Below are 121,896 nucleotides of genomic sequence, written 5' to 3' on the forward strand. Positions count from 1 at the left end.
GATAGAGAAACTGAGACCCAGAGAAGTTACATGACTTCCAAAATCACATTGACAATACAAGAGATATTCTTTTCCTTCTTCCCTCTTAATGTCCAGCTTATAATTAAAGGGATATTGTCTTAACTCATTTGGTAGATTCATTTTTGCCTTTTATTTTAATTAAAATGTCTATTGTCTTAGCACTGTTCTGTATGTCGTAAAATCACATGTAATATATTATCACACACATATATGATATATCATTAAAGTTTAAAATATTTAATTTTATACATGATTTATATATATGTGAAAAATATATATACATAATTATATATACGTAAAATCTCGGTATCTAAATGGAAATTTTAAATTATGGTAATCTTGGGAGCATTGTAAGGGCCACCTCACTGAAATGAGATTTCATCCCAGACAGCTCAGTCAGCCCATAGGCATTTTCTAACACGTTAGCAGTTGGTGTCTACAACCTGACATTTGGTGTTAATGGGTGGTTGACAACCTTACAAGAACTGAGGGTGGTTACAATTGGGGTTTGGCTCCTTGCTCTCTGTGGCAAAAGATCTTTAGCAAGAGCTCTTTCCTTCTTACCCAACCCCCCACCCTTAATTCTAGACATCCTTCAGTTGCCTCAGCTCCACCCTACAACCCAAACAGAGGAAGGATACCAGCAGGGCAGCTGAGTATGGACAACTAAAATCTGTGGATTTTTCCATGGTCACAGCCGTCTTTCAATATGTCAGTCTACAAATATGAATGGCCCTTTGGGGAACTTTGACAAAAAAAGGGAGGCTGGGAGAAAAAAAGACCAACCAGAAGATAGGCCATATGTCAAGTCCATTCTATCAACAGATATTTCCATAAACATTTATTAAGTACTTGGCTCTGGCTATCCAGTCAGGAGACAAAATTAGACAGAATACATAGTCTGCTCTCACAGAACTTACAATCTGATATGGGACGTTACAAATGGATCCCTGTTGGAAAGTCAGGAGTGGAGACCAAGATTCTGCCCATCATAGGCACTCTATTAATGGCTGTTGAATTTTGGAGTTTGTTTCTCTACACCTGAAAGGGAATGAGTGATGTATGTGAGGAAGAAGGTAAAATATAAGAGGGTTTAAAAGAGCAACTTAGAGTTTACTTGTATGTATATATAAAATTCTGATAGAGAGAGTGATCAATGAAAGCACCTCCTATATGGCAGCTATTCTGCTAAATGTTATGGCTATCAAGACTTACAAACAAACAAGCAAACAAACAACAAACAAACAAACAAACAAACAAAAAAAAAAAACAGATTCAAGACCTACATACTGAGGAAAATAACATGTGAATATAAAGTTTCCACAAAGTAATATGTGTAATATGCTATGGAAGGGAGAGAGACTACTAGCAGGAGAGCTCTCCTTTAGATGGGGGCAGAGACTGCCCTTTGAAAGACAATAGAAATTCTAAGGAGGAGAGGTGGAGAGCATAATACAAGCAGAAGGGAAAGGCTATACAAAGGCATGGAGCCTTGCTGACAAGTACAAAGGAGAGAGGGAAGTAGAACTATAACAACAAAATTAATAAAAACTAGCATTTAATATATGTGAATAGTAACAATGTGTTACATATTTATATATAATGTTATAACATAAAATGTAACAATTTATCAATAATGCTAGAGTAATAATTGGTAGCATTTATTCTTTTAACAATAATGTTGCATTATGTATCTACATATAATAATTTATGAAGTGTAAGATATATAATACATAATTACGCCACATAATAACCTAGTTGTTATATAGTAGAATCATATATAATATAGTTAAATAGCATAATCATATGTTATAATGTGTAATAATGTAAAATCATTTATTATTAATGATACAGTAATAAGAAGACTAGCACTTATTATTAAATGCCCACCATGTACTAGATATTATGTAAAACAGTTTATAAATATTATCTCATTTGATCTTCACAACAACCCCTCAAAATAGGTGCTAATATTATCTCTGTTTTGCAGTTGAAGAAACTAAGGCAAATAGAGTTTAAATGGCTTTCCCTAGGTTACAGAGGTAGTAAGTATCTGAGGTCACATTTGAACTCATGTCTTTTTGAACCTAGAACTTCCTAACTTTTCTAGACAACATGACATCTACTCAGATTCAGGCAAAATAATGAGAAATTTGAGAAAATACAGACTACTTTCACTTTATTGGGGTGAGGGGGAGGGAGAGGAGAGGGAGACATTAGAGAAAGCTTCAAGGAGGTGGTAATTGAGTTGGACTTGAAGAAACAGAAATTATTAGAATTATATGTTATGATTATCAGTCTACAATAATACATAATAATATAATTATAATTCTATAATAATATAATAACATATTATTAATAGATAGCTAGTAATAACCATATAACCCAATAATTGTCTAATAATAGATATATATATATGTATGTATATATATATATATATATATATATATATATAACACACACACACACACACACACACACACACACACATATATATATATATATACACATACATACATATATCACTTTCAAGAATCACAGCAATTCCATGAGATATGTCTTGATGGCATTAATAATCCCTTTTAACAGCTGAGGAAACAGATGCTCACCAAAATATTATAACTTTTTTGGAAGCCAAAGAATTAGCAATGGACAGAATCAAAAGTCATCATTCCAAACATGGAGGCAGCCAGAGAGGATGGAGCACAACTACAGGAAATAGAGCAGTAATCCTGGATCACGGAGCTGGCATAGTGAGCAGAGCACTCCATTTTGTGTAAGGAAGACTTGAGTTCAAATACTACCTCATGTGTTGCTGGGAAAGTCATGTAACTTCCTTCAGCCTTAGTTTCTTCATCTCTAAATCAAGAGAATTACAGTACTTGTATGAGGATGTATTCTGATGGAAGTGGATCTCTTCAATAAAGAGATCTAATTCAGTTTCAATTGATCAAGGATGGACAGAAGCAGCTACACCCAAAGAAAGAACACTGGGAAATGAATATAAACTGCTTGCATTTTTGTTTTTCTTCCAGGGTTATTTCTACCTTCTGAATCCAATTCTCCCTGTGCACCAAGAAAACTGTTCAGTTCTGCAAACATATATTGTATCTAGGATATATTGTAACCTATTTAACATGTATAGGACTGCTTGCCATCTGGGGGAGGGGGGTGGAAGGAGGGAGGGGAAAAATCAGAACAGAAGTGAGTGCAAGAGATAATGCTGTAAAAAATTCTCTGGCATGAGTTCTGTCAATAAAAAGTTATTTAAAAATAAAAAAAAGAGAGAGATAGAGAGAATTACAGTACTGTATAAAGTTGTTCTAAGACTCAAAGGATAATGAATATAAAGCATTTTCTAAATCTTAAAATGCTCTATAAATGCTTATTATAATTATTACTATTAAAAATGCTAGAAGGGACAGCTTCTAGCTGGCACAGTGGATAGAACACCAGCCCTGAAGTCAGGAGGCCCCGAGTTCAAATTTGGTCTCAGACACTTAACACTTCCTAGCTGTGTAACCCTGAGCAAGTCACTTAACCTCAATTGCATCAGGAAAACAAAACAAAACACTGGAAAGATAAGAAAAGGACAGTTTGGAAAGAGCTTTAAGTGTCAAAGAGAGGAAATGACTAGGTCTAGATAAAGAAAAAAAATCATGTATGTAGAGACAGTAATTGGCCCCATAAAACTCATGGGGTCACAAATGGGGATATTATTGAGAGAAAAGAGAAGATGGTCTAAGAGAGAGCTTTGCTAAACACCCAACAACTATATATGTGGTGTATTGTATATAATATACATACATATGCATATATACATATATACATGTTATATTATATATATATATATATATATATATATATATATATATATATATATATATATATATGCCTTTTGCTGGATTGTATGCAGTTAAACAAAGGCACAGCCTTGGGAATGAAGAAAATTGGGATTATTGTCTTTGGCTACTAAATTTAAGCAAGCAGCCAAGCTGAGAGTTCAAATACGAAGTCAGCAACAAGAGTACCTGCTCACAAGAGCCTTCATTCCAATGGACATGGAGGAAACCAGTACAGATACAGTTAACTACACAACTTATCTAGTGGAGAAAATGTAAAGTAATTTTGTAGAGCAATAGCGATTGGGGGGACGGATCAGAAAAGATCGCAAGCAAGAGGAACCTGGGCTGATTCTCAAAAGAACGTGATTTCAAAAACTGGAGACAATGACTGAGGGAGAGCATCCTAGGCATGAAGAAAGGGGGCATTTGGGGCAAAAGGATTTAGGGAGGAGAAAGTCAAATAGGAAGAAAAAACAAATAACCATTTTATCTGGTAATGTAAAATATATGAAGGAAAATATATGAAATTAGTCTGGAAGTGGTGACTAGAATTAGATTAAGAAGGTATTTAAATGTTGAACGAAGGAATTTGTATTTTATTCTAATGGTAAAAGATGGCCCTAAAATCTCTTGAGAGAGAGACTGAAATGGTCATATCTGTACTTTAAAAATAGCATTTTGATAAATGTGTGATCCTCATTATATACCTCAACAACGATACTGTTTGAGGATGTATTCTAATGAAAGTGGTTCTTTTTGATAAAGAGAGCTAATTCAGTTTCAATTGATCAAAGATGGACAGAAGCAGCTACACCCAAAGAAAGAACACTGGGAGATGAATATAAACTGCTTGTATTTTTGTTTTTCTTCCCAGGCTATTTATACCTTCTGAATTCAATTCTCTCTGTGCAACAAGAAAACGGTTCGGTTCTGCACACATATATTGTATCTAGGATATACCGTAACCTATTCAACATGTAAAGGACTGCTTGCCATCTAGGGGAGGAAGTGGAGGGAAGGAGGGGAAAAATCGGAACAGAAGTGAATGCAAGGGATAATGCTGTAAAAAAATTACCCTGGCATGGGTTCTATCAATAAAAAGTTATTTAAAAAAAGATAATTGTGTGATCCTTCCATGTGATATAATAATTAGAGCATTCATTATGGAGTCAGGAAGACCTAAATTCAAATGCAACTTCAGATCCTTATTAGCTTTGTGACCCTGAGCTAGTAACTTAACCCTTGGCTACTTGACTCAATTTACTCATCTGTAAAAACGGAGATAATAAAAGTCTGGAAGGCCCGAGTTCAACTCTTACCTCAGACAGCTATTCATAATCTTGGACAAATCATTCAATCTCTATTTCAGTTTCCTTGACTTTAAAACTGGGATAATAATAGCACCTGCCTCGCAGGGTTATTATGAAAAATCAAATGAGATAATATTTATAAAATACTTTGCAATCCTTAAAGAACTATATAAATTCTAGTTTTTATTATTCTTATTTAGTTGAAGAATGATGGAAAGATATTCTTCTATCTCATACCTCTCTTGGAGACTGCAGGAAAGAATGTCCAACTTTGTCTACCTCAGATCTTGCCTACTCACTGCTGGCTCCTAACGCTGGAGTCAGGAACACCTGGCTCCCCCTTTCACAGAGATGGGCCAGATCTCAGTTCATATTATTCATGCCACTCATGAACTGTGTCTATATGTTAAGACAACCCATAGGAAACAGCACTGCAGATATTGTTCCATTCTAGCAATCTTTAGAAGTTTAAGCTTCCTGTGTATATTTCCTATTCTAAAGTCTTTCCCTCTCTTCTCCCTGGAGAATCCTCTTTCCACACGTCTCCCCTGAAGAAATCCCCTCCACAAACACATAGCACTGCATTTAACATCTGTTACTCCAGAGCCACGTTTTCATCTCCATAAGCAGCACTGTGTAAGATGTCCCAGACTCGGTGGGGTTACATGATACCGTTCAAGCTATGGGAATGTGCAACTAGCTGGGAAATCAGGGAAGATTTCATGCAAATGGAGGCTCTTGAGGTAAGTCTTGAAAGAGGCAGGGATTCTATGATGCAAAATGAAGAGGAGAGATATTCTGGGCCCATGAAACAAGCATTGCAAATGCGAAAAGAAAGGAGATTGGCCGTTCTATGTGAGAAACAGAAAGAAGAACTGCAGAATTGGATGAGAGATGGTGGAAGGTGCATTCACATATATAATTATATGATATTTTACTTAGATTGCATATTATATATACAGTTCACTAATATTATATATAAATATATATTATATATATCATTATATATTACTTCCCTCACATTATAGTATTAACCAATATTATGCAATAGGAAAATGGACCATTATCATCATCATCCCGGTTTTACACTGACAAAATAAAAATTCAGAAAAGTTCAATAATTATCTCAAGGTTGTGCCCAAACTAAGTAGTACTTGAACTGACATCTGGGCTGATTCCAGCCATGGCTCACTTTATTATTTAGTCATATTCTTCTTTTTTTAATTTCTTAAAATTTATTTTTAATTTATGAAATAAAAGTGCAAACCTATTATGTACAACTTACTATTCCTATATTTAAAAATATTTTATTTATATTTAATATATTTTTATACATATATATGTATATATATATATATACAATTCTGTAAATTTCTTTGTTTTCTTTTTTTCCCTTTCCTCTCTCACATTAAAGACAGCTACCATTAGCTGTGAATATATATGCATATATGTACACATACATATACATATATGTAAAATCATCCTATACATACATTTATTTATCACTTCTTTCTCTGAATGTGGATAGAGTCTTCCTTCACATGTCTTTTGTGGTTAATTTGAATATTTATCTCTCAAAGTTGTTCTTAACACAATACTGCTGGAAATGTACACAGCATTCTCTTGGTTCTGCTCATTTTGCTGTTCATTATTTCATGAATGCCCATCTATTACGGTATGACTGAACAAGTGTGATATATGATAGTCATGGAATATTCCTGTTTTGGAAGAAATAAGGAGCTCAGTGATCTTAGAAAAACATAGATAGATTTTCACTCAGCTGTCTTCTCAACAGTGGCGTCTTTCTTTCACCCCTGTGTTCCAGTTCCATTTATGGAAACATAATCAAATTAATTCTGCTGCTGTCACTGTAAAGATTGTGTAATTCCATTTACCCGTGTCTCCAATCACTGTCACTGCAATTTTCCAACCTAGAATTTCCCTTTCTAGTCACCATTTCTCTTCATGTGACACCTCTTAGAATATATTAGAATAAACTGAAGTACTCTGGGGAATAACAGTATTTCTCAGACCAATGATGTTATTTCTTGTGCATCATTCCCTACAATTTCCTCCTTAGTTAGGGAAACAATTCCTACAAGGAGGGGGCAACCATTCCATTTCTTCCAAATACAAACCATCTTCCATCTTCAGAACCACTTTAAAGGAAACATCTTTTACCTACAGAACCATCCTAGTGGAAACTTCCTGTAGAAAAGACAGTCAAGTAAGTCAAACAACCATTGTCATTTCAAGCATTATCTCAACTTTGACCCTAATGGAGATAGTGCAATCTGTATTCAAAAACTTTTGGGATAGACCTGTCTCTTTATCATTAGTCCGGCTTCTAGAACAAGTTTTGTGGCCATCTATGAGGAGAAGAATCACTAAAGAACAGATGTGGCGTGGCATCTGCCTCTGTGGGTGCTATAGTACCTGCTTCTCTAATAGTCACAGTTTCTTAATTACCTAAGAAAGAAAGCTCTAATCATCAAAGGTTTTGGAACTATCAAATGGTTCTAGATGAGAAATAGCTATGGCTTCATCAGTAGACACAATATGAGAGAAGCATTAACACCTTAACTGCTGTACTCTAAGGACCAGGGGACTTTTCCATCTGATTGACACCTGGATCTTTTTTGTCTCTCCCATTAGTATGACAGCAGGGACTGTCTTGTTATGCTATATATGTACACAGCACAGTATATCCTATCTGGCTTGAACATAGTTAACTGCATAATAAATGCTTCTTCATTCATTCATTCATTCATTCATTCATTCATTCACTGAATCTTCCTGGTACAATGTTCTTTTTAGCAGACTCTGCTGAGGTCACACTTCTTCGGAAAAGAAATCAGCAAAACTGGCTATATCCAATCGATTGTGTTTGGCTGTTAGGCTGAGACAAAGAAAACATGGTCACACACATGAACTCACTTCCTGGGAATTCCAAATGTTGCTCATTTGAGGCTGGCTAATGAATTTGCACATCTGTGTTAGATAAACTGGCCGGGTAGCCAGTTTCAGGTATGTGTCACGGTCCGAGGGAGACATCTGCTTGCTCTTTCTGGAGAACTGAAAAAAAAAAAAAAAAAAAAAAACTTCCTTTGGCCCAATCTGCCTCTTACATAATAAGCGAGTGTTGAAAGCCTGGAATTGAGGGAGCTCTAGTGGGTGCATTTGCAGGATAAACAGGCTTTATGGGAATGGGGGCCTTTGGCTAAGTGTCTGTTAGCAGAACTGACTTTTGACAGAAAATACAGGACAGTCTCAGAGCCAGCAATCCTTTTCTTCAGATACTTGGTTTGAGGCGATAGACTTGGTTTGACCAGCAAGTCCAAGGGTGACTTTCTGAAGCAGAAGAGGTAAATGGTGAGAAGGGCATTGACTGTGGAGCCAGACTTAAGATTTGAATATAGACCTCAGAAATGATCAGGAGATCACTACAAGCATAGATTGGGAAATTTGAGATAAATGGAGAGAAGTTTGCAATGCCATCAAAGAAGGGACTGGACTAATTCTGTAATCGAGAATAGAATCATGAGCAATAGGTAGAAAGGGCAAAAGGAGCAACTTGGACTCCACACCAGCAAAGCAATTCCTAACAAGTCAAGGATCCTCAAAGTCCAATAGGTTTCTCACTGAGGTTAAGCAGGGGCTGGATGGGATGTTTACAGAGAAGATATCTTTAATGAATGGGTTAGGACTAGTCAGTCATTGAGGTCCCTTCCCCAACCCCAAATATTTTGTGGCTCTGTAATTCAAAGGAGAAAAGGTTTTTCAATAATGGCAGAAGAAGGAGCCGTGTCTAGAAGTGACAATGAGGATCAAGCAAAATACCTACTCTTTCTCCTTGCCGGGTGTATTTGGGAGTATGAAGAAAGAGCCTGGGTACTAGTGAGGGCAGCTGGGATCCAATTGTGTCTGGGGAGTGGGGGTGAGGGAGAACCAGGTTTCTTTGAGCTCAAGAAGCTAGAGGGGATGTGAGGGGAATAGATCCAAGACAAAGATAAGTTGCTTTATAAGAGAGGAGAGGTTCCAGAAGGTGTAAATTTCTGTAGGAAACCTTCCCTGGCTTTTCCAATGAAAAGAAACCTGGCTCTCCATTCTCCAACTCAAGGTTTCCTTTCCTTTCTCAACATTCTCACAGTACTTTCTCTGACTCTGTCCTTTCCTTCTCTGCACATCCTCCTTTATTTCATTTTCATTTGAGTAAGTTCTAGGAACTGAGCAATTGTTTCCTTGTCCTTGAAAACACACACACACACACACACACACACACACACACACACACACACACACAACACAAAACCATTCCTGTATTTGATGCTCAAAGTTACATCATCCTTGTTCAGAATCCCTCACTTGGACATTGTTCACTGCTTACTCTAATGACTTTACTATCCAATGCAGTTTGAAGTTTCACAATATCTTTTCTGTACCATATCTATGTCCTTTATTACTGCAGACATAAAATAGCAATTTGGTGAAGGTACAGCATACTGAAAAGGTCATGGTACTTCTAGGCCCTATTACTATATCATCTAAGAAATATGAAGGACTAAAATCCAAAAGCAAGAAATGGTCAGAAATTTTAACCCATTCCCTCTTTCCCTTTTGGATGGAGACTTTATGCAAAGAAAGGAGCAATAATCCCCATTAGCCATCAATCCGATGTTTACTTTTCCAATTCTGCTTTATATGTCCTTTTTTATGGAAAGCATGGTGTCAATGTGTTTTTCAAAAAGGCAGAAAATTGCCCCAAAACTAAAAAAGGAAAATATAAAAATAAAACCTTGGCTCTTGGGAAGGCTGAAGCTGGAGGATCATTGAATTGTAGAGCTCTGACCAGCAGCAGGACTGAAACTGATGGTATTTCTATACCAAGTCTGTCACTAAATGTTGTTTGTCCTTCACTCTCCATGAGGACCATGAGGTCAGGGAGGTGATGCCATGATATGTAAGTGAATTGGATTATGGGAGGGAGGACTGGGTAAGATCATCTGCCTGAATTTCCCCTCCAGAACATCTAGATCCAGTGGCAGATACAGATCAGAAGAACTGAAGATAACCCTGGATGCAATGGGAGACCTTGGATTGTTTAAGCTGAGCTCTTGAACAGGGTTCAGTTTGCCTGAAGTAATACCCAATCAGTGATTTAAGCTAGGCAAGAAATGAAAGAGAATGGTCTTCTTTTCCTAAACAAAAAATTCAATCTTGGAACTGAAGAATAGTGAGACCCTCGGAGCCAGGATCCATCAAACTACTATGGTGAGAGCATGGTAAACTGACCCAAATCAAAGTTTCTAGGCCACTTAGCTATGGGGTTGATGATCACAGTACTTTCAATTTGGGCAATATAGGGAGATTCATATTCTCTCTTGTCTCTGTCTCTGTCTCTGTCTCTGTCTCTGTCTCTGTCTCTCTCTCTCTCTCTGTCTCTCTCTCTCTCTCTGTCTCTCTCTGTCTGTCTGTCTCTCTCTCTTTCTCTCTCTCTCTCTCTCTCTCACACACACACACACACACACACACACACGAACATGGGCTTCTAAGTCAAACTCAATATTTTAGGTTAATTTGGTTTGTGCCTTCAGAATTTGGGCTACTAAAGTCTCTCTTTTGTTCCTTAGGAAATTCTAAGAGTTTAGTCTCTTGACCTTGAAATCTTTATAAAACAAAGATCTGGGTTCTTTTTGCAAACTAATGTTTATTTTCTTTGATTCCTCTTTCTCGTCTAGGGATTTGAGTCTCTTCATAAGCAACCTTGTTTTAGCTTGATATCTGAAGTTTAGAATATAAGCCAGGTAATGCTTATTTGTCAGTAACTAGCAAACATCTCTAGGCTTTAGGTTCCCTCCGTTTTATTTTAACCCTTAAGTTTTCTATTATCCTATGTACAAAAAAGGGGAAATACATAGAGACAAATCCAGCCCAAGGGACAAAATCAATTATTCTTCTGCCTATCCCTTCCTGTTCTTTTCCAACACAGTGTAGTAAATCAACAAGCATTCAATAAGCACTTACTATGTGCCGAGTAATTGTGTGAAACACTGGAGGTAGAAAAATTGGCAAAGGAGATTAAAAAAAAAATCTTGGGAATATAGGCAGTTGAACACTAGACAATTTTACATTTAAGACTATAACTGAGTGGAGGATGGACTGATGTGGAGACACTTGTGGCAAGCAGACCAACCTACAGGTTAGTGTGATGGGAGGTGATGAAGGCTTATATCAAAGTGGCTCAGGAGCAGATTGAAAGGAACTCCTATGGGAAAAAGAAGGTAGAATGGCCAGGACTTGACAAAAAAATTGGTTGTTGGGGGAAATAGAGAGTAGGGAGTCAAGGGAGACCCTAAAGCTGTGAGCTTGGGTAATGGGAAAGATGACAGTACTCTTGGTAATAAAAGGAAAATGAGGAAGAGAATAGGAATGGGGGAGGGGATGATGAATTCAGTTTAGGATATGTTGAATTTAACAAGTATGAGACATAATTTTGAAATGTCTAATAGGTAGTTGGAGACAGAAACTGGAAGTTAGGTGAGAAATTATGGTTGAATAAGGATTTGGAAATCATTAGCATAAAAATGATCATTAAATTCATGGAAGTTGATAAGATCAACTAGAAAAAAATAACGAAGTGGGTGAAGAGAAGAGAGCTCAGGATAGAATATTGGGGGTCATCCATGGTTGAGGAGAATAACCTAGATGAAAATCCAGCAAAGAAGACTGACAGGGAATAGTCAGATAGTGAGAAGCAGAAGAAGGAGACAGTAATTGTACAAGAAAGACATTTTGTCTCCAAAGTGTGCATGCATATTCTCTGCCTGTTCCCCATGTCTGGAAATCTCTCCCTCCCCATCTCTCCTCCCTAACTTTCTTGGCTTCTCAGATAAAATTCCACTATCACTAAAAAGCCTTTCCCAATTCATTTTAATGGTAATGCCTTTCCTCTGTTGATTATCTTTAATATAACATAAACACACACATACACACATACCCCTATATAATATACCTGTAAAGGGGTGTGTGTGTGTGTGTGTGTGTGTGTGTGTGTGTGTGTGTGTATGTGTGTAGTTTGTATTGTTGCTACATAGTTGCTGCCTCCCTCATCGGACCATAACCTTTAAAGCAGGGACTACTTTTTGTCTTTCTTTGTATCCCCAGTGCTTAGCGCAGTGCCTGGCACATAGTAGGTGCTTTAAAAAAATGGTTATTGATGTATCATTGGCTGACTGACTGAGTGACTGATTGTTCAGCAGCAAGCACAGAGCCTGGACCAGAGTAAGTACAATAAGTTCATATTATACTTAAATGTATCTGACCTGGATAATTGATTGATTAAACTTAACTGGATGTCAAAAAACAACAAAAATGTAGATATGGAAGTGTTATCAGGTGATTGCGGTTGTGATTTCAGCCACTATAGCCCAGCATGTAGTAAATGGGAGGCTCTTAACAAACTCTTGTGGATTGATTGCTGGATTGGTGTGACCCACCTTCCTAATTCAGGAACATATCTATTTGATCCTGAGATCTGTTACCAGTGATTCAAGGCAAGTCTCCTCACAAATGTGAGTCTCACCATTTGGTTTCCAGGTGTCAAATGAAGAGAGCTTGGCTATAGTCTACCTTAGAGCTTCTCCGCCTTTAATGCATGCTAGAAATATGAGTGGTTATAATTAAAAGTGGGGCCCAAGGATCACCGTTTTCAGGAAGAACAGAGCATATTTTCCTATTTATGAAGTCTTCTGAAAGGTTAATTATACTCGTGGCTATGGCTCGAACACAATTCTTGGGAAATGCTTTTCTAACAACAGGTTGGCAGAATACGGAAGCCATCTGCTTCGTACAAATGGTAAGGTAGACGCTCAAACTTGTGAGGTTAACGATTACAGATTGCTCCATTGCCGAGTGGAAAGAAAAACCCATGTTTTGTTGATGTAAAGTTTGTGACACTCCTTGACCCTGGCCCTAGAAGAAACTCAGATAACACAAAGGACGGCATTGGAGGGCATCGAAATTCTGAACAGCCGTCATCTTTGTTTGCATAGATTCAGGTTGTCCAATGAAGCACAGAACACAAGGGAATATGGTGTTTATACAGAATGTCTCCTGAGTAAATTAGTCCTCTCTGTCTGCCTCTGGCCTTGACCCATTAATGGGAGCGAGATCATAGAGGCAAGATTTGTTCTTTGCAGAAATATGTCGTTTACTCTACAAAGAAACATAAAACGTTGCTCCGTTGACCCCCCATCCCAGCCAGCTGCTTGGGGGCAGTGAGAGATGCTTTGTCATGGAGAATTTCCCTTTGCTCCCTCCTCCCATGGTACACAGCCATGGTTCCCTCCTTTCCCATTCTCGGGGAATAACTAACATGTTAGAGATTTAACACATATGCTGGAGGCTGCAAAAATATCACAAAAATGATAATTTCAATAGGGATAGGGGACTGGAGAAATCATTTTGCAGTATGGAAATGGAGAACAATGAAGTAAAAGTTCAGAATTAGGGATGGGAGAATTGGATAGGTGTGATCAGAGACACAAATCATTTTGATAATAGCACTAAGAAATCTTTTTGAGACCATATGATCATAACTGTGCAATAATCCTTTAAGACTTTAGAGTCCTGTGTAGTCCAGAGCTTCTTATTCTTATAGAAAAGAAGCACTTGCATAAGGAGCTTCTTCTGGAAGAGTGGTGGGCTCTACATGGTAATCAATACTCTAGAGTATTTCCTTGCTGAGTTCCTAGATGGTCCTAAGCACCATTAGTTTGGATGGGATTTTATTTTATTTTATTTATTTATTTTATTTTTTTAAATAGCTTTTTATTGACAGAACCCATGCCAGGGTAATTTTTTACAACATTATCCCTTGCACTCACTTCTGTTCTGATTTTTCCCCTCCTTCCCTTCACCCCCTCCCCCAGATGGAAAGCCGTCCTATACATGTTAAATAGGATTTTAGAAGGCAGGCAAAGAAAAATCTAAAAATGGAAGGGACAGTCTTTGAGGTAGTAGATTCTCACTCACTTAAGGTCTTCAGGTAGATGATGGGATATTAGACATGGAATACAGAAGGCCTGGATTCAAATCCTATCTCAGATAACTTACCCGCCTTTCTAGTTCTCAATTTTCTTATCTGAAGAAAGGTGATAAGACATTATTAACATTTATATATCCCTTTAAAGACAACAAAGCAATTTACAGATATTATCCCATGTAATCCTCATAATAATTTGTATGGCAAACTTTCTGCTGGCTCTGCCATATTCCAGTGAGTTATCAAAATGGTAAAGACAAAAGAAAAAAGCACAGGGACACGATACATGTTGTGAAAATATGGTGGTGTCCTTTTGGCTGCATATATGTGAATATACAAGAAGGGTGATATTGTAGATATCAAGGATATGGGCACAGTTCAACAAGGAACGCCCCACAAATGTTACCATGGCAAGACTGGACAGGTCTATCAGGTTACTTAACATGCCGTGGGCATTGTTGTAAACAAACAAGTTAAAGGCAAGATTCTAGTCAAGAGAATTAATATGCATATTGAGCATATTAAGCACTGTAAGAGCAGAAATAGCTTCCTGAAGTGGATAAAGAAAAATGATTAGAAAACGAAGGAAGCCAAAGAAAAGGGCACTTGGGTTCAACTGAAACGCCAGCCTGCTCCACCCAGAGAAGCACCCTTTATGAGAATCAGTGGCAAGCAGCCTGAGCTGTTGGAACCAAGCTCCTACAAATTCATGGCATAAATAACTATTTTAAGAAAACAATAAAAAATTATTAGATGGTGAAAAAAATTGTAAAATAGGTTGGTGCCCTTATAACCATTCCAATCCCTCCTCCTCCTCACTGCCAGAAGGAGAATTAGAACTCATTTCTGACTGCAAGACCAGTTCTCTCTGCTTTGCATCACCATCCTACAAACAATAATCTGATAGTAGGGATTGCTAGGTGATGTGGGGACTGGATGGATGGATGGAATCAAATATAAGATATATGAAGCACTTTAATTTTTTTTTTCTTCTCGGGTTATTTTTACCTTCTTTCTAAATCCATTTTTTCTTGTGCAGCAAGATAACTGTGTCAATATGTATACCTATATTGGAGTTAACATATATATGTTTAACATGTATGGGACTACCTGCCATCTAGGGGAGGGGGTGGAGGGAAGGAAGGGAAAAGTTGGAACACAAGTTTTTGCAAAGGTCAATATTGAAAAATTACCCAAGCATATGTTTTGTATATAAAAAGCTATAATAATAATAATAATAATAAAAAAGATATATGAAGCACTTTGCAAACTTTACAAGTGGTACATGAGTATGAGATCCTACTTTGCACTAGAGGATGCTTTCTCATGTGGAAGCTCATGGTCATACGTCTAAGATGCAAAAAGGACCATAGACATCAAGTCCAATGCCATAGAGACAAAACTGAGCTCAAAAGAGATTTAAGAACTTGTCCATGCCAGAATTTGAATCCATGTCAACAGGAAGTGATGCTGAGTGGTCACAGAGATTCCTTCCCCTCAGAGAAATTCAGTAGTTCTATGATGTTGAGTTCCTGTCAGGCCTCAGTGACTGAAGCAGAATATAGAATCCTGTGAAGGAAGACTAGGGTTTGAGAAGACTGAAGGTCTTAATACTTACCTTTACAAGCAAAGTCATTTTCTGGGTCTTGGTTTTCCTCATCCATAATCAATCAACCAATTGAGCAGCAAGCATTTAGGGAGCTCTTACTTTATGTCAGGTAATGTGCTAAGCACTTGGGAATAAAAAGAAAAGCAGAATGCTTGAGAAGCTTACATTTTAATAAGAGATAACATGCACATAACAATATAGACAGTTCATACGTGCATTTGAAGGAATCAACCTTAGAAAGGAGGTCAGACCAGGGAAATAGACTTGACAGTCTCTAATACCTGAACAACCTCCTCCTCTGATCTTGTGGTTTGTTTTGCTTACCTTCCAAAGTTGTTGGAAGGAAAGCATAATGTAAAGGCTAATTAAGAATGACTATTTACTTACTTGGAATAGATGCAATTTTTCATATAGATTATGTTTATGATTATTGCATATTAAAAATTTTAAAAACATTGAATTCAACAGAACAAAGTTCATACTTGAACAAGTTTCTCAAATCTAGACTAAGATCACTGACCTTCCTTGGCAGATGTAACAATAGAGACAACTTTGATGATCTTTTAAGAGTCTATACCAATTGAAACCTACTTTATTGGCTGGCCCACATACAAGATCCTCTCCCTCTTGGCTGTCCTCCATGCCAGAAGCATTCTCTCTCATCTCCATTTATTGGATTTTGTGTCTTCCTTTAAAGTCCCAACTTCTCCAGAAAGCTTTTCCTTTTCACTTCCAGTGTTTCACCCTCTTTAATTATTTCTTATTTATCTTCTTTGCAGCCTGTTTATCCATATTGGCTTGTTGTGTCCCCATTAGATTATAAACTCTTTGAGAGCAGGGACTATTTTTTGAAAGTTGTGTCAAGACAGTTTGAAGCTGGTTTTGGAGAGAAAGGTGGTAGCAGAGGCACCATTCCCTAATCTTCCCCTGAGCCTTCAAGTAACCATGAACACATGATATTTAAAATACCTGTGCCTCTGAGGTAAGCCTAACACTACATTTGGGCTGCCTCATTTCTGTTTATTCTTTCCTTATGTTAAGAGAATTGATGTCTATCTTGAATAAGATGTCTAGTTTTGAAGGCAAGTTTGTGAGTTCAAGAAGTCCCAATAATTTGAGATGAATGATAGCAAGAGAGAAATTATTAGCATCCATTCATGGATCCTTGGAAGGGATGGCCACTAACATACCCACCCAATCGTATCAACTTCAAGAATGAAGGATGAACAACAACACAACAGTAACAGCAGCAGACAACAGGTAGCCAGGAGTTGTTTGGACAGTGCAAGATGGAGATAAAATATCAAGTGCCTAATTAGCAATCCCACATACCTCTTAATGTACTGATAAGGTTTAAATATTCATCTCCCAGTGGACTGTGCCATTGGTCTTGGATTAGGACACTGCATCCAGGGGAAATCACTTTATTAATGGGACCAATGAGTCTTTTATGTTTGGCATTTCTTGTATGTAGGAATCAATGATTTTTCCTATGTTTGATTTGCATTATAAACTCAGTACATTTTATTCCTTCATTTTGGGAGGAAACCTTAGAGGTCAGAATCTCAGCTCTGAGTAAACCTCTTCTCCATGCTTTGGGATGGGGATTTAGGAGGCTGAAGAAGAGCCTAACTCACCTGTACCATTCCCTCCACCCTCACCATCCCACTTCTCACCCTATTGCAGGTCAGCCTCTCCAGGATTGAAGTGGTACAAGCTGAAAGCTGAGAACGGAACAAGGAATGGGCTCAGTACCTTTCAGTACCCTCAGCACCTTGTGGGCTCATCAATGGCTCCTCAATGTTAGATTCTCAAGAAGGAAATTGGGAGTGACTCAAAAGCCAATAGATAGATACACATTATCCCTTGCAGGATGCTTCTAGTGAAGACTTGCACAAAGATATCATCACTATTGTGGACGATCAAAATAGGAGTTAACCTCTGGTCCTACACAGTGAGGGAAAAAATAATGTGGAGAAAATCCAGGACTGCATGCGAGTGAGTATATTTTTAAGGTTTTTTTTTTTTATTTTTGAAATATATGCATAGATAGTTTTCAATATTTACACTTGCAAAATTGTGTTCTAATTTTCTCCCTCTTTTCCCTGCACCCCACTCTCCTAGACAGCAAGTAATCCAATATAGGTAAATATGTATAATTCTTCTATACATATCTCCACAATTATCATGCTGCATAAAACTCAGATCAAAAAGGAAAAAAAAATGAGAGAGAAAACAAAAAGCAAACCACAAAAAAAGTGAAAGTACTATGTTGTGAACCATACTTTTCCCACAGTCCTCTCTGTGGGCGCAGAGGGCTCTCCATTACAAGAGCACAGAACTGAATCACCTGGGAGTGAGTATATTCTTTCATTTTTCATCAGTTATCAAGAATGTATTTTTTTCTTTCTCCTTCCTACCTCCTTGAGCAAAGTCTCAGCCCATAAGGAACAGAGTCTTATAGAGAAGATAAGGCAGAGAATAAAGAAGGGAGTTAAGTAGGAAGAGGCACAATTATAAGAATGGAATCACAGAGCGATCGATTTGCCTTCCTTTTACAGAAGCATTGCTTTGATTACTAGTTTGAGAGTAGGGTTGTGGAGAGTAGCAGAACAGAATGTGTCAGGATAAATAGGAGGCAGCATGGCTCCCAGGAGCGCTGTCCTGAGTGGTGAGCCTCAGGAGTGGTCTCAGGAGGGCCTTTCAGGCGGGTGGAGCTCAGTTAAGAAAGAGCAGAAAGTGGTTACCATCCTAAATGTAGAGAGCATGTATACTTTTTTTTAATGTTTTTCATGAATTCTCTCATTATTGCAGTAAATTCAAGAAACATTAGATATTTGTTTTCAGATCATTTCACTGGGTGCTTGGTGACACACATATATAGTGACTCTCTGTAGTGTCCAGATTTTTGTTTTCTTCTTTCCCCTGACTCTACCAACTAGAAAAGGATGGAATCAAAAACCTTACTGAGTTCTCTGAGACTCCACCTCCTAGAAAGGTGGAATTTTCTCTTCTAATCACTCTCCCTCTCCCTCTCCCTCTCTGTCTGTCTCCCTCTTTGTCTCCATCTTGCCAACTCTGTCTCTATCTCTGTCTCTATCTTTCTATTTTTGTCTTTCCTCTTCTCCGTCTATTTGTGTCTGCCTCTGTATCTCTTTTCTCTCTTTCTCTCTTCCACCCTCTATCTGTTTGTCTCTATCTCTGTCTCTGTGTGTCTCTCTCTTCCCTCCCTCTTTCTCTTTTCTCTATCTTCTTCCCTCCCTCTACCCATCTGTCCCTTCCTTCCTGTTCTTCTTTCTTTCTTTTCTTTCTTTATTCTTCTCCCTCTCTCCTTCCTTCCTTTCTTCCATTCCTCCCTTTTTTCTTTCTATCTTCTTTCTTCCTTCTTTCTTTTCTTCATTCATATTTCCTTCTTTCTTTCTTTCCCCTTCTTTCTCCTTGCTCTTTATTTCTATTTGTTTCTCCCTCTATATGTATCTGTTTCTCTTTGTCTCCCTCTCCCCCTTTAACACAGACAGAATTTACAATCACATGCAACTAAACAATGGGAAATGAACTCTTTATCTAAACAAATCAAACTTAACAACAAAAAGCCTCCATTACACAGAGGTTGCCTTGCTTTGCAAGATCCTAGTAAAGCAAATGGACTCTAGAGGAAAAAACAAAAACAAAAACATCTGTCTTAGCAGATGGAGGTAAGTGGTGGAGGAGGGGGGGGATTACAAGTCTACAATTCTACTAACTAGTTTCTTGCTAAGTGCATTGGGAGACAGGGAAACATGAAGAAACATATGTAGATTTAGGAAGCCCTGAATTCAAGTGCTGAGCCTGACACACACTCATTGTGCGACCCTAGGTTAGCCTCTCACAATCCTTGGGCATCTCTCCAAGACTGTAAATTAAAGAAAAGTAGTTGATCTCTGCTAGTGAAGTGATTATCCTCATGATTTCTCCACTTTATTACAATCCCAGGGACAGGCAACTTACACAAAGATATCCTCATATAAATATAATTTACCTGCCTCTATGATGTATATAGAGATATGTCTGTATCTAGCATATATATATGCAAACATATATATAAATATATGTTTAGATAAAGAGTTCATTTCCCATTGTTTAGTTGCATGTGATTGTAAATTCTGTCTGTGTTAAAGGGGGAGAGGGAGACAGAGAGAAACAGATACATATAGAGGGAGAAACAAATAGAAATAAAGAGCAAGGAGAAAGAAGGGGAAAGAAAGAAAGAAGGAAATATGAATGAAGAAAGGAAAGAAGGAAGAAAGAAGATAGAAAGAAAAAAGGGAGGAATGGAAGAAAGGAAGGAAGGAGAGAGGTATATATATATATATATACCTACATTCATATCTAAATGGATTTGTTCCTATGTATGTGTATTATAGAAGTGAAAGCAAAGGGACAGATAAAGTGCAAGAAGGAATAGGTAGGTAATCACCAAATGTTAATGGTCACAGAAGAATTTTTCAAGTTGACGTCATCTGACTTAAAAGCATGGGATGTAAGTCAGTGATATGAGGAGGAAGGGCAGAATTCAAGGGATGAAAAGGAATTCTAGGCACAGTGAACAAAGCAAGCACAAATGGAAAAAGTACAGGAGATTTACAAAGAATATAAACTTGTCCAGTTTAGTTGAGGCTAAAAGTCCGTGGATCACAGAAGTCTGGATTTACAGACAGCTAGAGGGATTGATACAGTTACACATCACCATGTTAAGAGCATTGGACCTGATGTTAGGAAGATCTGAGTTCAAATGTTGCCTTTGACACTCACTAACTTTATGATCCTGGTCAAATTATGTAACAGCTACCTGTCTCAGTTTCCTCATCTGAAAACATTAGGACCTTGCTCCTAGGATTGTTGTGAAAAGGATCGAATGAGATAACTTTTATAAAGGGCTCTGCAACCTTTAAAGCACTATAAAAATACAAGCTAGTTTTATTATTGTAGAACATTAGATTCATCACCACTACTACTACCATCATCATCTCAGGGTAGACAACTTGCTAGAATCATAAGTGACAGAGCAGGAACTAATCTTCATTTTTTGAGTGAGTTTCCCTATATCAGTAATTCTATACATTAACAACATTGCCATTCCAGTTAAATAAATTAAAAAAATAAATTATGAATGTCATTCACATCACTTATAGCTTTGCTTTGAAAGCACAGACATTCCCACTTTTAAACAAAGGATGCATTTTTAAATGAATTCAAACTTAAAAAAAAAAAAAACATTGATTCTCTTCTTTGATTTTTATTTTCTCTTAATTTGAAACTGACAAATCCCTATCACAAGAAAGCTTACACAGAGTTTTGTTAACTCAGGGATACTGGGAAATCAATTTTCAGAGAGAGTAAGTGCATTACAGAATGTGTATCTCCTCAAACCCTGTTTCCATAGTCAGGTAGAGAGAGATGGGCTCATTCCTTGGTACAGAGAAGACCTCCTCATGATAATGCAGTAATGGTTGTTTCTCAGGTTTGCACAGGGGTTATAATCAACTTCCCTTTGACTAAGAGGCTCAGTATAATTAGATCAATTGAACATCAGACCCTTAAGAAACTTCTTTCATTCTTCTTATTATGAGAAAATGGACATCTTCTTTCCTTCTCCAAAATACAACATGGGGAAATATTTAGAGAATCATAGAAATTCAAATTTGGAAGGAACTTGAGAGGCCAGGTAGTTCATTTCACATGAATTCTTCTCAACTAATCAGACAAGAAACTGTCCTAGTTCTTCTTGAAGTCTTTCAGTAAGAGGAGACATAATTCCTCCCAGGGAAACCCATTCCACACTGGGATAGCTCTGATTACTCTATCTGTAGCCCCAGTGCCCTAACAGAGTATCTAGCACATAGTGGGTACTTAATAAATGTTTTTAAGTCGATTGATTGTTAGAGTATTTTTCCTGATATCAGACTTAACTCTTTTGACCTTGAAGTCATTTTTTCCCTATTTCCATCCTGATTTCTAAACAAAGCAAATCAAATCCGTCTTCTGAGTGGCAGAACTTCAAATAATTAAAGACAGCTAGAGTGTCCTCCTGAGTCTCCTGTTCTCTAAGGTGAGCCATTTTCATCTGATTTAATCAATCTTCCGGAATGATTGTCCATATAGATCTGGGGTAACTAGTATTTGTTGGGGGTCCAAGGAGTAGGGACTTGCATCCTTCCTGTGTTCATTAACATAGTAATAACAAACCATCACATAGGTATTATTTTTATATCATGAGTTAACCAAAGCAAAGACCATCTGTGTCATGGAAAACAAGTGTAGAGTATTATGGGAAAAAATGAAATGGATCAGAAAGGGGGAGTGATGTATACCTCAGCTTGTAGGACTTGAATTTTGACTATCAGAAGCCCAACCATGGTCCATTGAAGTAACTTGACTTGAACTAATGTCATCATGTCTCAGGCTTCTTTGGTCAGTGAACCACAAATCAACATTCTTATGATGCAAATTAATGCAAATTAAGCCCTTACAATATGTTAGGCGTTGTGCTAAAAACTAGAAATTTTTTTTTAAAAAATGAAACCATGGACCCTGCTCTCAAAGGTCTCACATTCTAACAAGAGAGGTAACCTACAAATACCTTTATACATGGACGATATAGACTATGTAAATGCAAGGTAATCTCAGAGAGGAAATCATTTGAATGGTTTAAATAGGGTTGGACACCAGGAATGGCTTTCTGCAGAAAATGGGATTAGAATTTAGTCTTAAAGGAAGCAAGAGAACCTTCTAGGTGATGAGGGAACTCATTCCAGACAAGAACCGAATCATAGTCAGTGCAAATATATAGAATCAGGACATAGAGTTCCATGGGTGAAGATCTTCAGTGAGGTGGAACTCACCACTTCTCAAGGCAACTTTCTATTTATGGACAGTTCTCATTGTTAGGGAGTTTCCTTGATATCAAGCCTAAATTTACTTCTATGTAGCTTCCAGCTATTGTTCTTGGTTTTGCCTCTTGGGGCCTTGAGTCCCCCAGCACAAATTCTGGGCCTCTGGCCTAATTTCTGGTTTCTCATTTTTTTCTTTCCTTCCTTGGATCAGCAGACCACAGAACTAAGTCCCTTCTTCATTATGTCATAGACAAGATCAATGTTGGTTACTATTGACAAGACAACTGCACAGGGACATTGCTGGCATGATGACATAAAAAAAAAAAAAAGGTTGATGGGACAGAGCTGAGTTGGGACTTAGGGATCCTATTAGATATGTATCTTTAAGATTCTATTGCTTTATAAGCTACTTATAGTTTGATAAATAAATTTTTACACCTATTGCCATATTTCAAATGCACTTCACTGTAAGCAAAACTGACTCACAAAGTCTGTACACATGTGAAAAATGGGTGCATGAAGGAGATAATAGGCCCTTGGAAAAAGGAGAGTTTTAGATAGAAAGGTCTTCCAGTAAGTTTCAAGGTGAAAAATGGTATATTGACCATTTTCTCTGTATATATAATGATGCCCTTGAAGTCTAGTGAAAGTCTGATCTCCTAAAATACAGAATACTACAAACAAAACAGATTATATTGCTATATAGTTATCAACATGAAAAAAGACTCAGATCCAAGTTTAAAGATCCTAGTAAAGGAAAGAACATGGAAATGGAATTCAGAAAACCCAGACTCTAGCCTTGATCCTACTGATAACTTGCCAAGGGATTTTGGGCAAGTCACTGCTGTTTAGGCTGGTTCTTCAATTTTACAATGAGAGGATTGGACTGGATGAGCACCAAAATTCTTTACTGTACTAAAAGTTTATGACTCTCTGATTTAATTCATAGCAATCGAATTACACATCCATTTCCAAGAAGATAGATATTCTATACAGGGGAACAGACTTCCAAACAATTCCAAAGCTGCTTCTGCTACCTTTGAAACCTTTGTCTGGAGGAGAAAAATGGAGGCCTTTTAAGCTAAACTAAACTAAACTTTAGTAAAACTAAACAGAGTCAGCGTGGCAATGAGAAAAGGGATGGGTTTGAATAGAGTGTGAATTCTGGCTGTATGGCTTATTATCCCTGTAACTTTAGGCAACTCTTTAATATTTCTGTACCTTAGTTTCTCCATTTGTAAAATGAGGGAGTAGTCCATCATAAACTCTGTAATCCCTTTCAGTTCTAAATCTATTTTGTTGCTGTTGAATTTGTAAAAAAAAATCCCCAAATCTGGGGCTGCCCTTCCAGCTCACAGTGAAGATTAGATGAACCAAATCATTGCTTAATTTCACCCCTTAGTGGCAGAGAGAGAGTCTAGATCATCCTTTCTTGTTTACCTTCTTCTTCACTGCATTTCTGGTTTCCTTCTTCCAGGATCAGGATGCCTGAGCTCCAGTTTCAATCTAGTGGGAAAAAAAAATTGTTACGTGGGTGCCGGGTAAGATGGAAGACTGGGAGACACAAAGGCAAGGGATCTGAAGCATTCCGACCTCCCAGGGTCTGAGCCCAGTGAAATCCATAACAATTCCTGTTTACATCATCTTTGAGAGTTTTTCCTTGACAGGAAATGTGACAAAATGGAAACTTGGCTTGTGCTGAGTTAACCACATAATCCTGTACTTGGAGAAGAACACACGATTACAACATGCTGTGTAGCAACATCTGCTGGATTGTATCTGGGTTCAAATTTTGTATTATTTGTTTTTCATTTCTGAAGAGGACCAATGACATCATGAGATGATATCTTGACTCTTTCATGAATTACAAGTAAGTGGAGGCAGAGCTGCACAAAGTCTTGTCAACTTCACTTTCTCTTTGAGCATAATCGAAGTGGTGAGACAAAAATCCAAGATGTAATGGATGACCTCGCTGATGACTGAAAAAATAATGCTAAGCACTCCACTGATCTTTGGTCAATCACCTTGATGGCCTTTGGAACATATTCTTCTCACCCACCCATTCTAGTGGGGGAAGTCTTCCCATGCTGGGGGTAGCTATGGTCCCTACGTCATTGATGAATTTAGTCCATCTGCTGAAATGCTTTATATGGATGAGACTATAGCTTCTTGGAGTCACTGATGAGCCCTAAAAAGGGCTCAGCAAGCCCTCTTAGCAGAGCTGCTAGTTGTCCTTGGATACTCCATATACCTCTTGGCTCTTCTACTAACTGACTAGATAACCTTGACCATATTATTCCCTCTTTGGATTTCAATGCATTCATCTGTAAAGCAAGGATGTTAGATTAGATCAGGGGTTCTTACCCGGGGAGAGCAGGATCCCCACTGGGTCTCTGGATAGATTTTAGGAGATCTATGTATTTGCAGGGAAAAATGTCATCTTTATTTTTATTAACCTCTAATTTCAACTTAGAATTTCATTCAATTATGATTAAAAAAACCAACACCAATATTATCTAGGAAGGCATTTATAGGATAGAATTGTTATAAAGGGATTTGGGTTCCATTCCTAGCTCTGCTACTAACTTGCTGTATGATTCTGAATAATTTATCTTACCTCTCTTGGCTGTAGTTCTTTCATTTATAAAATGAGGGGTTCGCTAGGTGGTGCAGTGGATAGAGCACCAGCCTTGAAGTCAGGAAAATCTGAGTTCAAATCTGACCTCAGATACTTAGTACTTCCTAATTGGGCATGTCACTTAACCCCAATTGCCTCAGCAAAAAAAAAATAGGGGTTCAGATTAGATCAGGGGTCCTTCATCAGGGATTTATGAAGAGATTCCAGGGGCCAGTGAAAAACAGGTTTATATCCCAATTCTGCCACTAACCAATGGTATGACAATAGACAAGTTAAATGAACTTTATAGACATGGTTTTCTTCATTTGTGTAATGTTCTGGCTTGCTTTCTGGAGGACCTCGGGACCAGCTTTGATCTTAGTACAGGAATCAAGACTGGGCCAGAATAAAGACTCTAGACTCTATTCTTGACCATTCTCATGGTGTCTATTCTGCTGAGACCAAGTCCCTTCCAGAGGACTTCCAGAAAGCTAGTCCAGACATTACAATCGGTTTCATCAAGAAAATGAACAAGATGCCATTGTCCAAATCAGATAATATGATCCCAAGAACTAAATCTCCACCTCTTACCTCACCAGCACCATATTCTAATGAACTAAGCTCCTGTACCACCGTAGCATGGCAAAATTTGTTTCAGACAAACAAGACAACCATGGTATTCTAGAAGGAGTATTAGAATGGGGAGTTCATAATATCTGCACCCAAAACCAGAGCCCACATACTAGCTTCTTGATCCATGCTAAAATCCCTTAATGTTCTTGACCTTAGTTTCTTGATTTATAAAATAAGTGATCTGTACTGGGTGACCTTGACAGTGCCAATATTCAGTATCACAGGTCTCTTTCCCTGCTCTAAAATTCTTTCCAAAAGTCCTTATATTCTATGTTTTAGATATTTTCCATATTTTATATTTATTTATTTTTTTATTTTAAGCTCCTTTTCTGCTCTTAACATTCTATGATCTAGGAAACTTTTTTTTACTGTAATATTCTGCACTCTAAAATCACTTTCCATTTTAACATTCTCTGAACTAAAATTCCTTCCAGCTCTAGTAGTCTCTCTTTTGAAGTCTCTTGTGTTCTGGAATTTCTTATTCTGAGGTCTCTGCCAGCTTGGAAATTTTGTGTTTTAAACTTCTGACTCTGCCATCTTCTGTTCTAAGATATCTTTCAATTTTGACATTATCTGGTCTAACGTCCTTCCCAGTTCTGATATTATATGCTTTAAATTACTTGTGGCATTTATATTTTGTTCTCTAAGAGACATTTAGATTTTGAATTTCTCTGTTTTAAGGTCTTTCCCAGTTCTAACATCCTATATTTTAACAAAGTTCTAAAATTTTGTGTTCTAAAGAATCTTCAGACTCTGAAAGTCACTTTTCCAAGGTGCCTTCTTTCTTAAATATTCTATGTTCTGACGTCCCACTCCCACCACAGATCTGACATTAAATAAGGCTACATCTCTATATCTGTAACCCCAGAAAGAAGTAATGTACCAGGCACACAATCGGGGCTTAATAAATGCTTGTTGAATAAATGAATGAATGGTCAAGGTGAACTCTTGATGTCCCTGTGGTTCTTGGCATTTATTCATTAAAGGCTTTATTTTACCATCAGCCAATACTACACGGGAAACTATAACCCATCCTTAGGTTGTGAGCCTCTTAGGTGAATGATACAGGAATTATAAATCACTTAGAAAAGTGAATAGTAGGACAATTGAACCACCCATTAATTTCATCTTGGGCTGTTCTCACAAAAGGAAATGATCTCAGCATCAAGCATGCTTGAACTTCATTGTTTGGGGAGCACTCCTGGTCTCAGTCAATACATTTTCTTTCATTCCCTTAAAAACCCGGAAGATGTCCTGTTGCTTTACTACATAAGCCATCAGATAAGTTTTCATGCACCTAAGCAGAGGCACAGAGAATGACTGGCATAGCCTGGAGAAGAGTATATTAATGGGTCTCTTCCAACCTTGTAAAGATACGATCAATGAATATGACAATTGGTACCCCATAATATTTTACAACTATAGTTTCCTTGGTCTATAAAACTTGTTATAATTCTGCAGGAATTGTTGTTCCAAGTGTGAAAATGTCTATTTTACTACCTTCAAGTGATCTAGAATAAAATTAGAAGTTTGGCAGCAAGAATTCAGGATACAGCCTTGTTGGTCAATGAGTTTGGGTCATAAGGAAATGAGATTAGTGATGGATGAATGATACTAATACTAAGATCTTCCCTTTTCTTCTGTTTTCTTTTCCTACATAAATCTAACTAAACTGTTTATTTCATTAAAATGTGAGCTCCCTAAGAGCAGGAATTATTTTATTTATTGCATTTATAACTCTAGTACCTAGCACAGTGTTTAGTTCCTTCTCAATATTTGTTGACCAATTGATCAAGTTTCAATTTACCTCTGTATTTTCCCCACTTTTACATTGGAGCCAATTAGAACAAACTCATTCTCTCTTCCACATGAAAAACAAAAACAAAAAACAAAAAACAAACAAACAAAAAAAAACTTTCCAATGTTTGAAGAAAGGTGCCATGTTATCCTTTTGTGTTACAATCACCAGGCCCTTCACCATCATGGATATCTTTCTCTGGGTGCTCTCTATTTTGTTAATATCATTTTTAAAATGTAGTATCCCAGAATTGAAGGTAGCATCACTTAACATATGTATTATGACTAGGGCATTCTGCTCCTGAATAGTATCCCTTTAACTACTAGTAAAATGCTCTCTGAAAAAGCTAGCTTCTGTCTCAAGTGAACTGAAAGAAAAGGAAAGAGGCATATTATACAGAATCTTGGCCGGGAATGAGTGATCAATGAAAGCCTAAACACTCCAATGTTCTTATAAGAGAATAGAATGGGAATGGGGTAGGGAGAGCTAGCAAAGAGCCAATTAAAAAATGTAAAAAAAGAAAGAAAACTCAGTATCTTATTTGAAAAGTTGTTCCCATAATTAACGGTAGTTTTTTTTTTGAGATATTGACAAACTTTATTAAAAATGCTGCAATTTTACTCCTTCAGAATGTGTTTGAACTCTAAAATTTTGTTTTAATGAATGTTAAATGTTTTAAATGACTATTAAACTGCTGTACATATTAGTTTTTGAGTAAATATTTGCAACAACAACAAAAAGAAAAATTGTTCCTCTTCCTGAAATATATTTTCTAATTCTTTGCCCCATTAAGAGAAAAGAAGGAAGGAAAGAATGATGGAAGAAAGAAATATGTATTTATTAATAATTATTATTAATAATAAACTTAAAATGCTGTACACTTTACAAATATTATCCCGTTTGATTCTTACAAAAACTCTGAGAAGTGGGTAGAATCATTATTGCTATTTTACATTTAAGGAAATGGAAGCAGATATAAGATATAGCAGATATTTCATCTGCAAAATAGGAAGTATGTTACAGCTACTTCACAGGATTCTTGGATCAAATAAGTTTATATATATATATATATATATATATATATATATATATATATATATATATATATATATATATATATAATAAAGCCCTTTGAAAATCTTAAAATGCTATTTGTTATTTATTATTGATATTATAGCAACTTTATCCCAGTCTCTCTCCTTGTCCTCTCTCTCCTCCTCTTTCCCCTCCCTTTTCCCTCCCTCTCCCTTTTCTTCTCTCCCTTCCTCTCCTGTCCCCCTCCTCCTCCTTCCCAGTACTTAGCCTGGTAATTAATAAACACTTGCTGCCTTGCCTTGTTGAATGATTGATTGACCTTAGGCAATAAAAGTTTATTAGAATAGCTAAAGATTACCATGACCAAAGCCAGTCCCTGAACCAGTGGTTAGGAAAGATGATCCCATATCATTGTTTCTTGGTAGATACAAAAGACTAGGGATAACTACTGAGGGTGCCAGCCCATCAGGACGTAAAACAGGGAGCACAACAGCTAGAGAGTCTTCTGATCTCATGCCCTTCCTTCTAAATTAATGAAGATACACCACATTGGCAATTCTTCCACAGACATGAAAAAGTTCCTTCCTGTGGTTTGGAAAGAGCTCCAAACCAAGAGATCTTCACTCCAAATATTCAGTGAAAGGACACTTACAGTCACCTCAATTAAGCCATTCCAGAATTGCCAAACCTTGCTTTAGCGAGAATTTGTATCCAAATTCTCTACTAAGGATTCTTTTAGAACTAAGCACCTTGGATTCCCTTCCATGGATTCTGTAACTTATCAATTCTCCCAGTCTCCTAGGTTTATAACATTCACATCCTCCTCTACTCAACAATCTCCCTAGTCCAAACATCCAATCAACTGGATTTTACTGTTTTTACCTTCACAGCATGTCTAGTCTCTAGCCCTTTCTTACTTCTCACAATAGCCTCCTCATTGATCCCCCTGCCTCATATCTACCCATTTCAGTGTAGACTCCATAAAACTACCAAAATGATTTTTCTAAAGCACAGATATGTCCCATGAATGTCTAGGAAATCCCAGGGATTTTCTGTTGTCTCAAGGATCACAGAGAAACTTTTTATTTACCTTCACATCTTGATTCAACATGTATTGGTTTTTTTTTTTTCCTTCATTTTCTTTTTTTGCAAGAAATAAGGAATTATATCCCCTCCTTCCAACTTCCTCCATTAAACAATTTTAAGGAGACAAAAACCACTCCATAGTAAACATGTTTAATTAAAAACAAAAATCCTCACATTGGCCATGCCCACAAATGTATGTTTCATTCTTCATTTTGAATATACCATTTTTTGCAGGTTCCAACTTATATTTTGAGCCTTGTTTTTATATATATATATGTGTGTGTGTGTGTGTGTGTGTGTGTTGTGTGTGTGTGTGTGTGTTGTGTGTGTGTGTGTTGTGTGTGTTTATCTATATATCTATATATCTATATATCTATATCTATATCTATATCTATATATCACACTACAATTTTCCTCCTGATTCTGAAAAACTGGTCTTCTCTCTATGCTTCCCATTTCTGTTTCCCAATTTATGCCTTTGATCCACTGTTTCCCTTGCATGGGACACTTTCTCTTCTCATCTCTGACTCATGGAATCCCTTTCTTGAAGATTCAGTTTAAACATCTCTTTCTTTTTGAAGGCCTTTTTTGATTTCTCTATCTAATATGTTTGTCCTCCTTTAAATCCTTTGTAGGCAGGTCTTCTTGACTCTGAGATTAATTCTGTACCTCCTTGGCTATACTTCCACTCAGTGGGAACCCAGATCCTTTGTAACCCTGGTATAAACTCTGAGTCTCCTTCTCCAAATTCCTATTCTCATAAACAAGTTCCAGGTTCTAGAGCAAAATAGTGTCTGTTCTTCAAACTTCCAGGGATAATTACTGAGAAAGGGTATTAAATTTATTTTTTGGGGGGAAAGTCTGAATCTGGAACTTAAGTCATAAAAAGAATTTCATATATAAGAAAATTCTTTCTATCATGGCAGGTTGGCATTGTCACTGCAACTTAGAATCTTAGAGATCTGTCTAAAGGATGGAGAGGCTGTGACTTGCCCAAGGTCATGAAGTCAGGATGTGTCAGAGATAGTACTTGAACTCAGCTCTTGTGGCTTTATGATCAGATTTTTTTTAATCCATTCTTTTTTTTTTCTCTTTCTTTCAAAAGTTTTTAATTCTTCAATTTTTAATTTTCATTTTCAATTTTCAAAAGATATGCATGAATAATTCTTCAATTTTTTCAATAATTTTCAACACTAGCACTTGCAAAATCTTGTGTTCCAATTGATCTTTCCTCCCCCCACCCCTTCTTCTAGACCCCCTCTTCTAGATAGGAAGTAATCTAATACATGTTAAACATGGTAAAACATATGTTAAATTGAATATATGCTTACATATTTATACAACTACATGATCAGATTTCTTTACATGCTGTTTCTCACTTGGTGTAGTTCCTCACTTTAAATGAGAAGAGACAGAGAAACAGAGACATAGAGAGAGAAGCACAAAGACAAAGACAGAGAGAGAAAGACAGGGAAAAAGAAGCAGATAAACAGATAGTAGTAGAAAGATAAGAGATTGATAGATGATAGGTAGATTATTAAGTAGGTAATTAGATAGACAAATAGGTAGATAGATAGGTGGATGGATAGATGGATGGATGGATAGACAGAGACAGATAAATAGAAAAAGAAAATCAGGGATGGGAGAGATAAGTGGATGGTAGTTAGATACACAGATTGATATTAGATAGATAGAGATGGTTGGGAGATATACATTCATGCACATCAATGCTAGCTCTACATGGTAGATAGATATTTCCCTAGATAGAGATAGTAGAGAGAGAAGTTAGGAAGCTAGAAATAGCTATATAAATGTATAGATGATGATATAGATACTAGGCAGATAGGTAAATATATGCATATAACATGGATACATATGAGGAGGATAGAATCTAAATACACAGGCATGATTTATTCCATAGATTTCTCAGATTCTGCTAAATCCAACAATAATTTTTGAGTGCCTACTGCTTTCCCGACACCGTTCAGAGCTGAACATTCAGAGACATAGATGGCCCAAAGCCTATTCTCTGGAAATTTAGAGCCAATAGAGAGAATAAGAGATGTTCACAGACAAGTAGACCTCAGAGTGAATAACAGAAATGCACCTGAAGAAGCAAGGCAAAAATCATGCTAGGAGGTAAATGTTGCTTGAGAGGACGAAAATCTCCCCTCTTTTAGGCGACGAATGTGCCAAGGGACGTCTCCCTCCTGGGCCGTGATTTCCATTGTCAGATTGCAGCTGTGCGGCACTGAGCTTCAGCTGCACCCACAAAGCCGCCATCGCTCCGGAGCGAGCGCCAATTTGCTCTTCTCCGGGGAGAATAGGAGGCTGATTACAAAAATAAGTAGGTAGGTTTCTTTCATTATGTACTATGGATAAGGCAACTGTAAACACTACTTCTCTCATTTAGAGGTGGCACACACAACAGATTGGAAAAGCTCTATCTCCAAGCTACGGGGGCAGAAAACCCTTATCTGCATATGATGGCCATGAATATATATCTGATAAGCATTTTAAATAGAGTTGACAAGTCATAGGAGACCATATACCTTTTATAGATGAAGCCTTTTCAGGGACAGACTGTCCTTGAATCACTAATTCAGAAGAATAATATGGATATAGAACTTCGAGGTTTGCCAAGTGACTCTCTCATTTGATGCTCATGACAGTTCTTAGAAGTTAGTTCTATTGCACCATGTTTAGGTAAGAAAACTAAAGCAGAGAGAAATTCAGTCTCTTGCACAGGATCACAGAGTTTATAAATGTCTAAAGCCAGACTTGAACTCGTCTTCTTGATTCTAGGTCCCATGTTCTATGCTCTAGGCCACCTAGCTTAGCATATGTGGGTAGGAAAAAAAATTGGAATGGAAAATGTAACAAATTTTCATTTTTTTAAAAAGAGTGAACATGTAGAAAAAAACTTTACAAAGATACACAGAATCACAGAATTTCAGATTCTAAGAGCTGGAAGGAAGCCCAGTAACCACTAATTCTTGAACAAAAATATAATACAAATCATATCTAGGCAAGTTTTAGAGCAATAACTGAGTTCCAGTGTTACCTCTTGCATGAAACCTCTCCTTACCCTTCCATCTCCCTTCTAGTAGCAGTTAGATCTCTTATAAAATACCCATTTTCAAATTTAGATTGTCTTAATGTATGATAGATGGGGCTCTTTTGCTCAACTGTGATGATATTCCTTGAGGGCAAAAATCATGTTTTCTATCTTTTGCCTTTTGTTGAATGTGGTGCTCATTTTAAAAAAAAAAGCACAATACATAATCAATACATGGTTGTCTAATGAATGAATAAATATTAGCATCAAAGAACCATAGATCACAATGGAAAGCAAACGTTATGAAAAAAAGAGAATGTCAGTGTATAGAACTTAGAACACAAGGTGTCAGGGTTAGGGAGAGCCTTAGATCATGGGATGCTAGAATATGAAGGAAGTCAGAACAGACAAACACAATAAAATAGATTATTAGCATTTTAGAAAACAATATGGCAGGTGACACGACGATGTCATGGAGTGAGATGATATGGAATCAAGATTGGGGCTTTGCCATTTCTGCTTGTATGATTGTGAATGACAAATCTGAGTTTGCTAATTTATAAAAGGAGATACCAGTTATGCTAGTATCATAGTCACTTAGACAACAAGCATTATTTGCATGTTTACTATTTAAATTTACTAAATTTAAATTGGAATGATTATAGGACATTATATGAAAAATAGAGAGAGCTTCTGAGTTTTAAATGTAATCTCAACCACTCACTAAGCAAGTTGTTTTAGTCTGTTTGCCTTAGTTTCCTCACCTCTAAAATGAGCTGGAGAAGGAAATAGCAAACCACTCCAATATCTTTGCCAAGAAAATACTAAATGGTACCACAAAGATTAAGAAATGGCTAAAAAATGTCAGAACAACAACATATGAATAGTTTAGTCCAATCCCTTCAGTTTAAAATTGGGAAAATAAAGTGAAAAGAAAGGAGGTAACTTACCTAAATATCTATGCTGGGATTTGAATCCAGGTATTTGTTTGTGCTTTTTTAAAACTACAGATTCAGAATGTTAGAGCAGTCAAGGACCTTAGAAAATCATCTGTTTGAACCAATTATAGATTGTTAAATTAGGGGGAATCTTAGGAGATAGAATGTTAGCTCACAGAAAATAGAATCTTTACATTGATGGGAAAGTTTGGGACAATCTTTGGAATCAGTATGTTGTAATGGAGTTAGAGGACACAGGGGCAAATCACAGCTCCCCTATTTTCTATTACATATGACTTTGGGAAAGTCATTTATTTCTTAATAGGGCTCAGTTTCTTTGACTTAAAATGAAAAGGGCTGGGAACAAGATGGCTTCTTGATTCCCTTTTATCTATGATCCCAGTTAAGCACCTCACTTTAGAGATGAAGATTCAAAGAGAGTGAAGGCATTTATCCAAGATCACTTTTTTTGAATGACTGCTCTTGTAGAAGAAGGACGCTGGCTTTATTGATTTGAAAAGTTAGAAACACCTTCTGCTTTATCTATTATTTGAATTGCCCCAAGTGTAAGGTCTAACTAATACATTATTGGTGGAGTTGTGAAATGATCCAATCATTCTGGATAGCAATTTGAAACTATGGCCAAAGGGCTATCAAACTGTTCATACCTTTTGACTCAGCAGTGCCATTACTAAGTCTGTATCCCAAGGAAATCATAAAGGAGGGAAAAAAAGATCCACATGTACAAAAATGTTTGTAGCAGCTCTCTTTGTGGTAGCAAAGAATTGGAAAATGAGTAGATGCCCATCAATGGGAAATGGCTGAATAAACTGTGATATATGAAGGTAATGGAATGTTATTGTTCTATAAAAGTGATCACCAAGCTGATTTTAGAAAGGCCTGGAAAGATTTATATAAACTGATGTTGAACGAAATAAGCAGAACCAGGAATACAGTGTACACAATGACAACAAGAATGTGTCATGATCAACTATGAAAGACTTGGTTTTCCTCAGTGGTTCAGTGATCCAAAGCAATAAACTTTAGACAGAAAATGCCATCTGCATCCAGAAAAAAGAACTATAGAGACTGAATGCAAATCAACACATGTTATATTCACTTTTTTCTGGTTTTTTTTTCTCTCCCATGGTTTTCTGTTTTGCTCGATTTTTTTTTCTCCCAATAGGATTCATAAAGCAATGTGTATTAAAAATAAATTAATTAAAAAAAAATGCAAGGTCCTATGATCTATTCCAGGTAGTTCAGCATAACATCTGGACTGATTCCCACTTGAATTGGAAAGATCTCTTATATTAAATATCTTATTTTACATGTATATGTATATATGTTTACATACATACACACACACACATATGTATGTATGTCAAAGTTTATAGCTTCTTATTATGAGGATTCTGAATTGACATGATGATTGAAACCTGAATGCAGAAGTCAATTGCCTCCTTTTCTCCAGGCTATGTTTGATGACCAGTATGAAGGAGAAGAAATATTTCTTTGCCTGTTTATTATGGAGGCAAAGAAATTATTTTATTTTGAAAGCAAACAAACTCCAAGACCCTTGTTGCGTTGGAGAGTGACAATTCTGCAAAATCTTTCTCTGGTAACTTATCATCTAAAGCTGTAACCTCTAAGAGAGGCCCCAGTAAACACACTTCCATAGAAGCAAAAATTTATTGTGATACTTCTTTACTAGGTTTAATATAAATCAGGAGCAAGAGAGTTCACAGATAAAGAGCTTTGTGGCAGATCCCAAAAGAGGATGCTATGGCTAGTTAAGAAGGATGAAGGTCACTGTGAGAAGTAGGAAGAGTTCTGGGTCAGAAGTTCAAATCTCAATGCTAACACTTATTGAGGTCAAATAATTTGAGTAACCTCTCTGGGCCTCAGTTTCCTCATTAAATTAGAAATTTGTGACCCTTTGATATCATGGACCCCTTTTGCAATCTAGTACATGGACCCCAGATTAGGAATTTGGATTAATTGATCTTGATTTCTTCTCTCCCTACATCCCATGAGCTCAGAGCCAGAAGGGAGAGCATGTTAGAGTAGAAAAACACAATCTGGTTCACATCCTGCCTTATGAATCTACTACCCATAAGGCCTTTAGATGAGTCACCACATTTTAATCAATAATAAAATGAAGTTAAATATATCCAGAGTCTTATACCCAAAAGATATCCAAGAAAGAGGAAAGAGACTCTAATCTGTATACATATTTGTTGATTTGTGATAGTAAAGTATAAAAATGAAGGAGAAACTCATCAAATCCAGAATGGCTAAACAAATTATAGTATATACATGTAACAGTATATTATTATGTTATAAGAAGTACTGAAAGATCTGGTATTAGAAAAACCCGAGAAGATCTACAGACTAATGCAGAGTGAGGGGAAGAGAATCAGGGGAGCAATTTGTACAAGAATAATGGTTTTTAAAAAAATTTGTAAGACATAAATTTTGAATAATTAAATGAGCAGTCATGACTCTAGAGAACCATCGAGAAGGCTAGTTGTTTACCTCTTGACAGAGAAGTCATGGACTCAAAGCAAAGAAAGAAACATATATTTCTGGACATAGCACATATGTGTATTTGTTTCAACAATGCTTATTTGTTACAAAAAGTGTGTGTGTGTGTTTTTTCAATAGTGAGATGATAAAGGGGAGAAGAAACTAGTAATAGTGTTGCTAAAAGAAAGAAAAGAAGGTCATTGAAACATTTTATTTTTTAAAAAAAGTGAACTTGTGAAAGCAAAAGAAAGATCAGAAGGAAACAAATATGTAGGAGAGGTTTTTTTTTTTTTGGTTAAATTTGCTATATACATTTTTTGGGGAAAAGAGTATATGTAGGATTCACAGTTTTCCATACAATTCTCTTTTTTGCTCTACTTTGTATATAGAGATGTACTTTTTATTTTTATTGGAGGTCATTATAATGTTTGAAATGAAAAATGAATTAATAAAAAATTTACAAAACATTAAAAATAAAAATATAATAAAAGGATAGGGCTAGATGATGTCTGAAGTTCCTTCCAGCTTTAGCTTTCTAGCTTTAAAACTTTAAGCTTTAGTTTCAGCATTTGACCTTCCAGAAAATAGCCTAAATTAATTTATTTAAGCATCTCTTTGCTGTCCAAGGGACTCTCACAGATCTCCAGCACCACAATTCAAAAGTAGTAATTTTGCAATGCTCAGCTTTCCTTGTAATCCAACTCTCACAGATATACATTGTTACTGGAAAAAACACAGCTTTGACTATAGGGACCCGCATCAGCAAGGTGATGTCTCTCCTTTTTAGTATGCTGTCCAGATTTGCCATAGCTTTCCTTCCAAAGACCAAGTACCTTTTAATTTCATGGCTGCACTGTTTTCAGTGATTTTTGAGTCCACAAATATAAAATCTGACACTGTTTTCATTTCTTCTCCATTTGTTAGGAAGTGATGGGATCAATTGCCAAGATCTTAGTTTTTGTGATAGGAAGCTTCAAGCCAGATTTTACACTCTCTCTTTCAGTCTCATCAAGAAGTTTCTTAATTCCTCTTCACTTTCTGCCTTCAGAATGACACCATTTGCATATCTGAGACTGCTGATATTTCTCCCAACAATCTATGATCTAGGTTCCTGCAATAAATAAATCAATATGTTTTTGCTATGTGTCTATTGTGTGTCATTAATCGTGTCGGACATGGGAGATACTAAGACAAAATCAAGGAAATGAATCTGTTTTAAATATTCATCTTCAGGGAACTTCCTTCTTTTGGAGAGAGAAATTATGTACCTGAAAAAGTAGATACAGAACAGATACCAAAACGTGCAACTTGATTGGGAGTTGGGTTGTTGAGGTGGGGAAAGACATCAGACTATTGGGAAAGAAACCAAGGAAGGACTTTTAAAGCAAGTACCATCTAAGTATCAAAGGAACAAGACAGCAATTCCAGGAAGCTGAGGTCATAAAGGGAAGCACTCTAGAAGGAGGGATGAGATATTTTAGGAAAGACATTGATGACCTGAACTGGCAGAAATCATGAAGCTGGTGTGGATGAGAATGGATATTTTTCAATTTCTCCACATAACCTTGGCTCGCATTACAAGGCTTGAGATATGCAATGCTGAACTAGACTGGATTGGGTCAAGTTGGCATTCTAGCTGAGCTATTTTAAAAAGCTAATGCTATTACAATGATTCACTAAATATGCCAGCAAATTTGGAAAACTCAATAGCAGCAAGTGGATTAGAAAAGATCAATTTATATTCCAATCCTAAAGAAGGGCAACATCAAGAAAGCTTCAAATTACTTACCAATTATGCTCATTTCAAACACCAGAAAGATTATGCTTATGCATATACAAATCAGATTTCAGCAATGTGTGAACTAAAAATTATCAGAAGAGTAGAGGAACTAGAGACCAAATTGCCAGTATATGCTGGATTATGAAGAAAGCAAAGAAAAACATCTACTTCAGTTTTTTTGATTACATCAAAGCCTTTGACTGTGTGGATCACAACAAAATGTGGCAAATCTTCAAAGAGATGGGAGGACCAGATCGTCTTACTTGTTTCCTGAGGGACCAGTATGTGGGCCAAGAAGCAAACAGTTAAAATGAAACATGGGACAACTGGCTGGTTTAAGATTGGAAAAGGAATACGATAAGGATTTATATTGTCACCTTATTTATTTAACTTATATGCATAGTACATCGTGTGAAATGACAGGCTAGAGGAATCAAGAACTGGAATTAGGGGTGCTGAGAGAAATATCAACAATCTCAGATTTACAGATGACGCCAATCGGAACACAGAAAGTGAAGAGAAATTAAGAAACTTCTTGATGAGGCTGAAAGAGGAGAGTGTAAAAGCTGGCTTGAAGCTTCACATGACAAAAATTAAAATCTTGGCAACTGATCCCATCACTTCCTAGCAAATGAAGAAGAAATGGAAACTGTCAGATTTTATATTTATGGACTCAAAATTCACTGAAGACAGTGCCTGCAGCCATGAAATTAAAAGATGCCTGGTCTTTGGAAGAAACACTGTGGCAAATCTGAAACAACGTACTAAAAAGGAGAGACCTCACCTTGCTGACAAAAATCCCTAGAGTTAAAGCTGTTGTTTTTCCAGTAACAACGTATGTTTATGATGTTTGGATTATAAGAAAATCTGAGTACTGCAGAATTACTGCTTTTGAATTAGGGTGCTGGAGGAAATGTTTGAGAGTCCCTTGGATAACAGATATCAAATAAGTCGATGCTTAAAGAAATTAATTTAGGCTATTTTCTGGAAGGTCAAATATTCAAGTTGAAGCTTCAATAATACTTTGGTCATATAATGAGAATATTATCTCCATTAAAGAGACCCTGATATTGGGGAAAATTAAAGGCAAAAGATAAAGGGGACGGTATAAGATGAGATGGAGAGATAGCATTATGGAAACAATGAACATGAACTTGGACAGATGTTGAGAGATAGTGGAGGATAGAAGGGCCTGGTGTGCCCTTTTTATCCAAAATTGTCCTAAAGAGTGATTCACAATTGGATGACTGAAAGATAACAATAACAACAAAAACTTGAGAAATAAAGCTATTTCTATTCTATTGGGTTCCATGATTCAGTGGTGTTAGTACCCACTCACTCCAGCATTGCTCATACCAATCAGCCAATCAATTAACAGATCTTTCTTAATTGCCTACTGGGAACCAGGATATGTGTTAAATAATATAGACTAAAATGAATTAATATTCGTCCTTGAGGAGTTTACATTCAGCTGAGAAGATAGTATCTATGTTTGATTATCTTTGTATTAATATATGTATCTGTATATTACATATATATGTACACACATACACACACAATCAAAGGTTAAAAGCCAACACCCAGGAAGCATTTGAGTCCAAATCTGAATCTATGGCCAGTGGTCTGCCCACTGTATTGCCAGAGGAGAAAAGTAACTCACAAAGATGAAGTGCCTCATGTACCAACATCCAATAAAGAAAGGAGATAAATGACCTGAAGCCACTTTTCTATTATAATGGGTGTGAACTACCTCTGTCTTACTTCTTCTGCTCTTCCCTCTTTCTCTCTCTCTCATTGTCTCCCTCTGTCTTTCTCTGTCTCCATCCTCTGATTCTCTGTTTATCTCTATTTCTGCTTGTTTATTTTTCTGTCTTTGTCTCCCCTTTCTCTGATTTTTTTTCTGTGAGTTTATCTATCTCTCCCTTTGAGCCTTTGGGCAAAGACTCAAATTGGGGAAATTGAGTTACTTTGTCTCCTACTTGGTCAATTTTCACATTTCACTTAACATGGTGCTTGATACATAATAGGCACTTAAGAAATGCTTGATTATTTTAGTATCAAAAGACTCAAATTCAAATCTTACCTCTCCTACTTACTTCTATGTTACTATTAGAAGTTATTTTACCCTCATTTATAAAATATCCTGGAGTATTTGAATAGATGATCATTCTAGTCCATTCTTAGCATAAATCCATGAGTATGGGACCTTAAAGGTCACTGACACCGATCCTCTCAAGGATTCACCAGACTGCAACCTGGAAATGGAGCAAAAGGAAGTGATGTGTCCAACCTCACTCAGGTAGGAGTAATCTGCAAATCAGAGAGCACAATTCATGGTTTGCCTTTCCAAGTTTCACTCTTTTCACTGAACACAGAATGTCTAATTTTCTAGCCCCCAGTAAATAAATCTGAAGATATCTTTCTTGGACTTTTAAATACCATGACTCTTAAAAAAACTCTAGGTTATATTAAAGATATTCATTACTGACCTAATAATGTGAATGGGAGAAGCCCATAGAGGCCTTGCAGCTTGCTCAGCCAGAGATCATTTATCCTATGTGAAGGACGACTGGCTCCCTGATCTGTTTACCCCAGGGAGCCAATGAAATAGGGAGCTGAGATAGACAGATTGATAGATAGACCCAGAGACAAGACACATATATACATATATACACATAGAAAAAAATTGGATAGATGATAGTCAAATGATAAACAGATGGACAGATGATTGCTATAGATATATGTGATATATGTATATATATATATAGGTATGCATAGAAATATTGAACATTGGCTCACAAACATGTGAAGTTCTCGTGGTGAAGGAGAAACACACGTCATCAGGAAGGCTATGGAAGTAAAGGAGGGAGCTTTATGCTGGGACAATTGATAATAATGAGGGAAAATCAAAAACAAAGGGGAGGGAGAGGAGTACAAATATAGTTCCTTTGCTGATTATCTACTTCAGAGTCAAAGGTAAGAGAAATCAGGAGGGAGCTTCAGAACCTATTTGCCCAAGGTTTTAGAGGTAGGCAGGAGATACTCAGTTCTTGTTGTTTCTTCCCTAGTTCCCCTTCACCACTTCCCAGGGTACTACTTCCCTCTAACAACCTAAAAGCTGTTCTACTTTTCCAAAGACAGCTACCTACTGGGGAGCGGCTGAAGGGAGATTGTTTGGAGCCGAGGATGCAGAAATTTAGGGAGCTCCTGGCTTGTCTGCAGCATTGCCAGATGCCTTGGAGAGCTTCTTTTGGGGAAAGGTCCACTAGAGCAGCCATCCCTCCCTCCCCTCCTTTAAAGCCTTTCCCCACTTCAAATCCGACCAAATCACTTAACTGTGTGACTACAGGCAAGTGCCTTAGTCTCTTTGTAGGTCTCAGTTGCAGACTTGCAAAATGAAGTCGAATTAGCCAGTTTCTAAGGTCCTATCTGCTCCATCTTTGATCCCGAGATTCTCTACCCTTGCCCCAACCAAATGGGGCGCCCCCCTGCAGTGACTCACGGCTAATCTAGCTGCAGACTTGCAGGGGGAAGGGAGAGGGAGAGGGGTGGTGTAGTCTAGGCCGACATCGGTTTGGGCTAGCAACGGGCTCCCGCGTCCTTAGCAACCAGGAAATGGGGCGGGGTTTGCCGTCTCCTGTGAATCTCTTCACCTGATTGGTGCACACTCTTCTCCTACATTTAGCTCCAGGACTCTAGTCCCCCAAACCGCACCTTCCTACCTGGCTGCAACCTCTCCAGGGAATCTAAGTGGGACCCACTCCCCTCTGAGCATCCTGGGCGCCAAGACCTGCGTAGGTAAGCGCCTGGAGATCCTTGGTAACCCCTTGGTGCAGGGGAGGAGCTGGGACCGGGCGAGTTTTGCGCTTAGAGGAGGTGTAGCTTAGCGCAAAGAGAGCCTGCCAGAGTCTGGGGGCCCGAGTCCAGGTTCCCCTTCTGGTCCTTGTGGGGTCCGAGACTTGGAGAAAGACTTTTGGACTCTCAATTGGTTCCTAACAACTCCAATAGTAGAGAATTTCCTCGAGAAAATCAGAAATTTCCCAAGAAAATCTTTGGGGAACACCTGGAGAGGGCCAGCTCCTGGGGACACGAACAGTGGCTTTCTTCACTTCACCCTTCCTCCCCACAGCTCCTGGCAATGTTCTAATGGCTCCCCGGTTTAAAGGCATTCTTTTCTAGAAGCCAAGCCTCCTGGGTTCCTTCTGGCTGTTCCATCCCTCCCCCCAAGATACTGCATCTCTGGGTTCCAGGTTTCTTCTCTGGCTATTCCCCTTCCGCCTCCTCCAACTTCTTAGAATGTTCTCTAATTATTGACCTCATCGGCTTCTCTTAAGTCCCAACTAAATTCTCTCTTCTACGGGATAGTCCCTCTAAATTCCAGAGCCTTCCCTCTCCTATTGATAATCTGTTTGTGGAGCTTGTTTGTATGCATTTGTTTTCTGGTTGCCTCCTCCATTAGATAGGGAGCTCCTTGAGGGCAAGGACTGCTCTTCCTTCTTTCCTTCCTTTCTTCTTCCTTTCCTCCCTTCCTTCCTCCTTTCCTCCCTCCCTTCCTTCCTCCCTCCTTTTTTCCCTCCCTCCTTCCCTTCCTCCCTTCCTCCTTTCCTCCCTTCCTTTCTCCCTTCCTCTCTTCCTCCCTCCCTTCCTCCCTCCCTCCCTTCTGCCCTCCCTCTTTCCCTCCTTCCTTCCTTCCTTCCTTCCTTCCTTCCTTCCTTCCTTTCTTCCTTCCTTCCTTCCTTCCTTCCTTCCTTCCTTCCTTCCTTCCTTCCTTCCTTTCTCTCTCTCTCTCTCTCTCTCTCTCTCTCTCTCTCTCTCTCTCTCTCTCTCTCTCTCTCTTCTCTCTCTCTCCCCTCCCTGTCTTTCTTTACCTTCCTTCCCCTCCACTTGTGCTTAGCACAGTGCCAGGCAAAAAGTGGGTATAATGTTTATTGATTGATGTGGAACCTGGTGCTAGGCTAGAGGGGGAGTGGATGGCTAGAAGAGGGAGGAGACAAATACTTTAAAAGAAAGTTGAAACCAGTTCAGAGAGATCTGAGTCTCTTATTTTCAATCCTGAATCATAATTTTATATTTTAAATCTGGGAAAGACTTTCAGATGTCATCTAGTCCAAGCCTTCCAATTTTTATAGAGGAGAAAACTGAGGATTGTAGAGATTGGGACTTGGCAAAACTACTCAGGAAGAAAGTGGGAGAGGCAGGATTTGAACTCAAGCTTTGTGATTATAAATGGAGGGTTCTTTCCACTATACTCCACCATGAGCAATTTTGAGTCAACACCAGATGGTTTGGAAAGTAGAAAGAACTAGGTTAAAATGGGAAGAAGGTGAGATTTGGAATCAAGGCACCTGCATCCAAACCCCAACTCTGCTGCTTACTATTTTTGTGACTTTGGGCAAAACATTAAACTCTCTGACCCTCAGTATCTTCACTGGCAAAACAGTGGTGGAAATGAACTTTATATTTCCTTTGGCAAGACCCGCCTAGCATGTCCCTGGTCTGCCTTAGCTGGTATTAGTTTTACTTTAATGTTCACTTAGTAACAGACAGAGGGAATTTATGAATCTTCCTCTGCCCACTCCTCACTCCTACCTAGTGCTACTTCCTGAGTTAAGAAGAACTTTAAAAGTAGGAGTGCCTTTCAGGTGGCTTTAAAAGGCTGCTGGTCTTGTCCCCTCCTTTTATTCCTAAAAGAAGTGATTCCTGGAGTGGACATCTGAATCTCCCATGATCATTCCACTAGCAGTCACCAAGTTGGGCCCTAGATGTTTACCAAAGACTTTGTACTACTTCTCTGACTTGCACATGCTAGCTAGTAAGTAATGTTTGGGTTTTTTCCTAATTAAATGAACTGGAGTATCATCATGGATTGAGAGCAGGAAAGGGCCTTGGATATCATCTCCAGCTCACGTCTCTCTTTTGACAAAAGTGACCACTAAGACCCAGAGAGAAGTAAGTTGCCCAAGACTAGTACAAGTAGGAGACGTTTGAACCCAGCTCCTCTGACTCCAAATTCTGCTCCTTCCAATCCAAGTGGCTTTGGGTGGCCACAGGCAAAAGAGAGTCAGATCCTTTGTTGGAATTGTGCGATTAACCCCAGCTTTTCTTCTTTGCAGTGGAGGGAAAGCAGCCCCATGCTGGCCTTCTCAAAGCCCTGAAGCTCCAGACTGCAGATTTCCAAGGACAGGGCTGTAGGTGTCTAGTGGGAACTTTCCAGAAAGTCATGGCTTCCTCTTGGGACACCCCCTATCGGAGAGCTCCGATGCCTGAGACGGTGGTGAAAATTATCGGGAGTAAACATTACCGATTCCTGGTGGAGAAGCCGAAGACGTAAGTTGGTAGTTTGAAATAAGTGTTAAATCTGGATGGAAGAACCTAATAATGAGTCATTAAATAAGTTTGGGAGATGAAGGAGTCCTCAAATATAAATAGGTAGAGAAAAGAGAGAGAGAGACAGAGAAACAGACAGAGACAGAGACACACAGAGAGAGACAGAGACAGGGACAGAGACAGTGAGAGAGAGAGGCTCATATGGATAGATAAAAATATAGATACATTGATAACTATATACTCATATCAGTGTAAAGATCTATCTATACATTTACTCATCTATCCATCTATACCTATCTCTTCTCTGCCTGTCCGTCTTTTTATCTATCTACCTATCATCTTTATAAAGTTTTAATCTAGTAAAATAATTAAAGCTTAAAATTGCACTAAGACATTTGAACCCCTCGGTATAACCTGAGAATCCCATTCATGTTAACTAGTGACATGAAACTTCATCTCCTCAATAGCTTGAAGGGGAAGGAGAGGGAAGCAGGGAGCATGAGATTTTTGATATTTTTCATTTTTATAATTTCCCAAACTTCACAGAAGCGGTCTTTTTGGGATATGTCAGTTCAACACAAAGGAACTGGCAAAGTAGGAAGCGAGCAGGTTATGAAGACCTTTAAATGCTAAAATAACCTTTAAATTTAAATAAATAAATAACTTTACTCACTAGAGTTTATCTAGTATGGGAGATGGGGAGGGAGGACATGCTATGGTCATACCTGCCCCTTTTAAAAATGTATTTGCAAATACATTTTTGTCCTTAATTTTGACCTTGAGGTATATGTCTACATGCCTGTTCTCTTGAGGAATAAGGACTGGATCCATCCCTTCATGATTTGTCATTTAAGGAAACTTCCTCTGCCAGTGCAACTTGACACTTCTCTGTTACCTGCAGCTTTAGAGAGATGACTACGGTTGAGTTGCTTAGGGTCACCTAGTGAATGTCTTTCAGATGCAGTAGTTGAATCCTGGTCTTCCTGGTTTTGAGAACAATTCTCTTTCCAGTATGCTATGCTACTTTTTGTTCTATTGAGCAGATGTTATTAAATCTCCTGGATTTAATGTAATCAGCAACAGTGTCACTACAAAAAGGAACATCTGGAGGACTTCATCATCCACAGGAAAATTCTCTTAAACTTGTATTGTACAGCGGATCTCCCCTATCCCTCTAAGAACTGAGGATATATGTGCAAAGAATAAAATATTTTTTTCTTCTTTTTCATAGTGATTTTAAAATATATTTAATTATATATGAATATATTAAATTATATATAATTTAAATATATTTTTAGCATTCTTTTAAAATAATTCTGAGTTTCAAATTCTCTTTCTCTCTCATCCTTTCCCTACTCATTAAGAAAACAAGCAATATGATAAGCAATAATCATGGAAAATACAATTCCCTCTTAGCCATATCATACCACAAAGGAACAAAAAAAAAGTAAGAAAACTATAATTAAATGTGCACTCTGAATTAATCAGTTCTCCCTCTGGAGATAGATCACATTTTTCAACATAAGTTTTCTGGAATTGTGTTGGATCACTGTCTCGATGAGAATAGCTGATTCATTCACCGTCTATTATCATTACAACATTGCTGTAATTGTAGAGAATCATCTACTGGTTCTGTTCACTTCACTTTGCATCGGTCCACATAAGCCTTGCTGTATTTTCTGAAACCATTCCCACCTTATCATTTCTTATAGCACAATAGGTTTCCATCACAATCATGTGTCATAAATATTTTTTGGTTAAAAATAGCTCTTTTTCCTTTGATCTGTTTAAGGTACAGACCTAGTGGTATTGCTGAATCAAAGGGTATTTACAGTTTTATAGCCTTTTAAGGCAATTTCAAATTGTTCTTTAGAATGATTGGACCAATTCGCAAATCCTCGAAGACTTAATTTTTGAACTTATTTTCCTTCATCTGATCTAGCATTTGTCATTTCTGATAGATGTAAAATGCTACTGCAGAGTTGTTTTAATTTGATTTCTCCATTCAATAGTGATTTAGGGATTTTTTCATATGACTATATAACTTTTATGTTTTTATATATAACTTTTATGTCTTCTTCTAAAAACTGTTCTGTTCCTATCTCAACAATTTATCAATTATGAAATGAAATTTTATAAAGTTACCTATGTATTTGAGGGGAAAAGGCCTTTGCTGTAAAAAAACATTTTATATTATTTTATTGTCCATGTTGATACTCTATTGTCCATTTCATTTCATCAGAAAGTAGTTTCCCTCATCATCTCTTTTATTTAGGTTTCTTTTTGCTTTTCCTTTGTCTTTAATCATAATTGCCACTCCTGGCGTGTTTTTTGTTTGTTTGTTTGTTTGTTTTGTTTTGTTTTGTTTTGTTTTGTTTTTTACTTTGACTGAAGCATAATAGATTCTGCTCTATCTCTTTATATTAGTTCTCTGTGTATCTTTCAGTTTCAAGTGTTTCTATTATAAATAATGTATTGTTGTATTCTGGTTTCTACTCCATTCTGTCCTTTGCTTCCATTTTATAAGTGAACTTCTGCCCTTCCTATTCACAGTTATAATTACTATGTATTTCCTTCCATCCTATTTTTTACTTTATTCATTTTTTCATATTGTTTCTTGATATTTCATGGTGTCATTGGCTTCCACCTATCCAATTTTAATTTTAAAGGAATGATTTTTTTCAGTGAATTTGCATGCTTCTTTCACCATGTTTTTAAGGTATTAGTTTTTTCAGTATTTTTTGTGCCTCTTTTCTTCAAACTGTTAATTCTCTTTTCATAGTATTCCCCTATCACTCACATTTATTTCCCCAATTTTTCCTACCACTAATTATCTATTTCCTTAACTCTTATAAGAATTCTTAGTGGCTTGTGTCCAATTAGCATTTTTAAAAGTTTTTGGGTTTTCACATTGTTGCCTCCTTCAGAGGTCTTGGTCTTCCCTGCCACTATAGTAGCTTTTTATGGACAAAGTTATTTTGTTATTTGCCTATTTTTACAGCCTATTTCTTGATCATGAACTTTATATTGATTTCTGAATGCAGTTAAATGGAGGATGGATGGAGGTGTCATTTGAGGCAGAAAGACCCTCTACTAGGCTATTGTCACATCCAGGTAGGAAGTGATAGCATCCTGGACTAGGTTGGGAGCTTTGTGAATGGAGAGACAAGGAAAAATACAAGAGATGGGTGAAGATATAAAGATTAGAACTGCAAACAGATTGGATATGTAGAATAAGATATCAAGGATGTCACTGAGGTTATAAGCCTACATCACTTGGAGCATAGTGGTACCTCTAACACTAATGAGTACTGGGAATACAGGGAGGATTTTCAGGGAAGAAGTAGGTTCAGAATCAGGTACATGGAGAGATTCTCCCTTTATTTTGTGCCTAATTCAGTTTACTTTACTGAATCATAATCTATATCATATTCATTAAATATAGCTATCCCCTAAAGATCTGTCCTATGTCTTCTCTATAATTACTCTCTTTGAGGACTCATCAATTCAAATAAATTTCTTTATTATTTGGGACAAATTGATCTTGATATATCTATAGGCTATCAAGATAGAATTGCTTAGTAAGCTATTGTTTATATGGGACTAGAGCTCAAAAAACATACTGGATACCTCCAGTATATCTACCGATATATAGATCTGTGAATCAATGGTAAAGAGATGATTATTAAACCTCATAGAATAGACTTATAGTCCTTCCTATTTTCAACACTCAAAGATCTCCAGGTTGAGATTCTGCCTCATTCATGTAGACTGTAAGCCTAGGAACTATATGAGGCTAAGAACTGAATCCAGGTCAAAAACTAATAGAACCATAGAATTAGAGCTCTGGAGGATATCAGATATCATCTGCTTCAGAGTTTAAATAGCTTTTCCAAGGTCACGTATCTTGTACAAGCTTAGGGTTGCCTGACATACAACACTGACAACAAAAAAAGGTCTTTAAGTATGCTTGCTCTGCCTATAGTAAGTGCCTACTAAATGTTGCTTGAATTTAGTTTTAGATTCATTTTAAAATTTATTTTTAAAAGAGCTACAATGTAAAAGTACACTCATGTTTTTATTTTCAAGCATTTTCCTTGAAGGTCATCTCATTTTTGTAGATAAAAAAAAATCAAGAAACTGAGTAGATTCATATATTGTTTAAGAACTCAGCAAATTAATATCACAATCAAGTTAACTTGTTCTCCTCTCAATTTCTGGCCTTTGATTTTTTTCCCTATTTTGCATGTGTGGCATTGTCTCTAGAGTTACTCTCTCAACTCTCCCAACAGTAAGTTGAGTCCCATTTATACCCTGAGCTTTCTAGAAATAACTTTAAGAGGTTAATAATGGTTGTTTGCTTCCATTATAAGTCATGAGCCCCTGTTGATGTGCTCTTTCTACTATCAGTTTATATCAACTAGCTAGCTAGCACACTTAATTAGCTTTGAAAATCTTGTATTTAATAAGTTTGTAAGTAATAAAAATGAGTACAAAGTGATTCCCCCTCATCTTCTTTTTCAAACAAGGGGCTTATTTCCCCACAAGTATACATAAAATCCATGAGAAATGGGGCTTGTGCTTAGATAACGCATAAGACATAGTGGTAACTTATACGTCTTCATTGATGGAAGGCATTTTTTCTTCTTTCTTGGATTTTCATGAACTTCCCTGGTATTGCTTTTTTGGGGGTACTCATTGTAGAGTTTCAAAACTTCCTTTTTATCACACCTAGTTTATTCTTAGTTCCCAAATGATAGATGCTTCCACCAGCCACTACTATTCCAAGGATACTATAAGGATTTCCATTGACAAGACCAATCCTTTTTATGGTTCACAAGGTCATGTTCTATTCCAGGTGGAAATATCTAAAGATTGTCCTGTCTTTTCTCTCCAATTGTGTTCCTTTTAGATCATGGCTAGCAAAATTGGTTATATATCTACTTGTTATGGGAATTTCTGATTTCAAACTAGCTTCCTGTTTTATCCAAGCTCCCCAGAGTATTTTCAACCAAAGTCAGGTCTTCCTGATGCTGAGTTTAACTCTATCCATTGTACCATCTCTATACCAGTGTTCTCCTTGGACTCAGTGATCAGGAGCCATTAGAAGTTATTTATGAGGTTAAGGAAAATTTTCTTATAAGTAGAGTTATCCCAAAGTATAAAGTGAGCCAATTTAGAAAGTATCTGATCTAATAGATAAATGACATCAGCCACAGAATAAGTCCACATCAAGTGATGTCATCCAAATTCTCCAGAGTATAATTACAGAATAAGTTCATATCAAGTGATGTTATCCTTTTCAGATGAAGGAACCTGAGGGACTTTGCACAAAGTCAAATAGTCTTTATTAAGCACCTACTAAGTGTCAGGTCCTCTATAGTGATCACTGCTATTCAGATGAAGGACCCTGAGGGACTTTGGACAAAGTCAAATAGCCTTTATTAAGCACCTACTATGTGTCAGGCCTTCTACGGTGATCACTGCTATTCAGATGAAGGACCCTGATGGGCTTTGGACAAAGTCAAATAGCCTTTATTGAGCACTACTATTTATCAGGCCTTATCCAAAGTGTTACATATATAAGGGAAGGCATACATACATATAGATATAGATAACGAATTATTAAAAGTACACACACACTATTGTATACCTCTATACACATATGCAAACACACACACACAAGTGTGTGTGTGTGTGTGTGTGCGTGTGTGTGTGTGTGTGTGTGTGCTTTTTTTTTTCCTTTTAAAGAAAGGATAGGTGTTCAGATTATCTTTATCTAGTCCAAAAACAGCAAGGACTGAATCCCAGAGTTTGAGAAGTAAAAGGAAAGTCAGTGGCCATTCAGTCCATTCCATATCCCTAAATGGAATCACCACCAGGACATCCCTGAGAAATAGTCCCCTGGCCTTCACTTTAAAGACCTCCACTGAAGGAGAATCCATTCTCTCTTAAAACCACAGATTCCTCTTTCATAATCTCTAATTTTTGAGGACTTTTTCATGACAAAAAGCCCTAATTTTCCCTTTCACAACTTCCACCCATGCCTTTTCACCCTTCTACATGATGAAATTAGATCCTAATTCCAGGCTTTGGCAGGAATATCATTCTTATTCCAGAAGGCACTGGGTGCATTAGTGGGGGCAGTTGGAAATTGGTGACAGAAGTGTTTGCCAAAGCTGGCAGACCTTTAAGGTGGCATCTGGTGACCTTTTTGTTGCCCCCACCTAGAACTTTCCAAGTTTTATGTCCTATGTGCTCAGGGTGTGCCTGGGTCCTTTTGAGAGCTACAACCCACACTGCAGATAGGCAGTGCTAAAAAGGCCAATTTGCTGGAAAATTTGAGTCAGGTCAAGTGGGCTGGTGAGCAGTCAGAAGGGTGTCCTTTCTCAATCTGACATCTTCATCCTCCTCCTTCATTGCTCTTTTCAAGACCAAGTCAGCTGTCCATCACTATGGAAAAGTTGGCTGCATCTCTGTTTCCATTAGGTCTCGTTGTTGCTTTTTTAATCTTTTGAAGCTGTAATCACTACTTTTTTGTCAAGTTAGACAAGAGCATAGAGGCAGCAGCAATGAGAACTGTGAGCTTGTGAAGAACACTGTGTGGTGTTCTCAAACTGGTTGTTTTCGTGGCAGACACAGGCAGTTTCTGAGCTGGGGAGGCTTTTGCATAATACTAGCACCATGATCCACCTCCCTCATTTAAAAAAAAAAAAGAATGGTGTTATTTAAAAACAAATTTATTCTGAAGGTATAAAGGGCCTCATTGTGTGTGTGTGTGTGTGTGTGTGTGTGTGTGTGTGTGTGTGTGTGTGTTTTAATCACTAAAACACTAAACAACAATCTTTTGGCAGATGGGCATCTACATCTCAGATTCTGGAGGCCAAATTCTATCTGAGATTCTTCTTCTGAGGGAGAGGGAAAATGATGGAACCAAAGCTGCCTGGATTCTGTCTCTTTGTCTAAAATACGGTGTCCAATGTATACATATATTGTATTTGATTTATACTTTAACATATTTAATGTGTATTGCTCAACCTGCCATCTGGGGGAAGAGGTGAGGGGAAGGAGGGGAAAAATTGGAACAAAAGGATTTGCAACTATCAATGCTGAAAAATTACCCATGCATATATCTTGTAAATAAAAAGCTATAATTAAAAAAAAAGAAAGTAAGTGAAAACAACAACAACAATAACAACAATAACAACAAAAATCAACAGATAACAATGTCAAGAATTGCCAGAATGTATAAGTGCTTTAGATATTAGCATCAAAGCATTCTTGTTTCCATTAAGAAATCTAGTCTCCATATTCTTCTTGCTTGCTTGGTTTAAAAATGACAAAGATATTAGAATTATAAAAAGGGATACAGTTAAATTGTTAACATTGCAGCATATCATCTTCTTCCTTTAAAATAATAATAAATTTTGCAGTAGCCAGTAAAAAATAAAATAAAATAAAATAAAATATTGTGTCCATAGGGCCTTCACTGTGACAAAAAGATGGAAAAGCTATAAAACCATTATATAGATCTGAGGAGTCTCACTCTAAATCCCATTTCTATTCATAAGGATAGTTCCCATAGAAAAACTAAGCTTTCTGTCTCCCATAAGTTTCCAGGAGTATCTTTGATTTGGAAAGGCATTTCTCTAATCCTTACTACCTTAAGTCCCTATTCTGTTTTTGTTGTTGTTGTTGTTGTTGTTGTTGTTGTTGTACTGCAAAGCATCACTAGTTGTGTGCCTCCATTTTATTTAACCAATTAAAAATCATTTAACTTTTTCAAAGGGATATCTAGATATATCAAGAATTAGTCATACAGATTTGGAGTCAAGGGATCAGTTTTGATCTAAATTTTTGTTGATGTTCTACGCCCTTGAATTTGGCCTCTATTGCCCTAAATTTCTTTATATTTAGAAAGGAGGAGCCCAACTTAGCTCCTTTAAGGATTTTTCTACTTCTTAATCAGTCATCCTGTGACCTGCTGAGTAGAAGTCACCTAAGGCACAAAAAAGTTAATACAAAAATTCCTCCTCTCAAAGAACTTTCCGACTAGTAGTAGGAAGGAGACGTGCACATAATTAATGAATCAACAATATTTCTTAAGTTCTCAATCTGTGCTGGGCAAAAAAGGAATAATGAAACAGTCCCTGCCTTCAGAGAACTTCCTTTCTGTTAAAGAAACCAAGATTTACACAAACTGGTGAATACAAAATAAATCCAAAATAACTGGTGGGGAGACGTGAGCAGCTAGAGGGCCCAAGAAAGACATCGTTTAGGACATGGCATTTGATCTGTGACTTGAAGGAAACTGAAAATGCTAAGATGGAGAGATGAGGAGGGGTGATATTTCTAGCATAAATCATTAGAATATAGATTGGAGTCTGAAAAGTGTCCACAATACATCCAGAGAATGGGAGAACATAAAGTGAGGAATTTGAGGAAAGATAGATCCTTCTCAGGTGTGAGGTTCCAGAAAGCTTCCCACAGGAGGCACCATTGGAGCTTTGAATGCCAGGCTAAGGAATTGGAAGATCTGAGTTCAGATGCTGTCTTCTGTACTGGCTGAATTATCCTGTGCAAGTCACTTCACCTTTTTCAGTCTTACTTTCCTTCTCTGCAAAATGGGAATCATAATAACATCGCCTACTTTGCAGGGTTGTTATGAAGACCAAATGAGATATGACGTAAATAATAATAAATAACATATGAATATGTAAAGCACTTTGCAAACCTTTAAAAGCTGCTAGCTGTTATGATAATGCCATGAGTTTGTTACTTGGAAAAATATATGGTTTTTACTGAATTTCCAGGGATCACACGATCCATATGCCACAGGTATCCTGAAACTAGGTCTTCCTGGATCTAAGGATGGCTGTCTGTAAATGCATGCAACGTGAATAAGGATTTTGGTGATGTAGTTGGGTGGAAAGTGGGGAAAGTAGGGAAAGTGGAGCTGATACCTTACAGGACAGCATTTGAGTTAAATTTCCAAGGTCACGAGGATGGTATTCCAGGAGCAGAGGACATTGGGAGCGAAGGCAAAAATGGACAGGCAATGATGGAGAGATCAAGAGGGATCCACCCCACCCACATTCACAGCATATGATGCATTAAAATGAACAAACTTTAAAGTTTGCCAACAAATTATGAAAAGTTGCACACATGTATTTGATGAGACTGGAAAGGTCATAGGAATAATCTTCAGTTGTTTTTTAGTCATGCTTGATTCTTTATAAACCCATTTGGGATTTTCTAGGCAAAGATATGGAGTGGTCTCTCGTTTCCTTCTCAAACTTATTTTACAAATGAGAAAATTGAGACCAACAAGCTAAATGACTTACCACAGCTCCTGCAGATAGTTTCTGATTTTAATATGAATATTACATGTAAATTAATTAATGTTCATATCAATATTAGCAACACTTATGATATAAGGCACTTTGTGATCTGCAAAGCTAATTTCATATAATAATCTATTTTGGTTCATAATATAACCCAGAAAAGGAAGCATGATGATCCCCATTTTTCAAATGAGGAAATTGAGGCTGAGACAGATTAAGGGATAAGCCCAGAATCAAACAATTGGATTATAATAATGATAACTAGCATTTACATGGCACTTTAAGGAACACAAAGCATTTTATAGATTTCATCTCATTTTTATTCCTATAATAATCCCGGGAGATAGGTGCCATTATTAGCTCTATCTTATAAATGTGGAAACTGAGGCAGCTAGAGAGAAGTGCTTTGCCCAGAGTAAATGAGCATATAAGTGAAGCTGGACTGAAATTCAAATTTTCCTGACTTGGTTTCTATTCTGTACAGCACACATTTGGTATTCCTGGGTTCAAGTTCCTGCCTCTGTGAAGAGCTTTGAATACTTGTTTAGGGTTGATTCAGCAAGCAAGAGGGAATCAATGGGGATTTCTGAGCCATGGAGAGCCACTCTCAGTTCTAAATAGAAGGAAAATCAGTCTGGCAAAAACAAAAGAATCTAGCCCTAAATGAACTTATTAAATGCTTGTGGATTGATTAGTTGACTTAAAGGTGTCGCATTGTTTAAGTTCATGTGATTCATTTTCAATAATGTTTTAAAATCTGAAAATGATTTTTTTTGTTATTTTAAAAAGGTTAGCTTATGTTTTTAAGTATGCTTTAAAAAATGTCTTGGGACCAAGGTGTTATAATGAGAATATATATTTTGGTCTTTTTAATGAGTAGCAGTTATATTCAATTTACAGAAATTCATTTTACAGCCAACTTTCCCAGAATACACTTTTCCTATAAAGAGAGTAATGGTCTGGTTTTGGTTTACTGATAGAATTTCTGAATTTGAAATGAAACTATGATATATAACAGTTAATAATAAGAATAATTATTATTCTAATACTTCATATTTACATAGCACCTCGAGGTTTACAAGTCAACTATTGTATGCGTTAGTGAATTATGTGAGTGCGGCCTGGTATGAATTCTGTTTATGAGGTTCAGGGCAGTGGAAAGATTATCAGACTTTAAGTCAAAAGATCTGGGTTCCATTCCCTTCCTTGCTGTGTTAACGGGAGGAAGTCATTAGAACAGTGAAATGTTCTCTCACCTATAAAGCACGAATAATAATATTTGTTCCACTTACCTCATTGGGTTATTTCTAGGTGAACTCCTTAGAATGTACAAAGGTTTATAGAAATTATTAAAGGGTGGCACCCCTTATAAAGAAGAGATCCAAACTTTTACTTTTACTTACCCTGGTCTTTCTAATAAGGGGAAGGCAACTTTGGGCTCAAGGGATACTCTTCCCTTCTCATGTCAGCCTGAGGAGAGGATGTCTCAGGGAAATACACAGCTTGGAAAATAATAAGAAAGGAGAGCTGGGGAAAGGGCCAAGTATCAGTCATCTGTCTTAACTTCCCCCCCTCTCCAGTTACAAAGATTGCAAATAACTTCTAGGGTTTTACTTTTAATGAAGAAATATGATTCCTCTTTAGAAATCTATGTTGACTGATACCTTACTGGAAATGACAAGAAACAGGTAAAAAGATTTGTGTCTTTCTTCCTTTCCTCCTCTTCCTTCCTTCCTTCCTCCCTCCCTCCCTTCCTTCCTCCCTTCCTCTCTTCCTTCCTTCCCTTCCTCCCTTCCCTCCTTCCCTTCCTTCCTTCCCTCCTTCCTTTTCTTCCTTCCCTCCTTCCTTTCCTTCCTTCCTTCCTTCCTTCCTTCCTTCTTCCTTCCTTCCTTCCTTCCTTCCTTCCTTCCTTCTTTCTCCTTCCTTCCTTTCTTCCTTCTCCTTCCTTCCTTTTCTTCTTCCTTCCCTCCTTCCTTCCTTCCTTCCTTCCTTCCTTCCTTCCTTCCTTCCTTCCTTCCTCCTTCCTTCCTTCCTTCCTTCTTTCTCCTTCCTTCCTTCCTTTCTTCCTTCTCCTTCCTTCCTTCCTTTCTTCCTCCCTCCCTTCCTCCCTCCTTCTCTTCCTTCCTTCCATCCTCTCCTTCCTTTTTCTTTCTTTTTTACAAAATGAAAAATGCAATGTGAGAAAATAGTACTGTGACTTCTAATTAAATAGTCCACAGAGCAAACAACAATTATTATTTCAGGAGGACCCCCATGTCCCTTGATACTTCTGATAGTTGATGATGCTTCCACTGTGTTCTTCAGGGCACTATATACTTCCTCTTCCTCTTTAAACACTTAATACCAGTATTGTCTTCTTTCAGGCAGGTGAAAGAGAACACAACAACTAAAGCTCAGCCTGAGCTAGGGCCATTGGTACCCCATCATGGAAGGCAATTTGGGGAAAATCTGCCAGCTCTCAACAGTCTTGCTGATCCCAAAGTCAAGTTCCACCCTGGTTCCAGAGAGCAGAATAAAGGTGGAAAGGAAGAAGACAAATCTACTCTCCTAGGAGCAGGCAGCAGTGTGAGTATTTAGAACAGTGATTGCCTTTGGACTTGTTCTTGAATCTTTGATAAAGGAAAATGATGAGATGGCCATGGAAATATATACATCCGGATTCACTTGTGGGATCACAGGATTTAAAGCTAAGATAGACTTAGAGAAAACCTAATGCAATAGTTTCATTTTGTAGGCATAAGGAGGCCAAGTGACTCCCTCAGATCAAAGGAACATAAATTCAGAGCAGGAAAACAACCCCATCAGTTTAGAGCTAGGAATCTATACCATGATTTTTATCAATGGGATCGAGGCCTAGAGACAAAGGGTGTCTCCCTGAGATCCCACAGAAAAAAGCACAGGGTCATGGTAGAGAGCAAGAAAGGAGCTCAGAGGCCAACAAGTCCGACCTCTCATTTTACAGAAAAGGAAACTGATGGCCAGGGAGATCCAGTTACACAGATGGTGAATGCAAAAGGGTTGATTTGAATACAGATCCTCTGGCTCCACTGTCAGGGATTTTTCTAACACACTTGGTCACTTCACAAAATTCTGGGGAGGTTAATTGGCTTGCCTAAGGGTGCATAGATAACAATTGGCAAAAAAAAAAAAAAAAGTCCAATCTCTTTTCCATAGGGTAGTCTTTTCCACACTTAAAGCTCATCGCTTAGCCCAGGTTCAGCACTATAATCAGGCCAGCTTCTACTGCCAGAACCAGCATTGGAACTCACAGCCTCTAACATCCAAACCTAGTGTTCTTTCCTTTGTGCATCATTGTTCAGAGATGATAAAACTTTAGAGAGAATTAACAAGTAAAATGAAAAATCTGTTTCTGAGCTATATGGGCAGCTAGTCAGACAATTAGCATTTATTAAGCACTTACTGTATGCCGGGTACTCTCCCAAGTGCTGTTCATACAAAGAAAGGCAAAAAATTATTCCTATACTCAAGAAGAGTCAGTTCTAATAGGCAAGTCACAATCATTCACTATTGTGGATTTTTTAATCTTCATATTGGTGAGGTAAAACTGAGTGACTTTGGGGTTCCCTTTGAATTCTGAACTCTATGTCTTCTATGTCTTAGGACTGCCTTAAAACAGGACTGCTAAATTTCTTGAAAATGTATAGTAAAAGAAAATGTGACTTCCTCAAGCCTCTAGATTTGGGAGCAAATGGCTGCTTATGGGCTTTAGTTTTAATAATCCATCTTAGCATCAGAAAATAAATGAGCAAACAGTTCAGAATAATGCCCCAGTACCTCAGTTATGTCTGATCTCAAATCTGATCAAAATGGGGCTTGGTTAGCACCTATGTAAACTCTACCTCGAAGTAATACCAGATGCTGCAGGCTTGGGTGAAGAAAGGAAGATGGAAAGCTCTGACAAAGTGTAGGAAAGTTGTCACATGAAAGAGAGATCACATGATCCTTAGAGAAGCTCAGTTTGCACAGCAATGTGGATTCACCAAAGAGCGTCCAATCTAGCCTCATTCTCTCTCTTTACTCACAGAAAATAGAAATTCAGAGCTATTAGAGGCATGAGCAATCATTCCAGAACAGTGGATAGAGTCCTGGACTTAGAGGCAGGAAGATCTCTGAGTTCATTTCGGTATCAAATCCTTCTTTGCTGTGTGATCCTGGGCAAGTAATTCAACCTATGTCTGCCTCAGTTTTCCCATCTGTAAAATGGGAATATTAATAGTTTTTAACCATGTAGATTTGTTGTGAGAATCAAATAAGGTAATATTTTTATAATGCTTTGCAAACTTTAAGCATTATAGAAGTATATTGCAAATTCTTATTATTACTTTACAAATGATGAAACTAGGTGTTACAGAACCTGATAGACATTATACTCAGCTGATGAATAGAAGATAAAAAGTTAGAGCCCAAGGATGCTGAATTCTAGGTTAAGGCTTTTAACTATCCAATGGGATTAGATGGGACATTTGTGACAATTCAATTACTAAATCAATCAATAAGACTTTATGGAGTGCCTATTATATACTAGGCACCCTACTAGATCCTGGGGATAAAGAAAAAACAAAAGTGAAATAGTCTTGCCTTCAAGGAGCTTACAATCTAATGATTATTTTATCTTATTTTTTTTATCTTGCCCCTGAATAAATAGCTAGCACAATCCTCTCACCATCATAATTGTTTCCATTTGCAGGGTGCTTTGAGATTGACCAAGTGATGCTTTCAGAGAAGCTCTGTGAGTTGGGTAATATAGGCATCATTTCATAGATGAGGAAACCAAGACTCAGAGAGGGATCCGGGGGATTAAAGCACCACTTATCCTCCAAGGGAAGAAGCACGATTTCATTTGTTCCTCACAATATGCCTAGGAAGAAGGTACGATTATTGTACCCAATGTATTGTCGAGGAAACAGAGGTTCAGAGAGATTATAAGACTCAGGATCATGTAGCTATTAAGTGTCTGAAGCAGCCTTTCAATCAAGGTCCCTGTTAAGGGGTGAGAGAAATTATATGTCAACCCAGACAAAGGTGAGAAAATATGTAAAAGGATGACAGAGTTCAGGAAATAAAGATTATTGCTGTTGTAGTTGAACAGGATAGAGAGTAAACACAGAGTTTCTTCAAGGCATCACCCTCTTGTTGTTACAAATGTAGAGGGTCAGGATAGTGAGTTACCCTCCTTCCCACATCTGGAAAGTGTCAGAGCAGATCTAGAACCTGAGCCCCCTGACTGTGGGGCCCAGAGCTCCCTCTGCAATGCCCCCTTGTTGTCTAGTCCTGTGGCTTGAGAGAGAAGCTCCCTGCTTCCTCTCACAGAGCCTAACAGGTTTTTGAGCTCTGGGGGTCCTTGCACAAGGCTTGGCAGGGCTGACACCAGACCCCCAGACAAAGCCAGCCTCAGTGTGATGCAGGGGGGACTCACTAATTAGCCTCGTCTGCAGACAAGCTTGGTGACGGTCCAACAGATGGTAGGCACAGTTGTCTGGGACAGGAGGTGAAGGTATCGGCTGTGGGGCTCTCATTACCACTATTGGGAAGCCGGAGAAGCCATCATGCTGGAGTTAAAGATGTGAAGAAATCACAGAAAAGCATTCCAAAGCCAACTCCCTTATGGCTTTCTAAATCAGCATTGCCCCATTGGAATGGGGGTGGTGGGGCTCACTCCCTGAAATTCTTCAAATAAAGACTGCAGAGGGTGGGTGGTTTCTCCTGAAGGGTCCCGGTAATGCTACCTGTGATTTAGAAAGCATGATTGGTCATGAGATATCATGCTTTGCTCTGGTTAGCTCAGTTATAAACTGAGTCATAGGCTAGGTAGAATTTTACAACAGAGGCTATCGCAGCTGGCAGGGACCTTGAACTGGAGAATGCTGGAACTGAGTAGGACCTTGGACAGAGAACTCAAAACTCCACATAAAACCATCATGTCTCCAAAGCTTACGATTGATTGAAAAATTGGACCTGTTGACCCCAAAGGACTTTCCCAGCTTCCAATGTATGATTCTTAGGACCTAAAAGATTTTGGATCTCCCTCGTATAGATGCTTTCAATTCCCAGAATCCTCTAATTAAATGGCCCTCAGATAAGAAACACACTAGTACCAAACACAAGTGCAAGTTTGTAGACAAGAGCGTGCATTTAAAAAGAAATTAACTCACCTCTCTTCTTCTGCTGTTGTCTTTTCTCTGTCAGATTCTAAAATGGGCCAAAGCTCAGTGTAGCTCGGTGCCCTCGGGAGACCAGTCGCTGTCCTATCTTCATGGCCTCCCCAAACCCAGCCCCAAAGATTGGACCTTGGAACACATGTCTAGAAATGGTCCAGTTGGGCTCGAGGTATCTATATTCGAGTGGGATTATTTTATGGATAGAGAGCAGAAAAACAAAGGTACAGAATACAGGTAATAGGTATAAATCATAGGGACTTAGAATTTAAAGCTGAAAAATCATCCACTCCATGTTTCTTACTTTATTTTAATTTTTAAAATGATTTTTAAAAGTTTTTGGCTTTGCTATCACCAGAATTTATAAATTGATCCCTTTCCCCCTTATCATTCATGACTTTCTTACTGTTTCCTACAAAAGATACTTCATCTCCTGACTCCATCTATTTTTATTTGCTGTCGTCCGAGTCTGAAATAACCTCATCCTTGTATCCTCCTCCTAGATCCTCCTAGTCTCAGCTCATATCCTACCTTCTGTTAAGGGCTTTTCCCATTTTCTCTCAATGTTATTGCCTTCCTTGAGAATGCTTGCACCTTATCTTGCATGTATCTGATATATATACATACTCGTTTCCATTCTGTCTTTGGCATTAGATTGTGAATTCATTAAAAACAGGGATTATTTTTGCCCCACTTTGTTCCTCCAATACTTAGTACATTGCCTGGCATGTATTAAATGCAAAATTGCTTATTATCTTGACCCATTCTCCCCAAGTGGCCTTGTCTTATTAAAAAAATAAAAATTAGTTGAGCAAAACCAACTGCTGCAGCTACAGTCACGTTCTGCTTCTTTGTCCCCTACCACTCACGTAGAGGATGATTTTTCATGTCCTTTTGGGGGCTAAGACTAGTAATGATGTATAATGTATCATGAATCCACCATTTATTTTTAGTGATCTTTTTATTTATACTATTCTAGTCACTTTGTATATTATTTTCCTTGTTCAACTGTTCTGAATCAGTTCATTCAAATCTTACCGCTCTGATTTTGTCTGGACCTGAAATTTCAGCAGCCCCCTGCCATCCCATGCTTCTTTAAATTCCATTAATTAGTTGTTTCTTATGATGCAATAATATTCGGTGTTTGGCTACCACAAAAGTACACATAGTACCAAAAGTACATATGGCATCTTTTTTTTTTAATTTTAGTTAATCTATTTTAAACTTAAACACAAAATAGGGAAAAGAAAAAAAAAAGTCTTGTTGCACATAGAACATAAAAGGATGCAAAATACAAAGCAGGAAATTTCCATTTCAAAAAGAAAACTATATAATAAATATTATACAATTTGTTCAGAGCTTTCCATCTTTTCTTTGATTCCTTGTAGATTTTCTTGCGTTCTTGGCTGTGCACTTTTTACTTTATTCTTTTCCACCCTTCTTCCCTCCCCCCCCCATCTAAGAAGGCTACAACTAAGCTTGGATACACCACATAATTGTCTAAATTGGGAATAACTTTCTATAACATTTTCCCAACATTACCAATATTTCTAAGGATGTTGGGAATATAAATTTAAAACAATATATAAGAACTACATAGGGATACAAATAGTAAATCTTTCCACCCCTTTTCATTATTTCAGCCAAATGATGATGTGCAGAAGGACATCAGAGAATTCCTAAGTCACTCGGATCTCCTCTAGAATTGTCCCAAGGAAGTTTAGAACTCTCAGGATTGTTATAGAAGAGCTCATCTAGAAGCCAAACTTAACCTAGAACCAACTTAATGGATATTAGTTTCCTTCAGGCTATGGGCTAATGTAACCGTTCTCCTTATTCTTCTTCAGACTTAATAGACTATCTCTACACCTTTGCCCTGGCCCTGTGTTGAGATGCCTTTCTCCCCTCACCTTAGAATCCCGAGCTTCCTTCCAAGTTCATCACAAGTGCTGCCTTCTTTTTAAATACATATAAAATAAATAGAAGGTAATTTCTTGAGGAGAGAGCCACTGGTAGCTAGAGGGATCAGTAAAAGTCTATATAGACAGTGAGGTCCTAGAAGGCATGGGCGAGCTTGCCTTTTTTTGTACCCCCAATGGTTAGCCTAGTGTCTGGCAAAGGGGTATACAACAGCAAACAAATACGTGTGAAGTAAGTTGTATTCAGGACAATTAGGAAATTAACAGAGAGAGAGCAATAGAATTAAGGGGTTGGCTAAAGCTTCTTGTGGAGGTATTTTAGCTGGGACTTGAAGGCAGCTAGGGAGGTTCATAGTTGGAGTGGAAAAAGGGGGAGCAATTTGAACATGGGAGAGGAGCAGCCAGAAAGAATGCTCAAAGTAAGAAATGGAGTATCTTGTGTGAGGAATAGTCAGGAGTCACTGGATCCCAGACTGTGTGTTGGAGAAGAAGTTGGAAATAGAGGTGGAGGCAGATGGCTCCTAGTTGGCTGGTATTGGTGAGCTATAGACTTGTCTGTAATCAGCTGTAGCTCATGAGGCTTCTTTTACCACTGACGATATTCTACCCACCATTCAGTAAAGAGAAGGATCAATCATATAGAACACAAAAATTATATATATATATATTTTTTTACTTGCTGTCCTCCAGTCCTCCAAGTCTGAAATAATCCCCATCCTTGCACATACATACATACACAAACACACACACACACACACAAACACACACACACACATACATATACAAATATGCTTTCAAGGACTGAGTATTTTAAAATTTATCTGTGGGGGGTGCTTTTATTTTTCACTGTCTTTCTCAGAGTCTTGGTCTGAAGTCAAGTGAAGATGAGTCCCTTCTGGCCATGGTTGAAAGAGAATTCATGGTGCATCCCCCAAGTCCAAATTTGCTGGACAACCTGGAAAAGGAATTGAAGGTCTTGGATCCCATCTCTTCGGGACTTCTTCTTCAATCCCAACTGAGTCGACTGCTCGTAAAGCATGAGGTCCCTCTTCAGCTGCCCACTGTCAAGTTCCTTTTCCAGAGGTTCACCCAGAGCAGATACTCAGAACTGGTATGGCCAGCTTACTCTGATCGCAGGGGTGGGGAGAGAAAATTAACCTTTCACTTTTTGAAGTAGGTGTATAGGTCAGTGAGCTGGCCTTCCCAAGCTTTCCAAGTCCTTTTTTCCAGAGCTTTCCTTCTGAAATGATGCCCCCACTTTATTCTGTATCTACCTTGATTATATAGTTTATATTGTTTACATGGTGTCTCCTCCATCACATTGCACGTTTCTTCAGGGTAGGAAGCATGCTTTTGTCCTTCTTTGTATTCCCAATTTAACAGAGTCCCTGGTACATAATTTTTTTTGTTTTTCAGTTGTTCAACCTGAGAAGGAAAGGTCATCACCAGCTCAAGGAAATCAGGGAAGACTTTCTGTAGATAGTGTTTGAAATTCAGAAAATCAGCTTCACCTCCATCAGTCCCATTTTTTCCCTTCTCTGAAATGAGGTTTAGGACATATGTTTGTATCACCTTCCTTACAAAAGTGGGGAGGAATGAGCTTTGGAAACCTAAAAGTTTGTTATTATTTTCTTTAATGCTAATAACGATGACATTTGAAAGGCATGTTGAAGTCTCTTTGCGAATAGCTTTTGTTATAGCACCATAGATTTAGAGCTAAGAGGGAAAGTGAAGACCTTCTTGTCCAACATTTTACAGGTGGGGAAGCTAAGGCACTGAATATTGTTGGGATGGCTTGCCTAGGATGTCATAGCTATTAAGTGTGTAGCTTGGGATTTGGATGCATGTCAAGTCCTGCCAAGGTCTTCAAAATTATTGGGCCAGTTGCTTAAAAAGAGGACAGGTGGGGATTTCGATTGGGTTTTGGGATGGACCTGGGACCATTAGTGTAAGAACTGTTGGGAATAGAACTTTAGCACTCTCTCTGCTCTCAACGTAATGGTTATTTTGGGGTCATCTTTTGTGGCTGAAGCTTCTCTTTAAAACTACAAGTGACAGAAAAGGCTCTGACCTGTATTATTAGAGAGAGGTTTCTTAAACTGGCTCCCAAGGAAATTCCATGTCTATGCCCTATCTCTTATTATTTACGTTTGTGAGCTGTATTGTCTTCCTCTATAGTATATCAAAGAACAAGGATTGCTTTAGTTTGGACTAACAATCAGTATCAGGACAGCCCTCTTTGGGGATCAATAAAATGATGGACTGATGGGTAGATGAATGGGTTCTCTAAAGACATTTTGCCAGCCTCTGCAAACCTCTTTCTTTTGCATGTAACCAAAAATGTATGTTCATTTTTAGATCAATTATAAAAAGCTGCTGTGGTTTTTAAAGTTAGCAGCCTTGAATGAAACTAAAAGGAGTGAGCCCCCGGCTGATGATAGCCCAGGAAAAAAGGAGGAAATCAACGATCTTGGCCCAAGGTGATTCTTCCCTCTCCTTTCGTGCATATGGTTATGTAGTCAAGGAATTTCAGAGTTAAATAGAACCTTATGAACTAGCTGTTCCACTTCCCACATAGTCTACTGCATCCCTTAGCTCCCTCTGGACCCAGGCGTATTAAACTTTTTCCATTTGGGACCGCTTTTCACCTGGGAAATTTTACATGACCCCAGGATTATAGGTATATAATCAAACATGTACTGCATTTTCTGTAAACTTTCTTGTCTAGAGATATTGGCTTTCTTCTGCCATGTTAATAAAAACACTAGATTTGGTAAGTAGAATAGTCCTACTTAGGACCAGCTTAGTTCTAAAAAACAGAGGCTTTGCAAACTGGAAGGAACTCCAGAGGGCATTGAATCTAATGGCTTCATTTTAATATATGAAGAAAAGGAGACATAAAGCATTTCTGTGACTTGTTCGGGGTCAGGAAAGACAGTGAGCATCTGAAATGACATTTGATGCCAGGTCTTCCTGACTCCAAGTTCAATTCTCTTAAAATTTAGCTTAATATGTATCCTTTATAAAAGTTGTTCTGTGACTGATGATAGATTCATAAGGATTGTTTTTATATGTTTTTGTTATTATTGTATCTCACTCTTTGTTACTCCATTTGGGGTGTTTTTTTTTTTTTTGGCTAAGATAATAGAGTGCCATTTCCTTCTCTAACCCATTTTACAGATGAGGAGATTGAAAAAACAGGGTCAGATAGCTAGTGTATAAGCTAGTAAGGCTAGATTTGAACTCAGGCTTTCCTGACTCTAGACATGGCTTTCTATTCCCAGCACCCCTTAGCTGCCTGTAATTCTATAGACTACTTAATAATGGAGTTTACCTAGCACTCTCAATGAATTAATCAGCAAGTATTCATTAACCATCTCAGTGCTAAGTGCTCCAGATAAAAATATAAAAGTTAGACAGTTCTTGCCCTCTGAGAGCTTGCAATCTCATTGAGAATCTCAATGGGCTCCTCTGGAAGCAACCCTTCCAAGTCTTCACTTGAATTGCCTGAGAGACTTCTGGTGAGATTCTTGGACATATGGTCACTGGAACTAAGCTTTTAGCATTGATTTTTTTTTTGTAAAAGCAGAAACATTCTCAAATATCTAATTGATGCAAGAAAAATAATTGTGAGGTTATAGATAAGCTCATAGGGCAGCTAGGTAGCATGGCGAATGGATTGCTGGACCTGAAACCAGGGAGAACTGAGTTCAAATCCAGCCTTGAACACTGATTAATGGGCAAGTCACTTCACTCTGTCTCAGTTTCCTTATTTGTAAAAAGAACTGGAGAAGGAGATGGCAAACTGCTCCAATATATTTGCCAAGACATCTCCAAATGGAGACATGAAGAGTTGAACACACCTGAAGAGCAACAAATAGCTGAGCTCATAGCTAACTGAATAACTCCGATGTCTAGATTGGGCATTGGAATGAAGAATCACAGAAGTTGAGAGTTAGGAACAACATTAGATCTTAGAACAGACAGCTCAGAATATCAGCATTGGACCTTAGACCTGAGCATTTTAGGATGGAGAGCCCCTAGATCTTAGAATATTAGAGCACAGGATGTTGGAGACAAAGTTCTGGACCATGACTGTCAGAACTGGGAGGGTCCATGTCTTCAATACCTTTATTTTCAAGCAATAAAGCCCAATTTTAGAGGGTCTGTGGCCATCATTTGTTGCAAATGTTAATTATATTCCCACAGTTCCCAAGTTGATTAATGGCAAGAGGGGAAAATCGAACAAAACCCACTTCATATGATTAGTGTCCTTTCTACCATTCCATCAACACCAGTTTTTTCATAGTGTAGATTTGTCTGTCTTGGGTATGTGGACCTAGGAAAAGGGTCCTGGGGTTTTCAGAAAAGTTCCTGTTTGTAAAAACTTCCTGTCAAAAACAAACATCAGGAAGAATGGAAGAGGGATCCAGAAGTAGTTCATCTAAAGCTTTTGTTTGTTTGTTTGCTGTTTTTTTTTTGGGGGGAGGGTTGTTATTGTTGTTAACATATTAATTCCTGGAGACAGCCTTCTCTGGGTTATAGAGACCCTCCAGTCAAAGAGACCCGGATGTGTTTGAAACTTGCAGCATTGTCAGTGTTAGCTGGGATGGCAATAGTTCCCCTCCAACTAAGTTAGACCAGATGTAGGAAGCATCTGGACTTGAGCCTTCTAAGAAAATCCTACAGGCTACAGGAAGTGGGATTCCTTCATGCAGCTGCCTCTTGTTCCCTTGATGGTGGTGGTGGTCTCAGAATTACTCAGTATGCGTAGGGGGCTAGGTACAGACCTACTTCATAGGTGGTCTGGATTGTCAGACCTGGGGTCAGGAAGACCTGCATTTGAACCTGCCTCAGACATTGTGAAGAATAGAAACAAGAGGACAGATTTGAAAGGTGGCTAGGATTGATAAGTTTGGGCAATTGGTTAGATAGTAGTGGCATGGAGTGTGAGTGTAAAGAGTTGAATGTAAATAACATCTTGATGGCAAACCTGGAAGACTGAAAGAAGAATGATGTGTTTGCCAAAAATAGAGAGGCTAAAAGGAGGGGAGGAAAAATAATGAATCATTAACTCTGTGATCTTGGGCTCTTAACTTCTGTTAAGTTAAAATGGGGACAATAATAGTGGCAACCTTGTGTTACTGTCAGGAGAATCAAATGACAACCCTAAAGTATTATGTTAATGCTAGCTATTAATACCATTGCTGTAAGGGTTTATGTTGCCTGTCCAACAACTTTGTCACTTTCCTGCCCTCCTCATGATGGATGTTCAAAAGGGTTGTGCCCCATATACTTTTCATTCTGTCCTTATGCCTTTCTGTCTTCCTTCCTTCTTTCCTTTCTCTGTCTTCCTTCCTCCCCTCTTTTCTCTTTCTTTCTTTCATCCTTCTTTGCTTTCTTGCTTTAATCTTTTTTCTTTTCTTTTCTTTCTCTTTCTTTCTTTCTTTCTTTTTCTTTTCTTTCTTTTTCTTTTCTTTCTTTTTCTTTTCTTTCTTTCTTTCTTTCTTTCTTTCTTTCTTTCTTTCTTTTCTTTCTTTCTTTCTTTCTTTCTTTCTTTCTCTTTTCTCCCTCCTTCCATCTCTCTCTCTCTCTTTACTTCTGTCTAGCTATCCATTCTTTCGATCTACTATCTATCTATATATCTATTTGTCTAGATGTAGATATATGTAGATATACTTTCTCTTGCTTTTTAATCTCATTAATCTCCTCTTGGTTCAAGCATAAACCCTGGACATATTCCTGCTAAACCTGCATTGTTCTATCCTATTATCTTTTTATAACATATTGTTCTTGCATTAAATACCTACTGGGCAACTCATAAGCATCTCAAATTCAACAATTCCAAACTAGAAACTGAGCTCATGCCCATCCTTCCAACATTCCCATTTCTGTTGATGACATCCAGTCTCTTATCCTCTGTTTTGACTTTTCCTTCTCAGCCTAATGTCCAATGAGCTATCAGATCTTGTGATTCTTACCATTACATTTCTCCCAACTAGCTCCTTCTCTCCAGCTGTGTTACCACCATCCCAATTTAGCTGTCATCCTCCTTTGCATGAGCCCAGGTTTTCCTGAATCCAAAGCCACTTCCATATCCAAAGATATTTAGTCTTCCAACACTTGACAAATTTCAGATGTTCTTACACCATATCAGATGGTTCAGTATTGGTTCACAAAGAGTGACTCTTTGACATAAGTTACACACACAGTGCTCCTCTCATTTCATAGAGGAGGAAATAGGCTCAGAAAGGGAAAGTGGCTTTCCATGGAGTGACAGAGATGGGACCCAAAGCCAGGCCTTTCGATAACACGTTCAGAACTGTATCACATGTCTCTACCTTTTACTTACACCCCTTCTATTATGTCTCAATCCCACAGCTCATCTTCTGAAGCCAATGATAACCTAATTGTGCTTCTCAGGAGTGCCCTAGAGACATCCAAGGAGAAATTCAATATTGAAAACTTTCACTTGAGTTTTCAAAAAGAAGACCAGCCCTTCTCTGGATGCCTGCCAGCCTCCAAGGTAAACCATGTCATGTTTAGATTTATAGGTTTATTTCCATATGTATGTATGACCAGTTATGTGGTAGAGAGGTCCTGGGAGTAATTTTCTCTTCTGGGTTTGGGGATCGTATGGTATAAATAAAATTCTTCGTTGTCTGTAAGCAGCTGGGTGGTACAGTGGACAGAATGCTGAGCTTGGAGTCAGGCAGAAATGAGTTTGAATCCATTCTCATATGTTTCCTAGCTGCGTGACCCTGTATAAGAACTTAACCTCTATTTGCCTCAGTTTCCACATCTATGAAATCACCCAGGGTTGTTGTAAGGATCAAATGACAGTAATGTAAAGCACCTGGCACAGTGCCTGACACTAGGAAGCCATGTAAGTGTTAGTCATCATTTGTGATTATTTTTTATCTCAGAGTTTAGGGAGTGGAAAAAAATAATCGTAAACCTAGAGGAATTGGACCAGAAATGCCTTGGGTAGGAGTCTGTGATCCACGTTACAATAGAAAGTTTAATACCATCAAAACAACATTTCACAGCAAAAACAACCCCTTCTGTCAAGAAGCCAAATCCCAGTTTCCAAATATCTTAACTAGTTTCCATTGTAATCATATGATAATCCTATTCCATTTGCTCACACTAGATGCTAAAAAAATGAAATGATCACAAGAAAGTCATAGGTTTTAGTTTAAAGGGGACTAGACAACATGGGATATTGTAATGACTGCATATTTAAAATCAGCTGGAGTCAGGAACTCAGGTTAAGGGAAAAATCTTCAATCTTTATTGAAGTGAAGAGGTGAATAAGGATTGCGATAGCAATATGGGCAAGAAAGATTGCCATAGCAATATGGGCAGCTGCGACAGGAAGCCAGCTAACAGAGGGAGATCTGAGCTGAAAAGCCATCGCAATGGCAATAAGAGCAGCTGAGTCAAAACACCAGCCAGCAGTCTCTCCTTCCCCTTCCTTTTCTGCACCCCTGCCTCCACCCACCAAAATCGTCATTTCCTATACAACACATCAGGACTTGAACAGAGAGTGGGCAGGGGCCATTCTTTCTCCAAGCTTCTATATTAATAGAGTATGGTCCAATTACTATTTAGCCTCATGTGCTTGGGACCTCAGTGCATCAACTTGAGCCTCAGCCCATTACAGAATATTAGAGATGGGAAGAATCACAGACTAGAGGATGTCTGAGTTGGAAGAGAACTTGGCTGTCAATGCTGAAATGGACCTTAGAACATAATGAATAGGAACTTTAATTAGAACATGGATTGGTAGAGCTAAAAGATATCTCAGATATAGGATGTTAGGATATGGGGAACAGAATGTCAAAGTTCACAGGCATTTAGAACATAATTTCCAAACAAACAAAAAAAAAAAAGACCTTAGATTATTGAAGATAATCATTGAAGATTTCCTAGAATAAAGAATGTGAGCTCTGGAATAGACCTTCAAACTGTGAGAAATCTTAGAAAATAAGAACTGAAGAAATTAGAATATAAAATGTAAGAGGCAGCAGGAAGCTTAGAACATAATACATTAGAACATAAAGCAGTAATATTGGTAAGATCATCTAACTCTTTATGCTACAAAGGAGGGAAACTGAGACTCAAGAAAGTTTAAAAGCCTTGCCTAAAGTCACACAGTAATCAGATGGGAGAGTATGGCTTTGAACCTAGGCATCCTGAATCCAAGGCCAATATACATTTCATTATACCACAGGAATAATAGCAATAATAATAATAATAATAATAACAATGGTGATGATGATGATAGCATTAATTGATTTCCAGTTGGAGACATGGATCTCCATAGGGATGCCCTGTTTCTGATGAAGGTCAGAGAAGGAGGCCAGTTGTCCTCAGAGAGGGGTAAAGAAGGAAGGATGATAACAACAGATATTACTGGTTTTTCCCCAAGTGTCCCTGTGTGTGTCTCTGGTTGCAGAAATTATGTTGGAAAATTATTTGTTGGCACTTGTCACAAAGATTCGCATGGTTTCCAGGGAATGAATGAGCTGGGAATTTGAGGGAGCTATTTAAAAAATCCCAAGCTTCCCACTAGGATATTAGGGTTAGGGATAACTTATCAATCTTGTCTGATGACTGAATACTGCACTTTGGCAAAGCTCCTAGTACCTATCTGTGGTATCCATGAGTAGATTTTGAAGGAGAAAAAAAAACTCATAAAAGATCCAGGCTTACTCCCTCTTTAGCTCCCTGCAGGGTTGGAGATGTGACCACCCATGCCCTCTGGCAGGAGCCAAATTGAGAAGTGGTGATGTGGCCTATTAAGCTCTTATGGGGTATCTAATGATAATAACAAAATGTATGAGCCTTTTAAGGTTTGCAAAGCACTTTATGCATGTCATCTCCTTTGAACCTTACAATAATCTTGAGATGTAGGAACTATTGTTAACTATATTTCAAAAATAAGAAAATTGAGGTAACTGAACTTAAATGGTTGGCTTAGGTCTACTGGTCGAGACTAGTCTGAAGCTATATTCGAGCTTGACTTCCTGTCTCCGATGCTCTGTCCACAGTATCACCCAGTAACCTGATGTTCCTCTGACCTGTCAATGCCCTTCTTGGGTTGATCTAACAGTTTATTCTTTTAAATAAGATAAAATTCATTTTTGTTCAATTTTAATGAATTCTGACCTCCATGATGAAGAGTAATGGGAGACTAGCATAGAAAAACAAGTTGGAGTCAATCCATTAATAAACATTTACTTTCCTACTATGTGCTAGGAGTTTGTAATTTATCCTAAAAAGTAAAAGGGATCCCTTGAAAATTCTTGAGCAAAGGAGTGATTTGGACAAACTAGTGCTTTTGAAATGCCAATTTGAAATGCCAAATGTGGAGGATGGAAGCCCTAGCTTTGTGTTCCATCTCTATGAGCTAACCAGCCAGGCTTTCTTTGAAGCTCACCTGCCATTCATGAACTATCTGGAATCTCTTAAGTATCTCAGAACTCATTCAAGCTATGGTTATTTCCTGAGGTGGGTGAGATTCATAATATGGTTCTTTAAGAGTTATAATAAATTATTGTCCTCAGACATTGTCCTAAAGGTGCCCAGGACTTTCTTTATCCCTAAATGAAAGGTCAAGAAGGGCCTAAACTGAAGTAGGTGGATTCATTCTGTACAGTCCAAATTTGGGATCCCCTTAATAGATCACAGAGATTTTGAAAATTAGGGAGTTATCAGAAAAAAAAATCAAAGAATGAATGAAATCTCATTTTATTCTATATTGTTAGAGAGAAGCAAAGGATTTGGTTATCATCCTCCTCTTCTTCCTCTTCTTCTCATCCTCATCACCATCAGGAAAAGATATATTTCACACATTGAAATCATCAGATATCTAAAAGTTATCTAAGTACTCATATTATTTTTATCTCTTTTTGATTAAAATCTTTCTCACATCCCTCCTACCTTAGCAACAAATTGGGAAAGGCTTTAAAAGCCAAATACAGAGATCTATATTTTATTCTGAACCTCATTTTACTTTCTCTAGGTGACTCAGTCTTCATTACTTAAATACAGGTAAACAATTTGGGATCTTAAATCTCACTGATGATCGTATTTCTTCCACCAGTGAATCGACTCATGGTTTTAATGTTTTAGAATAAAATAATAAGGGCTAAGAAGCTATAGTATGCCATAGTAAACAAAAGATCATACTTAAAGATAGGAAGACCTGGCTTTGAGTAAATTCCCTGACATAGCCTGGCTTTGTAGACATATATAAGACCCTCACTTTCCCTGAGCAGTACTAATAATAAAAATTACAGACAAGTTTCCACACTGGGAATTCCTTATACTAAAGACATCATAATTCAGGATCACTGCTTTCCAATTTCAAAAAAAAAGTGGATGTGCATAAAACATTGGTGTTTATGGAGGCTTTTTCTCCAATCACCCAATGAGGTAGATATTATAAATACCCATTTTATAGACAAAGAAACTAAAGCTCAGTGCCTCTCATCATAAAATTTGTAAATATCAAAGTTAGGATGTAAACTCATCTCAGGAGTTGGATTCCAGGTTCCACATTAATCCCCTTAAAATCCCTTTTAAATATTGTATAATTTGGGGGTAGCTAGATGGCACAGTGGATAGAGCACCAGCCCTGAAGTCAGGAGGACCTGAGTCTCAGACACATAATATTTCCTAGTTGTGTGACCCTGGGCAAGTCACTTAACCTCAATTGCCTCAGCAAAAAAAAAAAAAAAAAGTACAATTTTAATTTAAGGAAAATATTATCTCCCACTATATGCAGTGTTCCCCCTGTGCCTTCTAAATAGTTTTTCATGAAGATACAAAAATGAATCTCATTCTTAGATTTTATTTTGCTTAGTCCCCTCCTTTGCACTTACCATGCTCTTCCTTATCGTGACAAAATGAGCATGGTGTATAATTTGGATGAAAAATCAGATAAGAGAAACTCTATTTCTATTATGTCCTGAGAGAGCAGGTCATTGATATCTTTCTTTTCTCAATCGAGGGTCAAGGAAACTCCTGCAATTTTTTTTGAGCGGGGGGTAGAGAGAGAAAAAAAAAAAGAAAGAGAGAGAGAGAGAGAGAGAGAGAGAGAGAGAGAGAGAGAGAGAGAGAGAGAGAGAGAGAGAGAATCTCTTTCTTTATGCTAGAACCCCAAGTGTATGGCTTTCCATGCATCCCTGTCAGTGTAGTTGCTGAGTGGTGACTATATGAATGCAAAACACAAAAATCAAAGACTTTGAACTCCTGTTACCCATGTTTTCAAGGGCTGCCCCTTGGCTGATGGCTTGGGAAAGAAGGTACTGGGAATTTTCCTTTGGGGGGAGATAGTGGGATATCTCTTCACCCTGGCAGATGTGGGCTACTGGTGAAATGGTAAAGGAGAATGGAACTGATTGCATTTTTTTTTCTTTTCCAAATTTAAAATACTTTCTTTTTGATTTTCAGATCAAGACTGTTTGTGAGCAACATGGTCTTATCTTGTCCCCACAACTGATGGAAGCTTTGTGTAGCCACCAGGAATTGAATGTACAAGATGGAATTAAGTAGGTTAATTTTCAATCCCAACAGACTGTTGATGCAACGCATGAAATAATTTGTTGAATGAGCATCTATTAAGTGCCTTCTGCATTCAGACATTATGACCGGTGCTAGGGATACAAAAACAAACCAAAAAAAAAAATTGAAATTGCTCTGCCCTTGAGTGGTTTACAATCTATGAAAGAGAAACAATGTGTGGACAAATAATTAAACATTCCAGTGACATTGAGTGGGGAGACTACTAACAATTTGGGGTAGAGTAAAAAAATCAGGAAAAACTTCACCTAACAAGAAACCCTTGCATGTATCATTGTATAAAGCTCAGGATTTGTGAAACACTTTTCAAATCTTATTTCATTTAATCCTCACAACACCCTGGAGGTAAGTGCTGTTATTATCTCATTTATAGATGAGGAAACTGAGGCAGACAGATGCAATGACTTGCCCAGGGCCACATGGTTAGTATCTGAGGCCAAATTTGAATGCAGGCTCCATTCTCTATCCATGATGTAAGTTTTTCCTTTTGCAACCATACTCTATGATTCCTTGTCCAACTCTAGACTAAGCCAAGCTGGACAATCCCTCTTTTCTACCAGAGTCCTTTATGCCCTTGAAGAAAACTCCGTCATTCTCCACAATTCTTACCTCTAGACTGAGCATCTCCCCTCTTATAACTGCTTATAACTGCTCCTCAGGTGGCTTAAACTAAAGATGACTCTCCTCTGGGTTATCTTCAGCTGAGCAATAACCTTCCTAAAATGTAGTCTAGAGCCCAGCTTCTTCTCTTCTGTGTAAGTAATAATTTTATTGTAATTTGATGTGTTGAAATACAAAAAAAAAATACTTTCAGCAACGAGATACAAAAAGTATCTAAACGTTAGCATCAGCTAATTAAAAAAAGAAGCTGGCTGGTTTCATGCAAGTATTTAAACATATATTATGTATTTTCTAAATCATATCCACCCCAATATTGGTCTTTAAGTCATTATACCAATGTGTTCATTTCCAAAACTGGATTCGTTTAAATCAAAGCTTCATTTTAAACACTGAATACAGAATTAATTAGACAATAGAGACAATTGGCTACCTATTTTATATACCTGTAAACTGGGGGTCATGAAAAAAAATGTGTTGGCTAAGAGGGGGGTGCAAATAGGAAGTTTAAGAAGCCCTGGTCTAAAGAAACAAAGATTAAAATAAAACAATCCCTTTTCTTAGGAGCACAATGTAGAGGACAGTGTTGTTTTCTTCCCAGTCCTCAACATTTTTTTTTAAATGCTCACAATACTCAGCAAAGTGCCCGATACATAGTAGGTGCTTAATAAATGTCAAGTGGGGTATCACATTATTGATTCTCATTGAATTTATTGTCCACTGGGATCTCCAGATCCTCTGTATGTTCCAGTCCCTATTGGAATTAGTGATTATATTTTCATTAGCAATGTAAATTTTTCATTCATTCTATGTTTATTTTGCAAAATGAAACAAGAAAGAAAATCAGATTCTGCAATTGCACGATACTTTTCTCAATCTTATATTTGTGATGCTGGTTTATTATTTTTTTTAAACCCAAGTATGTGACTTTACATCCATCCCTCTTACATTGATCTGATTAGATTAAACCAAAGTGTGGGGTGAATCGATGGGTTTTGGCTAAGATTGCCTAAGAGAGAATGGAAATAGCAATTGGGACTGTTTTGGCCAGAAATCCTGAGAGTCTTCCCTACCCAGATTGATTCTGTTTTGTTTTGTTTTGTTTTTATAGGAAAAAAAGGTCATTTTTGCCTCATTTTTTTCTTACCTAGCCTTAATTAGTAAAGAGGTGTTGCCTCCGTCAAACAGACGCCCAAGGTGCCCACTGGGCAATCAGTAAGGCCATCTACAGTTGTCCTGATGATATCTTGCCCCTGGATCAGGTGGCTCTGGAGGAGAAAGTGAGACTGGTGACCTTGCACACTTCAATCCACTTCCAATCCAAGTCCATCCCCCCTCAATTCAATCCAGTTCACTTGCTTGTCACAGCATGACCCCTCCTGATATCAGAGTCACCTTTCAGAATGAAGGATAAATAATAAATGGAAGATTTCCTGTCCTTAGAAACAAAGAGGTGAGAGGGAGGAAGTGAGCAGAAAGTGAAAAAAGAGAATTCAAATCCTATGACCTCATGGGGAAGGAGGGAGTGAGATCACCATGCCTTTCCTTATTGCTTGCTCACTTTAAAGTCGCCCAGAACAAGATCAGTGTTTTAGATGAGTTGTTTCTACCCTTCCTTGTTCCTTCGGAGAACAGAGCAGTCCTGAGAGGCAGGCAGGCAGGCAGGCAATAGCCTCACACCTGACTTTAATATCCCTTTGAAATCAAGGTGGTTTGGGCTTAGCTCTTTCATCCACCTCCCCTCCCTTCTTTTGATGTGTCCACATCAATTTTACAGGTGGAGGAAGGGAAAGTTAGGTGATGGAATAGTTTAGTAGGCCTCTTCCTCCACCCTTGAAAAATTGGTTGGGTGGCCATTCAAAATAAGCCTTTGATGTAAGAGAAAGTAGAGGAGAGAACTAGTTCTCTGATGAAGGGTAGAAACTCAAAAAGTAATAAGGGAGATCGGCTTCCACCATGTTATTTCGGTGACTGTATCTTTCTCCCCACCTTTTTGTTAATCTAAAGAGCTGAGGAGGGCATAGAACTCTCCATTTCTCTGTCCATATTCTCTGGATAGCCAAGGACATCATAACAGTGACCTTCAGGAGGGAATTACTCCCCTATGAGATAAATCTCTTCCACCCACATCCAGCCACTAGCTAAAGCCTCATCTATTGACATAAACCCATTTTATCAAGGGTTTTATATTCAGACTTATGTCTTTAAGAGATTAAAAATACAATATAGACACATATGTCAGGAGTGAGATGCATGAATCCCTATTTGAGGACATATTTTCGATTAATCCTCTGTCCAATTGGGTGCCTGTTTGGAAAGCGGCTGTTGGGTAATTAGCAGGATTCCAGCTTGGAGCCACTTCCTGATTAAATATCCTTAAAATCAATAAGACATCAGGAAGGATTAGAGTGATGCGGGATTAGCCCCCATCTCGCCAAAGAGAAGGAGCTCTGCCCACCGCTTAGGAAACTGTCACCCTGGGGAAGCTGGTGGAGGAAGCAATGTCCCCTGCCCCGTTATTGCAAGATTTCCAACAATGAGCTCTTTTGTTCTCCCCTTACTCACAAATGAGGAGAGAATTGAGTGAGTGGCTGCCACAGTGGGGGATTTCACAAGAGGCAGAGTGGATTGGACTCATCAGCTCTCCCCCTCAGAATTGGCCTTCTGTAAGATGAGCTCAGGATGGGCGGATTAGAGTTAAAATTAGATTTCTATTTGTCTGTTGTGAATTTCCACTAAAGGCATACTCTGATGCCTCATTATATTAAAAAAAAAAGTGACCCTGTGTTGTTCATTAAAATAATAGATAAGTAATATAAATGATACAATAAAAAATAAGTTTTTTCTTTTATTGTTATAGCACCTTGATTTTCCAAATATATCATTCTCCCTTTTAAATATTTTTTTAAAAAAGAAGAAAAAAAGTGATTCGACAAAACTAATTAAGATATCAATTAAAACTTACAATACCTGCAATGTTACATCATCATGCTCATATTTGCAAAAAGTGAAAGGATGTGTGCTTTCTCATCTCTTCTTTGTGATCCACTTAGATCATTTTGATTACTCTTGGTTCAGCTTTTGGGATCATATTTATTTTTCTTTCCATTTAAATTGTCTTAATCATTATTTATATGTTTTTTTCTTCCTGATTTTACTCATTTTGCTTTATATCAGATCACATAAGTCTTCCCATTCTTATATTCATTATATTAGGTGCTATTATTATTAATGTAATAATTTATGAGTTATTATTATTATTATTATTTTTGCTGAGGCAATTGGGATTAAGTGACCTACTCAGAGTCAGACAACTAGGAAGTGTTAAGTGTCTGAGTTCAGATTGGAACTCAGGTCCTCCTGACTTCAGAGTTATTGCTTTGTCCACTATGCCACCTAGTTGCCCCCTATGAGTAATTATTAATAACACTCATCTTTCATATTTGTTGGGAGGATAGACCAAAATAACATTTTAAAGCACTTTGCAAGCCTTTCAGTGCTATATAATGCCATGTATTATTATTGCTCATATTTTTCTTATATAACATTTCACTATTGTTGAGTTTTCAGTCTTGCCTAAGTCTTCATAACCACATAGGGGGAGTCTTCTTGACAGAAATAATAGAGTGACTTGCTATTTCCTTGTCCATCTCATTTTACAGATGAGGAAACTGAGGTAACCAGGCAAAAGTGAGTTGTTCAGGGTCACACCCTAATAAGTGTCTGAAGTCAGATTTTACCTCAAAATCATGAGTCTTCCTATTTCCAGACCCAATGATCTATCCATTCCTCAAATAATAATCAGCTTCCTTCTTTCCATTTCTTTATCACCAAAAAATAAGTGCTATTATCAATATTTTGGTATATTTTTGAATTGTCTTTCTGTTTCCACTTACTTAGGAATATGTGCCTAACACTGGCGTCTCTTGAGTCAAAGGCTATAGAAATTTGAGTTATGCTCCTTTCCTGATTTCAAATTGCTCTCCAGAATACTTGGATCAATTCATAAATCCACCAACAGAATATCAATATGCCTGGTTTATTGCCAGTCTCTCGGTTAAAAGAACCCTCTGTTGACAAAAGATAACGCCTATTGAGAACATTTCTTCTATATCTTTCCAAGCTGGAAATACTTTAAATACAGCTCTGAACAAAGCTTAGAGGTTGTTATCAGTCTAGCTCATTTCAGGGAGTCGAATATCCAGGAAGATGACCACCATGTCATGATGGGGTACAGGGGAACAAGAACTGAACTTAGAGTAATAAGACCTGAGTTTGAAACTTGGCTCTGCTATTTAATACATGACTTGACTTCTCTGGGACTCAGTTTCTTTATCTTCAAAATGAGAGTATTGAATTAGAAGGTCTTCCAATAATAAATCTGTGATCTGTGAGGATTTTTAGCCACAGAAATCCAAGAAACTGTTTGATGAGGTGCAGGAACCCAGGGACTCATGTCATAGAGAAATCATGGAAGGGACATTCACACCAGTGGAATCCCAATGCTTGAGAAGGAGAAAGGATGTTTCTGTTGTAAATGGGTGTTTTTTTAAGGGAAGAAGGGGAATGGAGAAGGATTTTATGTTTATATGATATGATAAAATCAGATAATTTCTTTGGAGGAAGTAAAGGCTATAGGTAAATGCTATATTCTGGTCAGAGTACATGGAGATGAGGCAAGGGAAGCAGAGGTAAAGAGGAAGAGTTGGGAGAATAAAACCGATATGCCGACAGCTTTACCATTTCAGAGCGATGAGTACAGTTGCCTGGCAGCCACAAGTAGGATTTTGCAGACACATCTGGCCTCTTAATTCTGAATGTGATGGGTAGAAAATGCCTGTTATTCTAATGCCAAGAGCAAGTGGAATGATTTTTGAAGACAGAGAAAACATTAGGTGCTTAGATTAGCAAATCTTTGATGAAAGCAGAAAGTGTGTTGGTTTTCAAGTCGCCAAAAATGGGGATGTGTTAGGTGGAAGGGTGAAGGACAAAAATCTGAATTGAGTGATTAAAAAGCTTGTTAGGGAAAATTAAGACATGGAAGCAATGATCACAAAGAACTAACATGGTTTTGGGGAGAAAGAGTCTTATCAGACTAACCCATTCCCATTTTTGATAGAACTGCTAGATGACAGAGAAGGAGAATTGTTGTTCTTAATAAAGAATCACAGTTTAAATAGAATTTCCCAGAAATACCACATAATAGTGCTTTATAACCATTTGAATGAATGATTTTTTTAGTAAATTATTTGATTTGGATTATTTACCCCAGTTTTAAATTCTTCCCTCCAGTAATTTTGTTGGTCATTATTTCAAGACAGAAAAGAGCCTTCCTTTTAGTCTTATAATCACTGTTTCTTTTCTCAAACAGATGGCAAAAACTGATGGAGTTCTTGGTCAAAGCTTTGGACAAGGCTTCTCCTTTGCCGAAACCTACAGGTCAGTGTGTTGTGATACGGGAGCCACCTGCCAGTGGCTCCTGAAGGTCTAACTCAGACCTATAGAATGGATCTCTTCATGTGAGAGGATGATGATGATACAAGGAGACTGAGAGGTCATTGTGTTCTCTGACCTCTCTCCTCTTCTCTCTGCCTCCAATTTATTTCATTCCCCATCCACAAGGAACATCTGCATCAGCAAAGGCTGCCCTGTAACTACTTCAGATGTTATGATTCACAGCTGTGGAAGCTCTTGGAGAACTGATCTATCTCTTCACTTAGGCATGGTCCTTAACATCAGTGTCCTTGTCCAGATCATACCTGGAAGACATGATTAGACAGCCCTTAGCCTAATTATGCTTCAAAAGGTAAATGAAGTGCTGTGATAACTGGGATCTGATTCTAACCAGCAAGGAAGGTTTGCCTGCTGAGGTAAAAATGATATTAAAGGTGGGAAATAGGGAGATAGAGCATCTGGATTCCATTCCTATTTCTTCCTGTACTACTCATGACTTGAGTAAGTGTTTGAAATGTTGGATTAATGACTTTAAAATGGTTTCCAGACTTAAATCAATGACCCTGGGATCCTGAAATTTATGATAAAGGAGAGAGAAACTGGGTACGCCATGACAATTGGAAAGGAGATTTCAAAGGGTTGAGAGAGGGAATAGGTCTCATTACCTAGACCAAAAACTCTTCAGGATGGTCAGTTCACGAATGATGGGCAGTGCTTAGGAATGGGATTCTGAAGACATGGAGAGAAATAATTCCATTGGAAAATAAAAAAGGCAAAGTTGGCTAAAGAGATGAATATGCATGTTCAGGGAATTTGCCAACCAACTCAAATGTTTAAAAGATCCTTGCAATAGAGAGAAGTAAGGGCAAGTATCTGGGGGTAAATGCACACATGTGAAGTAGTTCTGGAGGAATAACATCAATAGCTCTGAAATAGCTGAGCCTAGCAAGAAATGCCAGCAATAGAGTGAGTTGTATGAAATATTTTGGGGAAAAGAGGAAGATCTAAAAAGAAAGCTGTCTACTACTCAGATTGGATAGAATAATGCATACTAAATGAAATCTTAGGTAAGTAAGGAAAAGGTAGTTAATCCAGCAACATGAATTTATTAAGGGCTCACAATGAGTCAATTCAAAAGCATTTATTAATCACTTGTTATGTACAAGGATTGTCTCCTGGGGAGATGGAAGGGGAGAGAGGAGAGACAATGGTTTCTTCTTTAGATGTGCAGAACCTAAGGTTTCTCTGAAATGCATCCTGAAATGTCCAATAAGTAGTTTGTGATGTGAGATTAAAACATATTGGTCTGTGACTCAACTACAGAGAGAAGATAATTAAATGAGAACTGATGAGGTCATAAAGAAAGAGATAAAGAATGAAGGGAGAGAAAGAAGAAAAGAGAATGCAGTCCTTGTATCAGAGATGAGATCTATGATTAGAAAAGGTCTCAGAGGACGTCTAGCTCAACAATCTCCAATATATTTTCCAGAAAAGGAAACCAAGGCACCAGGAAATCAAATGGCTTGTCCAAAGTCACCTATGTCCTCTTCTCCAAACCCATTACTCTTCCCACTCTATGATACTATATGGTTTCATATTACTGCCTTTTAATTTAACTACCACAGGCTGCTAGGAAACGCCGTAGTGTTCCTATGTTCTGGGAGTCCCAGAGTTCTGGGAATGATGCCTCAACTTCCTTAGTTCAAATATGGCCTTTGACACTTCCTAGATGGGGGATCCTGAGCAAATTAGTTATCCCAATTTGCCTTAGTTTCCTTATCTGTAAAATAAGCTGGAGAAGGAAAAGACAAAGCACTATAGTGTCTCTGCCAAGAAAACCCCAAATGGGGCCACGGACAGTGAGACGTGATTGAACAACAACTAACCCCGACACCTCCCAACTGGACTATTGCCTCCATTTTGCCTCTACCTCCTAGGTTCCCTTTAGGACTCAGAACAAGGGCTACTTTCTGCAGGATCTCTTTCCTGGTCTTCCCCCCAACCACTTGCCTTCCCTCTGAGATATCTTTCCATTTGCTCATTTATATCTTGTATGTACATATTTGTTAGCATGTCATCTCCCCCTTTAGAATGGGAGCTCCTTGAAAAGAAAGTAACATTTTTAACCTTTTTTAAAAATATTTCCAACATATACCAGAGTACATGGCAATTGTAAATACTTAATAAGTGCTTGTTGACTGACTGATTGACTACTGGGGCCAATCTCTGAGGCTCTCAATAATTCCAGGCATTATACATTGGGGAGCAAGTCAGGCAATGTGAGACAATTTGGCTCTGCCCAGAAATGCTCAGAAGCTCATTTCCCAGAAAGTCTCCTCTCTGATGATTGCAGTCACACTGCCGCAGTGATCACTTTATCACAGCATACAAGAAAGTCAGCTGAGCCAGGCTGCTTCTCACCGTCAATTGAAAGGGTGCCAACCAGCAGCCCCAAGTGCAGGAGGAGACAAAGAACCGATCTTCATGGGAGCTGGGGTCTGCAAATTCAGGACCCCCACTTACTTCCTGATTCTCAGGCAATGACAGTCATAATTGTGAACTTTGTAATTTAGGGTGCTCACAAAAAACTGGTCAGATTCAACACCAGCCATTTGGAGGGACAAAATCTTAGTCAGTGGACTTTAAAAGGGGCTTTTAAAAGCATTTAGCAGGGGGATTCTAAGCCCTGTTTGTGTCCCGGACTGTTTTGGCAATCTGGTGATGTTTATGGCCTCCTTCTCGGAATAATGCTTTAAAATACATAGAACAACGCCCAAAGAATTACAAAAGAAAATAATCATGTTGAAATATAGCACAGAAAGAGTAAAAGTAAATTCACAAATGACACCTTCATGTTAAAAAACATTGAGCTAGTCTATCCCATTATTTTACATAGAGTGCAATTAAGATCTAGAGGAAGAAACAACACATTTTGTCAACTGACCTTGATTTGGAATCCTGTCTCTGCTACTCCTTTAAAAATAATAATGTAAATAACACCAATTATAGTATTAGTATTATAATATTATTGTTGTTATTGTACTCTAAAGTTGGATAGGCTTCAAAAACCATAGCTCATTTCCTCTAGTCAACAATCCTGTGACAAAGATAAAAGTGGTATTATTATCCCCACTTTACAGAGCAGAATACTGAGGTTCAGAGTTGCAAAATGCCTTGCAAGTAAGGCAAGATTTGAACCCAAACTTCCTGTCTCAGAGCTGATCACCGTTTCCTTTGTCCTATATTTATTTTGTCCAAAGTTAGTGATCTCATAATTCACTCAAGGTCGCATTTTGTTAATGATGATGACAATTACCATTCATACAAAACTTTAAGATTTGAAATGTGCTTTACTTATATTATCTCATATAATTATAAAATTATTATTATATTATATATATTTATATTATGTGGGGTTTATTTTCTTATATAGTATAATTATAAAAAATAATCAGAAATCTCATATAATTATTAAGTATCTGAGCCTGGATTTGAACTCAGTTCTTCAGGATGCAAAGTCCATCCCTCTGTTCACTGCAGTTGCCAGTGATTTAACTCTAATCTCCTTAAATCTTGTGTATGTGTGTGTATGACTCTAATCCTCTCTTTTAAACTGATAAATTCTGTATGAGCTCATCTGTTCTTCAGGACTATTTCTGACATCTGGATTGGGTTGGCCAGCCCCTAAAATCTTTAGGCATTGGCCCAGTCACCTTCATGATAACTTATGTGTTTAGAATGAGGTTAGAGATAAAATGAGGGGAAAATAATTTTTAAAAGCTTTCTGTCTGGCTTCCCCCATATTATAGTGTGTTCAGAAATTAGTGTGATGGAGACAGCAAGAGGATAGGGAGCCATGTCATAGAAGAATCAACTGATGAAAGTGGGAATAAATAACCAACCTAGAAAAGAGAAAAGGTGAGAAGGAGGGATTTCTTCAAATGAAATATTGTATGTAAAACTTCTTTGTGATGTGGCAATTAAAAAGATTCAAGAAATATAGTTCCAGGATAATTTAATCATTTTATTAATAAGGTCAGAATATTATTGTAAAAAATGGATGGTCATATGGCCATCTATCTTAGACCAAAGACAATCATGGTGGTGGGTTCAGAGCTTATTTCTTTTGGAAGAGGAGTGGTAATTACTCAGATTGGATAATATGATGGAAGGTGAGCTATATTAAAATGAAGAACTGAGCGGGATATTATGTCAGCCTTGGACAGAGAAACTATTTTTATACTCAGAGTACCCCCAGCCTTTGGCCATGAAGACCCTGTCTCTCCTCAAGCTTGTTTGGAAGGAATTCACCTGAGAGAAGAAATTGCTTGTAGGCTGGGTTGGGTCAGATGGGGAGAAGTTAATTCCCTCTCACTATTAGTAATATCCTTTAAGAACTGAACTTTGTTTTACTTCTTAAAATCAGGATTTTAGAGGAAAGATCCCCTCTGTTGGTTATTAGTAATTATTTCTCTCAGTGAACATTAAAGTGCTTTTAAAATTCCAGTTAGTTATGATTCACTGAGTCAATAGATATTTGTTAAGTATCCTCTCCGTGTTGATCATTGTGCTTGTTATTGAAGATAAAATAAAATAAAAAAAAATAATGGAGGAGACAAGGACATAAAACTATATAGATTCAATATAAAGTCAATTAAGACATATGTGTATGCATATAAGTATGTCCACATGTATGTAAAATAGTTAAATGCAGTATTGTTTGGTAGGGAAGGCACTAGCAATCTGGGGAAGAATCAGGAGAGGCTTCAAGCAGAACTCTGTTCTTTGTTGTTGTTATTATCCGCCTCGGAAATTTTGTAAGCTTCATAGAAATAGTCCTAATAAAAGGAACTATCCTCCTATTCTTCCGTCCACAGACAGTTTGAGCACTGGACCTGGAGAGTTCAGATCCTACCTTAGATATTTACTGGTTGTGTGATTCTGGGCAAATGACTTAACCCATCTGTCTCAGTTTCCTTAGTTGTAAAATACTAAAATAATAGTACTTACATCTCAGGGTTGTCATGGGGATCAAGTTAGATAATAATTGTAATAGCACTTAGTAGCATGTCTGGGACATAATAGGCCTTATATAAACGCAAGTGTTTCACAAGCATCAAAGAGCAGGTATAAATACTAGCCTGTTTTTGTAATATAGGTGTTTGTTCTCTGTATTTGATTTCTTTGGCATATCTGCCCTTTAATGATATCATTGGGTTAAAGGGGATGTCAGTTTTGTAACTTGGAGGCATAGTTCCAAATTGCTTTCCAGAATGGCTGGGCCAATGTCCAGCATAGATGTATGTTTTCCTGTAGGTCATCCAACATTTTTCATCTTTCTGTCTTCCTTTTTTGTCACCTTTACCAATAAGGGGAATATAAGGTGAAACTTCTGAATTGTTTTAAATTTGTATTCCTTTAATTATTAGTTATTTCAAGCATTTTGTATGGTTATTGATAACTTGAGTTTCTTTGAGGACTACCTGATCATATCCTTTGATCCCATTCATTTGTCTATTGGGGAATGACTCCTATTCTTATACATTTGGATCCGTTTCTTATATGTCTTGGATGTGAGACTTTTATTAGAAAAATTTCCAACAAGGCATTTCTCCCCATTACTGGGTCTTTTCTGTTTTCTGAAAAATGGGCTAACTTTTCTGCATTTATTCCCCATCACCTCCCTGAAGTCATGGTTCCCTTCGAGAACGAAGGACATCATATTACACCCGACCTGAGTGTTTGTCAATATTTGGTCTCGTACTTGATCTCTTCAGTGATCCAAAGGAGAAGACAAGAATTGATGTAATCCATTCCCATAATGCCTTATTGGAAGCAGCTGTTTGGGGTTACAACTTTTCTCCTGACCACACAAGCAGTAACAAGAGATGGTATTAGGGGTTTGAACCAAAGTGCCATCCAACCAGCTTTAGACAGTGATCCATGACAGGGCCCAGGGGGAGCCGGGGAGGGAGAGCTTGCCGTTCATGCATTTGACAGAGTAGGAGTTGGCCATGATCGAGGTCTGACATCCAGCATGTTTGGGATTCCAAGTCTGGACTTGAACCTCTCACCATCTGGTTGGAGACAAACCAGCTGTCTGCTGAACTGTAAACATCCTTCATTCACGATGATTATTCATTTATCTTCCATTGAAAATGTGGCCCGCAATCTGTCTTGCTGGCATAAATTACAGGATGACCTTCCTGACAGACATAACAAATCGAAGGCCATTAGAGGAACGTGAATAAAAATATGTCTGCTGAGCAAAGGCGCATAAGGGATAGGATGCCTGGGGTAATCACCTGTGGCAGGTAACACAGGCAGAGGGCAGACCTTACCTGAAACACCAGCCTTCTGAGGAACAAAGCATATTCTAAAGTCATTTCCAGCAATCAACTTGCCTTAGATGGTAAGCTCCTTGAGGGCAGAAACTTTTTTTTGCCTTTTTTTGCATCTCCACTGCTTAGTGGACTGGCCCATAGTAGGCATTTGATTTTGTTTTGTTTGTTTTGTTTTGTTTTGTTTTGTTTTTTTGCTTTGTTTTTTGTTTTGTTTTGTTTTGTTTTTGATTAATGAATAGGACACTGGCTCTGAATCTCATCCCTGTCATTCCCTGACATTGGACAAACCATTTTATCTCTTCAGCCTTCAGTTTTCTCATTTGTAAAGTGAAGGGTAGAGGAGTGGAGAGGAATAAGGAGAATTCCATAATTTTATATAATTTATGGAACTTTATGGAAGTATTTCTAGAGAAATTTCTAAAACAAAATTGAAACTCACCTCTGAAAACCTGGGTTTTAGCTAAAATGTTATTCCATGTACCATAATCCCTGAGGTAACTGGGAACTCCTCAAAGAGAAGGGCTGACTCTCTTTTTTATGACTACCTCTAACATTCAGCACAGTATCTGGCACATAGCAAGTGCTTGGTCAGTGGTTTTTGTTTCTTTTGTATGACCACAGATAGGAGAGCATGACAAAGGAGACAAGAGTCATTCAGGGACCAGCTAAATCCCATCTTCTGCAAGAAAGTCTTTATTTGACTTTTCCAGATAACATTTGTCTCCCTTCAGATGAACTTCTTATCACATGGTAGGAAAAAAATATGGGCTCTGTAGTCAGAGGACCTGGATTCAAATCTCACCTTTGATGCTCATTACTGTGTGCCTCAATGTCCCCCTCTGTAAAATGAAGTGGTTGGGCCAAAAGGCCTCTGAGCTTCCTTCCTACTTTGGACCTGTCCTTCTGTGATCCTAGTTGTTTCAAGCACTTTTATTTATCAAGATGCTCCCATGGGCCGTTGGGCTGTGTGACTCTGTGCTACTGACTCAACCACTCAGTGCCTTCTGTGATTCCTTCCCTAGAAGGGCCAACTACCAGCCCATTCACAACTCATCTTCAACCGCTTTTAAAATATGAATTATTGTTTTTCTTTTTATTTTTCTCATTAGGAACAAAGAAAGAGGAAGTTCCATCTATTGCTGCAGCTACTAAAAGTTCGGAGGAAGCTCAGAACCCCACAGAAAATCTTGTAAGTTTTTAAGGGGTAAAGGACCAGGGCCAGGGTTTGGGGAGCCGTCATCCAAAAATCATATCAGGGAAGCCATATTTCAGACCCTTTACATCACCTAAATATTTTAACATCCCTTTATTTCACTTGATCTTTAAACCATCCCCCAGAAGGTAAGTATCCTGAGAGCAGGTTCTGTTCTTGCTTTTTCAAGCATAGTGGCTTGAACTGAGTAGGTGCTTAATAAATGTTTGTATGCTTTCATTTAGTTGAACTTATTATTTTTTACTGTTCTTATATGAATAGATGGGGCTAGAATTATCATCTCCATTTTACAAAAGAGGAAACTGAAGATGGAGAAAGGAACTAGCCAGTGGAGACATAAAGCTTCTTATAGAAGAAGCCCCTTGATCTGAGCTCTGAAGGAAGCAGAAGAATTGAAAGTGGGGGTAGTGGTGAGGGTGTGCCAAGGTAGAGAGGACGACTGGCACAAAGCATGGAGTGGGCATGGACTGTCATGTGTGAGCAGAAGCAACAAGGTTGTTATGATCGGATGGTAGAGGGCACAAAGGGGAGCAGTGTGGGGTTGGGCTGGGAAGAGCTTCAAAATCCAACCCAGGAAGCACCTTCTTCCCAGGTGGCTCAAATGATGTAATGTATGTACCAAGCAGCTTGCAAGTCTGAAAGCACTTTATAAATGATGTCATCTTCATCATCACCATTATTGGCCAGTTGGTCTTCAGTCTAAAGTTTTCTCATTTGTAAAGTGAAGGGTAGGGGAGTGGAGAAGAATAAGGAGAATTCCACAATTCTCTCACCAGCACTTCCTCCATTATCAGGAAATAACATTGGTTAATGCCTGTTATCTTCTAGGCGCTGTGTTAAGTGCTGGGGGACAGAAAGAGCAAAAGGCAGTTTCTTTACCTCCTCTCATTACTACTATTAATACTACTACCACTTCTACCACTATTACTACTACTACTGCTGCTGCTACTACCATTACTACTACTACTACTACTACTACTACTACTACTACTACTACTACTACTACTACTACTACTACTACTACACTATCATCTTCCTAGGACCACCACCACTATTAGAAGACATTTGCTCAAATTAATTAGAACCCATACCTTTTACCTTGTGGTCCTGTGTTTTTTCCTCTTCCAATATTATACAGAAATAGTCCATAAAGCTCAGAAGGGAACCCACATTTTGAGTGAGGACACCAAAGACTAAAGTGTCCAGACCACGCAGCTGAAATAAGGAAGTCAGGCTGAGCCTGGATGTCATGCTGCCAAGTGGATTTTCTTTAAATTAAACCACGCTGCCCTGAGAGCTTTAGTACCATCCCAAACTCTTCCTCTGCCAGCAGGCAGAATTCAGCAGAGATTTGGCAGAATTTCTCTCCCTCTTTGCAGGCCAGGATCAGAGATGGGGCAGAGCTCCTGGTTAAGTCCCTTGGGTGTAACTTAGAGGTAAAGGCTCCTTGTCACTGGCTTGCTTTGCTGCCCTGAGGAATCTCAACCTGTTCTAGCCCCTCTCATCAGCCCTCCCTGCCACCTCCCCCCAAGGGACCCGGGCTATTCCCCAGCTTTGGAGTCTGTCCACTCTCTGTGGAAATGCATGAATAATACACAGACTCCCGTCAGAATAAAGAGTGGTTATGAGGTCTCCTTTAACACCGGAAGTCCATCTTCCTAAGCAGCAAAGAGACCTTTTTCACCCACGTGTCACCTTAAGGACGTAATGGGCCCTTTGATAAAGGACCAAAGTTTGGGGCCAGCATTTACAGACCCCTCTAATATCTGCAATTAGTTTGGCCTGGGGTGAGGAATGCAAAGGGAGGCAAAGAACAGATGAATGTGGCCCGCCTGCTTAATGTCTCCAAATTACAAGATCTTTCCTCTGCAAGTGATGGGATTTCTCTTCACACACTAAACATGGTGAAATATTGTGGAAAGTAGTGTCCAGTTTGACAGTGCTTTGTCTCAGTCACTGTCTGTCTCTCTGTCACTGTGTCTATCTCTCTTTCTCTGTCTCTTTTTGTCTCTCTTTCTGTGTCTCTCTTTCCCTTTCTGTGTCTGTCTTTTCTCTCTGTCTGCCTTGTCTCTCTGTCTTTCTCTTTCTGTATGTGTCTCTCTGTGTCTGTCTCTCTCTGTTTCTGTTTGTCTCTCCTTCTGTGTCTACTTTTCTGTCTCTGTCTCTGTCTTGTCTTTCTGTCTCTGTCTCTGTATCTGTCTGTGTCTATCTCTGACTCTATCTCTGTCTCTATGTCTGTCTTGTCTCTCTGTATCTATCTCTCCATCTCTGTCTCTGTCTGTGTCTCCATGTCTTTCTTGTCTCTCTGTATCTCTCTCCATCTCTGTCTCTGTCTGTCTCTGTCTCTGTGTCTGTCTGTCTCAGTTTTCTCCTCCCTACCTCCCACATCTCCAAATAACAACAAATGTTTTTTGGAAGGGAACATTAAGTCTAAGAAAAACCGTTGCCTCTGTTTTTTTTCCAGTCTCTCTGACAAGGGAGGATTGTGGGCAGGCCCTAGTCTCCTTCCTCAAACAAGGAGAAGGTGAGAAGGGGTGGAGGCAGGTGAACTCCCCTCTCTCTAACCAGAAAACTAACTGAGGCCAATTGTTGGTCTTTTTTCACTGAGGATTAAGCCAGAGCTGGAAGGGAGCCTCCAAGCTTAATGACCCTTTGCTGTGCATCAGTCCCCTCATTTTACAGATCAACCATCAACAGGCATAGATTATAATGGCCAGGTCCTGGCATTGGATCCTATAGAAAAGAAAGAAAGAAAGAAAGAAAGAAAGAAAGAAAGAAAGAAAGAAAGAAAGAAAGAAAGAAAGAAAGAAAGAAAGAAAGAAAGAAAAAAGAAAGAAAGAAAGAAAGAAAGAAAGAAAGAAAGAAAGAAAGAAAGAAAGAAAGAAAAAAGAGAGACAAGAAAGAAAGAAAGAAAAAAGAGAGACAAGAAAGAAAGAAAGAAAGAAAGAAAGGAAGGAAGAAGGAAGGAAGGAAGGAAGGAAGGAAGGAAGGAAGGAAGGAAGGAAGGAAGGAAGAAGGAAGGAAGGAAGGAAGGAAGGAAGGAAGGAAGGAAGGAAGAAAGAAAGAAAGAAAAAAAGAAGAAAGAAAGAAGAAAAAAGAAAGAAAGAAAGAAAGAAAGAAAGAAAGAAAGAAAGAAAGAAAGAAAGAAAGAAAGAAAGAATTCCTATTTGAAAGAATGCTATGTCCCAGAGATGCAAAGAGATACATTGCCGTAGCTCACCCAGGTCCTCCGACTGTATTCATTCCACTGTCTGAGGACGTGGAGTTCAAAGAGACCTCAGTAATTGGAAGTTGCAGAATCACAGAATTTTAGAATTGAAAGAGACCCCAGACTCCACTTAGTCCAACTCTACTTGAAGGTGAATTCCCCTGCTAGCACACCAGATGAGAAATTCCTGTTTCCACTTAAAGACATTTATTGATGTTCCAAACTCCCCTTTTTGCAGATGAGGAAACTGAGAGCCAGACCTACCACGTTCTGCTATTTTCCATTGCACCTACCTACAATAGTTAGGAGTTTTCTCTGACATCACTCTTAAACTAACCCTATTCCTCCACTGAGGTTCAGACTCACTACCTCCCAAGGCAGCCCATCTCACTTATGGATAACTCCAACTTTTAAACTTTAGAGTTGGGGCTTGTTTGTTTTCCCAGAAATCAATCTAATTTTGATTCATGGCAATTTCTACCCATTGTTCCTCATTCTTCCACTTAGAGCTAAAAAGAATAATATCGTATGTTACCTGTACCTGTACCGTTAAGCAAGTAAGGCAACCTCCCTAGGCCTCAGTTTCCCCATTCAGACAATCCATGCTCTTAAGAAACTTACAATCGAATGGGGATGACACATTAATACTAAACTCTCAAAGTCTCCATTTTCACATCTACAAAATGTCGCTGAGTTACTGTGAAATAAAAATCAAATGAAAAATGAGCATAAAGTATTTTAAAACCCTTAAAAAGGGTATATAAAAATCAACTCATTGCCCCATCAACTATAACACCCTATTATATGCCAAGTACTGGGCTAAGTTCTTAATATGGCTAGGATTAGCAAAGAAAGTCAAAAAATTGTGTCTGTCTGTCCTTAAATCTAAAGGAAAAGACAATTTGCAAACCATTAGAGAGATAAACAGAAGAAATTGGAGAAAACATTCATGCTTTCCCTCAGAAGTTACCTTCCATGTAAATATAAATATAGATATGCAATATATAGACATGTATATATATATATATATATTTATATGCACACATATATTCTGCATAGGCATGTACATACATGTGTATGGATATATGTACATGTGTGTAAACACATGTATCTTGCATGTGTGTGGGTATGTGTATACGTGACTGTATATACAATATGAATCTTAATATGTGTATATCTATACAGAGAAATACGTGTTTGGTAAGTAACTGGTTATTTGCCTGTTGTCTTTCCTATGAGTATGTGAGCTCTTTGAGGACAGGGACTGTTTTTCCCTTTCTTTATATCCTAGGATTCCGCAGAATGCTTGGGATAGATGGTAGGTACTTACAGTGTAGCTACATGATGCAGTGGATTGAGAGCCAGGCTTAGAATCAGGAAGACTTCCTGAATTCAAATCCGGCCTCAGACTTTTACTAGCTGTGTGACCCTGGACAAGTTACTTACCTCTGTTTGCCTCGATTTCCTCATCTGTAAAATGAGTTGGAGGAGGAAATGGCAAACTGCTCCAGTATCTTTGCCAAGAAACCCCTTAATGGAGTCCCAAATAAGAAAATACGAGTGAAAACAACCGTACAACTTTTGAAATTCTCGTTAACTGGCTAGTTGACTGATTTCCCAGAGATATAGGAAATGTTAGATTTTGCTAGTTTTAGATCACAAGATTTTGAGCCAGGCAAGACCTAGAAATCTTCTATTGTTTCAGTGATTCTAAGCCACAGCCTCCATTTTATAGATGAGGATTCGTAAGCTCTTTGAGGACAGAGGCTATCTTTTTTTCCTTGTATCCTGTGTCTAGCATTTAATAAGCCCTCGAGTGCATGTTACCTGACTGACTGCCAGAGTAGGGAGCCCTAGATAGTCTTGAGCAGAGGAGCATCCCACAAGGATGGGCATGTGGGGCTCCAGCAGTGCCCTGGGGCTTCCTAAAAATGTCAGCTGGAGCCTGTCAGCCCCAGAAAAGGAACACCATCATAACAACATAAGCATTCACAACTGACAGTTCACACCAGCCTCCATTTTTGCCACTGGCAACATTAATTTTTAACTTTTTTCCCACTTAGCCTTTCGTGAAAATTTGCTTTGCAGTTGAGTATCACACATCCTTGCTAACAAGGAGCTCATCACATTATGAAGTTGGGAAGTTTTTCCCCCTCTTTTTCAGCCAAAATTCACCTCTCTGGATCGTAGTCTTACAGATCCTGCCCCCAGAATAAGTCCAAATCTCCCATGTAGCAACTTTTCAAACATTTGAAGACGATTGGTAAGTTCCCTGTGGTGGTCTCTTCTTTAGGCTAACCCGTTCAAGTTCCTTCAGTTCATTTCCAAGGATATGGTTTCAAAGGATCATGGAATTTAGAACTGGAAAAGCTCTTCTATACTATCTATCCCAACCTCCTCATTTTATAGAAGAGGAAACCAAGTCTAAGAAAAGGAAAATTACTTTGCCAGTGTCATCGAGGTAGAAGGTAGTAGAGTAGAGATTTGAGTCCAGGACCATGATTCCATCCAACTTTCTCCATTACGTAGTAATGTCTCTCCTTTGAGTAAGAATCCTTGACCTTTTTGTGTATCGTTGACCTCCCTGGTTAAACTTAGGTATCCTTCTGTCTCAGAATAGTGTTTTTAAGCACATTAAATAAAATATATAACATTTCAAAGTCATATTGAAATAATTGTGACATTACAAAGTCATTTTGAAACAAATGTGATTTTTTTTTAAAAGCAGGTTCAAAGGGTAAGAAAGTCTGGTTGAATAGTTAAGTCCTCAATACCATATGAACTCTGTTGGAAAACTCACTCAGTACCTAGATTCAATGACTTATTTCAAGAGCTGGATTCCCTGTAGAATCATCTTTCCAATTTTGGAATATGTCAGTCAATCAATAAGCATATGCTGAACATACAAAGAACAGCAAAAACACCAACCATTCTTTCAAGGATGAAGTCAAAATAGAGGAGACATATATTGGCCAAAGGGCAGGACTACCAGGGGGCAACAAGCATGGGCTAGGGCACTCTGAGAGCTGTCTGTTTCCAAAGGGCATGAGGAGGACTATGGGGGAAATGACAAAGGACCTGAGTTTGAATCCTTGTTCTGTCTCTATTTGTGTCAGTCAATTAAAATAAATTAATTACCTACTATGTGCCATAATTGTAGAAAAGACTCAGGTTACAGAAAGAGGCACATTTCCTGTCCTCAGAAAGCATACAGTCTAATGGGGGAGAAAATGAACAAACATATCTGTACAAATAAGCAACATATGGGAGAAATAGGAACTAAGAGAGGGGAGACACTAGAGTTGAGGGGAAGGCTTTCTGGAGAAGGAGGGTTTTTTGGCAAGTACCCTCCAAACTCTGGATCTCAGTTTCCACATATGTAAATGAGAGTGTTAGACCAGGAGGTTAGCTGTCATTCCCAGCATCAAATTTCTGATCCCATGACTGGATGCTCGTAGGAGAGTGTGCACAAAGGGATGATTGGGACACATCTTGGAAAGAGGATGCTAAGAATGAGGTGATGATTTCCAAGGTCAGGCCAGGAGGCACAATGTGTCTTGTGCCTGAAGTTAAATGTGAGTGGAGGGAAGGGAAGAATCTAGACAATGGGAGGAGAGTACACTTGTGGGCACCTTGCAGCAAAGGTCATCTGGTCACTCGTCACCCCTTAGACCTCATGCTAAGCCTTCCACTCGACATAGTCCCTCTCTTTGGACCACATTAGCATAAAGCCAGGGAGGTCTCAGTGAAGTGATCCCTGGAGCCCGGGCTGCAGACTTCTCCATTTCCAGAATGACTTTGTCTGACTCCCCAACAAAAGCCCCACCGAGACTGAGCTAAAGAAGGATGGTGCCCTTCCCTATTTAATTTAATTTAAAAATCCTTCATCAGAACCATTCATATCCAGCAGGAGTTGGCAGGCTTCATCCTGCAGAGCTGAGGATTTGAAACGTGGCCTCCCTGGCTTGGAGAAACATAAACTTCTCCCAGTTGCTGCTGTCTGGGTGGCCCATTCTCCTGCCAAGGAACCTTGGGATTGTCTGGGTTGCAATCTTATTGTCATAAAACTGTTTGTTTTTTGTTGGTAGAAACACCCAGAAGACGGGGAGGCGCCCCCCGCAAATCCTGCTTCGGAGACGAGGGCCACGGGAGAGAGCCAGGCCAGCAGGAAGATCCGACCGGTGTCCCAGCCATCTCTGAGCCAACTGGGGAACGATGAGGCCCAGCGGGAGACGTGGATGGACCGGTTCCGAAAGCTAGAAAATGCCCTCTACTTGTGTGATGTGAACAATACAGGTGAAAAACTGCTTGAAACAAATCCTCCCGCCATTGGGCAGTCAGGACCCTTCCTTGGTGACATCCGGCAGGCTCAGAAATGGGGGAAAGATTCATCATTATTCATTTTGTTTTTTGTTTATCATACTATTCATTATTAACTTATTATAATTTATTTATGATATTATTGGACATTTCTGTAGCACTTTAATGTTTGCAGATCTTCATATATAGGTTGTATCTGCTGATTCTCACAACAGCCCTGGGAGGCAGATACTGTTATCCTGCCCATTATAGAAATGGGGAAACTAAGTGAGATTTAAGTGACTTGTTCAGGGTCACACAATTGGGAGGTGTCTGATGGAGGATTAGCACTCAGCTCTAGTTTTTCTGATTGCAAATCCAGCACTCTGCCCACTGTACCATCTGGCCGCTTCTCTTTATTCAAATGTAGGAATGTGGTGAAAAGAACAAATCCTTAATCAAATGCGAGGGAGGAAGTTAAATCCCATTAAAATAAATGCCATGGCAATGACAATCTATACCGAAATAGAGTCATTATGAGAGTCCCAAGCTCGAGCTGAGGTTGAGGCGTTGAAAGCCACATTTCATACAGTCTTCTCCAGGGTAGAAAACAGAATGTTCCTGCAGAAGGGGCCATAAGAAAATATGGAATGAGCAGAACTGAGAATGAGCAGAGATTACAGCTCTTCAGGGGCTGCAGAACAGTCTTGGAGGTGATAAAGATCTTCCAATGGAGAGTGTTAGATCCGGGATATGCCTTATAATACAGTTTAAGAACATAGAATGTGAAATGTTCAAGCAAAAATACAAAATTCTATAAGTGGTCATAGAATATTAGAACATAGAACACAAAATGTTCTAGCTGGAGAATTCTATGATTGGTCATAGAATGTTGGAACCTAGAATATCAACTGTTCAAGCTGGAAGGGATCTTACAATATAGAATTCTAGAAAGAGTGGTCATAGAATAGTGGAATCTAGAACATAGAATGTTCAAGCTGGAAGGGACCTTACAATACAGAATTCTAGGAAGAGTGGTCATAGAATGGTGGAATCTAGAACATAGAATATTCAAGCTGGAAAGGACTTTACAATATAGAATTCTAGGTATGGTGATAGAATGTTGGAGCATGGAATCTGGAATATTCAAGTTAAAACGGACCATACAATCCAAAATTCTAGGAGAATTCTAGAATATTGGAACCCAGAACCTAGAATATTAGAACATAGAACACAAAATGTTCAAGCTAGAAGGGACCTTACAATACAAAATTTTAGAAAGAGTTGTCATAGAATGTTGGAACAAGGAACATAGTATGTTCAAGGTGGAAGGGACTTGTAATACAGAATTCTAGAATGTAGAATGTTCCAGGACAATAAGGAGTAGTCATAGGATGTGGGAACATGGAACATAATATTCAAGGTACAATACAGAACTTTAGAACGTAGAATGTTCCAGGAGACCAAGGAGTAGTCTCAGATGGTCAGAGAACATGGAGAGAAGCCAAGGAGGAGTTAGTGTACAGAATGTCAGCATGACATGCTACAGAAAGGTTAAGGATCATGAGGTCTGAGAAGGGGCCATTTGATTCAACAATTCCAATGTCATGGTTAAATGATAAGAGAATGGTTTCTACTGAATGGTGAGCTCAGAATTCTAAGACTGGAGAAGAATATGAGTGGAGAGATGGTTGAGATCTATCTAGTGTGTCCCTCTTTAATTCCTACCCCAATAAACATTTTTAGAGACTATTGCCATTTATAAAATGTAGCATAGACTCACATTCATGTCCAAATGTCACCATCCATTTTGATAGATTTCTGAGGAGTTTTAGATGATGGAAATGGTATGGACATTATAGTATATCAGGATTTCAGCAAGACATTTTACCCAGCACCTCAGTGTATCTTTATGGATCACGCTGGCCTGGGCCTTAGGAAACCCTGGTGCTTTCTAATCTTAATTCTGTCCCTAACTACCTTTGTTTTACACACACACACACACACACACACACACACACGCACTTAAATGTATGAACATATATGGAGATATATTTGTAAATGAATACATATATAAAATTATATAATATACACATTCACACTTGTATGTGTATGTATATACTTATATATATGTTATATATGTGTGTATGGATTTGTACATACATATACAAATACATTTGTGTACTTAGAAAGTAGATATACATTGAATTCTATATATAAATGTATACATAAATATATTTAATTTAATAATATATATGTGTGTATGTGTACATATATACACATGTTACAAATATATACATATATACATATATATATGCTCTCAAAGAGCTCCCAGTCTAATGGAGGAGACCATCCTCAAACTTTTACATAAAGCAAAATGTAGAGGGAAATGGAAGACCATTTCTGAGAGGAAGGCTCCAGAATTGAGAGAATTTAGGAAAAGCTTCATATAGAAGGTAATATTTTGACTGAGACTTAAAGGAAGTCAGGGAAGTTAGGGGGAGAATATGAGGAAGAAGAGGATTACAAGTAGAGGTGACAGGAATTGGGAGGGAGAGAAGGCTTTAGATCTCTCTTGCCTGGCCCAATAGAATGGATCTATAAGCAATAAAGTTGAAAAGGAACAGATTTCCCCACAATCTAATACCACAAGAGGGGTATCTTCTTCATTAAGTTAAGTGAATTTGCAATAGATTACCAATACCAAATCATTGGCGGTATTTTAACAGGGTCTGGATGCCCATTTTATGGGGAAAAGTTCTAGGTAGTGTTCATAATCTAGGCTGCTATTGAATAATCTCTGAATTTCCTTCTCAAGCTCATGATACTGTCAAAATGACCTAGAGTTGAGGTGAGGAAGCTTGGGAAATACAAAGAGAATAGTAAGAATCATAACCGACCATTGCCATAGCTCTATGAGGTCATGCAAATATTCTTCCAATCTGACAGATAGGAAACTGAGGCCTGGAAAAGTCACATATTTATTCCATTACAGATAGTCAGTGAGCAAGCCAGCATTTGAGCCCACTCTCCTGTCTCTGAGTCCAGGCTTGTTTCCTTTCCAGCATGCTCTTTAGAACATGAGACACATTGAAAAAAAAAATTAAAAACCCTCAAAATTCAATGACTGATGGTGGCCATTGCCTCAGCCACTGATCTGTTTCTCCCCAAGCTTGGGCCCCATTCTTGTGGAGTTTCTGAAGAAATAAGTTCTCTATGGAGTTTTACTGACCTTGGTAGATGATGGATGTAAATAAATTAAAAGGGCAGATTTGAAATGCTTTCCCCATGACCTCTTCATTATTTATGTCTGTTTTCCCCGTTTCCATGAAATGTGTAGAGCTGCTACAGCCAAAGAATAGGTCAGCAAGAGATGGGAATGTCTGAGGCAACTTTTAATGAAAAATGAGGATTGACCGAGGTCAGCGTGTTGGCTGACTCATTGGCCACAGACTTAGGAAGCATCCACGGGCTCACAGCAGAAGGAAGACCTGTGTTACAGAATCACAGCATGGCTACAGACTCCAGAACGCTGGACACAGGAGCAGGGTTTAGAGAGCTAGTGGTGCAAGGGATCTTGGAACCTCTAGGGTTGGAACAGTCGATTTAGAAAGAACATTAGAACAAAATATAAATCTGGAAAAGCCTTGAAAGATGGAAGGGACCTAAAGATATAATGTTAGAGCTGGGAAGAACCTTATATTAGAGCTATGAAAAGACTTTAGAACTTAAAATGGTGAGGGAAATAGTGATGGAACTTAAAAATCTTAGAACCTAGAGCTAAAATGGACATTAAAACATAGAATCTTATAATAAGAATGGACATGACCTTATGCATAGAATGTCAGATCTGGAACTTGGAACAGAGAGGTTCACAGCTTAAAGATACTTTACAACACATATTAGAGCTGGAGAGTGTCTTTAAACAAAGAATAGAACTGGAAAGGATTTTAGAACATAGAATGTCAGAGGCAGGAAGAACCTAAGAGCATGGAATATTGGAGCTGGGAAGGGCTTTAGCACATATGATGTTGTTCCTGGAAGGTGCCATAGAATATAATATCATAGAGTCCAGAGCCAGAAAAGGTTTCACAGTCCTTAGAAGCTAGACTTTTAGAGCTTGGAGGGATCTTAGCACTTAAAGATTGTTGAAGTTAGAAGCGGCCTTAGAGTTCATTGTGTCCAACTATCTTGTGTTTATGAATGAGGAAGGGAAGTCATAGGGCAGAGGTCATGCAGCTAGCAAATGGAAGGTAAGGAGTTGGACCTGATCCTTCTGTCTATAACTCTACTACACCAGACTGTTATATGTCGTCTTCTTGCAAATAGTCATATCCTCTAAGGTTCCAGAAAAGGTTCAGGGCATGCAGGAGCTGAGAAAAAGGCTGTCCAAATATTTATTTGGGACCTCCTATGTGTAAGTACATTGGGATGAACACACACGGTGCATGGAAGGGCCAAAGGATGGATGTGAACGATTACTCGAAAAACCAACGAAAGTAAATGATGTTGGGCCAACAGATTGTTCCTTCTTTTGAGGAGGTAATGGGTTTGTTGCCACAGTTGACTCTCTGAGGGATACATGGGAAGTCCTCCCAGCTTTTTGCCCGTGAGTTTGTGTGCTTTCGTTGAGGGAGTGGGGGAACGATTGGAGCAGAAGATGGACTTTACCACATGATGAGAGAGTGAAGGATTGCAGTGAGCAGCTGTTTGGGGAGTCCACTAATGACATGATAGATTGGACTGGGCACACATTTCAGCTGATGGCATTTTTAGTTTGACATCAGGATGAATTTCCTAGCTGTAAAGTTTGGAAGCTCTTTAAATCACAGAACACAGAATGCCACAGCTGTAAAGAAACTCAGAATATGGGCTATTAGAATGTAGACTGTCAGAACTCAAAGAGATCTTAAGACATAAAATGTCCAAGATATTGTATGCATGGGGAGGTAAAATATTGAAGCTGGAAGGGATCTTAAGAGTTGGAATATTAGAATGTAGAATGTCAGTGAGGGAAAGGATCCCAGAACAAATAATGTGAGGATTGGAAGGCTCCTAAGGATCTAGAATGCCAGAGCTTGGAGAAACTTTAGAAGAGAAGTTGTCAGTGTTGGAAGGAACGTTGGAGTATAGCATGGCAGTAGGAAAAATCTTAGAACAGGGAATGTTAGAGCTGGAAGGGATCTTAGAACATGGAAGGTCAGGGCTTGGAAAAACCTTAGAACAGTGTAAGAAGGATCAATACGTACAAAGTTAAAGAGTCAAGAATGTCAGAAGTGGCAGAGTCCATGAATCGTAGAATGTTACAGTGAAGCAAAGTGATAGAATAGAAACCTGGAAGGAAATCAGAAAGTAGAATACTAGAATATAGAAAGAGACCTTAGAACATAGAATGTCTCTATTGCTGGAGATCTTGTAACACTGAAAGTTTGAGCAAAAAGAGAGAATCTTGGAAAATCTAACATAAAGCATTAGAGTAAACTGAGGGTATGAGATAAAAATCGTTTACAATGGGTTGGGCTATAGCAGGGCCAGGTCTGGATATAATGAAAAATGCTCACAACTGAATGGTCCTTTGGATAGAATACTGGGCTGGCCTGATATCAAATAGATTTAATTTTGAATCCTGTCTCAGATACTTATTGTATTAAACTAGGCAAGTCACTCATCCTCTTACAGCCTCAGATTCTAGGTGATTTCTGGAGCTTCCTTCCACCCCCAAATCTATGATCCCATAACCTGGGATTGAATCTTGCCATTTACTACACTGGGAAAGTCTTGGGACTTTAGTCTATAAAATAACAACACCCATCTTAAAGGGCTGGTGAGAGGATCAAACATGACTATATATGCCATGCATTTGCAAACATTAAAGTGTTAATTAAATGTTTATATTATTCTAGAGTTTGATAAGGCACAGATTAGGGAATACAAACTCAATGTTTTAGGCACATGTGAAGAGGAGAGGACAAAATACAAATGGATTCATTCATGAAATCCATAGTAAGTGCTTTTTATGTCTAGAGTGATGGAGAAGGTAGATGGAATAACAAGACTTTTTCCTCAGTTACCCATAATTCCAGCATCTCACATCCAGAAGGGACTTTGAGTCCACCCCTCATGTCTTATCCATTGAGTAATTGAGTTCTCAGGGAGCTTATTATCTAAAAAGGGAGAAAAGAGGCCATCACAGAAAGCAAAATACACCGGGAGTGGGATGCTATGGGAAGCCAAAGGGAAATAAAAGAATCTTAGAAATGGAATACTAGTTGAACATGGTACCCTGGATGCTAAAAGACTAGGATTTAATTCCTTGTACATGATCTTGGAGAAATGGGTCTCAGTTTTCTTATAAGTAGAAAAAAGGCTGTGGACTGAAAAATCTCAAGTCTCATCCTGCTCTAGCATTCCATGAATCTGTGCCTTTTGGCAGAGAGAGCTGGAATCAGCGGCCCTGGGGTGAACGCCCCAGCCTTTTCTAGAATTGCTTCAGGAAGTTTTCCTGACTATACAAAGTATTGCCTTAAAGTTGGCCTGGAGTTCTGTGCTGGCCACACTCAGCCAATGGACCTTGTGGCAGTGCCCAGAGGACCCTCTGGAGGCAAGGTACCCACAGCTCAGGATTGGCTTTTGTCCAGGCCATAGCTCTTTGGAAGCTCCTCTTGTGAATCCTCTGCTGGAAATCCATCCAACCCAACACATATTTATGAACCTTCTTATATGTAAGACATGATGAAGAGGGTAGCCTTGGAACTAAATGTTTTCTCTTTTCCTCTATTTCTCCATCTCTGTCTGCTTCCTTTGTGCACCTTTCTTTTTCCCTCTTTCTATGTTTACATGTTTCTGGTTTATCTGTCTGTCTTTGATTCTCCATCTTTTCAATTCTTTTTTTTTTTTTTTTTTGGTCTTTTTTGTTCTGTTCTCTATATCTCTCTTTCATTCTGTTTCCCTTTGTATCTACTTGTCTCTCTCTATCTCTTCCTTTCTTCCTCTCTGTTTCTCTCTATCTGTCTTTGTCTCTGTGTCTCTGTCTCTCTTTCTCTATTTCTGTGTGTATATTTGTCTCTGTTTCTCTGTCTCTGTCTCTCTTTATCTCTGTGTGTCTCTCTTTGTTTTTGTCTCTCTCTGTGTCTCTGTGTTTCTTTCTATCTTTCTCTCTGTCTCTGTGTCCCTCTCTTTCTCCTCCCCATCTCTGTCCCTTCTCCCTCCCTGCTCCCAAACACAGGTGTGCTGGAGAAGGAGCGAGCCAAGCGCCTCATGCACAACTACAATCTCATTTACAACCTCGCTCTCAGCCCTCTGAAAATTGATCAGGCTGCCCGGAGGTTCCGACGGGGAGAGAACCTTCTCTTGGAACCGGCTCTGCAGTACCTGAAGGAGCTGTGAGCCATGCCCAGATGGTGCTAATGGGTGTTTGTTTGCTGTGTCTCCCCTCTTGTACCCAGGGACACGCTTTCCTCAGTCTGAGGAAGGGAGAGACGAAGCCTTCCCAAGGAGATGCGGCCGGCGTAGGCATCCTGGGCGGGCCTCTTATGGCCTTCGTGTCTCAGATCGACCCCCTTTTACCGAATGACATGAAGGTGGGGAGGCTTTATTTGGTTGGGTGAGAATCGAATCAGGACTGTCACCAACCAGTCCATCCATTTTCTCACTGTGTGACCTGAAATCTCTGGGTCTCAGTTTCCTTTTCTGTAAATAAGGAGAGGGGATGTAGACTAGATGCTCTCTTAAGGTGCTCTCCAGCTATTATTCAAGTAGACCTTGTTCTATGTTCTGATATTCTATGATCTAAAAATGATATAACCAACATTCCCTGTTCTAAGGTTCTAATGTTTTCTGTTCTAAGGTCCCTCCCAGCTCTGATGTTCTGTGTACTAAGACCCCTCCTAGTTCTGTCATTCATTGTTGTGAGATCCCTTTAAATTCTAACATTTCTATTCTTTAACTTTCCTTCCACCTCTAACATTCTCTGTTCTGTGTTCTGGAAATCCATATTCTAAGGAACAGTCCATTTTTAACATTTTGTGTTTTCCCTCTAACTATCTATGTTATAAGGTCCAATGAAGTTCTAACATGCCATGTTCTAAGCCTGTATGTTCTATGTCCTAACATTCTAAGGTCTCTTCCAGTTTTGACAATCTGTGATTCTGTAGAGGACTCGATGCAGTTTTCCAGAATCATGCAAAGAACTTGACACACAGTAGGTGCTTAATAAAATACTGATTGGCTGTTTACTTTATCCCAAATTCCCTTCCCGTTCTATCATGAAATGAAGGCGCTATATTCTAACATTGCATGTTCTAGGGTCCATTTCTATTCTAATATTCCATGTTCTCTTTTTTTCTGTAAACTATCCTCTTAAGGACAGGATATAAGTTGCACATAACTATGTGAGTGTGGGCAAATTATTAAACCTTTTTAAGGATCAGCTTTCTCATTTATAAAATGACCACAATAACCTTGGTAGTACAGAGGTAAAACCCCTGTAGTTCCCTTCCTCACAGAGTTGTTGTGACTCCAATGCATAGATATGCTCTGTAAGCTTGAAAGCCTGAGATTTATTCCTGTCATCATCAGGAGGGCATTGATGGAGATCTTTTCTCCATCTCTGTTCCAGGATTCACTTGAGCTTGTATTTAGTGAAGGTTCTCAGGGCTCTTGCCCATTTGAGGAATCTCTTTGCCTAGCTGAGGTACTCTTCACACAAAATAGCTGGTTCTGACATTCACTTCTCATTATCATGGATCAAATTATATTATAGGAACCACAGTATCTCCATAATATGAGACAGTGACAGAAAGAAGTGCTTTAGAGAGTTCAGACTATAAAATAGGGACTACCTCCTTCAGAAAAGTATAGTAACTGAAACAGTTCTTGAAAAAGCATTCTAAGGTGTCTTCCAGTTCTAACAATCTGTGATTCTGTAGGGGACTTATGCTGTTTTCTAGAACCAATCAAATGATCTGGTACACTGTAGGTACTTAATAAATGCTGATTGGCTGATTGACTTATTCTAATGCAACCCAACTCCCCAGCCCAAGAGTCCAACTTTATCAAACTGATGGAAAGATAAGTGTGCCTGATGGACAAATATATATAATTTCACTGGATAATTACAGCTGTTTAATTGTATATAGACCCACATTCTAATTCAGCCACAGACATTTACCAATAGGATGGCCTTTCCTTTCCTTACCTGTAAAATTGGAATAACAATGGCCTAGAGCTACTCATTAGGTTGTAAATGAGATAGTTTAGGGGAAATATTTTATGGCTATTAATGCAAATTAATCCTCTAATCTCCTCCCCCAATAAAGAATGGATTACCTATTATTTGCAGAGTAGCTGAAGCTAGGGAGACTGAAGGAATTCATCCATGGATGGAAAGATCTAGCTTCATATTAAGCATATTAAAAATATTACTAATAAATGCCTCATATTGTACCATGTCCCACAGTCCCCAAAATCTATTTAGTGCCTACTATGTCCACTGTCTCTATCACCTTGATTTCTGAGCACATTTAAAGAGATTTGAATGATCATGGAATTTAGAACTGGGCCTTGAAGACCATCCAATCCCATCCCCTCATTTTATAGATGACAATATGGAAGTCCAAGGGGGAAATGACTTTCACAGCTGAGAATGGAACCGAATTCAGTTTAAAACTGATGTTTATAACCTGGATGATCTTGGACCAGTCACTTAATCTCTAGGGATTAAGTTCTCACATTGTGAAATGTTTGGATTACCTCACCTCATCTCTGAGTCCTTTCCAATTATAACTACAATTCTGATGAATTTTATGAGTAATTTAGAACATATTAAATAGAAACTGATTTTAATAGACTGTAGTGAGCCTTCTAATGTTAAACTTTCAGAAAAAAAATAAGATTTAAAAACTCTACTTCAATAAGAAGAAAGGGTCTGCTATTATCTAAAATTTTGGCCACATTGTAGGTTTCTAATAATCATTGATGTCTATGGAGTCAAGCTATTAATTAAATAAGAGCTTTTTTCCAAAAATCCTTTGTTTTTGTTTTTTGTTTTTTGTTTTTTCTTTGTCACCATTGAGGTTTCCTTTCTGAGTATCTCATGAGCATGAGCATGTCTAGTATCTCATGATGTTTTGTAGTTGCTATGAAACATGAATAAACACTTGCTAAGTCATTATTCCTGGTGTATGGTGTGATTTCATTCAAGAGCTCATTTATGAATGCTTTTCTCTCAGCTCAGGACTGGTTGCTCTCTGGAGTGGGATGGATTATCATGGAACACCATTTACAAAAGGTACCCACCATTTGAGGTGGAAGAGACCATGTTATATTATGGTCATTAAGAAACAATCTTTGTCTTTGCCCTTCAACAGCTCCATCTGAGTCTTAGCTCCTTTATTTACCAGCTTTGTGAGCATAACTAAGTCCCTTTTGCACTTCAAGGTTTAATTTTCTCATCTGTAAAATGGGGTAAGAACACTAGCCCTGCCTACTTCAGTGTGTTTTTTTTTTCTGAGATCAAGAGTTATGGATGTGAAAATCTTTAACATTCTATAAATGGTGGGTAGCAGATGATGTTATTGCAAATTTTAGAACAATACAAGCCAGACATCTTTTATGAAATAGCTGGGGGAAAGAACCATTAGGAATCAATGTGGTAAAGTGGGAAAGACTTAGGATTTGGGGTAAGATAATCTGGGTTCAAAACCAAGTTATTGCCTTGTGACTTTGTTCAAATTGCTTTGCCTTTTTGGGTCTCAACGGCATTATCTGTAGAAAGAGTTGAAATAGTGGGTTTCTGAGGGCCTTTCCAGCTCTGTTTATGAAACTATAAACCAGACTTTGAATCCAAGCTCAGATGCTTGCTAACTTGTGTGTTCCTTTGAGATACTTGCTGTCTCTGGGCCTCAAGTTTCATTATCAGTTTAATGGGGATAATGCTTTTGCTGCCTAACTCATATCTGTATGCTTTGGAAACCGCTAGGAATTTTGCAGATGTGGGTTGATTCTTAGGACTTCCTCCAACCAGGCATATAAAATCAGGTCATAAAACTAGGGAAAAAAGGTCTATTATGTCTTCATTCTAAAATTATTAATCTCTTTTTTTTTCCTTACATCACCCACACATTATAAGATTTTCCTCCTGTTCTTCTATCCCAGAAACCTTTTATAATGATTTTAAGTGGCACAGGAGCCTATTACAATTTAATAAACTAATCAAGACATCAGCCAACTCTGGTATTACACACACACAAAAACCATCATTATCTTCTCTTGTTTTCCACGGGAAAGATAACGTTATTTAAATGCAATAGGGAGAGATTAGGGTATCTCTCCACTGAGGCAGATGATTACCTGACCAAGACTCACTCAAAAGATTAAATGATTTGTCCAGGATTGGCCATCTACTGAGTGCCTTGAGATGAGATTTGAATCCAGGACATAGCTCCCTAGAATCATAGCTGGAGCTGGATGGAAAGTCAGGCAAGTTAGTCCAAGAAGTTCACTTTTCAGGTAAGAAATGTGAATCCTAGACATGTCAGGCTAAGTGTTGCCTTTATGGATGCTACAGTCCAGCCATTCTAATGTACTCGTTTTTCCCTGTACATACCATCTCATCTCCAATCTCCAGGCCTTTGTCTAGCCTGCTTCTCATGCCTAGAAAGCTCATTCTTTTTGCTTCTTTGACTCTGGTCAAGGCTTATCTCTGGCTCTATCTCCTACAGGAAGCCATCCCTGATTCTCCCACCATTCATGCTACCCCTCCAGACCATGTTCTATTTGCAGTATTTTGTACATATCCAACATCTACTTTCTATGAATCTGTCCAGTAGTATGGACACTTTTTAAGAGTTGGAACCATTTCATATTTTTCAAATTTATAACCGTGTCTCATGGCTCAGCACCTACGACATAAGCTCACCAATAAACTGAGCTCTGACAAAGGGGTCTTGAGACTTATCTGGGGGACAATATTGGGCTGAAAATGTTGGTTGATTGATTGGTGAATGCTACACCAGTTACGTAGTGATGAACAAGTCATTAGATTTTTTCTCAACCTTGATTCCCTCATCAGTAAAATGGGGAAAATGACAACAGCTATGGCACCACAGCATATTATCCAAGCTTCCATTTACCCAACTGTAAAATTGGCATGGTAATCACTGTAGGATGCACCTGATGCGGTTTTATGAAAATCAATGACATTCTCATGTCAAATACTTTTATTAAAGCCCTATAGAAATGAACTGTTAGCATGAATGACTCAACAGTGTAAGTCGTCAAGAGTCTTTAGACCCCAAGAACAGTATTCTTCCCACTATGCTAGCTTGTGTCCAAAAGCCATCTGCATGTATTCTTGCTGTTTTCCTCTCGGCTTTTCCATCTTTCCCCCTGCCACTCCTCTCAATTTTCCTGGAATCCATGTCTGGATTATATAGTTTTTCCCTGACTAGTTTTTTTTTTTTTCCTTAGGAAATTCTCCCCATCCACCCCTCTTCCAGGCTCTTTATAGGGTAAAGACTGTTCCATGACCCTGCTTGCTCCTACCTCAGATCTCACTCTCCCAGGAGCAGAGAACGGCAGTCCCTTGTGAGCGGGGATTATTTCATCCTTTGTCTATCCCTGATGTCCAGTGTAGTACCGAAAACATTGTAGTAATTAATGCTTGTTGATTGATTGACTGAGTACTTGGTTAAGGAGCAGAGGACGCGCTAGCCAATGGGCAGATTTACCCCGTGCTTGGTGATTCAAGAAAGGAATTTCCCAAGAACCTTGAAAGAAGAAGAATCATGGAGCCTAATGTTGTACTTGGGCTCAAAAACTGTGTGGAGCTTTCTTTGGAGAAAGAACAGGAATGCTGGGCAAACAAACCTCCACTTCTTCTTTTCTTCTTCCAAACATCTCTCAGCTGTGGTTCCCCATTCTCTTAGCAACCAGTGGAGTGGAGGGGTCCAAGAATGAGGGGACAGTTCATTAGCACACAGGAGCTGTTCAGTGGCTCTCGCAGTTGGCTGGGGTAGTTTGAATGTGGGAAAGCAGCATTGGGATGCAAGGCAGCAGTTAGCTAGAGCTAATTGGGGAGGGGAAAGCCTTAGAGGAAGAGTTTCCAAACACAAGCATCAATATTATTGGAGCAGCGATCGGGACGCCTGGGGCACAATATGGCTTCAGTTGGACCAACTGCTCGCTCTCCGGATTCCTCTTCTGGGTTTTGTTTTCCTCACACTATGAGGCAAATCCCTCCCCTTTAGTGGAAGGTGTTTATGTCCCCCCCACTCCCTCCTCATAGCTTCTTACTCCTTATCCTGGGTCAAGGGTCTTCCCTGCCTCCATATATCCAGCTAGACAATGGGTAGACTGCACAACAGCTACTTCAGGGGAAAGGGGTTGAGGGGCAAGGTGAATGGTCAGATGGTAATGTAGTCACTAGCAGATGGTGAGGCTGGGAATGGATCCTGAATACATTCACAGACAGACTGAGCTCTGACAAAGGGCTCTTGAGGCTTATCTGAGGGACAGCAGTGGGCTTTGTACCAGTCTCTAGCCTGGGGCAATTTTTCTCCCCCAACCCCCTTCATGAATTTGCTGGGATACTGAGCTCACCATAGCAGGCAAATGAATGCTGGCTGACATGTCCTTACATTTTCAGCTAAAAGGGTGCTGACATCGGAGCTGGCAGGGCTTTGGGGATCATTTAGTCCAATATGGCATTTTATAGGTGAGGAAACTGAGGCTCATGTTTTGTAGTAGGTAGCCAGTATTTTAACGTAGGTCCTCTGCCTCAAGATCCTGGGCTTCCTCCTCCCCCTGCTGACTGAATCAGAGTTGAGTTCCAATCCTGCTTCATGATACCTAGTTGTGTATTTTGAACAAGTCATTGAACTTTTCTGAGCCTCAGTTTTCTTGTCTGTAAAATGGAGATAATAATAGAACCTCTAAAAGGTTAAAAAAAAAAAGAAAGAAAAAAGTGTTAGAAGTAACAACAGTAGCAACAATAATAAAAGTGATAAATATAAATATTTATATTTATATAGTATGATATAAGTACTTTATAATTATTATCTCATTTGATCCTCAACAACCCTGGAAGGTAAATTCTGTTATGATCTCCATTTTGCAGATGAGGAAATTGCACTTTAAAGAAGTTAAGTGTTATGTCCAGTCAGTTAAGTGTTTGAGATTGAATTTGAACTTAGCTCTTCCTAACTCTGTGGTCCATTGCTCTATCCACTGTACCACTGCCTCCTAAGTAATCCAGCCAGTAAAGATCAGAACCAGAAACTGAACTTAGACTACAAAGAATGACAGGTTCAACCTATTGCCATTGTGTCTTTACTATAAGAACTTAAATAATAATAAATTAAAATTCAAATAAGAAAATAAAAACTCAAACTCTATCCCAAGTGGTCATTCCATTTGTGGGTAGCTAATTATGAAAAAGTTTTGTGTTTTCTTTCCCTGACATCAAGCTAAAGTGTATTCCTTGCTATGTCCACCTTCTAGGGCCAACCTGACAAATCAACTCCTTTACTTAGTAATTAAAAAACAAAACAAAACAAAACAAAAAAAAACATTTAATTCTACTTTTTTAATTCAGCTTCTTAATCACATGAACAAAAGTGAATATTGCCCATTGGGCAATGTCATAGCAAGAACCAAATTATTGGAAGTAAACAGTAGATGGTTATTAAATCTAGAAGAGTGAATTAGGGTCTAAGATCAAAATTAATTTAGTAAGTTTAAATGAGTAAAACATAATAACCAATATTTTTGGCATTCTTTATATTCCCTCTACCTAGGGCCTCTTTTAGTCCCACTTCATTCATTTACCCATCATTCATTGATTAAACTCCTGCTATGTGCTAGACACTATACCCATTGCTGAGTTTACGAAGACAAAATAGAAACAAGTCACTGCCCTTGAGAAACTTATATTCTGTCTGGGGGAAAAAAACTGTATTTATTTATTTGGGTATATTTAAAATTTGTTGCTGTTGTTATTGAAGTTTTCTTGGCAAAGATACTGGAATAGTTTGCCATTTCCCTCTCCAGCTCATTTTATGAGGAAACTGAGGCAAATATGATTAAGTGACTTACCCAGTTAGTAAGTATCAAAGGTCAGATTTAAATTCAGAAAGATGAATCTTTCTGACTCCAGGTCTTGCAGCCTATGCACTGAATCACCTGCCATTTTAAAATAGAGAAGGATAATTTGGGGGAGAAGATCCAAATAGGTGGAGAAATCAGGATGGCTTATATAGAAAGTAGGGCCAACCTGGGTCATATGGATTCTCAAAGTGGAGATAAGGAAGATGAACATTCCAAGTATGGAATTGGGAAGAAAACTTGTTTGCTCAATGACATTGTGAAGGAAAGTTATATGTAATGAGCTAAAAAGAGAGTCTGAAGAGGACATTCAAAGCCTACCAAAGGGGTTTGCATTTGATCTTGGAGACAAGAGAGATCCCTCAGAGTTTATCCGTTAGATTCATACCCAAGGAAAAGCACTGGGCGCCAATATCAAAGGATGTTCTGGAGTAGGAAGGGGTTTGAAGCAGGGAGATCAAACAGGAGTCCATTGCAATGGTCCAGAAGAGATGTGATGAGGAGGTGAGCTAGGGAGGCTGTATGAGTGGAAAGAAGAGGACAGACTTGGAAAATATGGAGGGACCATCAGGACTACTTAGCAAGTAATTGGATAAAGGGATTAGGGAGAGGGAAAAATGGATGCTGGTCTCTGGGATTGTGAGCCTGGATGTTGAGGAAAATGATGAGCCTGGGTGTGGGGGAAAATGATGGTGCCCTCAATAAGAATAGAAAGATAGGTAAGGTGCTTTGTTTTATTTTGATTTTTTGTGATGGTAACAGTGATAAGCTAATTAGTTCTGTTTAGGACATCTTGACTCTGATTGGTCTCCATTGTGGTTATTTGGAAATGTCTAAAGGGCAACTAATGTCCTAGGACTGGATCTTCAGGAGAGAAGCCAAGGCTAGATCTATAGGTCTGGAATCCATCTTCATAGAAAGATGGGAACTGATGAAGCAACCAAAAGAGAAAGTATAAAGAGTGCTTAGAAGTGGGCCCAGAGCAGAGCCTTGGGGGCCATCTATAGTTAGTGGGCATAACATGGTGATAATGTTGTAGAAGGGATCCAGAAGTGATTTTCTTTGAAGAACAAATCTAGCCATGTCAACCTATTGAACCAACTCTAATGGTTCCCTGCTGTCTCAAAGATAAACTTCTCTGCTGATTTAGCTTTATTAGCCCTACTCCACTTGGCTCCCAGTTATTTCTCTTTTTTATTTCCATAGAAAAAAGTGCTGAACCTGTAGCTAGTAGGACTTGGATCCAAATATAACTTCAGACATTTCCTATCTGTGTGATCCTGGGAAAGTCACTTAACTGCTGCTGGCCTCAGTTTCCCTGCTTGTAAAAGTGGGATGATAATAGCATCTACTCCCTAATGTTGTTGCAAGGATCAAATGAAATTGCATATGTGTATGTGTGTGTGTGTATTAAACACATGCATATTATATATACGTATATATATGTTAATACAGTATAGGGTATAATATAAATATTTAAAATATAATTAAAACACTTAGCATAGTTCCTAATAGTTAGTAGTGACAAAATACAGAAATATTACTTCTCTTCCTTCCTTCCTTCCTTCCTTCCTTCCTTCCTTCCTTCCTTCCTTCCTTCCTTCCTTCCTTCCCTCTCCATGAAATCCAGTCAAACTGGTCTTATGTTCCTCACACCCAGCAACCAATCCCTCTCCAATATCTATGCATATGTACCATACACCATATCTGTTGAAATGCAGTCCCTTTTCACCTCTGCCTCCTAGAATCTCTATTTTCCTTTAGAAGTGTCTTTTAGAGTGTTCCAAATCATTATTGATCAGAGAAATGCAAATTAAGCCAACTCTGAGATACTACTACACACCTGTCAGATTGGCTAAGATGACAGGAAAAAATAATGATGAATGTTGGAAGGGATGCGGGAAAACTGGAACATTGATGCAGTGCTGGTGGAGTTGTGAACTGATTCAACCATTCTGGAGAGCAATCTGGAATTATGCCCAAAAAGCTATCAATCTGGGGATACCCTTTGATCCAGCAGTGCTACTACTAGGCTTATATCCCAAAGAGATACTAAAGAAGGGAAAGGGACCTGTATGTGCCAAAATGTTTGAGACAGCCCTCTTTGTAGTGGCCAGAAACTGGAAACTGAGTGGATGCCCATTAATTGGAGAATGGTTGAGTAAATTGTAGTATATGAGTGTTATGGAATATTATTGTTCTGTAAGAAATGACCAGCAGGATGAATACAGAGAGGCCTGAAGAGACTTGTGTGAACTGATGCTGAGTGAAATGAGCAGGACCAGGAGCTCATTATACATGGCAATAACAAGATTATACAATGATCAATTCTGATAGATATGGCTCTTTTCAACAATGGGATGGTTCAAACCAGTTCCAGTTGTTCAATGATGAAGAGAGCCATCCACACTCAGAAAGAGGACTGTGGGAACAACATAGCATTCTCACTTTTGTTGTTGTTTAGTTGTATTTTATTTTGTTTCCTTTTTTACTGGTTTCATTTAATTTGTCTTCTACAGCACAATATTTGCATAAATATATATGCATACCTTAGATTTAACATATATTTCTACCATATTTAACATATATTGGCCTACTTGCTATCTAGGGGAATGTGTGAGGGAAGGGAGGGAAAATTGGAACACAAGGTTTTGCAAGGGCTAATGTTAAAGAATTGTCCACGCATATGTTTTGAAACTAAAAAGCTTTAATAAAGAAAAGAAAAGAAAAAAAAAACAAATAAACAAAAAGAAGTATCTTTTACAGGAAATCTATCCTGATCTCCCAGTGGCCTCTCTCTCAAATCATTTTGTAGTTCATTGCTTGTTATATAGATTTGTATTTATTAACTTTGTGTTAATACTGTATATATGTATGTACTTGTTGTTGTACTTAGAATGTAAGGTCCTAGAAAAAAGGATAGTTTTATTCTTTGCACTTGTATTCCTACCACTTAGAACAGTTCCTGATACAGGCTAGGTGCTTAATAATCCAATGAGATATTTCTAAAGTCTTTATCCCAGTACCTGACACAAGAATTGTTCTTTATTTTTTTTTTAGTTGCATCTGATTTTTCATGATCCTATTTGGAATTTTCTTGGACAAGATATTGGAATGAATATAAATAAAATAAATGTAGATATTTTTATTAAATACAAGCAAAACCTTATTTCCTTTGGTTCCTAAATTACCTTTCCTCTCAATAAATTCTCAATTTCTCAAATATTCTTATTGATTTATTAAGTTCTCAGACCCATAGCGAAGAACCTTGGACAATTGAAGTATAAAACATAATATTTTGTACTATTAATCTCAGAAGATTCTTATAAGGAAAGTGTTTAGGGATTTCCTTGTTTTCATTATTAATGATAACATTTTATCATTCAGTCAGTTTGATCTATTGGAGTTTAGAGTTAGAAGCCCAAGTTCAAATCACGTATCCATCTCTAACTATATAACCTTGGACACTCCTCTTAGCTTCAGTTTCACAGAATCATTGAATCTGGAAGGGATCCCAGTAGCCATTTAGTTCAACTCATAAGCAAAGGCATCCCCTCTGTAACATATCCAATGAGGGCTCCCCCAGCCTCTGTCTGAAAACCTCTAAACAGGAAGAAAGTACCCACTCCCTGCCAAGTCAGCCCATTCCACCTTGGACAGCTCTCACTGAGAGGAAGTGATTTCCCAACATCAAGCCTAAATCCATTTCTTTGAAACTTCTTCCCATTGATCCTGGATCTACCCTCTAGAGCCAAACAAAACACCCCTCATTTCTAATTTCCTGCCAGTAAAAGGAAGTGGTGCACTTAATTACATGTAAGGTCTCTTCCAACTACAAATCTATGATTTTCTAATAGCAAAATATTTTAATGGTAATAAATGACAAATAGGGAAATGGCTATGATAATGATGATAACCTCAAGAATTAGGGATGTGAGAAATTGAGGTTTTTGAGTCTAAGGCAAAAGTAGCTGCTTCCTCCATGTGTGAAAGGAACATATGTCTCCTCTAAGCTCTAAGCTTATATCTTCCTCTTTTTCTTTCCAAAATTAACAACTGATTAATTCTTTTAGGCCTACCTTATGATTGACTCACTTGTTCAAAGTCTAAGGAGTCTCAAGGTGACTTGTGATAACAATAGAAGTGTATCCTATTTTTTAGTGTTCAGAGTTTTATCTTTAATTGTAATTTCCTAAAATAACCTAAAATAATAAGAGTAATAATAATAAGAGCTGATATTTATGTATCACTTAAAGCAAAGCTAGGTGATACTGCCATGGATTGTTATCAAGGTCTCATTTTGCTCATGTGTAAAATAATCTGCTGATCTCTAAGGTCTCTTCCAATTTTTTGATGCCACATGCTAAGGTAGGAAGTATAAGTGTTACTGTTTTCATTTTGTAGAGGGAAAAACTGAGATTCTGAATGTCTTTCCCTTGATCACACCTAGGAATTATCTAAGTCAGGAAATCTGTATGCTAAGCTCAATTTGAATCAAAGATGTGATATAACCAAGAAAAAAATGAAAGGTAAATCTCAATTTTTCTTAAAAAATGGATAGTTTCTGGGAATAAATATCAACCTTCTCTTTATTGATCATCGCTGCTCTGGAAAATTGCAATAGGCCAATGCCTATTCTTCTAGCCTCATTTTTGACTGGTTTATATTCCACTCAAGTGCCAAAGTGATCTATCTAGACCTTAGATCTGATAATGTCACTCCCTTATTCAACAAATGCAAATGGTTTCCTATTACCTCCAGCATCAAATCTAAAATGCTCTCTTTGGCCTCCACAACTCCTCTTTTTCCAATCCTTCCAATATTCTTGCAATACTGCTTTCCTCATATGGCACAATCTAGCCACACTGACCTGCTCATTGGTCTTCCCAAAGGACAATCCATTTGGGTCTCTTTTGCATTTGCTGTCCCACCTATACCAGGATCTCAACTTTAAGACTTCCTTCAATTGCAATTTTCCAGGTCCTTTTTCCAGGAAGTCTTAAACCCAAATGGATTGTCCTTTGAGAAGACCAATGAGCAGGTCAGATGCTATTTACTGGGCAGGTTGGAAGGTAACGTCTTAATCCTTTTTTTGTCATGGAACTCTTTGGTGATATGGTGAACTTATAGACCCTCTATTGTCAAAATAATATTTCAAATGCATGAAACAAAACACAAGTAAAAATATACCATTTCCCCCATCCGATTTCCCTTCAAAATCTATTCATGGACCTTTCCTATCTGCTTTGTATCAAGCTTGCAAAATTATTTATATGATGTTCCCATCATCAACTCCGCCTCTCCTCGCTGATAGAATATAAGCTCCTTGAGGACAGCCACTATTTTGTCTTACTTCGGTCTTTGGTTGTTTATATCCTACATATTTATATCCTACAAGCACCTGGGATAATGTTTACCGATGTCTGGTGATTGCTTAATTAGATTGATTAGTGCTTTATGCATTGTCCCTTTCAGAACATATCTGAACTTTGTTGCTGATATTAATTTTCCCTTCTTTTAATGTACATATCCTGTATTGGTATATATTACACTTTTCTGTAAATCTAGCTTATCCTTTTACCAGAGAGCAAGCCCTTTGAGGCCAGAGACTACTCTTAAATTTCTTATACACACTTTGTCTCTTCCCCAGAGTCTCACACAGTTCCCTGATCACAAGAAGCCCTAAAAGAAGTATTAATTGAATGGATGAACAAGTGAATTCTATAATCCAAAAAGGAAAAAGAAAGAACTTTTTTTCATTAAATCAGACCTAATCAATGGAAGCTGGTGATGCAGTTTCAATCCCACCCTGAGCTCTGGGGAACAGATGGAGAATGGGCCAAGCAGATGGAAAAACTCCGTCTTCCAACAGAAATTATTTGTAAAGTTGGAACCAGTCAGAGTGAATATTTTGAATTAGGAAGATGAAATATTGCAAGATTCACAACAAGGCCATAAAATTAACTAATGCACCACAAATATCCACGTCACTGGGACCTAGGGAGTCAGGAGAAAGAAAAGGGGGCTATTACAAATGGCTCGAACAAATAAATTATTTACATGTCCCCTCAACAGCTCAGCTCCTCGTCCAGCTGTTCTGGTCCGTGGCATCATCACGCGCCACTCCCGGCATAGCAGCTGTTCACATGGCAGAATTCTTTTTCTTTTTGGTCATATTTTGCTAATCCTCTCCAACCTATAGAGTAGACCCTCTCCTGAGCCCCAAACTCATCCCCTCCCTTCTTCTATTAAAAAAAAAAAAGTTCCAGATTGGTCCCTCAAGGAGCCTGGTTAGTCCTTTCCCTCTGAGATTATATACTATTTACCTTGTAAATATGTTGTAGGTCAATAGTTATTCATAGATTGTCTTCTCTCCTTGGATTGAGAACTCCTTGAGATCAGGGATCCATATTTTTGCCTTTCTTCATATTTCCAGTTGCATTATAGCATCTAGATATCATAACGACTGGGACTTGCAGTCAGGAAGATCTGAATTCAAATTCATGCTCAAATATGTATCACTTTAACCTTTCCTTTGTCTTAGCTTGCTTATTTGTAAAATGGGGAAAAAAAGAGCACCTACCTTACAAGGTTGTGGTGAGAAGCAAATGAGGTAACAATTGGAAAATTTGCCTCAGCTTCCTTATTTGTAAAATGAAAAAAAAAATAGCACTTCTTTACAGGGTTGTAGTGAGGAGCAAATGAGATAGCAATTGGAAAGTTTGCCTTAGTTTCCCTATCTGTAAAATGAAAAAAAATTATATATATATATATATATATATATATATATATATATATATATATATATATATATATATATATCACTACTTTACAGGGTTGTAGTGAGGAGCAAATGAGATAGCAATTGGAAAGGTTGCCTTAGTTTCCCTATCTGTAAAATGAAAAAAAATATAGTACCTTCCTTACAGGGTTGTGGTGAGGAGCAAATGGGACAGCATTGGAAAGTGTTTGGAACATTTTAAAGAAGTTATTGTTATTATTGTTATTGTTATTATTGGTGTTGCTTTTGTTATTACAATGCCTGCCATATAGTAATCTGACTGAATGAGTAATTTGTCAGAAAATAAGTTCAATCTTCAGCTATAATATTGTTGAGCCCCATCTCCATAGTGAGAAATCTAGCCTGGAAGGCATTTTCTTTCCCCTGTTTTCACAAGAGTCTTACATCAACTGGAAGAAAAAGCTGAACTCACTGAGAAAGGGCTGTGGCTGGACATGAGAGTCGATACCACCCATTCTGCTAGGGGTAGTCTTCACAGGCTAGAGTTAGACACTCCCTTAACTCATGGATGGGCCTGAGACCTGTCAGTTCCCTTCCACTTGTTTTAGCCCATCTGCCAAGACTGGTATGGCCAGGGTATGGCCATTGAACATGCTGACATGGGAAACTTGTGTCTACTAAATGTAGAGGAGCAGTCTTGAAAATGGAATGGCAAGCCCTCCACCAGAAGGGCTGGTCCACCTTAAACAACCCAAAAAAGATAGGTAATGAAGCCATTAAATCTATTTTACAAATAAAGAAACTGAGTCCCAGAATGGTTTATGACATTTCTCTTCAATTGGAGAGTCACAGGATAGAAGGTAACTTACAGCCCTGAGGTTTAGAAAGGGAAAGGGAAAAGGGAAGAAAGGAGAAGAGAATGAGCACTTATATAGTGCCTATTGTATATTGGGTGTTGTGCTAAGCCCTTTAAAAACATTTCATTCATTTCTTACAAGAACCCTACAAGTAGATGCTGTTATTTTTCCCATTTTAGAGGTGAGTAAACAAGGGCAGACAGACTCTCATCACAAGCCAGTAAGTCTGTGAGGCCAAATTGAGTCAGGTTTTCCTAATGCCAGGCCTAATGCTCTATCTATGATGAGATTTCAGGTGAGGAGTTCATCCTGACTGAAGCATCTTGTTCTTTAGGGTCCAAAACAAATCTGAGCTGCAGATGCAAAGTGGAAACTTAGACTTCTGACTCTAGACATAGTGGTCTCTTTGTTAAGAAGGGAGAAAAGAAATAAAGGGGAGAAGCATTTATTAAACACCTACTATATTCCAGGCACTATGAGAATATAAATATAAGCAAAACAAAACAAAACAAAAAAAAAAAAAAAAAAAAAAGGCAAACTTCATCATCAAAAAAACTGACTTTCTAATAATAGAGGAAGAGGAAAGACTAAAAGACTCTGAAAGGAAGCATAGCAAAAAAGACAGGATGAGAGAAATCTGAGATGATTTAAAAGTCTAGAGAGAAAGGATGATAACTAGAAAAGGAATGATGAGCAGTTGTCCTGGAGCTTTTCACAAAATGGAGGCTCTAGGAAGAAATCAACAATGAGAAGCTGGAAGGACTTGGCCCTGGGAAATTCTTTGATGAGCAGTCTGCAGGGGTGGGAGGAATATGTAGGCCCTGAGGGAAGTTCTAGTGTGAGACAATAGTAAAGGCTTGATTATGAAATCCAGAAGGTCAGAAATATAAAACTGGGGAATTCTTACTAAAGGACAGGGACCAGATCTCAAGCTTCTTGGAAGCATCCACAGCATCCCTTTAGGGTCTTGAATATAGTCAGAATGCAATAAATATCTTTAGGGAGATCAGAGCAGCCATAATGAAAATTGGAATAAATTTGAGAAAGCTTGGCATAGAGGTGCGGAGAGAACTGGTTCTGAAGTCATGTGAACCCGAGTTAAGCTAATCAAGTAATCAACAAAAATCCTGGTAAACACTGTTCTGGGGCCTGGGTGGCAAAATGCAATCAACTGGCAGGGGCCACGCCAAGTCAATAATGGGCACGCTGAAATGAAGCCATTAAAATGGACTGACAAATTGGTGTTGGTATAAGTTTTTATCATTTAAACACCAGAAGGGACTTCAGAGGAAACTTAATGCAACTTCCAATTTCCTTTTAACAGATAAGAAAAGAATGCAGGAAATTGGGAAATGAATCTAGGATCATAGTTCATATAGACCAGAGGGACCCCAAGAGATTTGAAGGGTCAGATGATTTGTAAGGGTCAGAGGGAGATGAAGCCAGGTCCTCTGATTCCAGAGCCATTTGGAAGGACTATGAAAACACAATATTGAGACTGGGAGGGGTTCCAAGATATGGCTTTTCATCACTTTCTAGATTTGATGTTAGAAGACACTTCAGTGAATATCTAGCCTTAGCTCCTCATTTTACAGGGAAGTAAACTGAGGTCTATTACCTGAATGATTTATTCATTCAGGTAATAAAGATTAGAGGCAAAATTTGAACCCCAGACCTTTGATTCTAGGAACTGAGTTCTTCCTATTGTATCACACTGCCACCATAGGACTTACTTAAGATGACACAAATATTTAGTAGAAGAACTAGAGTTGAGTTCAAATCTGTCTGGCTCTGGTGTTGCAGCTGATCTTGGAAGTCAGAAGAATCTGAATTCAAATATGGCTTTGGACACTAGCTTGGCAAGTCACTTAACTCTGTTTTCTTCAGTTTCCTTATCTGTAAATAATCCCCAGAAGGAAATGATGAACTAGTCCAATATCTTTACAAAGAAAATCCCAAATAGGATAGAATATGACTGAAACAATTCATCAACAACAACAACAGCTCCCTAGCTCAAAAACCTCATTTTTTTTATAGTATACCATGTAAAAGTGAGAAAATGGAGGATATAGTCTGGGGTCACACAGCTAATAAGAGGTTGACTTGGAATTGGAACCCAATCTTGGCTTTCCAAGTATATATCTCTTCCCTTTTGGTACCCCTAAAACTTTACTGTGTCTTTCCATTTCCCCTTTAGTATATTGCAGGAGCCAAAAAAGGTCTACTTGGTGCAGCTCTTTAGAGTGGGAGGCTTTCCATAGCAGCAATAGCCCATAAAACCAATGTTCTCCACACTATGATTTCTCCTTCCCAGCTTTGAGTTACCATGTTTCTTGTTGGCCAACAGCGCCCTCTGCTGCTCTGTGCTGAAAACAGCAGCATCAGACCCATTTTTCCTGTAGGCTCCTTTAATGTAATGCTTTTTTGTAAACCATCCTTCACTCCTCAAAATTTAGCTTCTCCAGTCTAAGAAATTGCTGCAATGTACTAATACCATCAGTGATGCATTTCCTCTGTGGCTGACTCATGATTTAATTTTTTTTTTTTTTTTTTTTTTTTTGCCAAAATGAACCATCCTTTTAGATTGTTAGCATTTGAATGGCTAAATCTGCTGCAAGACCCATTAGAAGCAGCCATCAGCACTCAGTAGGAACTGAGGAGCCTGTTTCTTTCTCTAGCAAAGCGACCAAATTGTATCATTATAACAAATTGTTCCCATCAGCCAATCGCTTTATAATGTGTCTTTTCTCAAGGTAAACTCATTTGTCTTGTAGAACAGATGGTAAAAAACAAAATGAAAACAAAATGAAAAACCATATATATATATATATATATACGTGTGTGTGTGTGAAAGAGAGATAGAAGCAGAGACAGAGAGACAGAGCCTAGTTACTTTCCTTGTTTAATTCCTCTTAAAAATACACAGAAGAGACATTCCCCAGCTCCCATTGGGGTCCCAACCTTCCAGGTTTGTCCTGAGACACAGCAGACCCTTATGTTTGGAGGAAAGACAAAGCTGTTCTGGACAAAATATTCTAGACTGAAGACTTATAGGGTCATAAAGGAGGAACACAGATGGGGATGCATTGGGTTTCCTCCTGGACTGGTGTGCCTGGTAGGTTTTGAAAAGTCCAAAGATGAGCCTCTGTTCTCCGGTGCTTCTGCAGGCAGAATTTTTTGTTTTACATGAAGGAGGAAGGAAAAGGAAAGGCAGCCTGGCTCTGTTGCCTATTTAGCCTTCAGATCTCTTAGAAGGCTCTTAGAGTCTTCATTATCTCATTTGTAAAATGGGGACAATTCTTGTTATACTTTCTCCCTGAGATGCAAGTTGTAAAAGTACTTATTTAGCACATTGTAGGTACTTTATAAGGGCTTGTTCCCTTTATTTACCCCCTCCCATACCCTACTGCTGGTTTTCTGGAGTAAAGTGCTTTGGGAACCTTTAAATGGTCTAGATTTGGAAGTTATTATTGCAAGCTGGCCCAAGATAGTAGAGGCAGGAAAAGAAAAATCAGTTAATTGAATTTATAAAATAAGCCTGGGGCAAACCTGGAATTTGAATCCAGATACCTCCTTCATCATTCTCCTTCTTCCTTCATCCTCCTCTTCCTCCCTCCTTTCTCATTCCCTCCTCTCTCATTTTCTCTTCCCCCCCACCTCCTTCCCTCTGACTTATTAGTGAGGAACAAAACTTGACCTCTGTATAGTGATTTACATTCATGACTTTTCATTCCCATTTTACAGATCAGGGCACTAGACCCTGGAGAGAGGAAGCCAGGATCACAGAAACACTGAGCTATCAGTAGCAGAAATGAAGTTGGAGCCAAAGGCTCCTGCCACCAAGCACATGTTCTTTCCCTTTCCAGCTTTGGCTTTGAAGCCAGAACTGAGACTCAGTTAAATGACTGGCCTATGGTCTCACGCAGAGGGCTTAAAACTCTATTTCCCTCAGCTCCAAGTCAGCAGATCATTCCCAGACCTCCCAGACACGCAGGAAAACTCCCCACAATCTCTCTGAGGGTGCTTTGGCAAACCTCCTCAGCGTCTCTGTGCATCCCTGTGCAGGGTGTGCATGGGACAGCTTCCCATTGCCTTGTGCAAATCAATTACGTTCCCCAACAACTCGCATCTTGCACATTTAGAATTCATGGTGTTAATATGGCAAACATCTGCTCTCACTATTAAACATGTCATGGTAACCATCACACTCCCAGACGTCATCGCTACCAGCACTGGTAATAATCGCAGTGTCAGAGAGAGAGAAAGAGAGAGAAAAAAAAAGGGGGGGGAGGGAGGGAAGAAAATCTGGGCAGAATGATTGCACTGGAGCCTTCTCTTGGGGCCAGCACAGCTGCATCTCCCCACGACTTTCCTTCTGCCGTTCATGTCACAGGATATTTAAAAAATGCTGCTGCCATTTGATGACCCCGTTTTCTTACTCTCTCTCGCTCTCCTATTTATTAGTTGTCTAATAATGGCAGGAGAACGTGTTGCGTCTTTGCCAGGAAGGCATATGTGCCCCGGCAT

At 38.4% G+C, this 121,896-nt stretch overlaps 1 protein-coding gene across 2 annotated transcripts; it reads left to right on the top strand.

Moving 5' to 3' along the window:
* Positions 1 to 44,293: 44,293 nt before the first annotated feature.
* On the top strand, positions 44,294 to 104,839 carry C4H1orf87 (chromosome 4 C1orf87 homolog). 2 transcript variants are annotated; one of them, XM_051999567.1, is made up of 10 exons: positions 44,294 to 44,501; positions 56,209 to 56,410; positions 62,800 to 63,051; positions 64,299 to 64,420; positions 68,322 to 68,466; positions 73,404 to 73,501; positions 79,522 to 79,589; positions 87,058 to 87,137; positions 94,458 to 94,665; positions 102,114 to 104,839. In XM_051999567.1, exons 1-10 carry the CDS (start codon positions 44,395 to 44,397, stop codon positions 102,239 to 102,241), a joined length of 1,410 nt encoding a protein of 469 aa, XP_051855527.1. In that variant the 5' UTR covers positions 44,294 to 44,394; the 3' UTR covers positions 102,242 to 104,839. The 2 variants fall into 2 exon arrangements, with proteins under 2 accessions (XP_051855527.1, XP_051855526.1); XM_051999566.1 differs by having other exon boundaries at positions 101,894 to 102,206.
* The last annotated feature ends 17,057 nt before the right edge of the window (positions 104,840 to 121,896 follow it).

This window comes from Antechinus flavipes, chromosome 4 (genome assembly GCF_016432865.1).
Source record: "Antechinus flavipes isolate AdamAnt ecotype Samford, QLD, Australia chromosome 4, AdamAnt_v2, whole genome shotgun sequence".
NCBI lineage: Eukaryota > Metazoa > Chordata > Mammalia > Dasyuromorphia > Dasyuridae > Antechinus > Antechinus flavipes.

Excerpts from the sequence above, each read along its gene's own strand:
- C4H1orf87 (XM_051999566.1), top strand. The coding sequence starts at position 44,395 with ATGGCTTCCTCTTGGGACACCCCCTATCGGAGAGCTCCGATGCCTGAG. Across the intron at positions 44,502-56,208 it reads CTGGTGGAGAAGCCGAAGAC|GCAGGTGAAAGAGAACACAA; the intron begins GTAAGTTGGTAG and ends GTCTTCTTTCAG. Across the intron at positions 79,590-87,057 it reads TCCTTTGCCGAAACCTACAG|GAACAAAGAAAGAGGAAGTT; the intron begins GTCAGTGTGTTG and ends TTTTCTCATTAG.